This window comes from Callorhinus ursinus, unplaced genomic scaffold, assembly GCF_003265705.2.
Source record: "Callorhinus ursinus isolate GAN/ISIS: 27379988/994484 unplaced genomic scaffold, GSC_fseal_2.0 scaffold8, whole genome shotgun sequence".
NCBI lineage: Eukaryota > Metazoa > Chordata > Mammalia > Carnivora > Otariidae > Callorhinus > Callorhinus ursinus.
The window spans coordinates 15,892,697-16,021,076 of record NW_027397070.1 but is presented as its reverse complement, the minus strand read 5'-3'; the positions used below and the strand labels follow the sequence as shown (position 1 = coordinate 16,021,076).

At 37.3% G+C, this 128,380-nt stretch overlaps 2 protein-coding genes and 1 long non-coding RNA gene across 14 annotated transcripts in view; 1 reads left to right on the top strand and 2 right to left on the bottom strand.

The window, feature by feature from the left end:
• Nucleotides 1-24,068: 24,068 nt before the first annotated feature.
• On the bottom strand, nucleotides 24,069-56,236 carry LOC112822452 (uncharacterized). The gene is made up of 3 exons (XR_012378973.1): nucleotides 56,155-56,236; nucleotides 39,408-39,443; nucleotides 24,069-25,248 (listed from the first exon to the last, which is right to left on the bottom strand). It is a non-coding gene; the product is annotated as an uncharacterized lncRNA (long non-coding RNA).
• A 163-nt stretch (nucleotides 56,237-56,399) lies between these two features.
• Nucleotides 56,400-90,093, top strand: FBXO33 (F-box protein 33). 2 transcript variants are annotated; one of them, XM_025870135.2, is made up of 4 exons: nucleotides 56,404-57,231; nucleotides 85,136-85,246; nucleotides 85,788-86,473; nucleotides 88,046-90,093. In XM_025870135.2, the coding sequence occupies exons 1-4, from the start codon at nucleotides 56,639-56,641 to the stop codon at nucleotides 88,315-88,317; spliced, it is 1,662 nt and encodes a 553-aa protein (XP_025725920.1). In that variant the 5' UTR covers nucleotides 56,404-56,638; the 3' UTR covers nucleotides 88,318-90,093. The 2 variants fall into 2 exon arrangements, with proteins under 2 accessions (XP_073751225.1, XP_025725920.1); XM_073895124.1 differs by lacking the exon at nucleotides 85,136-85,246 and having other exon boundaries at nucleotides 56,400-57,231.
• A 10,990-nt stretch (nucleotides 90,094-101,083) lies between these two features.
• MIA2 (MIA SH3 domain ER export factor 2) overlaps nucleotides 101,084-128,380 on the bottom strand; it is a 92,678-nt gene continuing 65,381 nt past the window's right edge. For 7 of the 11 annotated variants that reach the window (XM_073895131.1, XM_073895125.1, XM_073895126.1 and 4 more), the window contains 8 exons: nucleotides 127,983-128,050; nucleotides 126,639-126,721; nucleotides 124,884-125,012; nucleotides 120,792-120,950; nucleotides 108,224-108,346; nucleotides 103,616-103,674; nucleotides 102,728-102,962; nucleotides 101,084-101,650 (listed from right to left, as the gene is read on the bottom strand). In XM_073895131.1, coding sequence (XP_073751232.1) covers nucleotides 101,484-101,650; nucleotides 102,728-102,962; nucleotides 103,616-103,674; nucleotides 108,224-108,346; nucleotides 120,792-120,950; nucleotides 124,884-125,012; nucleotides 126,639-126,721; nucleotides 127,983-128,050 — 1,023 coding nt within the window. In that variant the 3' untranslated portion in view covers nucleotides 101,084-101,483. The remainder of the gene's footprint in view (nucleotides 101,651-102,727; nucleotides 102,963-103,615; nucleotides 103,675-108,223; nucleotides 108,347-120,791; nucleotides 120,951-124,883; nucleotides 125,013-126,638; nucleotides 126,722-127,982; nucleotides 128,051-128,380) is intronic. The other 4 variants (XM_073895127.1, XM_025870140.2, XM_073895132.1 and 1 more) reach the window with 1 other exon arrangement.

Here is a 128,380-nt window from a genome sequence, read left to right as displayed (position 1 = left end):
CTATTCTATTCTATTCTATTCTATTCTATTCTATTCTATTCTATTCTCACCCTCACTCTCAACCTGGGGCCTGATCTTCTACTTCACTGAGAATATAGATAGCATTAGGCATAATTTCTTTCTCCCTTACCTCTAAATATATTTACATGTGCTATTTCTTATTTCTTATCTCCAGTCTGAAAGGAAGGAGATCCACCTTAATTCTACCCCCATTTTTCACTTCAGGATTTCATTTCATCAGTCTCTCTTCTGTCTTCAATCCTTCATTGAATATTGAGAATAAACTATGTGCCAGGCACTGTTCTAGAGACATGAGATGTGTAAGTGGACAAAACAAAGATCCTTGACCTTGACTAACTTACATTTTACCTTCTCTACTGGTTCATTTGTCTTAGATTTTCTGCAAATGATTAAACTCACCTCATCTACCCGCCTACCCACCTCCCAAATATTGTGTCTGTTGCTACCTCCCTCTTCTCTTCATCATTAAATTACAGAAAAGGGTATTTTCATGGAAGTAGGGAAACAATACCTTAAGAATGAAATATATAAAAAATAACCCGAGTAGAAAGAAATAAGCACTGTGATGGCCACCAAATAAAATGCCCATAGGCCACACAGCTTCGCATTGGTCCCTTCACTTCCTGCAGCAACCTGCTTCTCTTGATGTGAAAGTAGACCAACATTCAGAGAAAGCACTTCCAGAAATGATGTATGTTCAGGGGATGTGATTCAACCCACTCAAACCTTAGAAACCAGGTGACAGCAACCTTTACTACCAAGTGGTTGAAGGCCAGAACAAAGATTATAAGTCAGATGTTTAAAGGCCTCCAGCTCAAATCCAGTTCAAATTCTAAGGGAGAAATTGAGAAAGTGCCAAGTTAAAACAGAATATGAAGTCAAATCAAGGAGAATACACCCATAACTTCTCTTAGGCTAAAAGCAGGCCTCTATAGATGAATAAATAGGAAAACTTGAATACCACGACTGTGTGAAACAATTACAAAATGAATTAAATACATGTGATATGAGCAATACAAATGGAAAATACTTTGTTCAAAATATGCTTATAATGGAAGAAATACAATTTTAAATAAGGATTTTTTACCTGTCATTTTGGTAAAGATTAAAAAGAGTAATGATCACACACCATACAGCATTGGTTGATAGGCATTATACATTAAAAGAGAGACAGAAAGAACAAAAAATAACTTGAGCTGGCTTAAGCAAAAATGGTGAAATTTATTAAAATGATGCGGGGTGTCATACAGAAATAAATGGCTGCAATGGATCCAGGAAACACAAGAGGTTAGAACTAGGAACTGGAAAGCTATAAGAAACACAGGTACTAATAAGTATTCTCATAACCTCTCCATCGGATCTAAATATATGTGTGTGTGTGTGTGTGTGTGTGTGTATGTGTATCTGAACTCAAATTCTGTGCATACATGTCATGAGTAAAAGATTAAAATTGTGTATGTACAGTACAATATCACTTTTGCTCAATATTAAACAAAAGTGTTTTTTTTTCTTCCAAGATTTTTTTAAAATTCAAGTTAGTTAACATTTGGTGTAGTATTGGTTTCTGGAGTAGAATTTAGTGATTCATCACATACATACAACACCCAGTGCTCCTCACGAGTGCCCTCTTTAGTACCCATCACCCATCTAGTGCATTCTAGTGCATCCCCCACCCCCCTCCCTCCATCAACCCTCAGTTTGTTCTCTATAGCTAAGAGTTTCCTATGGCTTGGGGTGCTTGGGTGGCTCAGTTGGTTAAACGTCTGCCTTCAGTTTAGCTCATGATCTCACGGTCCTGGGGTCGAGCCCCCATTGGGCTCCCTGCTTGTCAGGGAGTCTGCTTCTCTCTCTTTCCCTGCCCCTCCCCCTGCTCATGCTCTGTCTCTCTCTCAAATGAATAAATAAAATCTTTAAACAAAAGTTTCCTATGGCTTGTTTCCCTCTCTCCTTTTTTTCTCCCCCCCTTCCCCTAAGTGCATATGTTCTGTTTCCTAAATTCTACATATGAATGAGATCATATGGTACTTGTCTTTCTCTGACTGACTTATTTCACTTAGCATAATACACTCTAGCTGCATCCACATCATAGCAAATGGCAAGGTTTCAATTTTTTGATGGCTGAATAATATTCCAGGGTGTGTGTGTGTGTGTGTGTGTGTGTGTGTGTGTGTGTGTATACATATCACCTCTTCTTTATCCATTCATCAGTTGATGGATAGACTCTTGGGCTCTTTCCATAGTTTGGTTATAGTTGATAATGCTGCTATAAACATCGGGGTGCAGGTACCCCTTCAAATCTGTATTTTTGTGTTCTTTGGGTGAATACCTAGCAGTGCAATTGCTGGGTCGTAAGATAATTCTATGTTTAACTTTTAGAGGAACCTCCAAACTGTTCTCCAGAGTGGCTGCACCCGTTTGCGTTCCTACCAACAGTGTAAGGGTTCCCCTGTCTCTGCATCCTCACCAACACCTGTTGTTTCCTGTGTTGTTAATTTTAGCCATTGTGACAGGTGTGAGGTGGTATGTCATTGTGGTTTTGATTTGTATTTCCCTGATGATGAGTGATGTTGAGCATCTTTTCATGTGTCTGTAGCCATTTGGATGTCTTCCTTGGAAAAATATCTATTCAGATCTTCTGCCCATTTTTTTTCTTTTTTTTTTTTTTTTTACTGGACTATTTGGGTTTTGGGTGTTGAGTTTGATAAGTTCTTTATAGATTTTGGATACTAACCCTTTTCCAAATAGGTGATTTGCAAATATCTTCTCCTATCCCATAGGCTGCCTTTTAGTTTTGTTGACTGTTTCCTTCACTGTGGAGAAGCTTTTTATCTTGATAAAGTCCCAATAGTTCATTTTTGCTTTTGTTTCCCTTGCCTCCGAAGACATGTCTGGTAAGAAGTTGCTGTGGCCGAGATCAAAGAGGTTGCTGCCTGTGTTCTCCTCTAGGATTTTGATGGTTTTCCTGTCTCACATTGAGGTCGTTCAGCCATTTTGAATTTATTTTTGTGTATGGTGTAAGAAAGTGGTCCAGGTTCTTCCTTCCGCATGTGGCTGTCCAGTTTTCCCAACACCATTTGCTGAAGAGACTGTCTTTTTCCACTGGATATTCTTTTCTGCTTTGTCAAAGATTAATTGACCATATAGTTGTGGGTCCATTTCTGGGCTCTCTATTCTGATCCATTGATCTGTGTGTCTGTATTTGTGCCAGTAACATACTGTCTTGATGACTACAGCTTTGTACTATAGCTTGAAGTCCAGAATTGTGATATCTCCAGCTTTGCCTCTTTTCTTTTTGGAGACTGCTTTGGCTATTTGGCGTCCATTTTGGTTCCATACAAATTTTAGGATTGTTGTAGCTCTGTGAAAAATGCCATTTTGGTATAGATGGTATTTTGATAGGGATTGCATTAAATGTGTAGATTGTGTTGGGTAGTAGAGACATTTTAACAATGTTTGTCCTGCCAATCCATGAGCATGGAATTTTTTTCCCATTTCTTTGTGTCCTCTTTAGTTGCTTTCTTTCATAAGTGTTCTAGAGTTTTCAGAGTACAGATCTTCTACCTCTTTAGTTAGGTTTATTCCTAGGTATCTTATGGACTTTGGTGCAACTGCAAATGGGATTGGTTCCTTGATTTCTTTTTCTGCTGCTTCGTTATTGGTGTCTAGAAATGCAACAGATTTCTGCACATTGATTTTATATCTTGCAACTTTGCTGAATTCGTGTATCAGTTCTAGCAATTTTGGGGTGGCGTCTTTCGGGGTTTCTCCATAGAGTATCATGTTGTTTGGAAACAGTGAAAGTTTGACTCCTTCCTTGCCGATCTGGATGCTTTTCTTTTTGTTGTCTGATTGCTGAGGCTAGGACTTCCAGTACTGTGTTAAATAGTCATAGCGGGAGTGGACATCCCTGTCTTGTTCCTGACCATAGAGGAAAAGCTCACAGTTTTTCCCCATTGAGGATGATATCAGCTGTGGGTCTTTCGCATGTGGCCTTTATGATGTTGAGGTATGTTCCATCTATCCCTATGTTGTTGAGGGATTTTATCAAGAATGGATGCTGGATTTTGTCAAATGCTTTTTCTTCATCTATTGACAGGATCATATGGTGCTTATCCTTTCTTTTAATAATGTGGTGTATTATGTTGATTGATTTGCAAATATTGAACCATCCCTGCGGCCCAGGAATAAATCCCACTTGATCGTGGTGAATGATTCTTTTAATGTACTGTTGGATTTGATTTGCTAGTGTTATTGAGAATTTTTGCATCCATGTTCATCAGGGATGGTGGCTTGTAATTCTCCTTTTTAGTGGGGTCTTTGGCTTCAGAATTGAGGTAATGGGGGCCTTGTAGAAGGAGTTTAGAAGTTTTCCTTCCATTTCTATTTTTGGAGCAGTCTGAGAAGAATAGGTATTAGTTCTTCTTTAAACGTCTGGTAGAATTCCTCTGGAAAGCCATCTGGCCCAGGACTTTTGTTTGTTGGGAGATTTTTGATTATTGATTCAATTTCTTTGCTGGTTATGGGTCTGTTCAAATTTTCTATTTCTTCCTGTTTCAGACTGGGTAGTTTGTATGTTTCTAGGAATTTGTCCATTTCTTCCACATTGCCTAGTCTGTGGGCATATAATTTTTCATAATATTCTCTTATAATTGTGTTTGTGTGGTGTTGGTTGTTATTTCTCCTCTCTCATTTGTGATTTTATCTATTTGGGTCCTTTCTCTTTTCTTTTTGGTAAGTTTGGCTAGGGGTTTATCAATTTCATTAATTCTTTCAAAGAACCCGTTTTGGGTTTCGTTGATCTGTTCTACTGGGTTTTGTTTGTTTGTTTTTATATCATTTATTTCTGATCTGATGTTTATTATTTCCCTACTTCTGATGGCTTTAGACCTTACTTGCTGTTCCTTTTCTAGCTTCTTTATGTGTAAAGTTAGGTTGTGTATCTGAGACTTTTCTTGCTTCTTGAGGTAGGCCTGGTACTGCGATATACTTACCTCTGATCGCCTTTGTTGCATCCCAAAGGTTTTGGACTATCATGTTTTCATTTTCATTTGCTTCCATGTATTTTATTTCTTCTTTAATTTCCTGGTTAACCCATCACTCTTTAGTAGGATGTTCTTTAATATCCATGTATGTGTGGTCTTTCCAAATTTTTTCTTGTGGTTGACTTCAAGTTTCATATCATTATGGTGTAAAAATATGCATGTTATGATCTCAATCTTTTTGTATTTGTTGAGGGCTGATTTGGGACCCAGTATGTGTTCTAATCTGGAGATGGTCCATGTGCGCTGAAAAAGAATATGTATTGCACTGCTTTAGGATGTAATATTCTGAATACATCTGTTAAGTCCATCCGGTACAGTGTGTCATTCAAAGCCATTGTTTCCCTGTCGATTTTCTGCTTAGATGATCTGTCCATTACTGTAAGTGGGGTGTTAAAATGCCCTACTATTATTGTAATATTATCAATGAGCTTCATGTTTTTTATTGATTGATTTATATATTTGGGTACTCCCAATTTGGGGCATATTTACAATTGTTAGATCTTCTTGATAGACCCCTTAATTACAATATAATGTCCTTCTTCATCTCATTACCATCGGTGCTTTTTTTTAAGATTTTAATTTATTTATTTGAGAGAGAGGAGCAGGGGGTGGGGCAGAGGGAGGGGGAGAAGCACACTCCTCGCTGAGCAGGGAGCCCGATGCAAGGTTTTGATCCTGGGACTCCAGGGTCATGACCTTGAGCCAAAGGCAGACACTTACCAACTGAGCCACACAGATGCCCCAGTCTTGTTACAGTCTTTGGTTTAAAATCTAGTTTGTCTAATATAAGTATGGCTACTCCAGCTCTCTTTTAGCATCCATTAGCATGATAGATGGTTCTCCATCCCCTCACTTTCAATTTGCAGATGTGTTTAGGTCTAAAATGAATCTCTTGGGGGCTGGTTGGCTCAGTCAGTTAAGTGTCTGCCTTTGGCTCAGGTCATGATCATGGAGTCCCAGGACTGAGCCCCGGGTTGGGCTCCCCATTCAACAGGGAGTCCGCTTCTCCCTCTTCCTCTCCCTCTGTCCCTCACTACTTGTGCTCTCTCTCACTCACTCTAATAAGTATAATCTTTAAAAATAATAATACAAAATAAAATGAGTCTCTTGTAGGCAGCATATAGATGTTTTTGTTTTTAATTGATTCTGATACCCTATGTCTTTTGATTGGAGCATTTAGTCCAATTATATTCACAATGATTACTGATAGATAGGAATTTAGTCCCATTGTGTTACCTGTAAAGTTGGTGTTTCTGGTGATGTTCTGTGTTCCTTTCTAGTCTGTTTCGGTTGGTCTTTTTTTCCCCAAGGAGTCCCCTTTAATATTTTTGCAGGGTTGGTTTAGTGGTCACAACCTCCTTTAGTTTTTGTTTGTCCTGGAAATGCTTTATCTCTCTTTCCATTATGAATGACAGCCTTGCTAGATTATTCTTGGCTGTGTATTTTTCCCATTCAGCACATCGAATATATCATGACATTGTCTTCTGGCCTGCCAAGTTTCTGTGGACAAATCTGCTACAAGCCTGATCTATCTTCCCTTGTAGGTTAAGGACTTTTGTTTTCCCTTGCTGCTTTCAGGATTCTTTCCCTGTGTGTTTTGTGAATTTGACTATGATATGTCTGGGTGATGGCTGGCTCTTATTGAATTTAAAGGGAGTTCTCTGTGCTTCTTGGATTCCAATGTCTATTTTCTTCCCCAGATTAGAGAAGTTTCTTCCCCAGATTAGAGAAGTTCCTTCCCCAGATTAGGGAAGCTATAATTTGCTCAAATAAACCTTCTGCTCCTTTTTCTTTCTCTTCTTCTTCTGGGACTCCTATGATAAAAATATTATTACACGTTAAGGAATTGCTGGGTTCCCTAAATCTACATTTGGGATTGAATACCTTTCTTTACCTCCTTTTTTCAGCTTCATTATTTTCCATAATTTTATCTTCCGTATCACTGATTTGTTTCTCTGCTTCATCCATCCTCATTGTCATGGAATCCCTTCTGTTTTGCATCTCAGTTATAGCATTTTTTATTTCGGCCTCACTAGTTTTTAGTTCTTTTATCTCTGCAGTAAGGGATTCTCTAATGTCTCCTATGCTTTTCTCAAGCCCAGCTAGTATCCTTATGATTATCGATTAAATTCTGGTTCAGACATCCTACTTGTGTCTGTATTGATTAAATCCCTGGCTGTGACTTCTTGTTCTTTCTTTTGGGGTGAATTCCTCCATCTTGTCATTTTGCCTGGGTCACTGTTTTTTGTGTGTGATTAAGAAAGCCTGTTGTATTCCTGACCCTAAGAATAATGGTTATATTAAAAAGAGATAAAAAGAGATTAAAAAAAAAAAAAGGAAGCTAGATCCTAGGTCTGTTTTGGTCTACTGTTAAAAGGAGCTAGATCCAAAAAACAAAACAAACAAAAAAGCTAGATTCTATTTCCCTTAGAGCTGAAGCTTTGCAGCACTCTATGATCAGTAGATGTGGTACATGCAAAGGGTTTATGCTGCTCTTCTGGGGGAGAGGCCTGCTGAGCTGATTCTCAGGCCGACTTGCTCTAGTGGATATGCATCTGCAGAGTGCAGTGGGGCAGGACTTGGGGTAAGTGACTCCAGTCTCCACTGGGGAGGTGCTGTGTTACTCTCTGAGGCTCCCTGGTCATTGCTGATGGACAGTGGGGAAAAGGCATCACCCTGCTCTCTCCTCCCTGGAGCAAGGGGTTTGAGCCCACCACTCTTCAGGAAGCCCTCACAGAAGAGCAATCACCCCTCTTGTGTCCCAGGCTTCCATCAGATCCCTGCTTTCACCCTATGTCCCACCTGTCTGCCTGCCAGGTGGCACAGTTCTCTTGTGTTTTATCTCAGTTGTGCAGTTGGGTTTCAAAACCAAATTTTATGGACCCATGCCACACAGACCTGCACTGATCCTCTGGGGGAGGGTCCTGCTGCACTTTTGCCATTTGCCAGTTTGTCCCAGAAAAGCAGTCACACAGCCGAGCAGTGGTTCAGAGTCTATGGCAAAGCACAGCAATAAGCTGGCACCAAGGCTTGCTGCCCTCAGCTGGTGTTTTTGTTCCTATGGTAGGGAATGGGCAGCATGTTGGTGCTGCCAGGTCTTCTGTCCCTGGAGAGGCCGTGCCACCACTCCCAAATGCACTCCAGGAAGGGGTACTCTTTCTCCCCATGCAACCCAGGAGATTCTCAGACCATGCTGCCTGCTCTCGGGTCTCTGCCCTCCTTCCCTGCAAAAGCACCATTTAGCCCACCAGATGACCCCATGGCTCAGACTTCTAAAACTTCAGAATTTGCACTCCCACTGCTTATAATAACTGGAGGTAGGCAGCCCCTCTCCTTTTCCCAGTCAATGGTTTGGGGGAAGTTTTTAATTCTCTGCCTGTTGCTTCACTTTCTCTCTCTCTCACTCCTCTCTCTACAACCAAGTCTCCCTCCCCTCCACAGCACCTGTAGTTTTTCCCCCCCAAATCAACTCTCCTCAGTCCCTATCTTCCATGACGTGGTTGTTTTTCTACTTGTGGATGTTCAGTTTTGTTTTCTCAGTCCTCGGACTGATTTCTTGGGTGTTCAAAATGATTTGATATTTATCTAGCTGGGTTCAAGGGACGAGCCAAGTGCAGGGTCCCCCTACCCCTCTGCCATCTTAACTCCTTTCCAATCACCCCTTTTGACAAATGTACTTCATTTACTAAGTGCTTACTGCGTATCAGGCAATACTAAGCATTGAGGATAGAGATATGTATAACACTAAACTGAAAAAATTCATAATCTAGTAATCAAAACAATAAGAGTGCTCAGTGCATGCAATAGAAAAATATATACAGTAATGAAATGGTCAAGAAGATATAAATAACTATGTTGGAAGGGTGAGAGTAGACAAAAGCTTCACAAGTGGAACTATCTCTGATAGTTTGTTAGTGTATAGAAAAGCAATTAACTTTTGTATTTTGATTTTGCATCATTCAACTTTATAGAATCCGTTTGTTCTAATGGTTTCAGACTGGATCTTTAGGTTTCCTATGTCATCCACAAAAAAAGACTACTTGTCCCTTTTCAATTTGGATTACTTTCTTTTTCTAGTCTAATCGTTCTAGCTACGAATTCCAGTACTATGTTGAATAAAAAGCAACAAGAGTGGGTACCCTTGTCTTGCTCCCAATCTTAGAGGAAAATTTTTCAGCTTTTTACTATTGAGTATATTAGCTTTCAAGCCTGTCATATATGATCTTTGTTATGTTGAGGTATCTCCCCGCTACACCTAGTGTGTTGAGTTTTTATGGTGAAAGGATGTTGAATTTTATAAAATGATTTTTCTGCATCTAGTGAGATGTCATAGTTTTATCCTTCATTTTTAAAGTTATGTATGACATTATTTGTGGATGTGGAACCATCACTGCATCCCTGGAGTAAGTCCCACTTGATCACAGTGTATAATGCTTTTACTGTATTGTTGAATTTAGTTTGCTAACATTTTATTGAGGATTTTTCATCTATACTGATCAGAGATAATAGCCTGTAATATTCTTTTATTGTAGTGTCATGATCCAGCTTTGATATCAGGTAATACTGACCTATTAAAATGAGTGTGGAAGTGTTCCCCCCACCCCTATTTTTTTGGAAGAGTTTGAGAAGGATGGGTATTAATTCTTTAAATGTTTGGTAGAATTCACCAGTAAACCATCTGGTCCTGAACTTTTCTTTGCTGAGAGGCTTTGGATTACTGCCTCAATTTCCTTTCAGTAATTGTTCTACTCAGATTTTCTATTTCTTTATGATTCAGTACTGATAGGTTGTATGTTTCTAGGAATTTATTTAAATGTTTCTTTCAATTTGTCGGGGTAAAACTATTGGTAGAATTCTCTTATGATCCTTTGTATTTCTGTGTATCAGTTGTTAGGTCTTCTCTTTCATTTCTGATTTTCAATCTTTTTTTCTTGATGAGTACAGCTAAAGGTTTGTCTATCTTTTCAAAAATAAGCTCTTAGTTACAGTGATCTTTTCTATCATGTTTTCAGTCTCTGTTTCATATATTTCCACTCTAATATTTGTTATTTCCATCCTTCTACTAACTTTGGGCTTAGTTTGTTCTAGTTCCTTGAGGTATAAAAGTAGGCTATTTGCGATCTTTTTTCTTAATGCAGACATTTACCACTACATCTCTCTTAGAACTACTTTTGTGGCATCCTGTAAGTTTTGGTATATTGTTTCCTTTTTCATTGTCTCAAGATACTTTTATTGCTCCTTTAATTTCTTTCACCCATTTGTTCTTCAGAATCATGCTGTAATATCCAAATACTTGTAAATTTTTCAATCTTCTCATTGTGATTGATTCCTACTTTCATACTACTGTGGCCAAAAAAGATGATATGATTTCAATCTTCTTAAATGTATTAAGACTTGTTTGTTGCCTAATGTGATCTATCATGGAGAGTGTTCCGAGTGCACTTGAAAATGTGGATTCTGTTGCTTTGGATAAAATGTCCTGTATATTTGTTAGGTCCATCTGGTCTAATATGTCATTTAAATCCAAGTTTCCTTATTGACTTTTTGTCTGGAAAATCTATTGTTGAAAGAGGGATGTTGAAGTCCCCTTCTATTATTGTATTGCTATTTCTCCCTTCAGATCTGTTAATATTTGCTTTACACATTTAGGTACTCCTATACTAGGTGCATATTTACAGATGTTATATCCTCTCAATGAATTGGCTCCTTTATCATTATAATATTGACTTTTCTCTCCCAGTTTGACAAAGTGGTCTCATGTAGATGAAGCTTGTCAATCAGTTCAGCCCAGCCTCCTGTCTCTCAAACTTTTATGACTGCCCAAGTCATCACCTCTGTTCTTAGTGGCTCCCAGTATGGGTATGCAAGACCCATCTGTGTCACAAGGGGGAGGATTATACTCAGCACTTAGATGCAGGCTGATTACAACCTTGACCTTCAGGCAGCAACTATAAAAGTATGTAGTTCAGCCCCTTTCAGGAAGAACCTGGATAATGGGCATTTTTGCCTGCCCCCTTTGTGCCAAGCACAGGTTTATAGCCAGAGAGGGGTATTTCTGCACCCATGTAAAAACTGCTCATTTGCTATAATCCTATGGGATTCATGCATGCAACCCTGTTGGCTATGTGGCTTGGGGGCCCATCCCTCAGGCTGTAGCCACAAAAGCTGGGGGTCCATACATGTGTACAAGCTTCTTCCAGAGAGATCTTGGCCACTAAGTTTTACTGTTGTAGCAAACTGGATGGAGAAGGCTGTGGAAATTTCCAATAGCTTCCCCAGTCTTTAGAGGATATCACAGCCAGCCACTAGATACATGCTAAATTAATAAGCCAGACCCTCAGGGCACCTGGGTGGCTCAGTCAGTTACGTATCTGCCTTCCACTCAGGTCATGATCCCAAGGTCCTGGGATCAGCCCTGCATCGGGCTCCCTGCTCAGTGGGGAGTCTGCTTCTCCCTCTCCCTCTGCCCACCCCCCCACTCACCCCTACTGGTGCACACCCTCTCTCAAATAAATAAAATCTTAAAAAAAAAATAAAAAAGCCAGACCCTCAAATAATAGCATGTATACAGTCAGACCCCTTTCAGGGAAAGACTAGAAGATGGGTGTTTTTTCCTGCTCCCTCTACTCTGAGCCTAGGGCGACAGTTGTGTCAAGTGGTCACACACCCATTAAGAACTGCTTCTTTGTATGCAATAGTCTTGTGGGTCTTGTAGAGGTAAGCCCTGTTGGCTTTCAGATCTAGATGTCTTGACTCTGCTGGTTTCTGCAAATTAGATATAAAAGCCACCTCTCCCAATTTGACAGAGTGGTCTCATGTAGATGAATTTCATTAATCAGTTTAGCCCAAGCTCCTGGTAAACTCTCAAACCTTTATGATTATCCAAGCCACCACCTTTGTTCTTAGCAGCTTTCAGTAGGCAAAGGTGTGCAAGATCCATCTGTGTCACAAAGAGGAGGACTGCAGTCTGTCCCTCAGTTGGGAGTCAGAAGTTGGGGTGCTAGATGTGCAGTCCAAAATCTTTGTTCCCCAAAGAGAAGCTAGGATTTGGGGGTTCCCTCTCAATTTTATGACATTCGACAGGGATATGATTTGTGGTGAGTGTGTCTCAGCCCTTCCAATCCAACGGGTATTTTCTCTTCCACCCAACGTGTGGAGTTGGCTCAGCTAGTTTTTGGATTTCTTTCAGAGGGTACTTCTTCTCAGTGTAGCTGTACATTTGGTGCATCCACGAAAGGAAGAAAGTTCAGGAGCCTCCTATATGGCCACCTTGGTCAAATCTCCAAATGCTGGCTATTTCTACTAGAACTGTGGAATGGCTCATTCAGTACATGTTCAAACACCTTCTTCTAGTACTGGGACTAAAAAGCTTAAAAACTATTGCCCAATCTCTTGCACTTGGGGTTCTAGATTTTATTTAAGTTCCTACAATCAGATGTTAACCTTGACTTTGGGATCCACTTGCATTGATGACTTGAAACAGCAGTGGCATAGTCTGGGACAGCAGCTTTAAGTGCAGCTTCCTAAATTGGCAGGCTATTTTTTTGTTCATAGCAGAAACACGAGCTGATAGTCGTGGTGGTGTCTTTCTGCTTTACCACATCCCAATTGTGGCAAATGCAACAATCCTTCTTCAGCCAATGTGGATCTGGGAACCATTCCTGGAAGCTCAACCTACAGTCTGTAAACCATTTAATACTCCATGATGAATCTCTTTCTGCTTAAACAGAGTGAATTTTTATTCTCCACAACTGAACACTGACCAAAATACTATTGTTATTTCTTCTGGAGAAAATTTCCATCTGGAAGAAAATGATTTGTGACCAAGATGGCAATTCAGAGACAGAAGTCAGTGAAGTGGGAACCACACTCATAAACAAAGAATGGCAAGCAATGGTTTGTAATGTGCTTTGGCAGGCATTTGGGGTATTGAAATTTGGTGTAGCTTTTAAAAATATATCTGAATTCCTTGACTATAACTTAGTTTAATAAAAAAACATGCTGGTTTTTTTTGCTATATATTCCTTCCTATAAGCATGTATCAGGATTGTTCCATATAAAAAATCTTCAAGGAACGGTAACTACTCATCTGCATGCACCGGTAGAACCTGGAAAGGTCAAGGACTGAGTCTGAACTCCCAAAAGGAAGCATAAGAGAACTCAGAATCTAGGTCTCTTTATTGCTGGGACTTCAAAGTTGTTCTGTCTGAATTTAGCTGCCCTTCTTTCTTCACCTCTGTGCCCTTGAAAGGCTCTCAGTATCACATCCTCTACCCTACTTCAGTAGTGACTGATGAACAGCTGAGGAAGACGTGTGACACTTTCTGTGGCCTTGACTTCATGATCATTTTCTAGGTGAACAAGCTATAGCTATAAAACAGACCCAGTAAATTTTTGTAGTAGATAGTCTGGAGACAACAAATACTTATCGAGTGCCAAAATATAAAGCATTCCAGGTAGCTGAGATGATAGATGATGATGATAGATATAGATAGATAGATATAGATAGATAGATAATATAAATATAAATAAATAAGTAAAATAAACAGACCTAGTTCTTGCTCTTAACTAACAGACACTGAGCATTTTGTTTCTGTTTCTGCTTACTTATAATGTCACTGTGATGGAAATGAAACAAAAGGCACAGATGCAGACCTTAATCTGAAATGTTTCTGTGTTACATACACATACAAAATAAAACTCAGCTAAAATCTCTTTTACTGTAATTTCCTCCCAATAATTTATGCAGACCTGAAAAAGTCTAGAGTTTAACCATTTTATACTCCCTATGTGTGAAAAAACTAACAACCAAATAAATCCTCTATGGAAATTTTCTGTATCTTGACAGGGGTTTGGGTAACCCTGGCTTTTGCATGAGTCAAAATTTATCTAATGGTACACTTAAGATTTGGGTATCACTGTGACATAAATTTTACACCCCCCACACACACAAATTGAAAATAAATATTAAACTCCAGTTAATTACATGCATGCTAAAATGTCTAGGAATGAAGTATACTTATACCTGAACTGAACTTTGAAATGCATCAATAAATAAAATGGATGGGTAGAAGGCAAATATAACACCATGTTAAGAATCACAGAATCTAAGTAAACAGATTCTTTCAACAACTCTTTCAATTTTCTTTATGTTGAGAATTTTCACGAAAGTTTGGTAGGGGGGAGGGAATGGTCCCCTACAGCAGACCAATCACAATTTGCAAATTGGTACCAATCCTGGGACGACACTGAGTTGCACAAATAACCCTATGAAAAAATAAAACAGCAGCAGAAAATAATACAAATATGATAGATCATGGAAAGAATGGATTTATTTTCTAGGCATATGGAAGATGGAGGGAAGAGGAAAGAACATAAGAAGTTCATTTAATAACACCCTGCTAAAGACAAACCTGCAACCACCAGCTGAAAACCCTGATGGAAGTTCTTACAAAAATATCTGCAGGGTGTTTTTTAAAGTATTTTTATTACACTTGAAAACAGAAAGATTGTTTTGCTTTCTACTTCAGGGTAATAAACTGCCACTACTACCTTCAAAGGAGGGGGATCACATTGAGTGAAGGGCCCTCTACTGTAGAGCACCTTGGGTAGGTCTGGAGGTAGGGGTAAGACAGGGAGAGAAAAGGTGGGAGAGGGAAAGGAAAAGGAACAGAGAAATATGAAGGAGATGAGAAATATGAAAAGATGAAGGAGAGAGGAAAAGAATTTGAAGTTCCAGGGCCAAGAAGAGAAAAAGAGGAACCCACTAGATAAAGGCTGAAACAAATGAATTCAGTAAAACCACATGGTGGTGGGTGGCCAAAGGACATTTTGAGACCTGAGAAGCTGCCTGATTCACTGGAGGTTGTTTGCATTGCTGCTATATAAACTCTGCTTGCTATTCTTTCTTCCAAATCTTCACTAAAGGCTCTTAAACTCATGAATGTTTAATGTGAATAGGCTTTTAGGCAGGGAGTTCAGTTTTGTTTCTGGGTCAATGGAGTGCAGAAATCTTGAGGAGGCTTCAGATTCCCACAGGCCTTGGAATGAGAGGTGTGTAAGTCAATTTTACAGAAATCTCTAGGGCTCAGGATGAATGGGAAGGAGGGCAGACATTGGTTTATTCAAGGAAAAGCTGGCCTGCAGAGAAAAAAATTCAAACTCACTTTTTCTCATCCATTTTTAACCCAGAATACCCTCATTACCAGGTTTGGAAATTCAGGAGTCATTTTCAACTTTTGGTGATCATCTTTTTTCATGGGGCAACACTGCCACCTACTGGTGATTGTAAAAGAAAAAAAATTTTTTTTAATTTTATTTTATTGTTATGTTAGTCACCATTAGTTTTTGATGTAGTGTTCCATGATTCATTGTTTGTGAATAACACCCAGTGCTCCATCCAATACATGCCCTCCTTAATACCCACCACCGGGCTAACCCATCCCCCCACGCCCCTCCCCTCTAAAACCCTGTTTGTTTCTGAGAGTCCATAGTCTCTCATGGTTTGTCTCCCCCTCCGATTCCCCCTCCCTTCATTTTTCCCTTCCTTTTTTTTTAAACATATAATGTATTATTTGTTTCAGAGGTACAGGTCTGTGATTCATCAGTCTTACACAATTCACAGCGCTCACCATAGCACATACCCTTCCCAATGTCTATCACCCAGCCACCCCATCCCTCCCACCCCCCACCACTCCAGCAACCCTCAGTTTGTTTCCATAATTAAGAATTATGAGGAATTCTTAATCTCAAAAAATATTTTATAATAGTTTTAAACTTGCAAACAGAGAACTGGGGAACTTTTGTCTTTCATTTACTGACAAACTCTTCCTTTGTGATGGAACCCAAACTTGAATAAGGTTCTTTGTCCTCAAAGACTTTATATTATTTAATGGAAAACTTAATAAAAACACCTTCTTACCTTTCAGGATTCAGGCATCACTTCATCAGGAAAATCTTTCTTGACAGCAGGTTCCCATCCTTCTGAGGCAGAAATGGACTACTCCCCTTCCCTTGGGCTCTACTCCAACCTGTACACATTTCTTTTTTAACACATACTATATACTACTGTACTTATTTTATCACAATTGTCTGTCTCCCAGATCAGACCATAAGCTCCTTAAAATTCAGGTACTGTATCCTTTCCACATTTATATTCCCAGCACCTAGAACAGAACCTGTACCTTATAGCTAATAAATATATGATAAATGAATAAATTAATGACAATCAAAAAGCAGAGGCAGCTAGCACTCTATAAAACTTTTATTAATTAAAAACAATTTTAAATAAATATTTTAACTCCAGATGTGCACATTATGTACTTCTTTGTGTATGTGGTATCTTTTACTTTGTCCAAAATAACTACATTTTACAAAATCCATATACATGAAATCAGTAGAATAAAGAACATAAAGTTACCTTATCAGATAATTTTCCCATCTAATCCATAAACTCTTAATTATCATAGGATAGTGGCTCAGATGGTTAAGCGTCTGCCTTCGGCTCAGGTCACGATCCCGGGCTCCTGGGATCGAGTCCTGCATCGGGCTCCCTGCTCCTTGGGAGCCTGCTTCTCCCTCTGCTTCTCTCTCTCTCTCTCCCTCTGTCTCTCATGAATAAATAAAATCTTAAAAAAAATATATTTTAAAATAAGATACTAGTGGGCTCTGTCATCAGCTCTTAAGAGAACCAAGTTAAGAAGAAACATTCAGAGTAAATAAATTTTATCTGATATTGAGTCAGCACTGCTAAGGTATAAAGGAATCTGAAACGTGTTCTAGCTGAATTATCCATATTAATTACATAACCCAGGATCACAGAGTTGGGTTTGAGATCTATTAAGATCCTATCAATTCTAGGGAACTGCAGATCACCGAAGTCTCTCCCTGGAAATTAATTTCCCTATGTGGAAAGATAATTGGCCCTTGACTAAGCCTCCTGAGTCTGAATAAGAACTAAAGAACTCTCTCCTTCAGAATTCTCTGGGAGGGCATTTCCAGGGAACATGGCCACTCACCTTCGGCCACTCACCTTCAGTCAAAATAGGGACAAACAAGGGCGCCTGGGTGGTTCAGTCGTTAAGCATCTGCCTTTGGCTCAGGTCATGATCCCAGGGTCCTGGGATCAAGCCCCGCATCAGGCTCCCTGCTCAGCAGGGAGCCTGCTTCTCCCTCTCCTACTCCCCCTGCTTGTGTTCCCTCTCTGGCTGTGTCTCTGTCAAATAAATAAACAAATAATCTTTCAAAAAAAAAAAAAGATAGGGTCAAAGAATATGCAAAAGAAGTGGCAGGGGGCCAAGCCTTATGACACAGCCCTGTTTCACAATGTTTCACAGGGCTCTGCACACATGCATTGTCAAGCAGATAACCTGGACACCTTACTACTCTACGCAAAATCTAATGCAAATTCCTTCATGTTCTTCCCATTTGCTTTAGATTTTCTATTTTCCATCCATTCTTCTTTCCTTCTTGTCTTCCTAAGGTTGATCTCATCTTTTCCCAGTTAAGTTCTGAGACCTTAATTCATAAACCATCTCTTTAGTCTTCCTCCATTTCCTCCACCAGGTCTCCCTACATATTGAAACACCAAATCTCTTCCGTCTTGAAGGAAGAGAGTCCTCCATGAGTCCTGTTTCTGAAAACCCCAGTGACATATCTTAATCTCTTCTTCCCTTCACTGTCAACCTTCATAAAAGACTTTACTTGCTGCCACAATTCTCTTCTCCCTCTTATGGTACAATTCCTTGAGATCTGATTTTTTGCAGATTCATGTGTTGGTACTTTACCCAAAATTACCAATAACCTCCACGTTGTCATATTCAGTTACTCCTACTCTTATTTCTGAAGCCTTTGACAACAGTGATTATTGCTCTTTACTGACACATACTTTCTCCCACTTTTCTGCACTCCATTCTCTTCCTACTTCTCCAGATCAGTTCTTCTCAGTTTCCTTCCCTGTAAGCTCCTCTGCCTTCTACCCTTAAAATAGAAGGTAAAAGATGTACTAAACAGTTTAATCCTTATCTTGTTTTCACATGACATATTCTTAGGGATTTCACCTATTATTTCTGTCCTTCATTGATTTGATAAAGATCTATTAAAGGTCAACCATGTGACAAGTACTTTCCTTAGAGCTTGTGATTTAGCAATGAATAAGAACTAACAAGATCCCCATTATCATCCACTGATATTCTAGTCTGCATGTTTGTTGGAAGGGAAGGGTGGGTAGTTACAGATACTGAACAAATTAAAAAGCAAATGAGTAAGAAAGTATCAAAATACATTTCTAAGCCTGTCAGAAAAAGCCTCTCAGTTTAGTTCCCAAGGTTGGCATAGATCAGCCAGCCCCAGAACATCTAGCTAGGGAGCTTGCCAGTCGAGGTTTCTGAGTATGGGAGAGGATCACAGCTCAAAATGAGTCCACTTAAGCTGAGCTGACTCTAACTTCTGGCCAGCTCTCTTAACACTAAAGGCCATGCCAGCCAAGAAACATCACTAGGCTCTGACAAAACTGCAGGAGAGGAGTCCCAAGTGCTGACAGGGAGAGCAGCAACCAACAAAGGATATCGCCACGGCAACACTGGGGGCCTTGAGACAATATGTGAATCTGAGAATCCTGACTTCTTCAAGCAATAAGATCACAGAAGTCACCCCTCCATCACAACCCCAGATGCTATCTTAAAGTGACAGGCTGACTGAGACCCCGAGCAGTTAAGACATTAAGCATTGTTGAAACGAAATTTTAAAATTCTTACATAAGCCTAAGTTTTAAACCTGATTAAAACAATTTCCTTGTATTTTTTTGCTGCTGTTGTTTAATTTGCTCCCTCATACTCCCATTCTCCCAGTAAGCAGCTGGTTGAGGTCTGTAAATAGTATATTAGAGCAGTGATAGCACATAAACTCCTCCCTGCAGTTCTGAGTTTTGAAATGGCTATGTAAACTTATGACATGGCTACATGTTTGTTTCTAATTCTGACCTCCTGCTTGAGTTCCAGACCAGGATCTCTAATAGTCTGGTGGTCCAAAACAAAATGTATCTCTCCCACCTACAGACCAACTTTTTCCTAAATCCCTCCCATCATTAAAACGGATTTCTGATCCTCCTAATCAGATTGAAAACTCTGAAGTCTCCAAACTGTCACAAACCTAACCTGAAACACTGCTCAGATATGCTTATTTATATATTCACTGGCACTCCGCTAACTGAGGACTTCTTTAACTCTCATCTAAAATATTACAAAGTCTCTTAACTGGTTTTCCTGGGGACAAGGTATGAAGACTGGCGTGTGGGAGTGGACACAAAGTATGAGGATCTTTATGTCACATATTAATACTACACTAGAGAACACCTACCAAAAAAGAGGCACAAAACAACCAAGTATACAGAATACTAACCAACCAAAATCATGTGGCTTCTGCCACTGTTACCTTAGTGCTGGCATAATGGACAAAGTAGCCATGGTGGCAGGCTCCAACAGTACAGGCTCCTTCTCACCAAGGCTGATCTAGCCAATTATTACAGCAGATTATCCAACCTGCCAGTAACAGAGACCAAAGCTAAGCCCCTAATATGGCACACTGCCTCAAAGAGATCAACCAGACACTTAGTACAAATTGATTACACTGAACCCTTTTCATTCTGGAAGGAAGTGATTCACCTGACAAGAATCAACACATATTAGTAGTATGGATTTGCCTTAGCATCACTTCCTGAGAGCTAACAACATTTCAGGTCCACTTTATATCCTATGTAACATTACCTCAGACCAAGGGATCCTCTTTATAGCAAAGGATATAAGCAAAGACCATGGGATCCACCGGTCCTATCACATACTGCAACATTCAGAAGCTGCCAGCCTAAGAGCAATGGAAGAGCATTCTAAAGGCATGACTGAAGCACTCCTTTGGAGATACCACGTGGATAGTATCCACCCTCCTCCAAGATGCAGTTAAACTCTAAATCAATAACCATTATATATGCTGCTGCATCTGTAATAAGTAAAATACATACAGCCATGAAACAAAGTGGGGGGGAAGTAGGAATGGCCTCACTTGCCATCATTCCCAGTGACCCATTTAGCAATTTATATGTCCCTTCCCAGCAATGCTAGGTTCTATGAACCTACAGGTCCTGTTCCTGTTCTTATCAAGGGACACAGCCCATTAAACTTTAAGTTACAACTGCCACCTGGTCACTTCAATCACCTTGGGCCAAGAGATCAGAGGGCAAGGAAAGAAGTCACCAATCTGGGAGGAGTAACTAACTTTAGTCATCAGGAAGAGATAGGACTTCTATATTTTTATCAGCCAGGGAAATATATTTTTATCACCTAGATGATAAACATGTTTGTCATAAGAAGAATATATATGAAAGGTGTCTCTTCATACTCCTTTGCCTAATTTTGACAACAAATGGATGAATACAACAGCCACAGTCTGGAGACTATGGTTAGCATGATGACTAGGCCTCAGAACCTCTCAGATATAAGGGACTCAATGACCTCAGGTAATCTGCCTAGACCAGCAGAGGTATAAGTCAAAGGTAAGGGGAAATCTAGAATTGGTATCAAAGGATATAATGAATTATTAGCTGTGGCCCCAAGACCAGAGGTATCAAGAAAAACTGGAGTTAAGGAGTTAAGTCCTACTTACCTACCACTCCTATTTCCAGAAACAGATCAACCATAATCCTAGAGGAGCTATTCCCAGATGGGATAAACTTATCATAGGAAGCAAACAGATGATAATGGAAATTGTCAGGATGCACTATCCAGGACTTTCTTAAGGACCAAGGCACTCTTCCCCAGGTACGAAAATACTGTATGCAGCAGCTCACAACTGGCATCTCCCCAGGAACTGTCCTCGATTGAAGGGAGCTTCCTCACCTGAGGGTATGCCCCCTTTCCAGAGGAAGCCCACATCAAATAAATGGACCATGAGAGGTACAAGAGTCAGCCCCCTTGCCTCAATTCAGAAGAACTCTGAAGAGCCATCTCAGGTCCAGAGTTCCACATTTAGAAGATGAACTGCATCACAGTTCAACTTCTCTCTCTCTTCCAATCCTGCCTTATTCACTCCCTTACGGGTGTGAATTTTTCCCAAAGTACTCCCCAGTAGTACTCCTCTGCATGCACTCTATTTGACATGTTTCCATTCATCTTTGAGCAACTCCTTGCTTCCTGGCATGTTAAAACAATGCAGGCTCACCTTCTACTTTTCCTGCCCTGGAATTAGTCATTTCTAAAGAAGTAGTACTCCTGAATTAGAAGAAAAAGACTGTAAGAGAAATTGGTGAATCTAGTTAAAAGCCTTTCAAATTTGTATTTGAAAAATCTTCAAATTGAAGGCTGGAGAAATCTGAATGCTTCTTTAGAACTTACAGTAAGCATTTTGCATTTGTCATTATTCAATGAGATTGAACCATGTATATACTGTCAACTTTACTGCTTACCACTATTTCCTTTCTTTTTTATCTTCTCATATCCTACAGTTACTATTCACTTTTGTTAGAGTATTTTCTCAAGAATTCTCTAATCTCTGAACCTTGCACATCTGTTAAATATCTTTCTCCCTGACACGTAATTGACAGTTTAGCCTACTATAGGATTCATGGGGTATAATTCTCTCACTATTCCATTCATATTATCCTATCAGCTTCTATTCTCCAAAGCTGCATACAGGAAACTCAATCTCAGTCTGAATTTTTCCTTTGCAAGTAACATGTTTTTTTTTTTTAATCTAGAATCCAATAAGATTTTATCATTATTCTTGGAGTTTGAAAATTTTATAGGCATATAACTAATAATCAGTTTTTCTCATTAGCGCTAATTAAAACTCAGGTTGGGGTGAGGAAATGGGGTACCCCTCAAGATGCAAACTTAGGTCTTTCTTCTGATACAAGGTCTATTTTCTCTCTCTCTTTTTTTTTTTTTTTTAGTTTTTTAGTTTTTGTGGAACTCCTAATATTGTATCTCTTGGATCTATCAAGTCTGTCTTCTCTCATTATTTCCTTTTATTTAGGTTTTTGGGGATTTTATTAACAGTTACACCTGTGCATCATTTAAAACTATAAGACTTGTTACAGAAAACATCAGGCCCCACACATTTCAAATCCCTCATGTTCTCTAAAATTTGTGTAAATCTTTTCTCAATACACGCAAACCCATTAGGTATTTTACTAATTTCATCTTCTTAAAGAAGTCTCTCCTTGAGTTTTCTGACCTGTTTCAGTCTAAATTGGTTTATTTTCAGGCCTGCTGCACAGCTGTCATTTGGTATCTATCTTCACCAACACTCAGTAAATTCTTTTGCCTCTATTTCTGTTAGATCCTATCTTAAATTTTGTTTTCTTCTCCCTTGGCTTACATCATTATTTTGATAATGCACAAGTTCCAGTAATTTCCACAGAAACAGTATATGAAAATTGAGTCTTTAAGTCAATGTCTTTGTCCTAATTCATTTTTTTTTTTTTTGGTATGTATTTGTTCTTAGTTTTTAGATATTTCTTCCTCTTGATTTTTCCAACCCACTAATTCAGGCACACCACCACCCACTATCAGGGTAAATCAGAAATCATCAGAGCTGCCACTGCCATCACAGGCCCAGAGTGCAAGAACTCAGGGGACAGAATGGCTTCAAAGGGTGAGGCTGCCTCTTTCTTACAGCAGTCTAAACTAAAACAATATGCAATCTTACTTCACTCAATGAGAGAATTTACATTTTAATTTGTTCATAGTTTTATAAAAATTTCCATAAAGCAAACTATAACAAATATTTAAAAGTAAGTATATTACAGGCCATAGTCATTGATCATAGTTCAATAATGCTAGAAATAATTTTTAAATGGTTTGAAATATCTTAAGACTTGAAAATTAACTGTTGATCAAAGAGAAAAAATCACAAACTCCCTAGAAACTAATGAAAAGGTAAGTACATAAAAATGTACGGAACACAGCAAAAGCCATACTTAGATAAAAATTTATGTCCCTAAACCCTTTCATTATGAAGACAAATGACTACAACTACAGGTATGTTATATTTATCTTAAGGTTTAAAAAAAAAAAAGCACAAAATTAACCAAGAGAAAATATAAAGAGTGAATGAATAAAAATAAGATATAATTGGTGATACAGAGAAAAAGTAGGAGAATTGATAATTCCGAAAGATGTTTTTTTAACTGCCTAAAGATATAAAGCAAAACAAATATTAGCAAGACTAGGAATAGAAGAAATGTATGATTTCCTAGAAAATACAAATAGCCCAAATTAAACCAAGTAGAAAAGTCAAACTGACTAATTACCAATGAAGAGACTGGAAAGGTGACCACTATTTTTTTAATTAATTAGTTTATTTATAAAGATTTTATTTATTTATTTGAGAGAGAGAAAGAGACAGGTGCAGCACACACCCAAGCTCTGGGAAGAGCAGAGGGAGAGGGACAAGCAGGCTCCAAGCTGAGCACAGAGCCTGATGTGGGGGCTCAATCCCATGATCCGAGATCATGACCTGAGCCAAAATCAAGAGTCCGACGGTAAACTAAGCCACCCGGTGACTATTATTATTATTATTTTTTAGAAACAGGGATCCCTTTTTACACCATTTTAAAAGCTATTTTTTTAATTAACATATACTGTATTATTTGTTTCAGGGGTACAGGTCTGTGATTCATGAGTCTTACACAACACCCAGAGCGTGACAACACATACTCTCCCCAATGTCCATCACCCAGCCACCCCATCCCTCCCATCCCCCTCCACTCCAGCAACCCTCAATCTGTTTCCTGAGATTAAGAGTCTCTTATGGTTTGTTTCCCCCTCTGGTTTCGTCTTGTTTCATTTTTCCCTCCCTTCCCCTATTATTTTATTTTATTTATTTAGCTTAAAGATTTTATTTATTTGAGAGAGAGAGAATGAGAGAGAGCACGAGAGGGAAGAGGGTCAGAGGGAGAAGCAGACTCCCCGCTGAGCAGGGAGCCCGATGTGGGACTCGATCCCGGGACTCCAGGATCATGACCTGAGCCGAAGGCAGTCGCTTAACCAACTGAGCCACCCAGGCACCCTCCCCTATTATTTTAAATAACACACCCAAAAAACCTTTAAATCTGAGTTCTAACAATTAAGGAACAAATAATTACAATGTTATTTAAATTATTCCATACCAAATAAAAGATGAAATGTTTCCCAATTCATTTCATGAAACCAGCAAAACCTTATTACCAAAACTTAATTAAAAAACAAACTCTGAAACTATATACCTTCCTAATTATTTCAGTTACTATGGCTATATGAAAAAAAATAACCCTAATACTTACTGACCAAAACACCACTTACTTTGCTCATGAATCTGCAATTTAAACAGGCCTCAGAGGAGATAGTTTGTCTCTGCTCTACTTAGGATCAACTGGGGTGGCTCAAAGGCTGGGGACTAAAATTAAATAAAGGCTCATTCACTAACACATCCAGTGGCTGATGCAGTCAGATGAAATCTTGGCTGGTTTCACATAGCTTCTGTATGTGGCCTCTGTATGTGGCCTAGGCTTCCTTACACTATGGTGGCTAGGTTCCAAAGGTAAGCATCTTTTTTTTTTTTATGTTTGTTAATCACCATATATTACATCATTAGTTTTTGATGTAGTGTTCCATGATTCATTGTTTGCGTATAACACCCAGTGCTCCATGCAGTACGTGCCCTCTTTAATAGCCATCACCAGGCTAACCCATCCCCCTACCCGCCTCACCTCTAGAACCCTCAGTTTGTTTCTCCGAGTCCATAGTCTCTCATGGTTCGTCTCCCGAGAGAGCCAGCCAGAAACAGTACCACCTTTTATGACCTAGCCTTGTCAGTCATACAGTATCAGCTCCTCCACATTCTATTAATCAGTTCGAAGGCCAGCCCAGGTTCAAGAGGAGAGGAAATAAACTCAGCTTCTAAGTGGCATGGTTCTAGAAGAACATGTACGACCACAAATATTGTTGAAACCAATTTTCAAAAATACTATATGCTACAGTCCACCTTCTGGTCACAGCAGTTCACATCCCTCCACATGCAAAAAAATATATACTTGTTCTCTCCCCCAATACCCACAACGATCAGGCTCAGGCTTGAGATCCAGGTATGGATGAACTTCTTGGGTACAGTTCCTTAAATATAGCTCCTTGAGTACAGTTCCTCTTGATCTGAAGAGCTATAAACAAAAAAGATAAGTTATCTTTTCTCCACAAACATGAATACACAGTGATGGAGCAGGCATAGGTCCATTAAAAGTTTAAAACCCAGCTGGGCATATGCTGCTAGTTCCTCAACTAAGGAATGAACCGTGTGGCTCATGTCTCCCCATTCTGGGCTGTAGGTTTCATGGTAATTAGCCATGTGCTTGGCACATTTCTTGACGTACAACTTTGAGATCCAAAGGCCTTTTTTTCATTTTGTATTGTCTCTGTGCCTTTCAGTCTAAATTGATATAATCCTTTTAAAAACTATGTGGATCATGAGAATGAGAAAACAAGCCATAGACTCAGAGAAAATATTTGCAAAGACTCATCTGATAAAGGATTATTACCTAAAATACACAAAGAATTCTTAAAACTCAACAGTAAGACAATGAACAACCAGATTAAAAACTGGGCAAAAGAGCTGCATAAAGACCTACCAAAGAAGATATACAGATGGCAAATAAGCACATAAAAAGATGCTAAACATCATATGTTATTAGGAAAATGTAACTACTATGCACCTACTAGAATAGCCAAAATCCAGAAAACTAACAACACTGAATGCTGGTGAGGATATGAAGTAACAGGAAATCTCATTCATTGCTGGTGGAAATGGAAGATGGTACAGAAACTTTGGAAGGCAATTTGGCAGTTTCTTGCAAAACTAAATAGACTCTTATAATACAATACAGCCATCACACTCCTTGGTATTAACCTAAAAGGCTTGAAAACTTATGTCCACACAAAAACCTGCACACAGTTTATAGAAGCTTTATTCATAACTGCCAAACCTTGGGAACAACCAAGAGGTCTTCAGGAGGTGAATGGATAAACCATGTAGACAATAGAATATTACTCAGTGTTTAAAAGAAATGTCCCGGCGCCTGGGTGGCTCAGTTGGTTAAGCGACTGCCTTTGGCTCAGGTCATGATCCTGGAGTCCTGGGATCGAGTCCCACATCGGGCTCCCTGCTCAGCAGGGAGTCTGCTTCTCCCTCTGACCCTCTTCCTCTCGTGCTCTCTATCTCTCATTTTCTCTCTCTCAAATAAAAAAATAAAATCTTTAAAAAGAAATAAATGTCCCACATCAGGCTCCCGGCTCAGCGGGGAGTCTGCTTCTCCCTCTGACCTCCCCTCTCATGCTGTTTCTCTCTCTCTCTCAAATAAATAAATAAAATCTTTAAAAAAAATAAAGATAAAATACTTTAAAAATAAATAAATAAATAAAAGAAATGAGCTATCAAACCATGAAAAGACAGGGAAGAACTTTAAATGCATATTATTACTAAGTGAAGGCAGCCAATCTGACAAGGCTATTAATATTGTATGACTACAACTGTATGACACTCTAAAATAGGCAAAACTATGCAAAGAGTAAAGATTAGTTTGTCAGGGGCTGGGGGGAGGACTGGATGAATAAGCAGAGCATAGAAGATTTTTAGGGCAGTAAGAATATTCTGTATAATACTATAATGGTGGATGTATGTCATTATACATTTGTCCAAGCCCACAGAACATACACCAAGAGTGAATCCTGTTGTAAACTATGGGCCAGGAGTGATAAAGATGTGTCAATGCAGGCTCATTGATTTTAACAAATGTACCATACCAGTGTATGAGAGGGACAGAGAATATGGGAACTCTGTGCTTTCTGCTCAGTTTTGTTCTGAACCTAAAACTGCTCTAAAAAGTCTTTTTTTTTTAAACCATATGGATTTCTTATGAATCAATTCATAATCCACTCCATTAGAAAAAAGCCACACCCATAAATTTCAAAATAACTCCTTGAGCTTCCTATAAGGTCCTGAGGGACAGTGCTCTTAAAATTCTTAGAGAAACTTTTAATAAAGAAGATCTATGAAGCACTGCAGGTCCTCGGGTCCTTAAAGAGAATACTGTCTTTGTGAAGCATGACATTAAATTTCCTGAAGCCTCAAAAGAGAGTTTTATAATCACTCCCTTGGCTTCATTGTTAAATGACAATACTCTAGATTTGATCTCTTTCTGACAATACTCTAGATTTGATCTCTTTTCATTAGACTTTTCTTTTTTCTTTTTAAGTTTTTTTTTTCTTAATTTGAGAATTGTCTGCCATCTGGAGAAACTAGAAAAGAGAGTTTTATTTTTGAACTCAGTAAGTTCTGGTTCCTTTATATTTAACAATTCTCTCCTCAGTTTTTCTTACTCCAATCAGACTACTTTAACAAAATGCCAGAGTGGCTTATAAACAACGAAAATTTATTTCTCACAGTTCTGAAGGCTAGAAGCCCAAGATCAGGGTGCCAAAATGGTTGGGTTCTGGTGAAGACCCTCTTTTACATTGCAAACTGCCAAACTGTCACTGTTTTCTCTCATGGTGGAAGGGGCCTGTCAGCTTTGTGGGGTCTCTTTTATAAAAGCACTTTTATGAGGGCTCCAGCCTCATGACCCTAAGCACCTCCCCAAAGGCCCCAACTGCTAATATCATCACATGGGCATTAACATTTAACCTAAGAATTTTGGAGGACATAACCATTCATACCATAATATTCTCTTCTATCATATTTTACTACAAGCAGCAAGAAAAAGCCAGAAAATACCCCCTGGAAATACCTTTATCATGCAATTCATTGTCATCATGCAAACCATTTCCTATTTTCCACATTACCATAGGTGACAATGTTGCTGAACTTTCTGCTATTACATATCAAGGATCTTTTCACTAACTTCAAATTATATTTTTTCACTTTCCTTTAAACCTTCACTTACTTCCTCAAGGGCTATCAGGTTTCCACCAACAATCTTTTCAAAACCCTCCCATCTTCCACCCACTGTCTAGTCCTAGTTTGGTTTCAGCTACTGCTATATTTTTAGGTTTCTGTTACATGGCACCCCACTTCCAAATACCAGAATTATTTCAATTTCTATAACTGCATAACAAATTACCCCAAAATTTAGGGGTTTAAAAGAATATTATTTATTTTGTTCAAGAATCTGCAGTTTGGGCAGGGCTTTCTGCTCCACTCAAAGGAGATATAAACAACAACAAAGAATTATAGATGCTTATAACAGATGTTAGTATATATATGAGGGGCACAAAGGATTAGTGGTTAATTCCTTCTGGGAAATCACAGAAAAAATAACACTGAGCCAAAGTTGGGTGCTGACATGAAGAGGAGAAGGAATATAAAACAAGGGATCACATACAAAAAAACTGTAAGTGTACTGATACAAATAAGTCGATTGAGGAAAGAGAGCAGAAAGGAAAGAACTAGTAAGAGGTGAGGCTAACAAGGAAGGCTGGGAACAGACAATGTTTTTATAGGAGTAAGCAAGAGGCCTGGGATCAAATCAGCTCTAACACTACCAGAAGCTACACCATGGAGAGCAGCTGCTACTGGGAACTATTGGGAACTGTGAAGAACGGCAGCTGTTAAAGAAAGGCCCCTAAGTTATAAGAAAGAATGCCAGGAAGTGCTGTCATGGAGAGAGGTTGTCAAAAGATACCACTTTAGTGGTACCTGATAGAAAAGCTACCAGGAAGAAAAGCAAGAAATGTCTTCAGCTCAACAGCCACAAGGTCAGGCTGGGGTTCCCTATGCATTCTGTATCTCTAATACAAACACCCAACTTTTCCTTAGAGAGAAAGAAGGCTCCTCCCGCTATCTACTTAATAGGCAGAGGTAGTAGTGACTATGAGAATTTCAATACAATTTCTCTCCAAAAAGTCAACAGAAACTCAATGAGGCCTGCAGTTATTTATACAGACTGGATTACTCTCTTAGGTTCATGATGAAAAGCATAAACCTGGAAAAGAAGGTGGTATTTCTCTCTCCCTCTCTTCCCTTTCTCTCTGTCTCTCCATGTACACACATGAATCTCTTTTTAACCTATTAGATTTCTTTTTTTTAATAGGAACTCTGTGCTATTTTATTTTTTTTCATAACCACACATTAATAGCTTACTTCAAAGCCACCAGAAGCCAATAGCATGAACCTTAAACTAAATCCTGGCCGTCTAGTACATGTTTTCTCTTAAAAGTGAAGTTTTTATTTGGCAGTGGCACTTTTTGGAATAGAAGTGAGACCAACATTTAAGAAAAGATTATTACTCTATAAAATAAACACTACCTTAGTGAGTCTTCCTTTCCAGACAGATACAAAATCTAACTGCACTCCCCGTGCCTAAAGGAGTCATGATAGCAACAGAAGATCCTGTCAGTTCTTATAGCTCAAGTGGACAAGAATTATAGTGGAAACTTCAAACAGAATCACTGGTGCAACAACTGTAGCCACTAAGATAAGGATTTCAAGTAGATATGTATAGAGAATGGAAGCAGGAAAAATTGTCTCACGTTAAACTGACAAACCAGAGCACTACTCCCCGTAACCTAAACCTCACTTATACTTAAAAACAAGCTTATACAAAACTTACATAGAATCTAATCAGATAAAAAAAAAATTTTCTTTTTTTTAAGATCTGGATTCAGGCAGCTGTAGCAGAAGTTGCTGGATCTCTATTTTACCGTTTCAATACAGATATGACTAAATTATTTATGTGTTTTTCTGATTTCTGCTCCTGTAACCAATAGCCTATATTGTTGTACTTCTGTTAAAAAAAAAATCACCCTCAACGAAGTAGAGATAGAGGATACATAGCTCAACATCATAAAGGCCATATACGAAAGACCCACAGCTCCACAGCTAACATCACCCTCAAAGGGGGCAAACCTGAGAGCTTTTCCTCTATGGTCAGGAACAAGACAGGGATGTTTTCACTCTCACCATTACTATTTAACATACACTAGAAGTCCTAGCCTCAGCAATCAGACAACAATAAAAGGCATCCGAATCAGCAAGGAAGAAGTCAAACTTTCACTATTCACAGATGACATGATACTCTACGTAGAAAATCCAGAAGATTCCACCAAAAAATTGATAGAACTGATACACAAATTTAGCAGAGTCACAGGATATAAAATTAATGTACAGATTTCTGTTGCATTTCTATACACCATTAATGAAGCAGCAGAAAAAGAAATCAAGGAATCAATCCCATTTACAATTTCACCAAAAACAGTAAGATACCTAGAAATAAACCTAACTAGAGAGGTAAAAGATTTGTACTCTGAAAACTATAGAACACTTATGAAAGAAACTGGACACAAAAAAATGGGAAATGATTCCACATACATGGATTGGAAGAACAAACTTTTTTTTTTTTTAAGATTTTATTTACTTATTTGACAGAGATAGACACAGCGAAAGAAGGAACACAAGCAAGGAGAGTGAGAAAGGGAGAAGCAGACTTCCTGGTGAGCAGGGAGGCTGATACAGGATTTGATCCCAGGACCCTGGGACCAAGACCTGAGTTGAAGGCAGACGCTTAACAACTGAGCCACCCAAGCGCCCCAGAACAAACATTGTTAAAATTTCTAAACTACCCAAAGCAATCAAACCTTTAATGCAATCCCTATCAAAATACCACCAGCATTTTTTGCAGAGCTACAACAAACAATCCTAAAATTTGTACGGAACCACAAAAGACCCTGAATAGCCAAAGCAATCTTGAAAAACAAAACTGGAGGCATCACAATTCCGGACTTCAAGCTCTATTACAAAGATGTAGTAATCAAGACAGTATGGTACTGGCACAAACAGAGACACACAAATCAACGGAACAGAATAGAGAACCAAGAAATGGACCCACAACTATATGGCCAACTAATCTTCCACAAAACAGGAAAGAATATCCAATGGAAAAAAGACAATCTCTTCAACAAATGGTGTTGAGAAAAGTGGACAGCAACATGCAGAAGAATGAATCTGGACCACTTTCTTACACAATACACAAAAATAAATTCCAAAATGGAAGAAAGACCGGATGCCTGGGTGGCTCAGATGGTTAAGCGTCTGCCTTTGGCTCAGGTCACAATCCCAGGATCCTAGAATCAAGTCCCACATCAGGCTCCTTACTCATGGGGAGCCTGCTTCTCTCTGCCTGCCCCTCCCCCTGCTTGTGCTCTCTACCTCTGACAAAAAATAAATAAAATCTTTTTTTTTAAAAAATGGATGAAAGACCTAAATGTGAGACAGGAAACCATTAAAATCCTAAAGGAGAACACAGGCAACAACTTCTTTGACTCAGTGGAAGTAACTTCTTACTAGAACTAAAAGGCAGCCTATGGGAATGGGAGAAAATATTTGCAAGTGCAAATATCTAATAAGGGTTAGTATCTAAAATCTATAATGAACTTATCAAACTCAACACTCAGAAAACAAATAATCCAGTTAGGAAATGGGCAGAAGATATCTCCAAAGAAGACATCCAGATGGCTAACAGACACATGAAGAAATGCTCTCAACATCACTCATCATCAGGGAAATACAAATCAAAACCACAATGAGATACCACCTCACACCTGTTAGAATGGCTAAAATTAACAACACAGGAAACAACAGGTGTTGGCGAGGATACAGAGAAAGGGGAACCCTCTTACACTGTTGGTGGGAATGCAAACTAGTGCAGCCACTCTGGAGAACAGTTTGGAGGTTCCTCTAAAAGTTAAACGTAGAATTATCTTATGACCCAGCAACTGCACTACTAGATATTTACCCAAAGGATACAAAACTATGGATTTGAATGGGCACATGCACCCTGTTTATAGCAGCATTAACAACAATAGCCAAATTATGGAAATAGTCCAAATGTCTATCGACTGATGAACCAATAAAGATGTGCTCTCTCTCTATACGTGTGTGTGTGTATACATATATAATGGAATATTACTTAGCCATCCAAAGGAATGAAATCTTGCCATTTGCAATGGTGTGGATGGAGGTAGAGAGTATTATACTAAGCAAAATAAGTCAGTCAGAAAAAGACAAATACCATATGATTTCATTCCTATGAGGAATTTAGGAACAAAACAGATGATCATAGGGGAAGGGAATAAAAAAAGAGAGGGAAGCAAACCATAAGAAACTCTTAATTACAGGGGCGCCTGGGTGGCTCAGTCGTTAAGTGCCTGCCTTCAGCTCAGGTCATGATCCCAGGGTCCTGGGTTCCCTGCTCCTCCCTCTCCCACTCCCCCTGCTTGTGTTCCCTCTCTCGCTGTGTCTCTGTCAAGTAAATAAATAAAATCCTCAAAAAAAAAAAAAAAAGACTTAATTACAGAGAACAAACTGAGGGCTACTGGAGGGGAGGTGGGTGGGGGGATGGGCTAAATGCATGAGGGCACTTGTGTTGAGCACTGGGTATTACATGTAAAATTCTACTCCTGAAACCAATATTACACTATATGTTAACTAACTAGAATTTAAATAAAAATTTAAAAAAATCAAAGAAAGAAAGAATCTCATGGACCGGCAACTGGTCGGGGCCCCTATGAGGGCAGTGCCTTCATGGCTGAATCTTTTAGGCTCCTGACCTGGCTGCAGCTGCAGTGAGAACACTGGATCCAACAATCACCAAGCAGCTGTAAATGAGTTGGCAGTTATATGGAACTGCACAGAGCCACCATATACCAGGAACTGCCTAGAACTGCTTCCATGGCAGAGACTGTAACCATAACAAGTTCTACACAAACAGAGCAGTATCCCTCTTTAGAATCTCCAGGCACTAATATATTCTCTTCTCGGCTCTAAGACCTCAGCCCTAAATCAGAAGGAACAGGGAAAGTCCCACTTACCAACTTAATACATTAGTCTCCTCTGAAATTTACATTAAATTATCTTTTAATTATTTATGTAGTAGTTCTATTTAACAGCCTTTTTAAAATGTAAATCTTTGGATAAAATCTTGTAGACTGCTGGGCAGCACAAATCCTTATATTCTTTTGATGTATGCAGTAGTTTCTTTACCCCAAAATTGTCCCTGAAAAAATCCTAATACACCTAAAAAGACTCACATTCCACTCCAAGATAAATAAGCAAAAATGTCCCCATTCTACCCAAAAGAAAATAAACGAAGATATTTTTCCTTTGTTCAGCTAAAAACCTTTTGAAGGTCTTCTAGCTACAATAGAGCTACAATGGTTACCATTTGGACTAGATGATTAGAATCTTGCATAATCTATTCTCAGGAGTGAACAAATATATTTTGGTTATTGACAAAAGGATAGACAAGCAGAAAAATAAAAGCAATTGTGTTTGGCTAGTGGTCTGGGGAGGAGGAGGTTGGGAGAAAAAAGAACACTGCAAACTACGGCATTAGACACCTACTACAAAGCTTACTCTCCATCACACAGCTTAAAGATTCTCCAAAAAAAATCTATTTTCTGCAAAATCTTCCTAAGACACCTCACAGAACTGCACTACTCATTTTGGAGGCAAGTGGTCTAACAATAAAGAAACAAGAAAAGGGAAACTGCACAACTCCTAGAAGAAAACATAGGGGAAAAGCTCCTTGATACTGGTCTTGGAAATGATTTTATATCACACCAAAAGTATAAGCAACAAAATAAAAATAAATAAGTGGGACAAGTCCAAACTAAAAATTTCTGCACAGCAAAAGAAACAACAAAATAAAAAGGCAACCTACAGAATGCAAGAAAATATCTGCAAACCACATATCGGTAATGGGTTACTATTAAAATATACACACAAGGGGGGCGCCTGGGTGGCTCAGTTGGTTAAGCGACTGCCTTCGGCTCAGGTCATGATCCTGGAGTCCCGGGATCGAGTCCCACGTCGGGCTCCCTGCTCAGCGGGGAGCCTGCTTCTCCCTCTGACCCTCTCCCCTCTCATGCTGTTTCTCTCTCTCACAAATAAATAAATAAAATCTTTAAAAAAAAAAAAATATACACACAAGGAACTCATACAACTCAACAGCAAAAAATAATCCAATTTAAAAAATGGGCAGAGGACCTTAAGAGAAATTTTTCCAAAGAACATATAACAAATGGCCAACAGGTATATGAAGAGATGCTCAACATCACTAATCATCATGGAAATGCAAATCAAAACCACGATGAGATAACACCTCACACCTGTTAGAATGGCTAGTAACAAAAAGACAAAAATTTTGCAAGGATGTGGAGAAGGGAAGACTTGCACACTCTTTGTGACAACGTAAACTGGTGTGGCCACCCTGGAAAACAGTATGGAGGTTCCTCAAAAAATTAAAAACAGAAATATCATACAATCTAGCAACTCCACTTCTGTTTATCTGAAGAAAACAAAAACATTCATTTGAAAAGATACATACACACCTATATTTACTGTGGCATTGTTTACAACAGTAAGATTATGGAAGCAACCTAAGTGTCCATCAAAAGATGAATGGATAAAGATGGGGAAAATATACATATACAATGGAATATTACTCAGCATAAAAAAAGAATGACATCTTGCCATTTGTGACAACATGGATGGACCTAGAGGGTATTACATTAAGTGAAATAAGTCAGACAGAAAAAGGCAAATACCATATGATTTCACTTACATATGGAATCTTAAAAAAAGGGGAGGAGGCAAACGAACAAAACAAAACAGAAACAGACTCATAAATACAGAGAACAAACTGGGGGTTGCCAGACTGGAGGGGCGTAGGGAATTGACAAACAGGTGAAGAATGAAGAAGATCAAGAGATACAAACTTCCACTTATAAAATAAGTCACAGAGATGAAAAGTACAGCATACAGAGTATAGTAATATTTTAATAACGTTGTAGGATGACAGATGCTGACTACACTTATTGTGAGCACTAACATATATAAATGTCAAATCACTACTGCTTCCTGAAACTAATATTGTATGTCAGTTATACATATTAAATTAAATATATATATATATATATGCGCACACAAACGCACACACACACACATACACACAACAGAATATTATTCAGCCATGAGAAGGAAATCCTGCCATTTACTACAACATGGATGGATCTTGAGGGCATTATACTAAATGACATAAGTCAGACAGAGAAAGACAAATATTATATAATCTCACTACATATGGTATCTGAAAAAAGGCAAGCTAATAGAGTAAAACAGTGGTTGGCAGGTGCCACAAGGGGCTGCAAGGTAGGGGAAATGAGAAGATATTGGTCAAAGGTACAAACTTCAGTTATAAGATGAATAAGTTTTGATGATCTAATGTATAGTATGGTGACTATAGTTAAAAATATCATATTATATATTTGAAAACTGCTACAAGAATAGATCTTAAGGGGCACCTGGGTGGCTCAGTTGGTTAAGCATCCAACTTCAGCTCAGGTCATGATCCCGGAGACCTGGGACTGACCCCATATCAGGCTCCCTGCTTGACTGGGCATCTGCTTCTCCTTCTCCCTCTGCTCCTCCCCTCCGCTCATGCGCACACACGCGCTGTCTCAAATAAATAAAATCTTTAAAAAAAAAAAAAAGAATATATCTTAAATGTTCTCACCACACAGACACAAAAATAGTGATTATGTGAGGTGATAAAGGTGTTAACTAACCCTACTGTGGTAGTCATTTCACAATAGATATCTGTATCAAATCATCACACTGTACACCTTAACCTTACACAATGTTATATGTCAATTGTCTCAATAAAGTGGGAAAAAAAGAAAATGATTAACAGAAAAACAGGTGTCTATAACACACAAATAATGAGCAATTAAAAATGTCCATTAATTTTAAAAATTTATCCACCTATGTAAAACCTATGTTTGCCTTCACTGACTAAACATTAATTTAGAAGAATATCTTTAATTTTTTTAAAGATTTTATTTATTTATTTGACACAGGAGAGAGAGGGAGAGGGAGAAGCAGACTCCCCGCTGAGCAGGGAGCCTGATGCGGGACTCGATCCCAGGACCATGGGATCATGACCTGAGCCTAAGGCAGACGCTTAACGACTGAGCCACCCAGGCATCCCCAGAAGAGTATCATCTTAATTGTAGGTCCTTAAATGAGTTCAAAACCATGCCATATTAGAAACTGTCTCACACATTTATACATTTCTCAGATCTCAACAATAATAGCATTTCCTTGTAGGCTACAGTAAGAATTATGATCTTCACCTTAAGGGTCACAAAAAGTTATTGACACTTTTTAAAGAGAAGAGGATGTGATCAGATTTGCATTATAAAAGGAAGATCCCAGTTGTAGTATGGAGAATTAACTTCTGATATGTGTAGGGGTGGAGGGGGTGCTACAAGGGGTAGATGAATGATGCTATTGTAAAAATTGGTTAAAATATTATTGCAATGGTACATGAGTAGAATCTTGGATAATAATCTATGTCTAGATTATTATTATGCTAGTGTGGTAGCAGCAGGAAAAAAAAAAAGGATGAATTGCAGACTAATTAGAAAGTAAAACTGACAGGACTTGGCTCTGCATAGCGTACAGGGAATGAGCGTGAGGGATCTCTCAAAGACAGAGAGTTGACCCTTAAACAAAATGGTTTGAACTGTGCAAGTCTACCTACATGTGGAATTTTTTTACAGCACAGTAATGTAAATGTATTTTCTCTTCCTTATGATTTTCTTAATAACATTTTCTTTTCTCTACCTTACTGTATTATAAGAATATAGTATATAATACATATAACATACAAAGTATATGTTAATCCATTGTTTATGTTACCAGTAAGGCTTCCAGTCAACAGCAGGCTATTAATAAAGTTTTGGGAGAATCAACAGTTATATGCAGATTTTCAGCTTTTCAGGGTCAGCACCTCTAACCCCCACATTGTTCAAGGGTCAACTGTATACAGTTTATATAGATACATATATACACACACACACACAAAGGAAACGATAAAACTTTATTTTCAAAAGTAAAAAAATTTTTAAATATATAGTATATCAGTTCCTTAGAAAAGATGGCTGAACATAATTCTCTACCTCTCTTTGAATTAATACCCTTTGCAATATGACCTCATTGCTCTTCCCATCAAAAGGTATAGTCTATTCCCTTATTCCCTGAATCTAAGCTGGCTTTTTCACTTGTTTTGCCAAGAGTCCAAAAGAGGTGACACTGTAAGTTCTAAGCCAGTTTTAAGTGTGTATTTCAGAAGTCCTTGCAATTCTGCTACCTTGCTTAGATCCCTGAAACTGTCATGTGAATAAGTTTAGATTAGCCTGCTGCAGGATGCGAGAGACACAAGGCCCAACTGCTCCCAATGCCTCAGCCAAGAGCTCATCACTCTCATAAACACAGCCATCTAGGTAAACAGCTGAACAGAAATGCATGAGGGAGCCAGGCTGAGACCAAAACCATCCAGTTGATCCCAGCCTAATCTCCTGATCCACAAGATGGTGAGCTAAGTAAATGGTTGCTGTTTTAAGCCACTAAGCTTCGCTAAACCATAGAAGTTTCCTATATAACAAAAGACAACCGATAAATCTATCTAAGCTTTTCAGAGATTTATACTGGCCAGCTAGCTAGATTTAGTGATTTACTGAATGATAACAACCAGAGTAAAGTCAAAGAGCAATGAAGGAACACTGAGAGCAGCCAGGCCTCTGCCCATATATCCTAAACTAAGCTTTCCAGTTGATATAACTAACCCACAGAAACAGAGCCCTCAGTCAGCCTTCCACTCAGAAAGGAAACCTATCAGAAGTATATCTATTTATTCAGTAACAGAGAAAACTCACATCAGCTTCCAGTAATCATCAATGTATTCTTTATTCTTAAAAACAAGTTTGAAGAATTTCCAAACATATGAAGAAAACTGGGAGCAGGAAAGAAAAAAAAAAAAAGAAAAAGAAACTAATTTCAGAGATCATTCCCAAAGATTATTAGTCCCAAAGAATATTTAGGGAGAAGACAATGTAAAAAAATAAATTCTAACTAGTATCTTTACAGAATTTTAAGATAATGTATCTATAAAACATGAACAGGATGCCACAGAAACAAAGAACACTAAAGGAACAGAGTTCTTTGAAAATAAATATGACTACTGAAAACATTTTTCAAAAGAAGGACTGAAAAATAAAGACAAGGACATTTCCTAGAACATATAGCAAAAAGAGAGAAAAATATAGAAGAACAAATGATACAAGAAATGGAGAATAAATTAAGAGATTCAACATCAGAGGAAGAGAAGTTCCAGAGAAAGAAAAGCAAGAAAATATAGAGGAAATAACCAATATGAGACAGGAACCCATCAAAACCCTAGAGGAGAACACAGGCAGCAACCTCTTTGACCTTGGCCACAGCAGCTTCTTACTAGACACATCTCCAGAGGCAAGGAAAACAAAAGCAAAAACGAACGACCGGGACTTCATCAAGATAAAAAGCTTTTGCACAGCAAAGGAAACAATCAACAAAACTAAAAGACAACCGACAGAATGGGAGAAAATATTGGCAAATTACATATCAGATAAAGGGATAGTATCCAAAATCTATAAAGAACTTATCAAACTCAACACACAAAAAACAAAAAATCCAGTCAAGAAATGGGCAGAAGACATGAACAGACATTTCTCCAAAGAAGATATACAAATGGCTAACAGACAAAAAAATAAGATCAATATCTAGACATATTCTTTAGATTTCTGAGCATAAGTTGTATAAGGAAAATATCTTAAAACCTCCCAGAAAGGCAAGAAATAAACAGGCATCAAGCTTCTCAGTAACAGCACGAAATTCTAGAAGGCAATATGGCATGTCTTTAAAGTTCTGAAGGAAAAATGTTTCGAATTTAAAATTCTATATCCACAGGTCCATCAAGTACAAGGATCAAACAAAAACATTTTCAGACACTTAAGAACTATAAGATTTGTTATCAGGCAATGTTCTGAAGATACTGAAAATGTTATTCAGTAAAATGAAGTGAGAAACAAAGAAAACAATGGATCTAAGAAACAGAAGATCTACCCCAGGATCATAGCAAAAAAATAAAAAATCCAGAATGGTAAGTCTGCAGCCAACCTAGAGAGCAACAGATCCCAAGTGGGTCAGAAAGACAAAAGGCTCTAAAAGGACTGTCACCAAGAAGAAAGTAGATTTTATAACCCAGTATGACAGAGAAGGCAGATAATTTTCAGAATGAAGGTTTCTTATTTTGTTAATCAGAAGAAAAACAGTTAAGTCCTAACTCTAAAAGGAAAAACAATACATAAGAAAGTCAAGGTTCAATTATAAAGAAAATTAAAATATTACATAATTTTGAGAAATTTATGTAGAAGAAAAAATAATCCATTTTACCTTGATCCCAGAAGCATTATCCTCAGGGTGATGACTCTGGACATAGACAAAGAGATACAATCACAATATATACTATTTGGTTCTGTATCATATAATCATAATAAGTTAAACAGTTAAGTGCTGTTTATTGGTTTTAACTTTTAGAATAAATTGAAAGCATGGAAGAGTTAACTACAATTACAGAAAATTATTAACACTAATAGAAATTATTCATATAGTACTTATTATGTACCAAGTCCTATTTTAAGTGTTTTACATATATTAAATTATTTAAGCATAATAATCTTGTGAAATAAGTACATTATCCCCATTTTACAGCTCAGGAAAGTGAGGCACAAAGAGACTGAATAACTTGCCAGTTCACACAGCTAGGATGTTCTACAGCCTGGATTTGAAACCAGGCAGCCTGGCCCCAATGTTCACATTCTTAACCACAATGTTATACTGCCTTCTTTAAATAGAATATAGCTATTATCAACTGATAATTTTAAAGTAAATAGATATCTGACAGAAGTTAAAAGGCAGAAAGGAGGTAAAAGAGTTGAAGTAAAGGGTATAAGTGATAATATCTTCACTTTATAAAATGAGAAATAAGAGATACTGTTAATAGTTAATGGAACATGAAATAGAGGTTTAGGTATACTGGCATTGCAAAGATAGAGGAAATAACATCAATAATATATAACTACATAAAATTTGAAGTAGCACAAGAGTAGCATAAATGAACTAAATCCTCATCTTTAATGGCAGGTCACCAACAATTATTGCCTTAGATGATGAATCAAGAAACAGTGACGTTAAGTATATTATTTTAAATTATAGAGGCATTCATTAGAGGACAAAAATAATTAAAATCTGCTTGTAGCATTTCAGACAGGCTAGTATAGTACAGCATTTAAAAGTATAAGCTTGGGACGCCTGGCTTCAGGTCAGGTCATGATCCCAGGGTCCTGGGATCGAGTCCCACATTGGGCTTCCCTGCTCGGCAGGAAGTCTGCTTCTCCCCCTGCCTGCTGCTCCCCCCTGTGCTCACCCACGCTCGCTCGCTCTCTCTGACAAATAAATTAAATCTTTAAAAATTTTTAAAAATAAAAATAAATAATAAAAGTATAAACTCTGGGTGTGCCTGGGTGGCTCAGGCAGTTAAGCGTCTGCCTTCGGCTCAGGTCATGATCCCAGGGTCCTGGGATCGACCCCCATGGGGCTCCCTGCTCTGCGGACAGTCTGCCTCTCCCTCTCGCTCTGCCCTTGCTCGTGCTCACTTGTGTGTGCACACTCTCTCTCTCTCAAATATATAGAAAAATAAATAAAATCTTTTAAAAAAAAAGTATAAGCTCTGGATCAAAACTTCCTGGGATCAAAACCCAACTCCTCTACTTAGTATTAATAGCATTACTGAAGAAGGTTACTCACTGTTCTCGATTTCCTTATCTGAAAATGCCTAATTCATTTGGATATTATGGTTAAGAGTAAATACTTGTAGAGCATTAGAATTCTCTACAAAGGACACTCCTTCCCCAGATATTCCCTCCCCACTCAAGTCTTTATTCGAATGCCACCTTTACAGAAGGGCCTTCATGGCCACTTTATCCAAAATGTCAATGTAGAATTCTCTACATAGCAGCATAGCTGCTACATAGGTAGCAGCTATGAATTAGAAGAACACAACACATGAACAAACAAAGATGCTCACACAAGTTTACATTTAGTTCCCAATTACTTAGCCAAGTATCCAAAATCTCATCAGTAGTGAGACGGACACTCAGAGCAGGAATAGATGTAGAATATCTCAGCACTGCTTCCACTGGCCTCTAGAGTCCTGCACTACCAGCAGGAGGGCAAGGTAGGGTCTAGCAATATTTGACAAGCCGAATTGTTATGGTTCTACTTCTCTTTTAAATTCAGGGCTTACATCATTTTGGGAAGAACCACCCCTAACAAGCCATATCCTTTAATGGGAAGAAATTACAAACATCTGGGTTCCTGCTGGTTCTTGAGCCAAACCCAGTGCCAATAAGGCCGCAACTTTAAGAGGAGAAAACAATCAATATTCAGATGTTCCCAAACATCCTTGCTTCCTCCAAGTTTCTAGTGTTTGGAAAAACTGTTTCTCCACAGATTGCCTCTGAGGAATAGAACTGGGGTTCTAATCTCTGTAGAAAACATTGAAAATCATGGCCCCTGTGATATATCTCATTAGCTCACTAGGAGAAAAGGACACATATAAAATTATGACGAACTTTACAACACAGACAAGATAAAGGGAATGGAATAAAAGATACAGAATTTTGCAAAATAAAACTGAGTAAAGAGAAGTCAATGCATTCTAAGTAAAAGGAATGAGCAAAAACAGGAAAGCAACAATGCAAAAGGAGAGCTTAGGCAACACAGGTACTTCAATTTGACTGAAAGAAAAGATTTATATGAAACTACACTGTGAAAGGCCATGGAGAACCTGCAGCCTTTGGGGGTAGGCAACAAGCAGAGTTATGAAGGAGTAAGGTATTTCAAAATGTTTAATATTTCTTTCTACACTTACCTCTCTAGATGACTCAAATGGTCTCATAATCTTAAATATTATCTCTACGCTGATGACTTCCAGACCTCCCTCCTGAACTTCAGTCTAGTATACCCACATGAACCTAGACAGTCTTGCTCAGCATGGATGTCAAGCAGGCATCACAAACTTAGCACATGCCAAGCTTAACTCCCGAAAATCCCCTGCCAAACCTGCTCCTCTCAGAGCCACCTACATTCCCAATTAATGGCAATTCCATCCTTTAGCTGCTCAGGCCAAAGACCTTCAAATGATCCTTGACTCTTCTTTTCCTTTCATACTTCACATCCAATCCATCAGAAAATTATGTTGGCTCTACTTCAAATATTCCCAAACCAGAATACCTCTCACTACTCCCACGCTATTACACAGGTCTGGACCACCGTTATCTCTGACCAGGATTGATGTCAAAGATCCTAACTGATCTCCCTATTTCCCCTTGCTCCTCAATATGGGTACCACAATGATTCTGTTAACATGTAAGTCAGATCATTGCACTTGTATGTTTCATTAAGAGTAAAACCACACTCCTAATTGTGACCTACAGTCTGTGTCTTCCCACTGAAATCTCTCTCCCCTTGATTCCTACTACTAATCTTCCACTCTGCTCCTCCCCAGTATTCAAACATGCCAGGCACACCTGTACCTTGAGGTCCTTTGCACCTGCTGTTCCCTTTGCCTGGAACACTCCTTCCCCAGATATTCCCTCCCCACTCAAGTCTTTATTCGAATGCCACCTTTACAGAAGGGCCTTCATGGCCACTTTATCCAAAATGTCAACCTTTCACCCTTGATACTCCCTTCATACTCCAACATTTTTTTTTCTCCTTTGCAGTTATCACCATTTAACACACTATGTATTTTGCTTACTTGTCATTCTTCTATCCTTACTAGACCAGGAGTCATACATATCTGTTTGTTTGTTGATTACTCTATCCTTAGCACCTAAAAGAGTCCTTGACACATAGTAAGCACTCAATAAATATTTGTTAAATGAATAAAAGAACATGACAATACTGCATAAAATACATTATAAGGAAAAGAAGTTATAGTTAGAATACCATATTCTCAAAAACATTTGTTGACTACCAACCATGATGCAAGTCTTTTGTGGGATACAAAGATGAAAAAGACAATGATGAGAAAGAGACACAATCAACTATAATCCAAAATAGCTTTTCACAACTTCCATGTGAAACTTACAGATTAAGTGGTACACTGACATGGATGGAAGTGGAGGGGATTATGCTAAGTGAAGTAAGTCAAGCAGAGAAAGACCAGTATCATATGATTTCACTCATATGTGGAACATAAGCAATAGCACAGAGGACCATAGAGGAAGGGAGGGAAATCTGAAGGGGGAGAAATCAGAGAGGGAGATGAACCATGAGAGACTATGGATCCGGGGAAACAAACTGAGGGTTTCACAGGGGAGGTGGGTGAGGGGATGCGGTAACAGGGTGATGGGTACTAAGGAGGGCACATGTTGTGATGAGCACTGGGTGTTATACACAACTAAAGAATCACTGAACACTACATCAAAAACTAATGATGTACTATACAGTGGCTAACTGAACATAATTTAATAAAGATACTATTAACAATGAAAAAAAGAAAGTGGTATAAAAACTCAAGAGAAAATTCTATTGCTAGGAAACTACTGCACTAACACAGGCATCAGGTGACCAGGCACTATACTAGATAGAGTGCAGTAACAATGGAAAAGAATCAGACGTGATAATGATCATAACAACGGACAGAAATAGTAGGATTTGGTGACTAGCTGAATAGGGAAAGACATGACCACTGAGTGTCAAGCTTAGATAATAAAAAGAACAGAGGTGCCATTTAGAAATAAAGAAGGAAGGAAGGAAGGAAGGAAGGAAGGAAGGAAGGAAGGAAGGAAGAAAGAAAGAGAAAGAAAAAAAGAAAGAAAGAAAGAAAGAAAGAAAGAAAGAAAGAAAGAAAGAAAGAGAAAGAAAGAAAGAAAGAAAAAGAAAGAAAAAAGAAAGAAAGAAAGAAAAGGAGGGAAGGGGGAGAAAAGGAGGGGGAGAGAAAGGAAAGGAAAGGAAAGAAAAAGAGAAAAAAGAAAAGAGGAGGTTTAAAGTGGATGGAAAAATGGTTAAGTCCAACAGTAGACACATTTTGTTTGAGGTAATAGCAGACCATACAAGAGATAATTTCAGGACACAATTCTAGATTCAGAGCTGTAACTCAGGGTTAAGAAATACAGACTTAAAAGTTATTTTCCCACAGAGAGATAACTGAACTGAAAAAGGTAAGATTTCTAAGCAAAAGACTAAAGGCAAAAGCCATGGGAAATAGGCAAACTTACAGACAGGGGGAGGAAGAGGTACAAATGAACATGACAGAAAAAAATTGAGAGGAAGAAATAAAACCAGGACATCTCACTATATATATATATATATATATATATATATATATATATGCCACAGCTATAAAAATTTATCCTGGCTTTTAAAAAATAACAAGTTACCATCTATTTTCATATTTAAGAATTTTGCAAATATGTTCATTAGGTACTCAAAATCTCAGATGAAATCAAAGCAAAATTTCAGTTCAATTTTGTCTTAGAATTGTCAGACTAGTACAATGAGACATTTTCCTGGTAACCTCTGAAACAAAAAAAAAAAAAAAAAGCTGTACTTTTGCACATGTAATGGAGCGTGGATGTAAGATAAAAATATGATACAAGACTGTCACCTAGGAAACCACTTAATATCATGGCAAATTGCTCAGCTTTATAATGTAATTCAACCTTGCTCTGTATCTGCCCCAGTTCTATATATAAGAAGTATTCGATATATATTCATTTATACGGACAGCAAACAGGACAAGTAACAAAACAGAGAAATAGGTAAATTTTAAATAATTAGGTGAGGGGAAAGAAGGGAAATGGGAAGCCACTGTTTAATGTGTATAGAGTTTCAGTTTGAAAAAATGAAAAAGTTCTAGAGATGGGTGGTGGTGACAGTTGTACAATGTGACTATACTTACTGCCGCTCAACTATACACTTAAAATGGTAAATTTTATATTATATATATTTTTTTTTTAAGATTTTATTTATTTGACAGAGAGAGACACAGCAAGAAAGGGAACACAAGCAGGGGGAGTGGGAGAGGGAGAAGCAGGCTTCCCGCCGAGCAGGAAGCCCGATGCGGGGCTCGATCCCAGGACCCTGGGATCATGACCTGAGCTGAAGGCAGACGCTCAACAACTGAGCCACCCAGGTGCCCCATGTTATATATATTTTTCTACAGTTAAAAAAAATAACTAGTTCAGCTCATATTTTGTGCTATAAGATAAATGTTAATTCTCCAGGAGAATACAGTTATATCAATATTTTTTTAATCCTGTGTCTCTGAATTCATAACTATAATTCAGCAAGGAAGAGAAAAAGCTTTGATCCAAGATCAAACTGACAAAGGAAAACAAAGAACAAGATGAAAACGGGTTTTTTTAGCATTTTTACTTTTTTTAATTTTTATTTTTTTTAAAGATTGTATTTATTTGACAGAGACAGAGACAGACACAGCAAGAGAGGGAACACAAGCAGGGGGAGGGGGAGAGGGAGAAGCAGGCTTCGCAGAGCAGGGAGCCCGATGTGGGGCTTGATCCCAGGACCCTGGGACCATGACCTGAGCCGAAGGCAGACACTTAGCTGACTGAGCCACCCAGGCGCCCCTAATTTTTATTTTTTAAGTAAACTCTACATACACTGTGGGCCTCGAACTCAAGACCCCAAGATCAAAAGTTGCATGCTCCACTGAATGTGCCAGCCAGGCACACCAAAAACAGGTTTTTTTAATTCAAAATAATTTTTATGAATTATTCTTCCTTATTTTGCTTACTTAGCTTCATATTAAAGCTAGAATAAATTTGGCAACAACATACCAATAAGCCAACCATCTAAGTTTTTAAAGGCTCAATTAAAAAAGAAATGTTTCAAAGAGGCAAAATTTAAAATGTACTCATTACTACTAGTGCCATGAGAAATCAGCAACAGACATACGGGAATGAATGATCTTTAGCATACAATAGCTCAAGCAGTCACCAAATAAACAGGAAATGCTCATGGTATCTAGTATCGGGTCAGCTCTCTGCGTGTGCACTTGATTTTTAACTCTGCCAGGGCGCTTCTCCCTCGTACCTCCTCTGTGGTACAAAACATATTAGCAGTAGTAGTCCAAAACCTTGTTTATCCCTCGTGGAAATGATGCAATGCTTTACAACCATCCAAATCCTATTCACCCTTCAAGAAGAAATCTCATCTTCTTCATGAAATCTTCTACCAATCCAAAATACACTGATCACTTCATTGCTAAATTCTCATATCCTTTGTAGTCTAAATTAGTACTTCCTGAACTTTCTGTAATAAGATGCCATTTTTAAAAATTTTCTAATCCAGTTTGGACTGATACTTTCATAAAATGAAATTACCAGGAATTTTTAAACATGCAAAATAGAAGTTTTTTAATTTTTTAATTTTTAATTTTTTTAATTTTTTTAAAAAAAATTTTTAATTTTTTGTTATAAATTCAATAGACATAAAATTACTGTCAAATTTCTTTTTTTATTTTTATTTTTTTTAAAGATTTTATTTATTTATTTGAGACAGAGAGAATGAGAGAGAGAGAGAGAGAGCACATGAGAGGGAGGAGGGTCAGAGGGAGAAGCAGACTCCCCGCTGAGCAGGGAGCCCGATGCGGGACTCGATCCCGGGACTCCGGGATCATGACCTGAGCCGAAGGCAGTCGCTTAACCAACTGAGCCACCCAGACGCCCCTCAAATTTCTTTTTTTAAAGATTTTATTTATTTAGCAAGATAAGAGTGTGCATACAGACAAGTGCAGGGACAGGCAGAGGGAGGGAGGGGGAGAGAGACAAAGAATCTAAAGCAGACTCCATGCTGAGTGCAGAACCAGATGCAGGGCTCAATCCTAGGATCCTAAGATCATGACCTGAGCAGAAATTAAGAGTCAGACACTTAACTGACTGAGTCACCCAAGCTCCCACTGTCAAATTTCTATAAATGTTTCTAAAGCTAATTCTCAATTTCCACACTTATATTTCAGCACAGTGCAGTTAGTGCACCAGTGGTCTACAGTTTGCACTTTGAGTAGCACTGATTTAAACAACTCAGGGCTTCAGTCAATGAATCTTTATTATATACTTAGCATAAACTCTTCACTATGCTAGATACTGGAGGGTAATCAAAGAGGTACATACCATAGGCTTTTTCTCTAAAACCGTAAGTTTTCCTCTATTTTGTGGGAAAGAACAAGTGTGAATCAATAATAAATAATACAGATAAATGTTTTGTTTCTGTTCAAAGGAAAAGATCACTGAAGTCTGGAGTAGTGAAGACAGTACACTTAAGAAAAAAAAGGGAATGGGGTACCTGGGTGGCTCAGTCATTAAGCGTCTGCCTTCGGCTCAGGTCATGATCCCAGGGTCCTGGGATTGAGCCCCGCATTGGGCTCCCTGCTCCGTAGGGAGCCTGCTTCTCCCTCTCCCACTCCCCCTGCTTGTGTTCCCTCTCTCCCTGTGTCTCTCTCTGAAAATAAATAAAATCTTAAAAAAAAAAAAGTGAAATCTTAAGCCAGCATCTATATTTAAATAGGACTCAGGTATGAAAAAGATGGTAACTCCAGAGAGTAGAGATTACATGTACAAAGGCACAGAAATGAGAATCAACATTGTATGTTGATAACTGAACAGCTCTCACTAGAAAGTCAGGTATTGACAGGCAGGGAACTGAAAGACAGGCAGGGTTTAACATAGGGAAAACCAAGCAATGCATCAAAGTTTCTCCAGAAGTACCACAATAGAATTAGTGTTCTAGAAAGATAAGCCATTAGTGGTATCAAAGTTGGAGCAGAGCAGGTAGAAATTCTGCACTTGCAGGGATCATACATCATACTTTTTTACATATCCTACAGAACCTAGAGAAGTGCTCAGCCCCTGGTGGGTAGTAAATGCATCTTCCTTAAGCAGCACATATTACAAAATATTTAAAATTCTATTAGAAGTACTAATTGAAGATATTCCATCTTTACTTCACCTGACTCCTGAAGATTAAAATAAAAAACAATGTATAGATACTTAAGCCTGTATAACAGTAAAGAGAACTCAACTTGGAAAAGAGTTGGTCATTGGCCAGAAAGAGATTTCAACAAGTTTCTGAGAGACAAAAAGTAGACAGGAGTATACTGACAACTTATACAGAACATAATATACTAGGAGGAAGTTGCAACTGAGGTGATAGCTGACCTGCTCACTGAAAGCCCAGAGAGACTCTAAGCTCAGAGACACCTTGTTTCCTAAGGAATATTAGGAAAAGGGTGAGAAGAGTGGCTAAGAACAGAGATTAATTGAAGATCTCAATACAGAAAAATTGTACCAATCAAATACACCACCTACCCTCCTCTTCCACCTCCACTCACAAAGCATACACGGAGCCTAATATTTACCCCCAGCCAAAAACAGTTAAGACTGTAATTATTCTTTGCAGCAAAGATGGCCATCTGTTGACCAAAATTCATACACCTCCTCTTACAGTATAAAGTTGTCCCTAAGAAGTAACTGCTTAGCCAAAAACAGCATCTCTCAGACCCTCCTGCATGTAGGCAGACACATGTGACTAAATTTAGCCGATGGAAGGTAAGGAGAAATAATGTCATTTCCTTACCAAGGCAATCAAGTGCCTTCTCCATTCTTTCCCCCTTCCACTAGGAGACAGAGAATCACAAGGCATTTTAAGGATGGCAGAACCACAAGACAAGAAGGAATTCTCAGCAGGCAGAGAAAAGCTACCTGCTGAAAGGAAGGCCCTCACTGGACCATTAAACAAGTGAAAAAGTATTTATTAAAACATGGAAATTTTCAGGTTTATTTGTTTCAGCAACTAGTAGCCTTATTAATTAGAGCCCTTCTCTTAAAAGGAAAAAAGAAAAAATATCACCATAAAAATTAACTTTACACTATGGTTTTAGTGACTCAGAGACAGGCATTCCTCTTTGTGGCATTTGGAAGACCAGCAGCCTGACAGCTTTCTGTACACCCACACTAAAGACTGCCAACTGGCATGTTCCACCATACATGCATATTAAGATGACAAACTAGGCAATTGGAATGGGAGTGACATGAATAATTACGACCAAGAGGTCAGATGTAGTAGACTGAATTGTTCTTGTAGCTTATCCTGTAAGGCTATAGGCAACCCAATCATGCTTTCAATATTCTGCCTTGAAATTTCCTTGCCCAATGATAACTTCATTAGTTACATCTGTTATCTTCTATGTTACTACAGACAACAATTTTATAAAATGTTTTGCTACTACATAATACAGTTTACCATTTTTTCCAGCCTTCTATAATAATTTTCTTTTTGACCACCACCCAGTCCCAAAACAAATGACATATTTTAAATTTCTGTTACAGCAACACCCTACTTCTAGGTACCCATTTTTATATTAATCAAGTTTTTTATGCAAAATAAGCAGGCACAAAATCTCAGCAGCATACATAAAATAAGCATATATTTCTCACTTAGAAATTAATTCTTCAGGTGAATTGAGGCAGCTCTGTTTCAGGCTGTCGGTCAAATTGACATCCTCTCCATGTCTCTCTATCTGGGGCTCAATGGTGGCCAAAAGATGACTGGGACATGTTTTATTATACAAAGGTTGGAAACCCCCAAATTAGAAACATTTAACACCTCTTAAGGCCTACATTCAAAACTGGTACACTGTCACTTCCTACATTCTCTTAACCAAAGCAAGTTGTAAGACCAAGCCTAAAATCATTAAAAGGGGTGTGGGGGAAATTATACTCTTCCCATGACAGTGGATGAGAGAGGAGTAACTGCTGAACAGTTATCTAATCTGCCATAATCTATACCCTCCTGTATACAAAAGACTGTGATGTTGTGCAGCAAAAGCTGATTAATCTAAGAACCAAGAGAAAAACTAAACTCGTAATTAACTATCCAGATATTAGTAGGAAGATTAGGAAAGACGGGGGAGTAATTAATTGAACTAAGTCTTCATCATTTATAAAAGGGAGTAGATAGATGATATTTAAAGTTAATCAATCAAGGAATGCAGGAAAAGCATGTAACTTAAAATTACCTAAAGAAAAAAAATTTAAAAAATTACCTAAAGAACAAAATACCCAAATAGTTTAAAATGTTTGTTTCTGGGAGTAGGCCACAGCAGCAGACAAGGAATGAGAAACTGTCGTTTTTCATCAAAAGTATTTTGTTGTTGTTGTTAGCATGTCCATGTATTACTTCAGTTAAGAAAAAAAATTATGAATTTTCTACTAGAAACTTCTTGCTTAAAGGCTAGATTTTAGAGATGTTAAAATCTTCCTGTATATAAAGTAAATACCATGGAAGAAACTGTATCCTTCAACTGAAAGGAAAACTTACTGTATTTTCTTTGTGGTATAAAAGAATGAGTTCTCTTCACCCCACTCCTCCCCTATTAATATTCAACATAAGCAAAGAAGTAGTTCATATTCCTAAAGAATCCAGTTAAGAGCTGACAAATTTTTATATTTAGAAATTTGATATCATTGTGGCTTTTAAAAATTCTTAATTTGAAAAAAAGTTACTTATAAAATTTAATACGTGATATGCCACTACCCACAATATAAGGAATTGGCACAAATACAATCCACTGAAGAATGTATTATACATACAACAAAAGGAAAGTAGAAAACAAGCAACCAAAGGAACCCAATTAAAATGAATACTTAGAGACAGTGCCCCTTGAGTAATAGTCCTATGTACCCCATTGTGGGATACTACAATGTAAGCTGTACAACTCCAACTAAAATAATTAAAATCAGCCAGTTACTAATTTTAACAAGAAGTTAAGGAACTCTATTGGTTGAATCAACTGCATCAAAAACAGCAATACTTAGTTTTTAATATATTTTTAGCAACACAAGGTACCTCTTTAAAACACCCACCCTGTAGCATAAAGGCAAGAAATCAATAATGCTATAAAATAAACACACTAAACTTTTTTTTTCCTTTAAATTCTAAAGGTAAGAATGAAAAAAAAAAAAAAAAAACCCCAGCTCTGGAAGTGGACTTAAAGCACAGGAATTAGCTAGTAGGCCTGCTCTTAGAACACAAAGTGACTCCAGGCCACATTTATGAGAGAGCTCTTAGGTAAAGAAGCTGTAACCTGGTATCCTACAGGTAATCTGGTTTTGTGTAGCCCGCAGAATATTTCTAATGTGAATGAGCTAGCAATCAGGACATTTCATCTTTTTTAAAAAAAAAATTAGTATTTTAGTGTCTTCTGAAAATCTAGAAACTCTGAACTTTCCCAGTGGGGGAAGCATCCTCTGGCAACTTACAGTCCTCCCCACTCACTATCACATTGCTCAGGACCCAATTCTTCTCTCACTGCCTGTCTCTTTTAGAAACAGATTTTCCAATTCACAAACTTGCACAACAAATTTGTGAGTGGCTTGGTTAGAATCAGTTCTGATATCAGCAACACGGTGCACCCAGGGGGGGAAAAAAACCGATCCTTTGTCCTGCAGCCAGCTCACCAGGGCCCACTTTCCCTACCCTAAAGATAAATTCCCTTCAGTCCTTCACTTCTTTTTCCTGTAATATGACCTCACTAGGAACCATTCCAATCCATCTGACAAGGGTGGAGAGAAAGGAATCTGGTTCCCAATTCTATTTTCCCAGGAGGCTCCTGTCCTCCAAGGAAAATTTAGGATGCATGCTAAGAGATAATTGGGGGGGGGGGGCTGGGTGGCTCGATGGCTCAGTCGTTAAGCGTCTGCCTTCGGCTCAGGTCATGATCCCAGGGTCCTGGGATCGAGCCCCCATCGGGCTCCCTGCTCCACGGGAAGCCTGCTTCTCCCTCTCCCACTCTCCCTGCTTGTGTTCCCTCTCTCGCTGTGTCTCTCTCAAATAAATAAATAAAATAAATAAAAAAGAGATAATTGGGAGGAAGTTATGTCATCTCTATTTGCCAACAGCATCTGAAACCCAAACCTTGTTCAGAAAAAAACATTTTTTCAAAAGATGTTTGCATTTAGGCAATTTTCACATTTATTGGTAGTCTTAAGCATCTTTTCATGATGTAGCTAAAATAAAATCTGTCATGGGTTTTTTCTGCTCTAATATTGCAAATGATTCAGCATAATAAAAGTTATATTTTTATAACTACTGTTTGACAACTTGCCAAACAATAATGGAGAAAAGGCTACAGTACAAATATATTTAATATCCTAATAACCTAACAAGAAAAAGCACCAAGCTTGGCATGTTAGAAAAGGAAGAATATAAGAATACTAAATGTTTAATTTCTCTCCAAAAAAACCCACATTAATACAAATTAAGATAACTTCATAAAACTTGAATCAATCATAATAAATATAAGAAAAATGGAACAAACACTTGTCCAACAACAGATCAGACCACATTAACCCACCAGGGCACACATCTATCTTGATGTTATAGTCTTATCCACCATTCGTTGCCTGGGTTTCAGATCCAAATAAGTATGGGTAGTTGCTATAGTGACAATATGCCACTTTTGGAACAAGGAGCTTAGTACTACTGAGTATTTATGAGCTTTATAACATCAGTACTTCCTCCCACACTTTGAATCCTAGTTCAGACATTATAACTTCACAAAATGCAATTTCATTCTGCTGTTCAGAAGTCAATTTTGTTGGTTTATCATAAAGTTTATACTTTAGTATATATGTCAAGAGAAATAGTCTAACTCGTTAAATTAACATGCTAAGAATACACATACTCAATAAATATTTGATTAATGTTAAAGATGTTGGCTTAATAAACAAGTTGTATCCCATCATTGGAATTTTTGGTTTTATTATGGTAACTAGGCCAAAAACCATATCATTAATTCATGTCTTAGCTTATTTTCATTAATAATAGTATTACAACCATTCTTCATATTACATGAAAGTAAAAAATTTAAAAAAAAACACTGAGAAGCTGATTTATTTTATAGCAGATTGATATATTTTTATTTCCTTTAGGAACAATTCCTAATAATTAAAAAGTAAGTATTAATGGTATCCAAGAAAAATGCAGTTTGTTTCTAGCAAAATGCTAAGAATAAGGAAAAATAATCTCAAATCAATCAGAGGATATCTCAAGATCTTCAAAAAGTCAGAGCCTGGAAATCCTCATTATATTGCTTCTGGGAAGAAAAATGATACAGCCACTTTGGAAAACAGTTTGACAATGTCTCAAAAAGTTATACACAAAACTACCATATAACCTACCATACACTTTCCTAGGTATCTACCCAAGAGAAATGAAAACACATGTCCACAAAAAGACTAGCACATGAATGTTCACAGAAACGTTATTCATAATAGCTGAAATCTGGGAACTAAATATCCATCAAGTGGTGAATGGGTAGATTAAAAAAAAAATCCATAAAATGGAATACTATTCAGCAATAAAAGGAACGGATTCATGACACATGCTACATCATGAGTGAACCTCAAAAACGTCATGCTAAGTGAAAGACACAAATCATATATTGTATGATTCTATCAATATGAAATGTTCAGAAAAAGCAAATTTATAGAGACAGAAAGTGCATTAGTGGCTGGCTGAGGAGTGGGAATTAGCTATAAATGGGCATAAGGTATCTTATTAAAGGGATGAAAATGTTCTTAAACTGATTTACAGTGATGGCTGCACCATTTGGTAAAATTACTAAAAATCACTGACTTGTATACTTGAAATGGGTGAATTTTATATGTAAAATATGTCTAAATAAGTTCTGTCTTCTTAAGTCAGAGAATATCAGAGCTGCAGGGAACCCTGTCAAAACTCTATTTGTACAGATGGAGAAAATGAGGACCAAAGAGGTTAAGCAAATTGTTTAAATGTCACCTAGCTAGATCATAGCAAAAGCAAAAAAGATCAAAATCTAGCCTCATTTTCCAACCCAGTCCAGTGTAACATCTACTAAAAATGCTCAAGGAATTTTTTTATTATAATAATAATCACACAGAATTCTTTGAGAGGCGCTCTAGAAGCATCAAATTTGAGACTCAAAAATAACTACGGGCACCTGGGTGGATCATCGGATTAAGCTTCTGACTCTTGATGTTGGCTCAGGTCCATCTGATCTCAGGGTTGAGATCAAGCCCCTCCACCAGCTCTGCACTTAGCACGGAGTCAGCTTGAGACTCTTTCCCTCTCCTTCAGCCCCTCCCCCTGCTCCCACTCTCTTTAAATAAATAGACAAAATATTTTTTTAAAATAATAACTAATTAAAATATACCAAAAATCAATGAGTATATGATATTAAAAAAATAAATAAAAGCTAGAAAAACTCATTTGTCACTCTTTGAGGCCCTAAAACTTACTTTCAAAATTGGTAATAAAGAAAAACATCTAAACATTTTTTTTCTAACTTTCCAACAGAAGCTGTATTTTGGAGTAACTACATGTTGCCAGTTTATGAAAGAAAGCTTCTACCCAGAATGCAAATTAATAAATATAGATGAAATGAAAGAATTAGAAACTATCATTTTGCAACCCCTATTTTTAGGAAGCCAAATAACACGTTACAGATTACTTTAAGGAGAAAAACAAAGCATAAATTTAGGGGGGAGATCAAGATGTCACCAACTTAATCAAGCCATTAGCATTAATGTCCAGGTTTATTAGAAATTCAAGGACTAGAGAGGTAAGCTAAACACCAAGAGAAAATAGTCAAAAAATTATAGAAGGGGAGATATTTTACTGGATAATGTCTCCTCTCTAGCTAATCAAAGGGGAAAAAATGTGTTGGGGGGGTGACTATTCTAGATTAACAGACTTGAAATACATAAACAAAAACAAGTGTGGTCTTTAACTGGATTCTGGTTTGGATAAAACAGCTGTAAAGGTCATTTGGGAGATAAATGGATAAACATGAAGACTTACAATATCAGATATTAGAATATTAGATAACATTGATGTTATTTAAAGTGTGATAATATTTTTGTTATATAGTTAAACATGCTTTTATGGAGATGCATACTGAAGGACTTAGAAATGGAATATCTAGAGGTCAGTGGTTCACTTCAAAATACGTCAATGAGTTTAAGAAATAAAAAATTAAAATCCAAGTCTCAACTTCCTAATTCACTGCTGTTGCCGTAAGTACTCGTTATTCATTAAGATATAATAGTAATTACATTGAAAGAACACTTGCAGACAGAGGTTCAGAGAAGTGATCTACCAGAATGATAGCTTTTTTTCTTACAGGTACTTAGCTGATGAGAACTCACAGATAACAACACTATATCGTTGGCAACATGGTACGTGCAAGGCACCAAAAGCCATCAAAGCAGAATGAATGGAGAGTTTTGCCCTCAAAGAGCTAAAAATATTTAGAACAGTTTCTTGGTGTTTACTAAGAGAACAAGGCTGTTCCAAGATCATAGTGAAGGCTCTGGAGCGGCAGCCTCACTAAAGCAATCCTCAATTATTACATAAAAATCACTTATTCCTTTCGGACTTCACCGCTTTTTACAACCAGTAAACTACTTCCCAAGTTGTGATCAAGGGACACTTTTAAAAATCCTTCCCTGAAATTACGGGCGCCAAACTAAAGAAAACCTTTACCATAACCATCAGCTTCTTTTCAACTAAGAGCCTTTAAATCTCAGAACCGGGAACTCAGAACTTCCCTCAAATCCCGGAGAAGAGGCTGATGATCGACCAGAGATCGAACTCATTTGCCTTTTCTTCCCTCTCTCCCTCAAAATCCAACGGGTGGCGCTGTCCTCACTCCTTCCCCACAGACCGGGTGTGCGCAGAGGTTATTTGCACTGTCGGACCAGTGATGAACTTCCACCTGCGGCCTCGGTCTGTGCTCGCCGCCGCCCCGCGCCGCGCTTCTCCTCTACCGACACAGCCCGTCCGAATTAGCCCGCGAGTCCGCCCGCTCCCTCTCCTTAGTGGCTCTCTCTCTTTCTCACGAACTCTTAACAGTACCCTGGGCGGGTGGGTCCGCCCAGAAACCCCGTGCATGCTGACATTTTGGCTCTGAGTCCTCGGCCCAGCAACTGAGAAACTGCGAGACCCCTCGCACTGACCCGAGTTCCCCCAATGCCACCGCCTGAACGTCCAAATTAACTAACTGACTTACACACTTGATGGGACTCAGCAGCCACTAGATGGGACGAACCGCCTAGCGCCGGCACTAACCGCGCTTCCCGCCCCGCCCCGCCGGCCTGCGTGCGTCAAAAGTCACGTGCCGCGTCTCCCTTCCCTACCGGCAACCAGGCGCTCCCCTCTTCCGGAAGTCGTGCTCCTCCTCGCAGGGCTCCTCCCACCACCGGTGACGTCAAACTCAGCGTCTACCACTGCTCTGCCTCCGCCTCCAAGCGCGGGGAGGTCTGCCGTTTCTTTACGATAAGTCCCACCGCTTCCTGGGCCCTAAACATTACAAGCGAGGATTTTGAAGTTACTGAGGGTGTAGGCCTTGGACTCGCGTGAGTACAGGTTAAGGGGCCAGAAGCTGGCTATCTAGAAGCCACACCCTCAGAGACCTTCCCCCCTCTCGGCAACTTCTGCTGCACTTGGTTCCGCCAAGACCCACGACGGTTCCGCCCCCTTCTTCCTTGTCATTGATGTTGTTGTTCTTGTCAGTGCCGCAGCCCCGACCGCCGGGAGCTCGAACCCGACCCGGGGCCGCCCGGGTGGCGTGGTGGCGGCGGCAGCAGCTGCGACGGCTGCGGGGGCTGCTCCGGGGACTGCGGGGGCGGCCGGGGGCTGGCAGCCGGCGGCGGGGCCGGATGGCTCTGTGCGGACAGGCGGCAGGCGCCGCGTCGCTGCCCAGCGAGCTGATCGTGCACATCTTTTCCTTCCTGCCGGCGCCGGACCGGCTGCGGGCCTCAGCTTCCTGCTCGCACTGGCGCGAGTGCCTCTTCTACCCTGCTCTCTGGCCCCAGCTCCGCATCTGCCTCCGCGTCTCCCCTGCGGAGCAGCCTCGGCTCGAATTCCTCATGCGCAAGTGCGGCTGGTTCGTGCGAGAGCTGCGTGTTGAATTCGCCGCCGAGAATTACCTGAGCGGTGGCGGCGGCCCGGGCGACGGAAGCGGCGCGGACACCGGGACTGGCGGGGAAGAAGTCGAGGCCCTGCAGCTCTCAACCCGTTGGCTGGAAGTGCTGCGCACCTACTTGGAGCTGGTGCTGTGCGTGCTGGTCAGCATCCGGAACAACAGGTAGGCTCATCATGGACCTTCCATCCATCCTCCTTTCCCCTCTCCCCTTCTCCCTGGGCCCCTTGTCGCTTCCCACCTCTCACCCCGAAATAGATTCAGTGCGGATACGCCCGGCCGGATTTAGCGTTGCTTTCTTCAGTGACTGCGGGTGTCAGTTCCAACTCGGCGATTTACTTGAGGCGGGAGGGCATAACGGGACTCATCATAATACTTTATAAACAGTGATGGACTTGATGTTTGTCAGACACCACTCCTGGCGCCTTTCAAGCACTGTCTCATTCATCCTCTCTGTGGCCCTGGGATGAAGCTGACAGGCGCCGTCATTCTTCATTTTACAAATGGGAGAGCTGAAGCTTGTGGGGGTGAGGCCTGTGAGTCTTGAGAGAAAACAAAACATAACCTGGTTTTTCTGACTCTGAACCTGTCCATTCAAAATAGTTCGTGGTGGGGGAAGAAGTAGGTATGCTGCTAGTGTCTCACAGTTACAAGACTCTCCCTAAAAGAAATCTCCGACAGCCATTTTCTTACCAGGAATAGTTTTCATTAACTGGGCCAGGCACAAAGAGTAGGAGGAGTGTTTGTTAAAGGGATGGGGGAAGAGCCTGATCATCAGGGTTGGAAGTCCCTCCCCTTGCACCTCTAGACTCAACTTGTCCCCAGCGATTCACCTAAAAGTAGCACAGTACAGCTTAGTGTTTGTGTGTGCTAGGGGAACTGCTCAATGTCTGCAAAGAATAAGCATGTAACTGTCCTGGTTTTGCATCAGGACTTTATTGTAACTCTGGGACTAACTTCCTATGTTCTGACCTATTATCTTTAAAAGCATTTTCCTTTATTTGTCGTCCTCTCCAAAATCCTATTAATTTAAGTTTTTGCATCTGGATGTTCTAAATAACCTTACAATTAAACTGTGAGTCGGAAAAAATTTCACAAGTTCTAAAAGGAGCAACTTACCTGGTAATAATAGTTTAGCAGCTTACAAGTACACCATCTTATTTGATCCTTTCAGTGACCCTGGGAGTTAGGCAAGGCAGCTCTTATCCCTATTTTATAGAAAAGAAACTGACACAAGTGATGTACACATTGTCATACAGCATTATTTTTCTACAAGAGCAGTGTCCTTCCTTTTGCAATAAATACATTGTGTTTAACATCATGCATTATATTGAACAGGGTTGAGAGAAGGTACTGATTTAATATAATTTCTGGATCTGAATCAAAAGAGTGGGAGATAAGCATGTAGCTCCAACTTGTACCTGGAGCCTGGCTCCATCATTCCAGTGGCCTGTGTATTTCCCCAGCTTTTCACACCAAGCCCTTCCATTTTCTTACTTTGGTTGTATGTAGCAAAAGAGGTGGTTTGAAGCTGTAAATTTGAGACTCTCAGAGTTGAATGTATGACTAGAGGACCAAATGACCCAGAGTTTTAAAGATTCAGAGTCACTGAGTGCTTAAACTACTGATGAGACCAAGAGTGGGAGTGAATTCAGTGAGTACTAATTAGATTTTTCTGTTCTGAGATCAGATGGCACTTCTGAGCAACCATCCAAAAACAAAAAAGCTTGCCTTTGGTCCAAGTACGAACAAGCCTTACAGAGTGCCTAGTTCCTTTTAAGTGTCTTAATAACTGGTTGGTTGGTTGGATAGATAACGTTATATAGGCAAAATAGTGGTGTATCACCTCTTTCCTTTGTTGTTTAATTCTTCTCTTTCTCCTCTCCTTACCCCTACCACTTTCTTTTCAGCTTTGTTGAGGTATAAATGACCAAAATGTACCTACGAGTTTTATTAGCATCCCAACCTACCTGTCTCTAATGCCACCTTATGCCTGCCCATTTGGGTCAGCTATCACTTCTATACAAATACGGCACACTGTCATCTCTGATTTTAAGGTTTTCTTGTCATTTACAGTAGGGGTGGTACTGTGTGTTGTGCTGCTTTGGTAGCACATTCATTGTGTGTGTCTGAAATTAAAATATAGTATTATTACATGTATTAATCTGTACTAGTGATACTTCAAAGGGTTTTTTAAAATAAAATATCTTTATATGTCTGGAAATAAGTTAATTTAACCTTTATTTTTGAAAATGTCTTGAGATAATCTAGTAATATTGAAAGTGCTAACATGAATGTTAAAAGCATAAATGGGACTAGTTTTCTCTCAACTTTAACAAATTTGAAATGTTTTAGATCAAGTTGTTTATTTGGTAATTTTGTTAAAGCCTATACTTATTTCCTTCTGTAAACACTTAAACTACAGGCTCAGGTTCAGTGAAGAAGAAAACAATTTCATGTAGTGATTTTTGGGTTTTCCAAAACCGTTAAATTTAATAACTAATGAGAAAAATGAACATTTGATACTGTTCGTTATACTTCCAAGCTAAATTTACAGTAGTTTTGGGTCTTGATTTCTCCCATTTTTATAAGTACTAAAGGGGGTATGAAACCTACCAGTTCACAAGCCTGATGCTTCCAGGCTTTGTGGTGAATTCCTTTATATAATCTGTACAACTCAGACTGTTATTTTCTTGTGTTCCAGATATTTTCATGTCCCCCAGAAAAAGAACTAAAACTATAACCTTGGATTGTGGGAACTTTTTAAGGGTACATTTTAGTTTTTGCTTGATTCCTGGGTTTCATATGTACGTGTACTCTCAGAGTGAATGTAGCCTCTTTACAGATATCTTAGATGTTAGGAACAACTAAAGATCAAAGAGGTGCAGAAATGCCTCTCAAAGGGCAAAACACAGTCCTCTAGGTTTCAGAGTTCCCTTCCCTACGGGAGTCTACAATATCTGCCAGTATTGTAAGAAACAGAAAGTAAGAAAAAAATGCAGTAGGTATTTCTCATTCAACTGTATTATAAGTTAAATAGGCTGAATTTCTTCTGCAGTTGTTCCGTAAGAAATTGTTCTTAAAAGTTCAAAACAACACATGTAGATATTCATTTTTAGGATTTAATCTGGTTGTTGAGTACTGCCTATTGAAATGCTGTATTTGACTGCTTAGGAAAAATGAGTTCCTGGACAATAAGATTTATAATAGCTAGTAGACTTTAGTTTTTTTAAAAAGATTTTATTTATTTGTCAGAGAATAAGGCAGGGGGAGCAGCAGGCAGAGGGAGAAACAGGCCCCCTGCTAAGCAAGGAGCCCGATGTGGGGCTCTTTCCCAGGACCCTGGGATCATGATCTGAGCCGAAAGCAGACACTTAACTGACTGAGCCACCCAGGCATCCCTAAAACTACTTATTTTTAAACAGCAGGCATGGGTATATTGTCATCATCCAGTTTATGCTTTTCTGGACTGTATAAGTATTTTACATTGAGCTTTGTTGGATGAAATTCTAAATTGGGGGCAGTACTTTTATTAAAGATAAATATTGCAGTAGGCCATAGAGATTTTGTACGGGGGAGATTTTCTTGTTAAAAATCGGGGCTACAACTCCCAACTACATATATGTACATTGACCATTTCATGGCTATGCTGGCTTACATAATCTCTCAGTAGTAGTTCTATGAATAATTCTTAGGTTTGGTTTTGTTGATTGGCATATGCAATGAAGAAAAGCCTTACCTTTGTATTATTTTCTCAACATCAGTTTACCAAGATCCAAAAACAGATAAGGCCATTTAAAAATGCATCTTAAAATAGTTTAAAAATTCTTTGGACATTTCATATTATTATCTACCATGGTAGGAAATGCCTTGAAGGTGTTGTGTTCAGCAACCCTCAGCCTTATTTTTCTTGAAATATTTTCCCCTCTCATAATGTAGTAAATACATATAATAATAGCATCTTTTTTATGAGAGCTTTTATTATTTGTGTAAAAAGCCCATTTGCAGAATAAATATTAAAATATATTAGGACTCTGGGGCGCCTGGGTGGCTCAGTCAGTTAAGCAGCTGCCTTCGGCTCAGGTCATGATCCCAGGGTCCTGGGATCGAGCGCCATGTGGGGCTCCCTGCTGAACGGGTAGTCTGCTTCTCCCCCCCCCCAACCCCCCTGCTCATGTGTGCTCACTGTCTCTCTGTCTGTCAAATAAGTAAATAAAATCTTTTTAAAAAAATAAAGTATATTGGGACTCTGACCAGTGTATACTGTCCAAGAGGTGATTGCCCATAGAGAGGAAAGGTGAGATGATGCATATCCAAAAGACTGCTTACCTTAAAACTGACAGTATAAAGTGGTTCCAGAGGTCATTGAGAAAGGAGGAGATTCTAACCTGTTAAAGAAACTAACAACCTGGGAGGGCTGCTGAGAAGAATTAGGGTTCTCTCTAGTCCATAGGTACATTCTTACAATGACTGAGAACTGATAGTTGGAGGATATGAAATAAAACTCAGCAAAAGATTATTAAAGTAAAATATTATTTTTTCTGTGTTAAATGAAGCTGTGAAGTAGCTTTTGAGTGAAGTGATTAAATTATTTCCATTTTAATGTGTTAGTTCTGAGGCAGCCTTGAAAGAGCTCATCCAAATTGATCAATTTATTTAGGGCCTAAAATGATAGTTATCAAAAAATCTGGGTTTTTTTTCCTCCAAATATTGAGAGCCTACTATGTGCCAAACAGTGAAGACAAACTTCCCTTTCTCATGGAGTCAGCATTCTAGAGGGGAAAGAAAGAAACAAGTAAATAAATGAAAGAAAGGTTATTTCAGTTGTGAAAATAAAAGAGGACTATGTAATAGTAACTAGGTGGCAACAATAGAGTAGCAAGGGAAAACATGTCTGAAAAGGACATTTGAGCTGCAATGTGAATGACACAAGTCACCCATCTGAAGATCTGAGCAAATAGCATTTTAAGCAGGGGGGGAAAAAAAACACTAAGCACCAAGGCCTCGGGCCAAATTTTTGCCCTGTTGGAGCAATAGGAAAGAAAGTATGGCAGGACCATGAGAATGAAAATGGGAGGGGTGTCATGATGCTTTCTGAGATGTAGAAGGAGGAACGAATGGGATTGGTTATGTGGGCTTGTGGAATGAAGTTTGAGCTACATTCTAAGAATAAAAGAAATCACTAAAAAATATTTAAGGGCAAGAGTAATGTGATCTAATATGCATTTTAAGACACTCTGGTTGCTGTGTAATGAATGAATTACAAGAGGGAAGAAGAGAGGACACAGGGAAACTTGGGAAACTTGCAATAATCTAGACAGAAATGATGGTAGCTTAGAGTATGGTGGAGACAGTGGAGATGAAGAAAAGTGGATAGATTTGGAATATATTTTGGAAGTAGAGACAAGAGGATGTGCTACTTGGATGTAGAGAAAAGGGAGAATCAAATATTTTCCCATCATTACTCTAAGAAGCACTCAGTTTTCTTGTCTATTTTATATTGTTAAAATAATATTTTAATAGCATGTTCAATAACAATTTTAAATGTCATATTTAAACTTTTTTTGTGTAATATCTGGGATTGGAGGATGATGGTAATTCTTAGAAGGTAACTGAGTAAGTGAATTGTAAACCAAATGCTAGGAGATTGCTTTTAGCTACCAGATCCTAATAAAACTAATAAAGGAATACTATGAGAGGCTGATGACTTATATCTGGTCCCTAAAATTGTGCTGTACAGTTTGGTAGCCACTAGTCACATGTAGCTTTTGAATTTTTAATTTCTTAAGTAAAATTAAAGATTAGTCCTACTAGCCACATTTCAAGTGCTCAATAGCTATATGTGGCTAGTGGCTACCATTATTAGACAGCATGAACAGAGTATTGCCATCATGGCAGAGAGTTGTATTGGATAATATTTTTTTTTAATTTTTTATTTTTTTTATTTTTTTAAGATTTTATTTATTTAAGAGAGAATGAGTGAGAGAGAACGCACATGAGAGAGGGGAGGGTCAGAGGGAGAAGCAGACTCCCTGCTGAGCAGGGAGCCCAATGCGAGACTCCATCCCGGGACTCCAGGATCATGACCCAAGACGAAGGCAGTCACTTAACCAACTGAGCCACCCAGGCGTCCCTGAACAATATTTCTTTAAAGTGTTTGTTTTTGTTTGTTTCATTTGGCTGTGGTCATTCATTAGCATTTGTGAGAGGAAGAAATATGTTATAAAAAGTGTTATGTGGATGTAAATATACTTGGTATTGAACATGGACTAAGAATGGAATTGACCTGGAAGAATTTCTTGCAATGATGTAGATTATTTTAGCTTTTATCTGTTTAGAAAATGAAAACATTACGTTTTATGAGCTCCTTTACCGCATTGGGAAAGGTTTTAACCTTTTTAAGAACATTCTTTTAAAGTAGCAAGTTTTCATGTATAATTTTTCCATAGGTAATTAGACTTGGCTGTACTAACTTTAATTCAGGGTGGCTGTGTTTTGCATTTTTCCACTGATACTATTTATTACATCAAAAAAATAATTTTGGGGGTGCCTGGGTGGCTCAGTTGTTAAGCGTCTGCCTTCAGCTCAGGTCATGATCCCAGGGTCCTGGTATCGAGCCCCGCATCAGGCTTCCTGCTCAGCGGGAAACCTGCTTCTCCCTCTCCCACTCCCCCTGCTTGTATTCCTTTTCTCACTTGGTCTCTCTGTGTCAAATAAATAAAAAATCTAAAATAATAATAATTTTGGATCCTCTGAAATAGAAGGAAACATGCTAAAGTTACTGCCACAGATAAAGTTCCCCAATTCTGAACCATGAAAGAGAGAACAAGGTCATTATGACCAAGATATCAAACTTTTAGGTCCCGGTTGTACTAAACAGTCCAAAAGAATCCCAGAAAAAAAGATGAAAGGTCTTTAGCCTTCTGTAGTTAGAACTTAAGGAATATTTCTTTGGCTTATAGGTGGTTAGTTTTTTTTTTTTTTTCCAAAGAATTGCCCAAACTAACCCAATGAGTACCACAGGCATACCTTGTTTTATTGTGCTTTGCTTTATTGCACTTGGCAGATAGGTGTTTTTTTTGTTTTGTTTTGTTTTGTTTTGTTTTTTTGCAATTGACATTTTGTGGCAACCCTGCATGGAGCAAGTCTGTTGACACCATTTTTCCAACAGTACTTGCTCACTTTGTGTCTCTGTCATATTTTGGTAATTCCCACAGTATTTTAAGCTTTTTCATTATTATTAGGTTTGTTATGGTGATCTGTGGTCAGTGATCTTTGATGTTACTACTGTAATTATTTTGGGGTGCCACAAACCATTTCCACATAAGATAGCACACTTAGTAAGTGTTGTGTTCTGACTGCTCCAATGACCAGCCATCCCTTGTTTCTTTCCTTCTTGGGCCTCTCTTAATCCCTGAGACACAATATTGAAATATGCCAATTAGTAACTTTGAAGTGGCCTCAAGTGACAGGAAGAGTCATGTGTCTCACTTTAAATCAGAAGCTAAAAATGATTAAGCTTAGTGAGGAAGGTATGTCAAAGGCCGAGATAGGCCAAAAGCTAGACCTCTTGTGCCAAATAGCCAAGCTGTGAAAAGAAACCTTCTTAAAGAAAATTAAGAGCGCTGGGGCACCTGGGTGGCTCAGTCAGGTAAGCGTCTGGCTTCGGCTCAGGTCATGATCCCGGGGTCCTGGGATCGAGCCCCACGTTGGGCTCCCTGCTCAGTGGGGAGTCTGCTTCTGCCTCTCCCTCAACTCCTGCTGTCTCTTTCTCTCTCTCTCTCAAATAAGTAAATAATAAAGTACTACCCCAGGGAACACACAAGTGGAACAGCCTAATTGCTGATATGGAGAAAGTTTTAGTGGTCTGGATAGATGATCAAACCAGCCACAACATTCCCTTAAGCCAAAGCCTAATCCAGAGCAAGGCCCTAACTCTCTTCAGCTCGGTGAAGGCTGAAAGAGGTGAGGAAGCTACAGAAAAAAAGTTTGAAGCTAGCAGAAGTTAAGGAAAGAAGTCGTCTCCATAAAATCAAGATACAAGGTGAAGCAGCAATTGCTGATGCAGAAGCTGTAGGAAGTTATCCAGAAGATCTAGCTAAGATAATTAATGAAGATGGCTACACTAAGCAACAGATTTTCAATATAGACAAAACAGCCTACTGTTGGAAGAAGATGCCATCTAGGACTTTTCATAGCTAGGGAGGAGAAGTCAGTGCTTTGCTTCAAAGCTTCAAAAGACAGGTGGACTCTCTTAAAAGCTAATGCAACTGGTGACTTTAAGTTGAAAACAGTGCTCATTGACTATTCCCAAAATCATAGGATCCTTAAGAATTATGCTAAATCTACTCTGCCTGTGCTCTATAAATGGGACAACGAAGCCTGGATGACAGCACATCTGTTTACGACATGGTTTACTGAATATTTTGAGCCCACTGTTTAGACCTACTTACTGCTCAGAAAAAAAAAAATCCTTTTAAAATATTATAGCTTATGGCAATGCATCATTCACCCAAGAGCTCTGATGGAACTGTACAATAAAATCAATGTTTTCCTTTTTTTTTTAAAGATTTTATTTATTTATTTGACAGAGAGAGACACAGTGAGAGAGGGAACACAAGCAGAGGGGAGTGGGAGAGGGAGAAGCAGGCCTCCCGCAGAGCAGGGAGCCCCATGTGGGCTCATGACCTGAGCCGAAGGCAGACACTTAATGACTGAGCCACCCAGATGCCCCTCAATGTTGTTTTCATGACTGCTGGCACAACATCCATTCTGTAGCCCTTGGCTCGAGGAGTAATTTTGACTTTCAAGTATTATTATTCAAGAAATACATATTGTAAGGCATTCACTGTCATGAATTATGATTCCTCTGATAATCTGGACAAAGTAAATTAAAAACCTTCTGTAAAAGAATCGCCATTCTAGATGTCATTAAGAACAATAATAATTCACTTGAAAAAGTCAAAAATACCAACATCAGAGGAGTTTGGAAGAACTTGATTCCAGTCCTCATGGATGATTTTGAGGGGTTCAAGATTTCAGTGGAGGTAGTAACTGCTGATGTGGTGGAAAAATAATAAGAGAATTAGAAGTAGAAGTAGAGCCTGAAGACATGACTGACTTGCTGCAATCTCATGATAAAACTTTAATGAATGAGGAGTTGCTTCTTATGGATGGGCAAAGAGAGTGGTTCTTGAAATGGAATCTACTCCTGGTGAAGATGCTGTGATGATTATTGAAATGACAAAAGATTTGGACTATGACATAAACTTAGTTGATAAAGCAGCAGGATGGTTTGAGAGGATTGACTCCATTGTGGGTAAAATGCTATCAAACAGCCTTGTGTGCTACAGAAAAATAATTTGTGAAAGGAAGAGTCAATTGATGTGGCAAACTTTATTGTCTTATTTTAAGAAATTGCCACATCCACCCCATCCTTAAGCAGCCACCATCCTGATCAGTCAGCAGTCATCAACATGGAGGTAAGACCCTCCACCAGTTAAAAAAAAAAAAAAAAAAAAAAAAAAAAAAAGGTGAAAGCTCAGATGATGGGTTTTTAGCAATAAAATATTTTTTCATTAAGTCATGTACACTTAGACATGATGCTATTGTACACTTGATAGTTTACAATATAGTGTAAAAATAACTTGTATATGTCCTGACTGGAAAACCAAAAAATTCATTTTGACTTGGCTTTATTATAATATTTGCTTTATTGTGGTGGTCTAGAACCAGACCCACAATGTCTCAGAGGTATGCCTGTATATGTATAAGTTTTTATAAAAGGCTGTCAAAAGTTGTGATGGTTAATTCATAGGGAAATTTTTATGCTAAAAAGTAAAAAGATAACTCTTTTCAGTGGAATTTTAATATACCTATTTACAGTATACATGCTGCAAAACATACAACTTAAATATGTATATGAAAATTATATGTATATTGAAACTGTTGTTGAAAAGATAAGTGCACACAACCTGTTTGAGAAAAGAAGGGAGGGAGCAGCCTTCTGTGTCTCTCTGGGAAGAGATTCCTAGAGTAAGTAGCAGTAAGTGGAGAAGCTCTACTGTGGGACTTTGACCAGGGGCATGCTTGAGTAAAATAGCAGGAAATGCCTTGGGATATAGAACACTGCCTACCACATAAAGAGGAAGATGAAGTAGAAATCAGTAGCCCTTTATTATGCTCTTGTAAGGACTTTGATTTTTACTCTGAGATGAGCCATGAAAAAGTTTTGAACCAAGGAGTGACAGGATCTAATATTTCAAAAGGAACTTTCTAACAGAACAAACTGATGGTTGCCAGAGGGAAGGGGAATGGAGGGATGAAAAGATGGGTAAAGGGGAGCAGGATATACAGGCTTCCAGTTATGGAATGAATAAGTCATGGGAATAAAAGGCACAGCATAGGGAATATATAGTCATGATATTGCAATAGCATTGTATGTTGACAGATGGTAGCTACAGTTGTGGTGAGCCTAGCATAATATATAGAGAAGTTGAATCTATTTTGTACACCAGAAACCAATGTAACATTGTGTGTCTACTCAAAGGATTAAAAAAAAAAAAAAAAGGAACATTCCAGATGTTCTGTTGGGAATAGTTTGTAGCAGGACAAGGGAAGAAGCAACAGGCTGGGTCAGGAGGCCTTTACAGTAATCCAGGCAAGGGATGATGGTGCTGTGGACCAGTGTGGGAGCAGTGAAAGTGATGGGTAGTCTGATTCTGTATTTTTATCCGGATGCCTTCTAGAAATAGAATGTAAGTATAAAAAATTAGACATAACTGTTTAATTAATATTACAGCGTCCTTTTAATTAGTCCCTAAATATGTCTAAAAATATTTTTCCATTGGCTATTTTTATTCGTTTTGTTTTCCTTTTGTGTTAATGATTTTTTTTTTTTAAAGAAAATACCTAGGGTTTGAACAGTTGCTTTCTGAAAACATGGCTTATCTTTGCTGTTTAACTCCTTGTACCACGAAGTACTTTCAAACAGTGCCCTGTTCATATAGGCCTTATGTAAATTTTGATCAGTCTGTTGAATTGCTCCAGAAACTTCCTGGTCTTCCTTACTGCAGTCACTTGGAATTTTCCTTTCCCTCTTTTCTCCTCCCTCACTTCCTGCTTCATATAAACCCATTACTTCTTTGAATTTGCTTAAGTCTGGCCCTCATATGAGTTATGGGCTCAAGATGATGGGACTAAGTGGAAAGGAAGAAGCAGGTAGTACTCTGCACAAGGATTCTTTGCCCCAAATCACTGGTCTCATCACCTGTAACCGTAAGCCCAGATAAATCTGTTTTCCTATCCAGACATTCATCATGTGTACTCTTCTATTACATCTCTTCAGTGGACAAGGAAAAGGGGAAGAAACAAGGGCAGAATTGAGCTACCTTTTATTCAGATGTTGCTAGTTTACTTCAAAAAAGAATCAGAATCTCACTCTTAGAAACCTCAAAAGGACAATTTTGATTCAAGGCTAAGAAGAAAGGTAGTCACCTGAGGCAAGAGACTGATCTTCCATAGCTTAGACCCACCTTCTGAAGCCTTCCCCCTCCTTAGAGTCACCACAACAGTCATGGGCCTGGGTAAAGTCCAGGCATATTGCCAGGACTGCAGAGAGCTGAGTAGATGTGTTCTTTTTTTTTTTTTTGCATTTTTTAAATTTTATTATGTTAATCACCAAACATTACATCATTAGTCTTTGATGTAGGAGTAGATGTGTTCTTAACAACCCACAAAACGCTAAACTAGTTTTCCCAGAGAAACAACAGTATTAAACAACCATAAGGGTAGGTACCATTATTATTGCTATTTTTTTATTATGTTATGTTAATCACCATACATTACATCATTAGTTTTTGATGTAGTGTTCCATGATTCATTGTTTGCATATAACACCCAGTGCTCCATTCAGTACGTGCCCTCTTTAATACCCATCACCAGGCTAACCCATCCCCCCCTTCCCTCTAGAACCCTCAGTTTGTTTCTCAGAGTCCATAGTCTCTCATGGTTTGTCTCCCCCTTTGATTTCCCACACTTCATTTTTCAGAGGTACAGGTCTGTGATTGCTATTTTACAGACACTGAAACAACCACAGAATAGTTAAGTGAACTTGCCAGTTATACAGAGAAATGACTGCCTGGTTTTCTAATTTTTTCAATGAAATTTTGTAACACACACAAAAAATAGACACAATGAACCAACCTATCACTCAGATTCAGTAATTTAAGGATTTTGCCACATTTGCATTCTTTTTATCTTTACTGAAGCACTTTAAAACAAATCCAAGATATCAATGTCCTTTTACACTACACACTTCAGTATAAAGCTCTGAAAATTATGGACTTTTTTTTATATAAACACAATGCCATTAATACACATTAACAAAGTTATTAATAATTCCTTATTCTCATCCAATTTTTTTTAAATGAGTCCTTTTAAAACTTTTATTTCTATGCCAAGAAACTAAACTCACGGACACTGGGAGTTTAACTGCCATAACTTTTCACATCATTGATACATAATACATATTTTAATAATTGAATGAACAAAGAGTAGGAGAGAAGTCTATAGGCTGAGTTTCTAAGTTGTAAGTACTTAATAATCTGACAGCTCTAGATCTAAAACTGATGGCTTTTTGAAATAGGATTAAAAAAATGCAATTAAGTTGAAGAAATTCATTCTCTTTCAGCAGTAGTATGGCCTATTGCATGGTTCAGGAGATTGATTATCAAACATTATGGTTTTGTGCTTTCACAACACATCTAAGATGTGTTACAGGGGTGCCTGGGTGGCTCAGTCCGTTAAGCATTTGCCTTCGGCTCAGGTTATAATTCCAGGGTCCTGGTATCAAGTCCTGAATCAGGCTTCCTGCTCCGTAGGGGAGTCTGCTTCTCCCTCTTCTCTGCCCCTCCTCCCACTGTTGCACACACTCATGCACACTGTCTTTCTCTCTCTCTCTAATAAATATAAAATCTTTTTTAAAAAAAGAGTTAAGATGTGTTGTAAGAAGGGCTAGTAATAGTAAGTAGGTTGTATACTATTAATATTACCTTAGGAACAGAGCTAAACTAATTTAAAGAATTGAAAGAAAACTTGTAACAAACTGTAATGTTTTCCCAGTATGTTTTTATTACATGCCTTTTGAGCAAGTGCATGTTATAGACATTGTGCCTGAAAGAACCCTGTTTGTTTCTTTAGTTCATTTGCTGATTCAACAACAAATAAAGGAATAAATAAACTAAATAAATAAAAAGTAGGTCAGATTTCATATTTAAGTAAAAGGATTATGTGGCAAAATTCCCTTATTACTGGTATTATCTCATGGCCTCAAAATGAGGCATCTGTTTATTGCCATGGTTCAGTATGTTCTATTCTAGTGTTGTTGTCAGATGTTCCTTTCAGTCCGTTTTTACCATCTGAAACAATAGTGAGCCACCTGGAGGCTATATGCAGTTTTCTTGGCTTCACTATATGATCTATAATCTGATTTCAACACAGTATATTCGAAAGCTGCCATTGAGTTGTCAGTGTTTGTTTTTTTTCCTAGAGGGAATCAACAGTAGTTTAGAGGTTTCAGAAGAACATATCGGCAGTCTGGAAGACAGGATAATAGAAAGCACACAAGCTAAACATCCAAAAAGAGAAAAAAAATTTAATTTTTAAAATTAAAAAGATTTTTTAAATAGAACAGATTAAGAGATCTCTTAAAATCCAGTGAACAAATGTTCACATTATAGGGGTCCCAGAAGAAGAGAGAGAAAGGTGTAAAAAACTTATTGAAGAAGGAATATCTGAAAATTCCCCTAACCTAGGGAGAGAAATAGACATCCAAGTCCAAGAAGCAGAGTTCCAAACAAGATGAACCCAAGGAGGTCCACACCACAGCACATAATAATTAAAATGTCAAAGGTTAAAGATAAAGAGAGAATCGTAAAACCAGCTAGAGAGAAACACAAAGTTGCCTAGAAAGGAAAAACTATAAGACTATCAGCTGATTTTTCAGTGGAAACTTTGCAAGCCAGAAGAGTGGCAAGTGCTAAAAGGAAAAACCTACAACTAAGAATGCTCTACCTGGCAAGGTTGGCATTCAGATTTGAAGGAGAGAGAGAGTTTCCCAGAAAAGAAAAGATAAAGGAATTTATCACCACCAATGTTGCAAGAAATGTTAAAGTGACTTCTTTAAGTGGAAAAGAAATGGCCATAATTAAACATAAGAAAAATGAATAAAAACATGTAAAATATGACATATACACAAAAGTGGAGAAAGGAACACCTGGGTAGCTCAGTCAGTTAAGCATCTGCCTTCGGCTCAGGTCATGATCCCAGGGGCCTGGGATTGAGTCCCACATCAGGCTCCCTGCTCAGTTGCTCAGTGGAGATCCTGCTCCCTCTGACTGCTGCTCTCCCTGCTTGTGTGTTCTTTCTCTCTCTGTCACTCTCTTTCGCCTGCTTCTCCCTCTGCTGCTTCCCCTGCTTGCATGCACATGCCTCTCTCTCTCTGACAAATAAATAAAATAAAATAAAATAAAAAAAGTGGAGAAGGGAGTAAAAAGAGAAAAGAAGGGGAAAAAGAAAAAATTCTTTTTTTTTTTTTTAAGAATGTGTTTGAACTTAAATGACCATCAAATTAATATGGACTGCTCTTTACTTCAGGTAACATATATGAACCCCATGGTAACCACAAACCCAAAACCTACAATAGATACACCAAAAGTAAAGAGAAATAAAGCCAAATAAAACCCTATAGATACTAATCAATCAGAAAGAAAGAGCAAGAGAAGAAAGGAACAAAGGAGAACTACAAAAACAACCAATAAGTAAAAGTTTCAAATGGCAATAAGTACATACCTATCAATAATTACTTTAAATGTAAATGGCCTAAATGCTCCAATCTAAAGACATAGAGTGGTGGGATGGATAAAAAAAAAATAAGACCCATTTATATGCTACCTACAAGAGACTCACCTCAGACCTAATGATGCCTACAGACTAAAAGTGAAGGGATGGAAAACATTCACCATGTAAATGAAAGTTTAAAAAAGCTGGAGTAGCAATACTTATGTCAGACAAAACAGACTTTAAAGCAAAGATTGTAACAAGAGACAAGGGCATTCCATAGTGAAGAAAGGAATCAATCCATCAAGAAGATATAACAATTGTAATATCTGTGCACCTGATACTGGAGCACCTAAATACATAAAGCAGATATTAATGTACATAGAGAAATTGATGGTAATACAATAACAGTAGAGAACATTAATACTCTATTTACATCAATGGATGGATCATTCAGACAGAAAATTAATAAGGGAATGTCTTTGTTTTTGTTTTGATTTGTTTTAAAGATTTTATGTATTTTAGAGAGAGACTGCACATGAGCGGGAGGGGCAGAGGAAAAGGAAGAGAGAATCGCAAGCAGACTCTGTGCTGAGCGCAGAGCCTTACATGGAGCTTGATCTCAACCCTAAGATCACAACCTGAGCTGAAACCAAGAATTGAACACTTAACCAATTGTACCACCCATGCACCCTCATAAGGAAGCAATGTCTTTGAATGGCATGTTGGACCAGCTGGACATAACAGATATATACAGAACATTCCATCCAAAAACAACAGAATACACATTTTTTTCAAGTGCAAACGGAATATTCTCCAGAATAGATCACATATTGGGCCATAAAACAAGTCTCAATAAATTTAAGAAAATTGAAATCATAGCAAACATCTTTTCCAACACATCAGTATAAACCTAGAAATGAACCACAAGAAAAAAACAGGGAAAACCACAAACAGTGGAGACTAAACAACATGACACTAAACAAACCAATGGGTCAATGAAACAATCGAAGAAATAAAAAAATACATGATGACAAATGAAAATGAAAACACAATGATCCAAAATCTCTGGGACACATCAAAAGCAGTTCTAAAAGAGAAGTATATAGAATACAGGCCTAAGAAATAAGAAACAAGAAAAAACTCAAATGATCAGTCTTACACCTAAAGGAACGAGAAAGAGAGGAACAAAACCCAAGGTGAGTAGAAGAAAGGAAGTAATAAAGATCATGGCAGATGTAAATGACATAGAGACTTAAAAACAAAAACCTCAATGAAACCAAGAGCTGGTTCTCTGAAAAGATAAACATGATTGATATACCCTTAACCAGACTCATTAAGAAATAAAGAAAAAGGACCCAAATAACTAAAATCAGAAATGAGAGAAAAAATAAAGAAATGAGAGGAAAAGTAACAACTCATACCACAGAAATACAAAAGATTATAAGTGAATACTATAAACAACTATATGCCTACAAACTGGACAGCCTAAAAGAAATGGATAAATTCCTGGAAACATATAATCTTCCAAAACTGAACCAGAAAGAAATAAAAAATCTGAACAGACTGATTACAAGTAATGAAATTTAATCAATATTCAAAAACAATCAAAGAATAAAAGTCCAGTACCACATGGATTCACAGGGAAATTCTACCAGACATTTTAAAAAGAGTTAATACCTATTCTCAGAATATTTAAAAAAAAAAAATAGAAGAGGAAGGAAAATTTCCAAATATATTCTATAAAGCCAGCATTACTCTAATACCAAACCTGTACAGACACCACAGAAAAAGAAAACTACAGGCCAGTATTCCTGATGAACCTAGGTGCAGATATTCTCCACAAAATATTAGCAAACTGCATACAACAATACATTGAAAAGATCATTCACCACAATCAGGTGAGATGTGTTCCCAGGATGCAAGGATGGTTCAGTATTCTCAAATCAATCACATCATACACCATATCACAAAATGAAGGATAAAAGTCATATGATCATTTCAATAGATGCAGAAAAAGCATTTGACAAGATTCATCATCCATTCATGATAAAAAAACACTTTCAACAAAACAGTGTTAGAGGGAACATACCTCAACATAATAAAAGCCATATATGAAAAGCCCACAGCTAACATCATCCTCAGTGGTGAAAAACTGAGAGCTTTCCCTCCAAGGTCAGGAACAAGATAAGGTTGTCCACTCTCACCACTTTTCTCCCAACATAGTACTAAAAATCCTAGCCATAGCAATCAGAGAAGAAAAAGAAATGAGGCATCCATATTGTAAAGAACAAGTTAAGCTGGCACTACTTGCAGACAACATGATGCTATACAAAGAAAATCCTAACGATTCCATCAAAAAACTACTAGAAATACTAAATGAGTTGAGTAAAGTGGCAGGATATAAAATTAATACCCAGAAATTGGTAGCATTTCTCTACATTAACAATGAAGTTGCAGAAAGAGAAATTTTAAAAAACACCATTTACAGTTGCACCAAAAAGAGTAAAATACATAGGAATAAACTTCACCAAAGAGGTGAAAGACCTATACTCTAAAAACTATAAAACACTGATGAAAGAAATTGAAAATGACTCGAAGAAATGGAAAGATACTCCAAGCTAATGGATTAGAAGAACTAATATTGTCAATATGTTTGTATTACCTAAAGCAATCTACAGAGTTAATGCAATCCCTATCAAAATATCAACAGTGTTTTTCACAGAACTAGAATAATACTAAAATTTGTATCAAACCACAAAAGCAATCCTGAGAAAGAATAACAAAGCTGGAGGTACATAATTCCAGACTGCAAGTTATAAATCAAAGCTGTAGTAAAAACAGTATGGTACTGGCACAAAAATAGACACACAGACCAATGGAACAGAATAGAAAACCCATAAATAAACCCACAGTTAAATGCTCAATTAACCTTCAGCAAAGCAGGAAAACATCCAATGGGAAAAAAGATAGTCTTTGCAACAAACAATGTTGGGAGAACTGGTCATCTACATGCAAAAGAATGAACCTGGACTACTTTCTTACATCATACACAAAAATAAATTCAAAATGAATTAGAGACCTGAATGTGAGACCGGAAACCATAAAAATCCTACAAGAGAACTCAAGTAGTAATTTCTCTGACATCAGCCATAACAACATTTTTCTAGATACGTCTTCTAAGGCAAAGGAATAAAGGCAAAAATAAACGATTGGGACTGCATCAAAATAAAAGCTTTTGCACAGCAAAGGAAGCTATCAAGAAAACAAAAAGACAGCCTACTGAATGGGAGAAGGTATTTCTAAATGATATATCTGATAAGGGGTTAATATCCAAAATATATAAAGAATGAAATACAACTCAACACCAAAAAAAAAAAAAATCAAATTAAAAAATGGGCAGAGGACCTGAATAGACATTTTTCCAAAGACATACAGATAGCCAACAGACACATGAAAAGTTGTTCACCATCACTAATTAGGGAAATGCAATTCAAAACTGCAGTGAGATATACCTCATACCTGTTAGACTAGCTAAAATCAAGAAGACAAGAACAAGTGTTGGTGAGGATGTGGAGAAAAAGGAATCCTCTAACACAATTGATGGGAATGTAAATTGGTACAGCCACTGTGGAAAACAGTTGGAGGTTCCCCAGAATACTAAAAATAGAAATACCATATGATCAAATAATTCCACTATTGGGTGTTTACCTGAGGAAGATAAATATATATGTAGATAGATATATGCTCCCCTATGTTTATTGCAGCATTATTTACAGTAGCCAAGGAATGGAAGCAATGGAGTGTCCATAAATAAACAAATGGATAAGGAAAATGTGATATATATAGATATAGATATATATGTGTGTGTATGTACAAAGTGGAGTATTACACAGCCATAAAAAAGGATGAGATCATGCCATTTGAGACAACATGGATGGACCTAGGGGTATTATGCTAAGTGAAATAAGTCAGACTGAGAAAGACAGATACCATATGATTCCATTCACAAATGGAATCTAAAAGAAGTGCACGAAGAAAACAGTACAAACAACAAACTGATGGTTGGCAGAGGGGAGGGGGCAAGGGGGTTGGGCAAAATGGGTGAAGGGGAGAGGGAGGTACAGGTCTCCATTTATGGAATGAGTAAGTCACAAGGATAAAAAGCAGAGCATAAGGAATATAGTCAGGGATGTTGTAATAGTGATGTAATGGGACAGGTGGTAGCTATACTTGCAGTGAGCATAGCATAATGTATAAATTTATCAAATCACTAAGTTGTACACCTGAAACTGATGTAACATTGTGTGTCACCTATACTCAAATAAATAAATTTCTTTTGTGAATTCTTAAGTAATATTTGTTTGTAAAATAGAATATTTGAAAAATACAAAAAAATAAAGTAAAAAGTTCACCAGAGATGATCACTGGCAAACATGATGTATCTTTGCAGAACTGGATTAATAATCTATGTGTGGTTTGGTTTTGTTTTTTTTTTTTAAAGATTTTATTTATTTATTTGAGAGAGAGAATGAGAGAGACAGAAAGCACATGGGGGGGGAGGGTCAGAGGGAGAAACAGACTCCCTGCTGAGCAGGGAGCCCGATGCGGGACTCGACCAGGGACTCCAGGATCATGACCTGAGCCGAAGGCAGTCGCTTAACCAACTGAGCCACCCAGGCGCCCAATCTATGTGTGGTTTTGTACCTTTTTCCTTTAATATTATATCTTGTTCATTTTTCACATCATCAAAATCCTGTCATGCACTACAAAGGTAAAATTCCAGAATACTGACAATACCAAATACTGGCAAAGATGTGGAGTGACAGGAACTCTTCTTGTTGCTAAAGGGAGTGCAAAATGGTACAGCTACTATGAAAAAAAAAAAAAGTTGGCCGTTTCTTACAAAACTAAACATACTCTTAACCATACAATCCAGCAGTTGTCCTACTTGGTATTTACTAAAAGGAGTTGAAAACGTATGTCCACACAAAAACCTGCTCACAGATGGTTATAGCGTCTTTATTCATAATTGCCAAACCTTGGAAACAACCAAGATGTCCTTCAGTCGGTGAATGTATAAATTAACTTTAGTACGTCCAGGCAGTGGAATTATTATTTAGCACTAAAATGAAGTGAGCTATTAAGCCATGAAAAGACATGGAGAAATCTTAAGTGCATATTACTAAGTGAAAGAAGGCAATCTGAAAAGGCCATATACTGTATGATTCCAACTACGTGATATTCTGGAAAAAGCAAAACTGAAGACAATAAAAAGATCAGTGGTTGCCAGGAGTGAGGAGAAGAGAAAGATGAATAGGCAGAGCACAAAGGATTTTTAGAAGAGTGAAAAACTGTGTACGATATTATAATGATGGATATATGTCATTATACGTTTGTCCAAACCTATAGAATGTACAACACTAAGAGTGAGCCCTAAGTTAGACTGTGGACTTTGGGTGATTATGATGTGTCAGAGTAGGTTCATCCTTGCTTAAAAATATGCCATTCTGGTGAGTGATATTGATAATGGGGGAGGCTATACATATGCAGGGATAAGGAGTATATGGGAAATCTGTACTTTCTGATCAGTTTTGCTGTCAATCTAAAATTGCTCTAAAAATAAATTTTAAAAGATAGGTGTGTGTGTGTGTGTGTGTGTGTGTGTGTATACACACACAGACACGTATGTTTAAAATTCTGCTCTAAAAGATGACTATATCAGTAAAGCATCTTCTGACAATTTGGTTTCAGAGAAGTAAACTCCATAACCCAAAGGATAATTAGCCCTAAAATCGTTTATATTGCAGACACTTTGTGTATTAGTTCATAACATAAAGAATGAGTTGGTTTTATTTGAAGAAAAAAATCAGATTTAGAAATGCCAGGATTTAATTATGACTGTACTCTTAATATAAAACAAAAAAATTTGTAAGTTTTACATGCTTTCCACCCATTTCCCAACTGGAGTCTGAAACAAATGACCCTCAACTTTAGTTGTACTTCTTTGCATTTATAAATATTTTCGTATGCAAAGGGCTTCCAGTCAGAAGCCAAGAAGACTCCTTATTAAAAAGAAAATAGCCAGTATTATTAAAATGTCCATGCTACTCAAAGCAACCTACAGATTAAATGCAACCCCTATCAAAATACCAACAGTATCTTTCACTGAATTAGAACAAATAATACTAAAACTTGTATGGAATCACAGAAGACCCCAAATAGCCAAAGCAATCTTGAGAAAGAATAACAAAGCTGGAAGTATCACAATCCCAGAATTCAAGATATAGTACAAAGCTGTGGTAATCCAAACAGTATGCTATTGGCACAAAAATAGACATAAGATCAATGGAACAGGACAGAGAGCCCAGAAATAAACCCATGGTTTTATGGTCAGTTAATCTTCTACAAAGCAGGATAAGAATATACAATGGGGAAAAGATAGTCTCTTCAGCAAGTGGTGCTGGGAAAGCTGGACAGCTGCATGCAAAAGAATGAAACTGGACCACTTTCTTAGACCATACACAAAAATAAATTCAAAATGGATTAAAGACCTAAGTGTAAGACCTGAAACCATAAAACTCCTAGGAGAAAACATAGGCAGTAATTTCTTTACAGCCACAGAAACATTTTTCAAGATACGTCTCATCAGGCAAGGAAAACAAAAAATAAACTATTGGGACTACACCAAAACACAGTGAGAGAAACCGTTAACAAAACAAGAAGGCAACCTACTGCATGGAAGAAGATATTTTCAAATGATACATCTGATAAGGGGTTAATATTCAAAATATAAAAAGAACTTCTTCAACTCAACACCAAAAAAACCCCCAAATAATCTAATTGAAAAAATGGGCAGAGGACCTGAATAGACATTTCTCCAAAGAAGACATACAACTGGCTAACAGATATACATGAAAAGATGCTGAATGTCACTAATCTTCAGGGAAATGCAAATCAGAACCACAATGAGATAATCACCTTACCCCTGTCAGAAAGGCTTAGACTCAAAAGGACAAGAAATAACAAGTGGTGAGCATGTGGAGAAAAATGAACCTTCATGTCCTATTGCATGGAAGTTCCTTAAAAAATTAAAAATAGAATTACCATATGATCCAGTAATTCCACTACTGGGTATTTATCCAAAGAAAATGAAAACACAAATTCAAAAAGATACACGCACCCCTGTGTTTATTGCAGCATTATTTACAATAACCAAGACATGTAAGCAATTCAAGTGCCCCATCAATTGGTGAATGGATAAAGAAGTGATACACACACACTCAGCCATAAAAAAGAATGAGATCTGCCATTTGCAACAACGTAGAGGGAACTAGAAGGTATAATGCAAAATGAAATTAGAGAAAGATACATACCATGATTTCACCAATATGTGTAATTTAAGAAAGAAAACAAATGAACAAAGTAAAAAAAAAAAAAAAAAAAAAAAAACCCAGACTCTTAAATACAGAAAACAAACTGGTGGTTGCCAGAGGGCAAGTGGGTAGGGGGATGGGTGAAATAGATAAAGGGGATTAAGAGTGCACTTACTGTGATGAGCGTACTAATACATGGAAATGTTGAATTATTATATGGTATACCTGGAACTCACATAACACTGTATGTTTATTATACTTCAACAAATAAAATGGTTTTCTCAAATAAAAATAGAAAATACTTAAGACTTCCATTACGTTAATTTTTTTTTTAAAGATTCTATTTATTTATTTGACAGAGAGAGACACAGCGAGAGAGGGAACACAGGCAGGGGGAGTGGGAGAGGGAGAAGCAGGCTTCCCGTGGAAAAGGGAGCCCTGTGCAAGGCTTGATCCCAGGATCTGGGATCACGACCCGAGCCAAAGGCAGGCGCTTAACGACTGAGCCACCCAGGCGCCCCTTAAGTTAATCTTATATACCAGGTTATCTGTGAAAGAACCCAACAATGTAAATTAAATTTGCCCATTCGCTTAGATTTTTACCTAAATGTGAATGAAGATATTTTTAAATTGTCTTTTAAAAATCCGAAATTAAGATTACCTTGTGAGCTAATGTGAACAATACCAAAACAGCATAAAAACCACTTAAAGTGGGGCACCTGGGTGGCTCAGTCGGTTAAGGGTCTGCCTTCAGCTCAGGTCATGATCCCAGTGCCCTGGGATCGAGTCCCCCATCAGGCTCCTTGCTCAGCCGGGAGCGCGCTTCTCCCTCTGCCTGCAGCTCCCCCTGCTTGTACCCTTGCTCACTTTCGCTCACTCTCTCTCGACCCATGCTCTAACAAATAAATAAAATCTTAAAAAAAAAAGTGGCATTTCTGATAGAAAAGTCCTTTTCTTAGAACCTGAAGACTTGCCAACAAAATTTACAAACACTCAGCACTCTAGGCCCAAAATAAATTAGGTGTTGGTCCTAACATAAACGTACTTAATTTTGCTTCTCCTTTTACCTACTTTTGTGTGCAAGATTTCAAATAACATGACTAAAGTATCATGTTTAGAAGAAATTAGGGTTGCTAATGTGATAGGTTTTTATCTTTTTAAGTAATTTAAAAACTTTTATTTCACAAATAAGAAAACTGCAGTCAGTGGATTTTTTGCATTTTGGACACTTGATTTCTCAGTGTTCTTTCCACACTACTTTTATTTCTCCTGAGCAACCCTTTAAAAATCTGGATAACATTATTCTTGCTGATTATAATGTGGTTTATGTTGATTGTCTCAGTAAGTGACACTAAGTACTTCATTCAGACCAGTGTGGATAGTATATGAAAAAGAATTATAAATACTTAAATATTTGTGCCAAGCAAATGTAATATTTAACACTTTTGAGCATCATTACTTAACAGTGTGAGCTTAGCAATGAGCATTACTTGGTAAATAGATTCCAGCTAGGGAAAGCTATTGGACTAGGGAGGGATAAGTGTGATATGGAACTTAAAATGAATGGACAGAATCTTTCATACACAATTTTTTAGTGGAATTGTGAAGTTCATTTTTAGGTAATATTATCTAGATTACTTGATTACATACAGAAGCACTGAGTTGTGGTCTGAATAAGGATTTTTAAATTGCTGAGTAGCTGAAGAAATTCAGTGCTGCTTGTCAATAAAATTTAAGTGCTTAGGAAAATGACATTGCAAGAATATCTTAGTCACAGTTGAAAAGGAAAGCTGAGATAGAAAAAACTTTTGTTTTATATTCAGTAAATCTAAATAACAGCTGTGAAACAAATTAATTGGGGCAATGTTTTATTAAACTCTACTTTTAATTTTAAATGCTAATAACTATGATGGAGATATAGTCACCATTATGCCAAGAATTGCCAAAATGTCAAAACTTTTTGTTAATAGTCTTGGCTATTAGCCATGATTGTGAAAGACCATTCTTCTGCTTTTGTTTTTTTAATTTATGAGGACTTTTATATTCCATCACTAGGAGATTTACCACATACAGTACAGCAAAATTAAAACCACAGTTCATTAAATGAACTCCCTGTGTTCTGTTGTGGCACCTTGATAAGTAGGAGTCTTTGATATTATACTTAAGGAAGTTTTTGGACTAAATGGATTGAAGTAGTAGAAAAAGAGGAGATTAGAGGACAGATCTCCTGGAGAATGTGGATGATCTCTCTCTCCACTGTAGCCGGGACAGCACAATGCAGGAAAAAAGGAACATCCAGACCTGATGCCAGTGATATAGATTGAAATGTTTGGGAAAACTAAAAAAAATAAACACCAGCATAGTCATCCTAAATTCTGTGGGCCTAATTATAGTAAATAAGTGGAGAAAAATTGCCCTTTAGAGGAAATATATAATCCATGGTTAATTTCATTTCCCCTGCCTATATGTTTTTCCATTCCTGTTTCTCTCAAGAGAATAAGAAAATGAGGATTCCTCTCTCCTATGGGAGGATTTGCTTTTGAATCAGCCATAGCCGGCAGGCTGCATTTTTCCAGGTCTGAGATACAGACAGTAGAGATTAAATATGATGTCTTCAAAATAAATGAGTTACAGTAAACGGAAAGTCAGAAATGGCATCACACGTGAAGAAAGGTGAGCTTATTTGCTCCACTCATTCAAAATGGTTGTCTTCTTGATCATTTGTACTTTTTTTCAAGTTGATGGATTTGGTTTGTATTTGAGTTAATGCGAGAAATGGGGGAAGACCATGTGTTTTTCTATGTGTACTTTATAATATCTGCAACATACGTTAGCAGTATAATCAAGATATGTTTGGGGTTATAGGATTTTTTTTAATTATGGAAAACATTTTCTGAAGTCAACTACTTTTTTATAGTTAAAAACTAGTCACTGGTCTTAAGAGTTAGAAAGAAAGCTGAAAAATAGTGTGGACCTTCTACTAAATATTTTAACCATAAGAGCAGTAGTATTAGCTATATATACCCTTAATTATATTTCTGCTGATGACAGTATGTTTTTAAATGAAGCTACCCAGAAAACTAGAATGTGTACATTATATTCTTTAGAGCAGCACTGTTCAATAAAAATATAATATAGACCACACATGTAATTTAAATTTTTCTAGTAGCCACATTAAAAATTAAAAAGAAATTATGAGATTAGTTTTAATATATTTAACTCAATATATCCAAGTATTACCTTTTCATTATGTGATCAATATAAAAAATTTAATGAGATTTTATATTTTTTTGTACTAAGTCTTTTAAATGTATTATTTTTATTTTTACATCATTAGTTTTTGATGTAGTGTTCCATGATTCTACTTAGAGCACATCTCAGTTCTGACTACCCACATTTCAAGTATTTAGTAGCTATATTTCCTATATTGAATGATGCAGATTTAGAATATAGGAAGAATATTACTACTATGATATTAATAATTCAGGTTGGTTCCCATCTATCATGGGTCCCTTAAAAAGTCTTTTTATTTGTGAAAAAAATTTTTTATCAGTATCTTTTTATAAATAATAAATTTAAATACTTTTATGGGGGCATCTTGGTAGTAAATTTAGTGAAATATTTCCTACTCACTTTTGAGTATTTATTGCCTTACTATTCTATGGAAATACATGAAGAAGGGTTTCAAAGCCCTTTGAGGTGCTAACCTTTTACTTAGTCTTTTTTTTCCCTTAAAGGCAGATTTAGTTCTCTATTTCATAAAAGAACTCCTAATAAGAAACAGTCAAAGTAATGGAGGACATAGTTATTTGGAATAGCTGTCAGTACTCATAAACTCATCTTTAATTTCTCTTTACATAGATCTATCCAGAAGAAAACTTTTTTTAATTGATTGAAAACATTACCCTTAAAGTAATGCTCCATATGATGTGATTATCTTTCCAAAATCTATCCCAGGCCCACCTCCCCTTATGTATCTATTTCCCATTGTTCTCATTTATATTATGGTCTTGATTATAATTTCTATCTAGGTAACTCTTGAACTTACCTTCCCAAAGTATTCATTTGTTTAACAAATACTCATTGAACACCTATCTTGTGCCAAAAAGTATTGCTAGGTACCTATAAGAAACAGGAGTTTACCCCCCTCATGAGAAAGTTAGGTAACAAATCACAGTAAAGCATATTAGTTTAATAAAAGCATTTTACAAAGTCCCATGGAATGGCTAAATCTACAGAGGCTGAGAGACTGGACTCAGAAAAGACTTTAGTAGAGTAGGTGGCATTCAGGTATAGAAGGCTGAATAGAGGTTTACCAGGCAGACCAGGAGAGTGAATAATATTACATTTAAAAAAAATAGTAAGTAGGGGCACCTGGGTGGCTCAGTCATTAAGCGTCTGCCTTCGGCTCAGGTCATGATCCCAGGGTCCTGGGATCGAGCCCCGCAACGGGCTCCCTGCTCCGCAGGAAGCCTGCTTTCCCTCTCCCACTCCCCCTGTTGTGTTCCCTCTCTTGCTGTGTCTCTCTCTGTTAAATAAATAAAATCTTAAAAAAAAAAAATAGTAAGTAGCCCCATATAGGTTTTTTTGAACCACATTTTGAAGGATCTCATTGTATCAAGCTAGCCATTTGCCTTTTTCTTATAGCCAGTTGGGGTGTGATCCCTTAGGGATTTTTAATCACGGCAATACAAAATTCAGGTTTGTGTACAGCTATGATCCAGGAGCATTCCTACTTGCCCAGAAACCTATTGGGAGATACCTATTTATGCCCCAGGGCAGACCCACCAACATTGGTCTAAATGGATCCTGAAACAGCCCTGTGAACCAACTGCGTCCTCACTCAGCCATGGTCTAGGGCAGTCGCACACATCTAGAAACCCAGCAGATGGCATACCTGTCAGTGCCCCTGGAGACAGGTCTGCAGAATCCCAGCTCTGGACCCTGAAACAACCCTGACACTCAGTTCTGGCCCCTCCCAGCTGTAATCCTGGGTACTCCTGCCCTCCCTGGGACCCACGCAGGGGCAGAACAGGCGCCTTCCCAGGCATCTGGCAGAAACCACTCCTGCCCACACACCTAGTAACAGGCCAGCTGTCTGCGGACCTACTAGCAGACCTTGTCCCAGCACCAGCCCTACTGACCAAGGACTCAGAGGCAATCCTATCCCCCAAGAGATCAGACAGGATCCACGCCTGCCCAAGTGTTTGGTAATGGGGTCCACAAACCATAGACCCCCAGCGCAGGCCCAGCAGCAGCCATGTGACCTGGCCTCAGCCTAACCTGACTGTGGTCCTAGAGGCAGTCTCATCAGTCTGGAGACCCAATAGGAGGAGATCTTTACCCGCAGAAACCTGTCTATGAAAATTGGAAGAGGTGTTTGTTCCTCCAAATTCAGACACCAATTCCAGGCTACATGGATCATGAAAATTATCAGGCAAACATGTAACCACCAAAGGAAACTAATAAAGCTCCAGTAACAAGCCCCAAGGAAATAGAGATGAATTGCCTGACAAATAATTCAAGGTAATCATCTCAAAGAAGCTCAGTTACATGCAAGAGAACATAGAAAACTAAATAAAATCGGGGAAACAAGGCATGAACATTTTTCCATGGTCATTAAAATACTGAGTTCCTGAACTAAGCTTTATACTCAGTCCTCATTCTACAAAGCTTTTGCTATTTCTCCTGTATTATATTGCTTTTCATTGTATGTAAAAAGCAATCTGAAAGTACTTGTGGATTTTAAGTGAGTTATAAGGTAGAAACTTTTGTAGATATCCCTTCTACATTTCTATTTTTAGTATTTATATTTTTATATATTAGATAGTTATTTTAAATTACTTTTCTTGTAGGAACCTCCAGAAGTTTAGCCTTTTTGGAGACATAAGTGTTCTACAACAGCAAGGAAGTTTGTCAAATACATACCTCAGCAAGGTGGATCCTGATGGCAAAAAAATTAAACAGTAAGTTATATAGTTAGTGGAAGGGGGCTTATATTAATAATAATTTTAGTTTTTTTCTGAGAAATTATAAGATACAATCAGAAGAGTAATATTTTTTCTAAAAAGAATGTATGTCCTATAAATTGGAAATGTTTTACCTATGAAATATGCTATTCTACATCATAAATCTTTAAGACAGAATTTGCTGGGTAATTATTACTATTTAAAACTTATTTTTCTGCTTGCCTTCACTTGTAACATAAATTGCATATCATCAATCTTTTCTACCATACTGGTACAAAATGCTGCTTTCCTTGAGTGAAGAATATATTTTTATATGTTTAATATATCCATGGGTTTGATACAGTTTATTCATTATATTTGAATGTGAATTTTAATGGTATTTATGATAATATTACTTGTGGGTTGGATAGAAATTAACTGAGAGAAAATGGATCTCAACATTGCATGCCATTTAACTGCTGCCCAGTTTCAAAAGTCGGTGTTAAAAGATTAGCACTAAATATTAACAGGATCGTTGTGGCATGTGTTTTCCATACAGAATTCAGCAGCTGTTTGAAGAAATACTGAGTAATAGTAGGCAACTGAAATGGCTGTCCTGTGGGTTTATGCTGGAAATAGTAACCCCAACATCACTGTCATCTCTCTCAAACTCTATTGCCAACACCATGGAGCACCTGAGCTTGCTGGACAACAATATTCCTGGTAACAGCACCCTTATCACCACAGTCGAACTGGAGCGATTCGTGAATCTGCGCTCACTTGCCCTGGATTTCTGTGACTTTACAGCTGAGATGGCAAGAGTCTTAACCGATAGCAACCACGTGCCTTTGCAGCGACTGTCTCTCCTGGTCCACAATGTCTCCGTGATGCACAAGTCTCTGGACAACATGCCAAATGATGAGCATTGGAAAGCCTTGTCACGGAAGAGCACCAGCCTTCGGGTCTACATAATGGCCTTTGATATCAAGAGTGAAGATATGTTAAAGATTCTGAAACCCAGTATACCACTAGAGAGGATTCATTTTGACAGTTACATCACTTGTGTTTCAGGAGCTATTGTTGATCTTATATCCAGGCAGTATGATAAGTTCCTCACTCATTTTATATTAATGAATGATGTGATTGACACATCTGGTTTTCCAGATCTTAGTGACAACCGAAATGAAGATCCATTGGTTTTATTAGCATGGAGGTGCACAAAGCTCTCTCTTCTGGCAATTCACGGTAGGTGATTTTTGTTCAGTTTGTTATTTATATTACATCTAAACTATTGTAAACCAGTAAAAAGATAGCAATAACATTTATAGTGTTGAGTAATCTAAAAAGCTGAAATGCAGGTTTTTATACTTTTTAATTATAAGATATACCACTTAACAAGTAGAAAGTCATATTGCTACTCTTTTTTTTTTAAGATTTTTTTTTTTATTTATTTGTCAGAGGGAGAGAGCATAAGCAAGGAGAGTGGCGGGCCGAGGGAGAAGCAGGCTCCCTGCTGAGCAGGAAGCCCAATGTGGGACTCGATCCCAGGATCATGGCATCATGACCTGAGCTGAAGGCAGATACTTAACCAACTGAGCCACCCAGGCGTCCCTCTACTCTAAGGGTTCTGCTCCGGCTTCCATGTTACTTTTTTCTTCACCATGTGATTGATGGTATTTCATGAGAAAGGCATTTGAAATTAATTGATCTATCGAAGAAAACATATCTACTTGCAGTAGATATATTTCTTCCTCTAATCACAAGATCTCTTAAAAACATAATGCAGAAGAAAGAGAAAGTATGATTTCTTTCTTGCTTGCTGCCTCATCTTCTAGATTCTAGATATTAACATATTGATTTGTATATTTTTTTAAATGATGATTCCATTGATTGGGTATATGCTTTTTCCTTACTGGCGCCTTTCATCTTAATGTTAACTATTCTCATTTAGAGAGAGTTGCTATTCTGACAAGTTAGAACATTTTACTTCCTTTTCTGGAACATGTAAGACATTTACAGAATACAAAATAGACTATACAAATGTCTTAAACTCTATTAGCTGTGTTTCCTTATTTTTTAAATTAATTTTTTGGCCTGCATTAGTGCACAGAAATGTGCGTCTTGGTTTTCAAGTTTTGCTTTATAATTTGGCCAGTCATCAGAGGTAGCAGCAAAGAAGTGTATTTCAACTTGTTATGAGATTACCCAACACTATATACTAAAGGTTAATTTCAGCCAATCTAAGCTTTTATTTTCTTTTAAGAAATAAGAAATAAGATATTAGATACAGCTGAAGCCCCTATACCCATTCCCCTTTATTCATTACCAGAGGTAATCCATGACTGTTTTTTACTTTACATATTTTCTACTGGCAATTAAGAGTTTAAAGTGTCATTTCTTAACTTTGGACTGTGAAGCATCGTAGGAGAGGATTTTTTACTCACTAAAAATAAGTTTCCTGTGTATCATTAATGGATACATATATGAAATAAAAATTTATTTATGATATAGCACTATTCAAAGCTATAAAGTTTTACTTTAAATGTCTTCAATCTTACTAAATGTACTGATATCAGAATAGGATTACAGCACCTACCAATTCACCAACCACAGTGATGTTGGAAACAGTATCAAACTTAAGTCTTTTTTTTTTTTTGAGCTAAACAATCATACTTCCTTTTCCAATCTCAGTATATTTTTAAAGGAAAAGGACCAAAGTGGTCAGTGAGATACAAGTTTGCAGAAAAGACTAACTTATCAAATAGATAAAATAAAATGCAAGGAAATGACAGTGCTCGTCTTTGGTTTATTTTGAAGGTTACACAGTGTGGGCGCACAACCTCATTGCCATTGCTCGTCTTCGTGGCTCTGATCTAAAAGTACTTGAAGTCACTGAAGAAAGCATTGATTTTGACCAAGGTGAACTGGCCGACCAGGATGTGGATCCAGTGCATAACCTTATTGAGCAGGTATCCCTGGGCCTGGGTCAACCCTGGCACGCTGTCATGGACATCGAATCACTCAGTGTCTTCACTGAACCAAATCGTCATTTTTACAGAGAGATGCAAAGCTTCAGCGAAGACATTTAGCTTTTTTTTAAATGTACAATTCCTGTGGTTACATATGCAAGTAGGGTCCTATTATGTTTTTTTTCAGTAGTGTGAATTAATCCCTTTGTGCTGTGTTTAATCAGTATTAGCTTTATAGAATTATATATGTATATTCTACTTCTTGATCAAAGAACGTAGTCGGGTATTGGTTTAGAAGTTCAAAGTGACAATGTGTAGGGCTTTCATGGTTAATGGACTTGTTATCAAACCTTAAGGATATACAACTGAAGGTTGTCTGAGGTTGCTGGCTAACTTTATTTTTTACTGAGTTACTCTGCCTTTTGATGTCTTTATTCTTTGTGTGTCAGAGTTCAGAGCTCAGGAGCCAAAATATTTTTATACATATATAGATATATATCCATAGCCTGGTGGATTTGTATGCAATGCACCGCTTTCATGCTTCTGATAGCATTTCATTAATTTTTATTTGAAATGGAAGAACGGAGGATAGTATGATCCCAAATGAGTTATCTCTAACAGAAAAGCCAAGACTTTAACTTCCATTACATATATAATAGTTGATATCACCAATTACCATTCTGAATTTTGTATAGTACTAGGTTAGAACACTGCTTAATCCTTTTTTTTAAAAAATTGCATTTACATAAACATGAATACTCAAATTGTTAGACTTTTTTTAAAACTACATCTGACATAATTTTATTCATCAATTACATTATACATTCCATTAGCTTTTTAGGCCAGATTTCAAATAGTGGAGGAAGAAACTGTATTCCAGGGTAAAAACCTCCTTAAAAGAAAATCAAAAAACACAGTTGTAAACACACATGCTTGCAAACACACATTAGTCGTGAAATCCCTAGCAACGAGTCACTGGATTTTTCTCTGTCAGCGCGCGTGTCAGCTGCCAAAGAATAGACTTAACTGAAGAAGTGCCCACATGCTGGCAGGGGCCGGCCCACTCTGGCCAGCCAGATACTGCTAGATTGTAATATTTAAGGTCGAATTTCGACCTGTGGTACACAGCTGTGCTGTGGCTCAGTCAGCAACCTCAGAACTCTGAAAAAACAAAACAAAAAAAAGAAAAAAAAACCATGCACCTGTTTCACTGTGAATAGTGAATGTAAAGGAAAGAAAGGAAAAACTGAAAGCTTGTTCTATCACAGGTATGAGCTGCTATGATACATGAAGAACATTCCATGAAGTATGTTTTAAAACCTTGTTATATCTGAGAGGCTTTAAAAGCCGACTTAACTGTTTCAGGGCAACCGCGGTACAGACGTGGTCTCTGTGAGACTTCCACCTGACCCCAGTTTTAAGTGGTACGAATGTTGTGCATTTAATGTTAAAGGACAGTCTGCAATAATAAAGTAAGTAGCCAACGTGGGTGCCCAGCAGTGCTGAGACCTGGCTGCTCTATTGTAAGCTTTGGAAACACAATTTATGCAACAGATGTCCAGATATGATTCTATTTATGGAAAAAGTTTATATGTATTTTACAAATGGTTTTACCATCTTATATTAAAATGACCTTTTGACAGGTGTGCACTGTTTTGTCTCCAGTGAGCACATACCATGAGGATTTTATATGTACATCAGTAGTGTGAATCCACTGGCACAGTGTGTGTAAATGCCAGATGTGGTGAGATTTTATCTTATTAATGTGATCAGATAAAATAAATCCTGACAGAAACTGTAAGGAAACCAGCTGAATGTTTGACCTGATGACTGATGTTGTATGGTTTATGTTAAATGTATATTCTTTTAATCAATGAATAAAGCATTAAAAAGCGACCATTGTAATATATTTTATTGTATACAAAGCATGAAAACTTTGAGTGTTAAACTAATCTTTATATCATGTATAATCATGTAAGCTACTGTTGTAGTCTGGTGCAGCAAAGCTGAAATTTGGGAATATTTCATAAAAAGTCCTAGGTTAGGGGCACCTGGGTGGTGCAGTTAAGCATCTGACTCTTAATTTCAGCTCAGGTCATGATCTCAGGGTCATGAGACTGAGCCCCGAGTCGGCCTCCATGCTCAGCGGGAAGTCTGCTTGAGATTCTCTCTCCCTCTCCCTCTGCCCCTCCTCCCCCTGCTCATGCACTTTCTCTCTCTCTCTCTCTCTCTCTCTCTCAAATAAATAAATCTTTAAAAAAAAAAAGTCTTAGGTTAAATAGTTTGAAGGGTTTTAATTTTTTTAACTAACTTTAGCAAAATACAAGCTTAAAAGCAAACAGACTGGTTAGCACAAAACCCAAGTGTATTATGCATTGAGAACATTATTGATATGGTAAAACATAATTTATAGACTGTAAGAACTTTTTACAGTTCCTATACCAGATGCAAAAATATTTCAGTATGCCCATATTAAACAGTTCATAAACCCCTATATTGCTTTAGTTTGGCTTTGTAATCTCTATTCTTGGTTGTTGAGACAAATAGCTATCAGTTATAAGATAGAAAATGGCTTTTTTCCTTCATCTGTCTTTCCTTAATCGTTCCAGACATTCACTCTTCCTCCAGACACTGCCTCCTCACCTTGGAATAATCTAGTGTTCACAAGCAACTGTCATTATACCTACTGCTTCCTTGTTTTCTAGGCATATCTCTTTTGAATGAATCAACATGTTTATTATTTAAAATACAAAAATAGTACCCAAAATATATGAAAAAAGAAAGTCTATTAATATATATGAATAGCATACAAGTGAAGGTTGGTATAGTAAAGCACAAAACTGGGAGGCTCAGCATCTATTATACTGTAAGCTCTGACGTTAATGCTACATAAGCAGACTCTCCCTTGAGCTTCAGTTTCCTCATCGGGAAAATGAGGGATTGGACTTGGTTATCTAAAACTCTGATTCTTCCCTAAAAGTTTTAACTGTTGACCTAACAGCTCAGAGACATACACAAGATCCTCTTTGAACAAATGTATTAAATAAAATATTTTCAAAACATAGCTTACTAAACTATATGAGATTTACATAGCTAAAACTGTTTCCCCATTTCCCCCACTACCCTAGGAATAAAGATAGGGAGTCGGTGGGGTGGGTCTTGGGAAGGACAGTGTGCTTATGGCTAAACAAGGATTCAGAAACTAACTTGCCAGGGGCTATGGCATGCATCAGACGGGATCTTTTTGAAGCCAGTAACAAAATGGCGCAAATAGAATAACACACAAGCAGGGGTGAATAATAATATCCAACCATCAAAGTACTCTATACCAATGCTTCCTAACTTTTATCATGCCCTGACATCTACAGAAAATATTGTACAGCATACTGGCATAAACTGGAAAAAAACTGTATAGAGTGGAAAATCATTGTTTTGTTTATTATATAATTGATGAGACAAAATGCAGATTAGGGGAAATACTAAATTTGTATAGAACTTTCAAATAAAATCTTGTCAAATGTTTTAACTGATAACCTCTTCAAATTTTTAATATTGCCACCAATGAGAAACACCCCATAAATAGGTGATAATTTTTAAACTTTTTTTCACAACCATTCAAAAATTTATGCTGCTGAAATTATACTTAAGTCTAATAGCGGGGCACCTGGGTGGCTCCATCAGTTAAGCATCTGCCTTCAGCTCAGGTCATGGTCTCAGGGTCCTGGGATCCAGCCTCGTGTCCGGCTCCCCACTCAGGAGAGTGTGCTTCTCCCTCTCCCGCTGTCCCTCCCCTCACGTGTGCTCTCTCAAATAACTAAAATCTTAAAAAAAAAAAAAGTAACAGCTCTGAGCAAAATGGTAAATGTAATGTGATTTCTTATGTGAATTAATTTCAAATTCAAGTGATTTTTTTCATTAAGGTATTTCAAAATAATGACGAAGCTCTAATTTGCAGTCTCCCACAAGTAACCCTGCTGCTAGTACTAAGCCACCACTGAGGGCACTCATCAGCCGCCAACAGACAGAAATACCTGATTTATATGAAGGCAGTTAGAAGCCTGCAGGGAGCCCTCCTCCTGGCCCTCAGGTCCAAGCCCCTCACAGCCAACCAGCTACATCTAGGGTTTCACACCCGGCTTCCTACCTGCTCCTCGGACACCTGGGACACACTTCTCTCACAGCTTCACAGACACTCCTTGCCCGTAATGGACAATGGAGCCTGTGCATCTCACAGGCGAGTAGTGAGTGCCCACGGCCGTTCTGTGTGCAGGGCACACTGTCAGACCGGGCTCCACTCTAGCTGTGCTCCAAGAAGAAAATGAAAGCATCAGGAGGCACCCAGCCGGGGCTCCTGGCCACCCCAGAACTCAGCCTGGAAGGGCATCACTCCGGTACAATCTACAAGCTAACCTGGGCTGCTGGTTGTAAAAAGAAAATGGAAGGTATATGGTGAATAAATTTTCACTTGAGCCATCCTTCCTTTCTGAAAAATTAAAAAAATGAGGGCAATATAATTCCAAGTGTTGACAAGGAAGAGGGAAACACTGACAGTTGGAACTTGTTAAAGAGCAAATTTGCAACATCTTGTAAAGTTGAAGTTGCACCTGCCCTATAACCCAGCAATGTCACTTCTAGATGTATTCTCTAACACCGTATCTTTGATCTTTTTTGTTCTCACAGCCCTAAAAATCCTAAAGAAGTTTTGAAAAACTCCTTCGCACATTTTTAACTTAAACATATAAAGCTGGTCATAATCATAGTATATATAAATGTTAGCTATAATTAAGATGAACTATAAACATCACTTTTAAAAATGTATGTAACGGGATCTAAATACCCTAAGTCATTCAGTACCTACTTCCACCCATCCATTTAAAAACTGCAATAAGCTCTTGATCATTTGAAAATTTTACATCATTCATATTCCTCCTTAAACTCACATATTGTGTCAGTTATCAATTTATTGCCTCAGCTCTCAATGCACTGTTCAATATATACTCTCCAATAACGGAACTCCTTTAAGTAGTGCACCTTTAAAGTCGCACACTGTTACCTTTTTTTAGTAAAGTCCATGGGGGGCATGTTAGCAAGTCTTTCACTGATTGCTTATTTTCTGTAACAAACATACACAATTTAAAATGTAATTTTTTTTTTTTTTTTACAGATTTTATTTATTTGTCAGAGAGAGAGAGCACAAGCAGGGGGAGTGGCAGGCAGAGAGGGAAGCAGGCTCTCCACTCACCAGGGAGCCAGATGGGGGACTCGATCCCAAGACCCTGGGATCATGGCCCAAGCCAAAGGCAGACGCTTAACCAACTGAACCACGCAGGTATCCCTGTTAATTTTTTATTTTAGAAAGCTGTGTTAAAATTTTTTCTCCTACATTTAGTTTTTATACATGATAAATAATTGATAAATAATTGATCAAAAATATGTCATTTGTCATGACCCTGAATCAATAGGAAAATACATTATCTTCAGAACATCTGTACAATCTAATAGAACATTTAATACATTTTAGAAAGGTTTTCACAAAAGATGGTTAAAAGAAAAGTTTGTGTTGAAAAGAATGGACTTTAGGGGCACCTGGTTGGCCCAGTCAGTTGAGTGTCCAACCCTTGGTTTCAGCTCAGGTCATGATCTCAGGGTATTGAGATTGCGCCCTGCATCAGGCTCCACTCTCAGCACAGAGTCTGCCTGAGATTCGATATTCTCCCTCTGCCCCACCTACCATGCACTCTCTCTCAAATAAATTAAAAAAAAGAATGGGCTTTAATAAAAAATACCCACTTTAGTGAAATTTTCTGTGAAAACACTGAATTAGCTAGGAGATATAATGACTGACATATATTGAATGATTGTGTGCCAACCATTATTTTAACCACTTCACTAGAAAGTACGCTATTTAATCCTCACAGCAACCGTGTAGTACCTATCACCCCCATTCCACATATGAGGAAATGGAGGCACAGAAAGGCTAAGAATCCTGTCCAACATCATAAAACTAGTCAGTGGTAGAGCAAAATTTAAACCCAGGTGACAAGACCCCAATATTATATGACTCCTACCACTCTTAAATACTACAACTATACTATTATTTGATGGATAATAAAGTTTTTCAACTTAGTTTTTCAAATACATAGACATTAAATTTTTAAGTCCATACTCTCCATATATCAGTATTCTTGCTATATTTCTTGAATTGTGTTAACTGCCCTTGGTATATTTCAGCAGGTGTGTGTGTATCACCAATTCTATTGAATCACAAAGCAACAGAAAATTCATGCAGGAGGTATAGGAATTTATGTCTAGCATGTACAAAGTGTGTGTGTGTGTGTGTGAAAAGACACTGAAAATGTAAATGTAAACATATAGTCTATGTGTGTAATTTTATTTCTCTCTTCTTTTTAAGAAGAAAAATTGTACAGTTAGTATATGGTTAGCCTTCCTACTAGCAAGAGACAGGCAGGATAAATATAAAATTAAAGTAGTCACTACCTTGTAATTATTTGTGGAAGCTAAGAACTTTACTTACCTGGGAATATGAATATATATATATTCATATTTATATATATACACACATTATCTTAGCTATCTATGTTAGTGGACCAAAAAATGTAGAAAATTTTTTAAAAGCTAATCAAGTTGTAGTTTTTTGTTAACACATTATTAGTTGACTGACTCGATCATGTTTTCTACTAAATTAGTAAAATCAACAGACTATTTTGACATCTTGCAGTCCAAGCGATCATCAAATTAACAGATCCAAATTTTTCAGACTAATTTCTTCAGATTAATGTTGTTAAAATGTCCATACTACCCAAAGTGATCTACGGACTCAGTGCAAATCCTAATCAAAATTCCAATGGCATTTTCCATAGAAATAGAAAAAAAATCCTAAAATTTCTATGGAACCACAAAAGACTCCAAACAGCCACAGGAATCTTGAGAAAGAACAAAGCTGGAAGCATCACACTTCCTAACTTCAAACTATATTACCAAGCTGTAATAATCAAATTTGTATGGTATTGGCATACAAATAAACACATATTCCAATGGAATAGGATAAAGAACCCAGAAATAAACACATCCATATATGGTCTATTAATTTTCCTCAAAGGCACCAAGAATATTACAGTGGGGAAAGGACAGTCTCTTCAATAAATGGTGCTGGGAAAACTGGATATTCACATGCAAATGAGTAAAACTGGGCCTCTATCTTATACCATACATACAAATCAACTCAAAATGGACTAATGAACATAAACCTGAAATTATAAAACTCCTAGAAGAAAACAGTGGGGGTAAGTTCCTTCACACTGGTCCTGCAGTATTTTAGATCTGACACCAAAACAAAGGCAACAAAAGTAAAACTACATCAAAGAAGCTTGTGCACAGCAAAGGAAACCATCAACAAAATGAAAGGGCAACTTATGGAATGAGAGAAAATATTTGCAAACCAGCAATCTATTAAGAGGTTAATATCCACAATATACAAGGAACTCCTACAACTCACTAGCAAAAAAACAAATAACCCAATTAAAAAATGGGCAGAGGATCTGAATAGACATTTCTTCAAAGAAGACATATAAGTAGCTAACAAACACATGAAAAGATGCTCAACATCACTAATCAGGGAAACGCAAATCAAAACCACAATGGGATACCACTTCACACCTGTTATCCATTATCAAAAAAGAGATTTGTTAAATGCTGGTGAAGATATAGGTAACAGGGAACTTTGTACACTGTTGGTGGGAATGTAAACTGGTATAGCCACTATGGAAAAATAACATGGAAGTTCCTCAAAATATTAAAAGCAGAACTACTATATGATCTAGCAACCCCACTTCATGGTATATACCCAAAGGAAATGAAATCAGTAGCTTGAAGAGATACTTGCACTCCAATGTTCATTGCAGCATTACTTACAATAGCCAAGACACTGTAACATGGAAACTAAGTGTCCATCAACAGATGAATAAATAAATTGTGGTATATATACAATGGAATATTTTTCAGCCCTAAAAAATAAGGCAAGCTTCCCATTTGCAACAACTTGGATGGACCTGGAGGGCATTATGCCAATTGAAATAAGTGGAAAACAGAAACAGTAGAATGGTCATTGCCAAGGGCTAGGGGATGGAAAAATGGGAAGAGGCTGCTTATAAGGTATAAACTTTCAGGAGGAATAAGGTCTGAGGATCTAATATACAACATGGTGAGCAGAGTTCATATTGTATTGAAGGGGCGCCTGAGTGGCTGTCAGTTGAGCTAGACGTCTAACTTGATTTCCAATCAGATCATGCTCTCAGAGTTGGGAGATCTGAGTCCACCTCAGGCTCTGCTCTCAGCAGGGAGTCTACTTGAGGATTCTCACTCCCTTCTCCTTCTGCCCCTCGCCTGCACGCACTCTCTCTAATAAAATCTTTTTTAAAAATACTGTATTTGACCTTTTACGAAGATGGCGCCGAAGGCTAAGAAGGAAGCCCCTGCCCCTCCCAAAGCCGAAGCCAAAGCAAAGGCTTTGAAGGCCAAGAAAGCGGTGCTGAAAGGCGTCCAGAGTCACAAAAAAAAAGAAAATCCGCATGTCACCTACGTTCCAACAACCCAAGACACTGCGTCTGCGGAGGCAGCCCAAATATCCTCGAAAGAGCGCCCCCAGGAGAAACAAGCTTGATCACTATGCCATCATCAAGTTCCCCCTGACCACTGAGTCAGCCATGAAAAAAATAGAAGACAACAACACACTTGTGTTCATTGTGGATGTCAAGGCCAATACCAGATCAAACAGGCTGTGAAGAAGCTCTACGACATTGACGTGGCCAAGGTCAACACCTTGATCAGGCCTGATGGAGAGAAGAAGGCATATGTTCGACTGGCTCCTGACTATGATGCTTTGGATGTTGCCAACAAAATTGGAATCATCTAAACTGAGTCCAGCTGGCTAAATCTAAATTAAATTTTTTTCACCAAAAAAAAAAAAAATAAAATAAAATACTGTATTTGATAACTGAAATTTGCTAAAAAAGTAGAACTTAAAAGAGTTCTCAAACACAAAAAAGTAAATAGGTAAGGTGAAGGATGTGTTAATCAAGTTGATGGTGGGAATACTTTTCATGATGTATACATTTATCAAATTGTCACACTGTACACTTTCAATATATTACAAGTATTTGTCATTTATAACTCAACAAAGCTGAACAGCAACTAAAAATCTACTCCATACAATCTTGTCCATTATTGACAAGAAGGCTATTATCAGTCTATTATTTGCTTCTAGGTAATATGTCTTTCTCACTGGTTGCTTTTAGAATTGTACACATATTCCCAAGGATATGTCTAGATGTAGGAATACTTTTATTACTCTGCTTTGGACTTACTCTGTCTTTGATCAATTCAGGGAAATTCTCAGCTATTTCTTTGAATGTGGACCCTCATCCTGTCTCTTCCTCTGCGACTCAAACAAGGCTCCTACTAGACGTTTCATTCTGTCCTCCAAGTCCCTCAACCTCTCTTTCATATTTCCACCTCTATCACTGCACTACATTCTGGTAATTTCATCACTTTAGGTAGGCCCAATCTGCTGTTAATCATCCCTTGAGTTTGTTTTTCTAATGACTTTTTTCATTTCTAGGCATTTTATTTGATTCTCTACAATTACCTCTTGGCCCTTTTGATATGCTCCTGTTCTGTCTTTGAGGCTTTTATTCATTCTTTTCTCTCTTGTGTTATTTTGAAATATACTTTAAAATCACAAATTATTCTTTTGCTCATGTATTTGGCTTGCTAATTTTCCTGTCTGTTGTGTCTGCTGGTTTTCCCTCAGTGGCACACTTATTTTTTATTGTGAGCTCAATTTATTGTGAGCTCAAAAGCATGGGCCTGCACAAGTCATGGCTAGTGGAAGTATCCCTACAGTGAAGCTTCTGTCAAGTCTTTTAAAGATTTTATATGCAGTTTGTAGTGCTCTTTTAAGAGTCCTAGCTTTGTGTAGGAGCCTCTATACCCATTTAGACATTGAAACATCAGTCCTTAGGATTTATATCTGATCCACGGCATCAGTGCAAGCCTTTCTCAAGTTTTAAAATCCCATCCCCCCTCCCCCCGGGATATTTCCTCTTTCTACGCTCTTAGATCTTTCTTAACTAAACACACCCTCAAATCATTTAATATTTACTAAACTGATAATGCCTACAGGCACATTTAGTGTATGACATCCACAATAGAACAAAGTTATCCAAAAACTGCTGCTTAGTCTAATTTGGATACTGAACATCTTTTATATAAATCCTCAATTTGTTCTAGCAACCACATCATTATTATGCTGCATACATACGAGGCTCCATTCACTTAAAATCCATGGTTCCTTGACATAGGAACTAATGCCAAAACAATTTCTGACATCTAAAAATGCTTCACATTTATCCTGCATGAATTTTGTTTTTTACATTTTACACACAAAGGTGAAGTCAGTACTATACAGCAATTTGGAAACCTTAAAAACAAACAAACAAACACCTAGCTTTCTAAGAGGGGTAAGACTGTTCCTGTGTGTGATAGACCCTATTATTTCTGCCTGCCCAGCAATCCATACAGAACCCTTATTCTAAAAGAAAATTTAGCGACTGCCTTCGGCTCGGGTCATGTCCTGGAGTCCCGGGATCGAGTCCTACGTCGGACTCCCTGCTCAGCGGGGAGTCTGCTTCTCCCTCTGACCTTCTTCCCTCTCGTGCTCTCTCTCTCTCTCTTTCTCTCTCTCAAATAAATAAATAAAATCTTTAAAAAAAAAAAAGAAAAAAGAAAATTTATTCCATTGGGGCGCCTGGGTGCTCAGTTGGTTAAGTGTCTGCCTTTGGCTCAGGTCATGATTCCAGGGTCCTGGGATTGAGCCCCATCGGGCTCTCCACTCAGCAGGGAGCCTGCTTCTCCTTCTCCCTCTGCCTACCTCTCTGCCTACTTGTGCTCTCTGTTGAATAAATAAATAAAATCTTTTAAAAAAATTTATTCCATGTAATTCAGATGGGGATTATCCTGCCCAACCACAGGCAAGAGCTCCTGATCCCATGCCCCAGCTACAAGGGACTGGTTTGGAAATGGGATTTACTCCAAGCCAGAAAAGTAAGAGCCGTCTCTAGGAATTTTGTTGGCAATTTCAAAATAAGGCCTCTTTCCCTTCCTGAGATTTTAAACACTAAATATGCCATCCATGTAAATCTAAGATGCTGCAACTATATGGACAGATAATGTATCTGGGAATGAAACTGAAAGAGAAAACTGGAGCTAAGAGATTAGAAGAGAAAGACCAAGTTTTGATGATATAATTTAAGCCACTGGATATAACTGTGAAATTCCTAGTTACACAAACGGAATTATTCCATTGATTTTCTCTAACTGGGTTCAGCTGCTTTTCTGTATTGCCAGCAAGGCACATAATACAATGTAGTAAGCTTAACTTACTACAGTTACCAAAGAGTTCCCATATTCCACCAAAAAACCCACCATCTCTTTTGTAGCGCTCATATCAAATTCTGTCACAGTAGCTGCTACTTGGGGGAAAAAAATGGTTATTTTGTAAAGGTTATAAGGCTAGATGCTTTTTTAAATAGATTCATGGTAAACCCTAAAACCATATCTGTAGAAGCAGAATAATCATCAACTACTTTCTTCTGTTTTAAGTCAAAAGAGGTCTCCTGCATCCTAGGGCAAACAAAAGTTTCACTTGACTGGAATGCTCTGCATCACTATTCTGTTTCTCTTCTTCCTTTCACTTTCCAAATTTCCAACTTTAAAAAAGCAATCTATTTCCCCTAAAATCTGGCTTCTAAACACTAAGTGTAATGATGATTTTACAGTCCTCAATCTACATAATACCTGATCCAAGCAATTCACTTCATGAATCCCCTCTGTTTCACCTCTCCTAAGGCAGAGGTAAGAATGGAGAGGAGTAGGAATACCTCACAGGAAGTGTTCCAGAGAACATCTGCGGAATGCTGGCAGGAAGTGTTCCAATTACAAGTGCATGATTGCTTTGTTCAAGAATATTTAATCTTCTGTCCTTTGGCACGGAAGAAAAGTTCCAAGTAAACAACTAAAAACAACCAATTTCTCAACAGAAGTATTGTAAGACTCGGACGCCTGGGTGGCTCAGTCGTTAAGCGTCTGCCTTCGGCTCAGGTCATGATCCCAGGGTCCTGGGATCGAGCCCCGCATCGGGCTCCCTGGTCGGCGGGAAGCCTGCTTCTCCCTCTCCCACTTCCCCCTGCTTGTGTTCCCTCTCTCGCTGTCTCTCTCTGTCAAATAAATAAAATCTTAAAAAAAAAAAAGTATTATAAGACTTATTAGCTATACTTAGCTTTCCTTTCATAATCCATATTAATGTGGGAGAAGACTAATAATAGAATACAAACCCGAGGAAACAGGTTAAGAAGGTTAAGGAAACATTCTAAAGATATTAAATTGAGTCTAAATACAATATTCCTAAATAAATTTCAACATTCCCCACTAAGAACAATAAATATCTTGCAAATTAAGAGAAAAGCAAGCCAGAAAGAAAACTGTACAAGATGCTAGTGAATGAACTAAGAAGATCCAAACTCTGAAAAATTACCATTTAGACAATATCCTGGTTTTCTTTAAAATATAAATCAATTAAAATATAATCAATGTTGACTTTCAAGAGTGTATTAATTTATTGCTTTTGGTCATTCATGTCTACTTGCAAGAAAGAGGGCACATTCTTAGTAAGATAATAGAATGGGAAAAATCCATATAAAGCATTAGTTTTGAGCCTCAAGGCTACTGAGAAAAGTAAAAAACTAACTAATGGAGTCATATTTATGGAAAACTAGCTGACTTTATTATTATTATCAATACCAAACAAGTCTTTAAAGTCAGTTAAAATTTATTTAATTAAGCATAAAGTAACTTTCACATTTGTCTACAACCATAGTAAATACAGTTCTGGGCAAAAAGACACAGCCTTTGGAGTTTAAAACATCCCCAACTGCAAGATTACATATAAAACTCCCATTATTGTTTACGTGATAGTGGATTTGTTAATCAAATTAAAATAATTATACTATCTAGAATAAAATAAAATGGAAATAATTTACTCATAAGTTTCATATTTAAATCATCTTTATTTACAAAATACTATCCTGAGAATTATAATTCCATTAAGCTTCAATTTGAGCAAAAGTGTAATTACTTAAGTAACAGCAGTTACTTAAACTGAAAATGAGACAGAAGTCAAAATTATTTTTGAAGAGAGATCAAAAATATTATCAAGTTTCTTGTTGTGGTTCTGGATGCTCAGTAGTAGGCTCATTTGAAGGTGGAATCAACCCTGATGGGAACTCACTTCTACCCTCAGGATGTGGGGGTGGGGGAAAAAATCCAGCTCTTGGGGGGAAGTAATGAGGAAAACCTCTCGGTGCATAGACATTTCTCACTGTTCAAAGAGATTGGTAAAAGACATTTTTTAACTTTAAGTACCTGTACTGCAATTCTAATAAATGATTAGCTTATAACTTACAATACCTATCTTTACATTCAAAAATTGACACCCAAATAATTATTTGATCTAACAAATGAATTTTTACAACATTGAGAAAAAACATACTCTCTTCAGCTGCACACAATTAAAGGGAACATCATTAATTTTAGGACACAATTTTCATCCTATGAAAACCTAACATCTGAACACTTTTTAAAAAGAATTATTTCAAAATACATAATAAAACTTTCTTAAAAGTTTTCATGTCATATAATTTTCACCAGACTTAAAATTCTGATCAGTAATTCCCAATTCGAATTTTATATTATCCTAAAACATTTAGTTATATTAAGGACTATCTTGAAATTCCCCAAAATTCATTTTATTTCACCTTAAATAGAGGAGAAATGAGGGAAGAAATACCACATCAGGCATATACTAGCCTTTCTCCTAGTGTTTGGTTAACTATGTATTTATTCTACAGAAACATACAGTTCTAAAGTTCTAAAGTTCTATCTATAGATATAAAAGCAGAAAACTCTTTTTTTCTTATGTGAGGCTATGAAAGAATTTCAATAAATTCAACAACTGGTCCAAACATGATAAAAATATTTTAGGTTCTAAATAAGTAGGTCTGTATAGGAACTACTTACGAAAAAAAACTTGTAAAAATACTTCAGCCAGTAATTTTAATGCTAAAATATAGGCAGTAATTATTTTTACTAACTGATGCAGTAACCAGTTTCTAATCAAATAAGACATAAATAATTTTGGTCTTAATGTAAGACTGCTGCAAAAAGCCAATGATTTTCCTGATTACCGAAATACAGAAATAATTCCGTATCATTAGGAAGAATCATGTGGAAGCCTCATTACAGTCTACTAATGGCTGGCTGCCTTCCCAATTTGGAAGAGTAATGGTATACTCACAAGTGAGAAAAACTTATTATATGAATAGGAAGTAGAATTATATCTTTGATTTACTCTACAGAACACATACTAAATTTAAAAAAACAAAAACAAAAAACATACTTGCAAATGGAGGATGTGGTGGGCCAGGGAAATCCCTTGGTGGAAAATAATCTCGGGGAGCTCCATACATGCTTCCTGGAGGAGGTGGAGGAAAAGGAGGACCTCTTCTCATGAATGGGCCCCTTGTATCCATTGGAAACAATGGAGCCCTGATTGGAATAAGAGGTGGAGGAATGAAGCCAGGGCCCGTTGCTTCACTTTCGGCGGGGAAAGATGAATCAGGCACATTTAAATTCTATAACAAATTGACATAAAGTGGTCACTAAAACAACAGCAAAATTTGCAATAATCTTCCTAAAAATCTTAGGTTTAGAAGAAAGCACCTAGGCAGAAAGCAGTCTATGATAGTCTTAATAGTCTCCTGAGAAAGATTCCGTTTTCTACATCAGACAGAGTTTTGCAATCACAAATATTAACTCAAAAGAAAACAGCTTTAACCAAAACAGAGTAATACTCTGGCTAAAGATAAAACACAAGAATAGTCCAAGAGTACCAAAACATACATATTTTTATCAAGCATGTACTGAAAACAATATGTTTATGTTTATATTTTCAACATAAAATAAAGTGACTAAAAGCAAAAACTGTAAACATAGTAACAAAAATATACTTTAAAACATTCAAATAAAAATTCAAGGGGGAAAATCCAAATTCTTGTTTAACTTTAGTAAACGAACTCAAGCCTCTAGTCTATAAGTTGTACTTTATCATAGTGTACAATCCAGAAAAGAAACAGCTATAAGGCATACAGGAAGTATATATCTTTGTCAAAATGGGAGAAGCAGCTTTATTTCAAGAACTAGATTGCTAGCTAAATTTCTCTTCTAGTAAACCAAGAGAATGGAAAGTTCCTGAAGGCATGGATAAAATTCCACTTTCAATACTTACACCAAGGTCGTCTTTTTTATCATTTCTACTGGATTCCATTTCTGAAGACATTGGACCATCTAAACATAAAAGTTAAACCATGAAAAATACATGACTGATCACTCTATTCCTAGAATGTCTCCCAATCACAAAGGATTGTTGTTATTTCCCCATTCCCCGTTAGCATATAAACCAGCCTGATACCAGCATCCTGCATTGTGGCCACAAGAAAGCTTTAGGTCACTGGAAATTCTGGCACACTCAAAGTTCTGCAAAGGCATGTGGCAATGATTTCCGTGGCTTGGTCCTAGGCAACCCTGCTAAAATGCATCATTAGGAGACTTCTGGAAGGCGGCACCCCTCACCCTTTTCCTTCTTCCCTTCCTTTCTTTTCGCCCTCCCTCCCTTCTTCCCTCCTCCTCCTTGCACCCTACTTTCCTAATTCCTCCATCAGGTAACATATACTAGCATTTGAATTTAGCTGTTGTTCAAAATAAATGTTCCTGGACTTTGTTACCACCAAGAACTGCTCAGTCCATGAGAAGGTAAATTCAAACAACCCTCTCTCTGACCACAACTACCTATCCTTGCCTAGCCTTCTCATTTAGTTATTCTCACTACACCTGTTCTTGTCACTGAAGCTTCCAGTCTCTCTCTTCATTTTCTTCAGTTTCCTCTTTTCTTCATGTCCTCCTCCTTAACTGACTTCAAAGTCCATCACTGCAACCAGTCATCGATGTCCTTACCCAACTGGCCATATTTCTACATGTGCTTGACAACATTCTAGCCCTATATTAATCCAACTCTCCACTTCCACTCTGCCTATTCCTGAACCACTCAGCACTTCTGCAGATAAAATAAATCACAGATGTATAGACAGGGTCCACTCCAAGCTGATGGATTTCCAGCCATACTTGCAGTGGCTCAATGACTAACCGTTCTGCATCTTCCAAACCACATTTCTCCTCAGGAATTTTAAAGCTCCATTCTCTTCAAACCTACTACACCAGTCACTTAGAAACCTCCCTTAACTTTTTTGGGCGCCTGGGTGGCTCAGTTGGTTAAGCGACTGCCTTCGGCTCAGGTCATGATCCTGGAGTCCCTGGATCGAGTCCCGCATCGGGCTCCCTGCTCGGCAGGGAGTCTGCTTCTCCCTCTGACCCTCCCCCATCTCATGTGCTTTCTCTCTCTCTCATTCTCTCTCTCAAATAAAATAATCTTAAAAAAAAAAAAAAGAAAAAGAAACCTCCCTTAACTTTTTGTAATCAAGCAAACAAATGTATCAACTATATTCCTCTGATCTTTCCTCCTATTATCATGGAAAAGGATCCTTCTAGACGATCTATGACCCTGGTTCTGTGCTCTGAATCCCTCCCCTGTAGCTTCCTAAGAAATCTTCCTCTTTCTGTTGCCTCCCTCCTCCCTTTCTGCTAGACCCATTCTATTAGCAAGTCTCTCCCAACTACTATTTAAAAATGAGACAGAAAAAGAAAATTTCCCTACAGCTACCCTTCTCTTCTGTAACCAATAATTGTTCTCTATATACTGTTCGGAATTCCTCTCATTTTGTCCTCGTTTTACTGCAATTGATTTGCAACATCTACCACTCTATCAAAATTATTTTCCCCAACATCAAAAAAGTATCAGGAATGCTGAGCTCCTATTCACCACTGAAATACAGCAACTACCGTAATGCCTGTCATATGGTAAACACTATGAGTCCTTATTTTACATTATTTCTCACCGTTGTTGACCACTCTTTCCCTCTTTAAATCCTCTCAGCCTTCAATTCTTGTGATGGTACCCTTCTCTATCTTTCCTTATGCTAGCTGCTCCTTCTCAGTCTCTTTGGTGGGCTCCACTACCTCTGACCATCCTTAAATGATGGTCTCCACGGAGTTCCACCTTGGCCCTATTCTCCTTTCATTCTCTCTTTGAGAAATGCCATCCACTCCTACAGCTTTAATTTGGTGTATACTAACTAATGACTTCCAGATGTGTAATTCAGATCTAGTTATTTTCCTTACTAGGACTTCGAAGTCTGAACTGCCTCTCTGAATATTCATGCAGGTGTATCACAGGTGATGCTAATTTTGCAAGTTCACAAAGTAACTTATAATCTTTCCTGTCAAATTTGCTGCTGCTCCTTGCTCTTTGTCTCAGAACGATGAATGGCCCAGATGCCACAGCCGGGAACCTAGGCATCAGCCAAGACTCCTTCCCCCACACTCCCACATGCTTTCAAATTCTAAATCCTCCCAATTCTCTTTTCTCTATGTTCGCTCACATCTCTGGATCATCCCCTCTGCTAAATCACCACCCTCACTCATGTAGATTCCTGATACAGACTCCTAAGAAGTTACCCTGCCTCCAATCTTGACTGCTCCCTACAATCTATTCACCATAATGCAACCACACTAATTCCTCTAAAATGCAGATCTGATTATATCATTTCTCTAATGTGTTCCCATTACCCTGTAAATAAGGTCCAAGTTTTGAACAGGTTTGCAAGGCCCTGAGAACTCTATGCACTGCTTAAACTCTTCACTACTTGTTTCAATATTCCCTGACTCACACTCATGTGGCAGCTATAATTTATTAGGACTTCTTACATCTTAATCTTTAAAGATGCTATTCTCTTCTCCTAGAACATTATTTCTCCCATCATTTTAGTCCAGCTAATTCTGGACCTGTAAATCTCAGCTTATACATGCTCTAGGAAAATTTTGACTACCCCACACTCAAAACCCCAATACCTCATCTTGGTAAGTGCCCCATATGGTTCCATAACATTTTGTACTCATTACTTTTGTCACTATGTAGTACAACTGCATATAGGTCTTTATTAGACCTCAAGTTATAAGGAATGCTGAGCTCCTATTCACCACTGAAATACAGCAACTACCATAATGCCTGTCATATGGTAAGCTTTCTATAGACATTTAGTGCATCAACTGATAGATCCACTACCCTCTCAATTTCAATAATGAATATTGATCAAGACCACAGCTCTGGAGTCAGACAAGCATGGGTTCAAGTCCTGCCTTTGATACTTCCTACCTGAGATACTGAGCACCTTTTTGAGCCTTGATTTCTTCATCTATAAAATGAGGATAATAGTGTCTATTTCATAAGTTCATTGTGAAGATTAAATAATTCACTTTCATTCAATAAATGTTTATAAGCACTACAGCTAGTCAATGTGTTTTAACCAGATCTCTGACCATTCTCCTCCATGTAACACATACTGACAAACCAATAAAAATGTATTACATTTATACAGAACTTTTCTGTTTACAAAATACTTCAGCACACATTAATTCATTTAACCCTCGTAAGACTTTGTCAAGTGATTAATATCTCAGCTTTACAGCCATTATTCATCAATGACTTGTGTTGTCTCTTTTGTTTTTACTTAATGCTGTTCATCATCATTGGCACAGACCCTCATCTCTCAACCAATTTTTCAAATTCCCTCAAAAGTAGCTCAAATGCCACTTCCTTCATGGAGTTTTCCCTGACCCTTCAACTAGATGACAGTTCGTTCTGTGAACACAGTATATTTTCTAATGGAACTTAACTATTCTGATCAGTATTAATTAAAAATATATATTTTTCTCCACATTTAATTATTAACTTCTTACAGGCAGAAACTATACCTTATGATAATTATATTCTCTGTCATGTCATGGAGGGCATCTTCTAAACAGCAGACACTTAAAAATTATCTAATTAATTGGAATTGTTCAATAACAACAAAAAAGGATATGTAAAAAATTTTAAATAGCATTAGTTTAAAAAGAGATATTCAATCACATATATACTTTCACTACATTAAGCTTGAATTAATGGGGGGAAACAATTTCAAAATCCAAAGGTTAGAACTTAATTATAACTAATTATAATTAATCCAGGCCATAGATCTCCTTCGATTATTCAAAAAAAATTGATTTTCTAAAATAATAAATATTTCAACCAGATAATGTCCACCCCCCTGCAAATATATACCCTGTCCTGAAGAAACAGTTCACCAATAAATTTATTTTAAGTTTCTACTTACTTTTAATCTTTTTAATGTTATACACTTCTGAATGATATACTGGATATATATATTTTCCAACTTCAGTGGGTTGCTGTGAGGTGGTTTGAGGAAAAGAGTGCCTGATAGATAGTAGGTTGCTCAATAAATGTTAGTTAAATCTATCTGAGTATGTAATGTTTAAATAAGGTACTTGGTTAAAGCAGCAACAAAGCATGCACCCAAATTATTTTTCTGGTGGATTTTCATTATGTCCATTCACACTAGCTTAACTTCCTGATTACTAAATAGGATATATGTAAGTGGGCTGGAAAAATTTAAAAAAATTAATCATGGAACAGAGTAAAATCTGCCATCACAGCTAAATATAGTAAACCCATTACAATAATGCCCACATCAACCATTAACACGTATGAACATGCCACAGATACTTACAATATAACAAGAAACATAAAACTAGAAAGTTTTCAGGAAAGATTTTGGCATTAAGAGCTACCAGAGATATCAGTTATTAGTCCTTTTTTCAGCTTCCAGTTCTTTAGTGTGCCACTATTATTAAAAAACATATACATACACAAAGTATTTCTTACCCACTTTATCCAAAGACGGCATATTAAAATTTCTGAGTTCTGCTGGCCCAGATAGTCTGCCAGAATTAGAATAAAATCGGTCTTGCCTTTGTGGAGGAAAAGCTGGATCAGGATATGCTTGGCCTAGAAAACAAGTGTGTAAAATATTTTCATTAGTATAAAAATAAATCACCTTTGGGGCGCCTGGGTGGCTCAGTCGTTAGGCGTCTGCCTCCGGCTCAGGTCATGATCCCAGGGTCCTGGAATCAAGCCCCACATCGGGCTCCCTGCTCAGCGGGAGACCTGCTTCTCCCTCTCCCACTCCCCCTGCTTGTGTTCCCTCTCTCACTGTGTCTCTCTCTGCCAGATAAATAAATAGAAGCTTTAAAAAATAAATAAATAAATAAATAAATCACGTTTATTTAAGTTTAATATATTGAACATAGACATTTCTCTTGCTTCCTAAAAAACTGACCCATATTCTTGGTAGACAATAGTAAATAATTTGAGGAAAACTATTTATTTACTAAAGACAATAACTTTTGTAGTAAACACAAGTATAACATGCTACTCTGGATTTGGAATTTTCCAATTCAATGAAGGAAGTAAATACATCAACCTATCAAAACCAATATTGAGAAGACAGCTCCTAGCAAAGAAAGAAAAAAAGGAGTATGCTGTAAGCATATCAGGAAATTTAGCAGACCAAACAAGGATAAAAGAAATAGTCACCAAAGCAGATACCATTCAGAGGTCATCAAGGATCAAATTTTCAGTAACGTCAATATTTTGGAATTTAGCACCCCTCCAAAACTTAAGGGGAAGAACTCTCACTCAACAGATGAACAGAAGGGTCACAATGCGCAGATTAACGACACCTGGACAGACACAAATCCGGGCACAGACTCTGACTCGGGTGCTTCCACAGCCACCCTTCGTTGTCCCCAGAGGTCACTTATGATGACAAAATTGTCATTCCTGGGTCCTTGTAGAACTCATCATTCTTGAAAAAATATAGGTGGTCTATCTCATCTTTGACAGGTGATGGCAGATTTTGACAGATTAGGTATGCATATGCCCAACTCCAAAAATAAGAGGAAAGTCAAAGGGGGTGAACTATGACTCTTTCTTACCCATACAGATATGGAAAAACAGCTGCAAACCACCTTCCATGACTGTCCTAAGCAGTGGTTCATAAGGTGAACTCCACACAGTGTTGGATAGGTCATTCCTCATCTGACTCTGCCACATGGGACCGTACTGACACACCTCTCCCACACAAAGCCAAGGAAACCACTCAGCATCAACCAGAGTTAATGGACAGAATTATATTTAATGAGCTCCCAAGGGCCAAGGGATGTGAATCGGGAGAGAAAAATCTGGATGGACAGTTTCAGGCTCATTTCCTCCCTCTTTCAGAATCTTAGCAAAAAGCTGTCTCAATGGGTCTGAATTATTAGCCCAATGAAAGAAAAGGCCAATACCAACCACTGAGATCTAAACTAAGTTTTCCCTTTCTACTTCAAACATGGGATTAATTAAATGGCAGAGCTGGGCAAGGGGATAAAATGGGGAAGCCTGAAAACTTCCAACTCTTCTTAATCAAGTCTCAAGATACCATACTATATCATTATTTTGCTTCTAAAATACATCCACACAGTATCAGCAACCTCAGAAATACAAAATTAAAAAAAAAATACAAAATTTTGCTACAAGCTTGCTATTTTATAAATCATATACCCATGGTGCTCTCCAATGGCCAAAATAATTTATTCTTCAAGTCTACCAGGGTCTACTGTATACATGACACTACTGATATAAAGTTGGTTTTGATATAGTCCACACTTTTATAGTCTATGGTGACAGAATTAAATACAATGTGACCAATGCCTTAATAAAGACTTACACAAATTATGAGTGGTGGCCTACTGAATTCTAATTGGAGGAATCAGAAATGGTGGTGTTATGGAGGACGTAAAGCTTGCCCTGAGAGAAAAGGAAGGATGAACAAGTAAACAAGGGTATTCTGGTCAAACTCAGATACACATATACACGCAATGTAATAATATAAAGTGATGTGGAAGGCATATGACCAATGAGACTGAAATATAGAAAATAAAGAAAAATAGTTCCTTGCTTGCTTTAATACCTTTGTTTTCTACCACCCTTATAAGAGAAGAAATGATTAAAAAGAAAGAATGGGAGAAGGAAAAAAATGAATAAAGGCTGCAAATAAGTATACACAACATTCTGAGGTAGTTTCATAAACTAAGAATTAGAATAAAATCCAAGATGCCTGGGTTAAACAAAAATGTTGTTTATCTATTTTCATTCCATAATAAAACTTGGACTGTAATAGCTCCCCGAGTACTTCTTTTAATATTGGATTCTATCACATAACAGAAACAAAGAGAATTATAAAGATGGATAAAGAAATAGAATTTTTTTAGGTTTAATACTGGCTAGTAATAAAGTACAATAAACATCTTCATTCACAACATGATGAAATAGTTTATTCTAATAATTAAGGAATTTAAATGAAATGAAAAAGCAAAACTTCTAGAAAGTAGATGAAAGCAGCATTGATATGGATAGGTTAGGAGTCTGGAATAAAGAGACCAATGGTATAGAGAGAATGTCTAAGAAACAGATGTATGTAAATATGGACATTTAATTTAAGATAAAGTGGTATTTCAAACTGATGAACCAATATATAGTATCAAAATAACTGTCTACTCAATGAAAAAAAAAAAACTCCTCACACTAAACACTAAAACAGAGATAAAATATAGATCTAAAACTTAAAACAAAATTTTAAGTTTTTAGAAGAAAACAGAGTATCATTTTGATCTAGGAACAGGTCTTAAACAAAACAAAAATTCTATAAAAAAAAACATAGATTAACTTACCTATAATAAAATTTGAAACTTTTATATAACAATAACATACATAATAACAAACCGAGAAAATATCTGCAAAAGACAAGATTAACATCCAAAATATACTAAGAATTCCTACTGGGGCTCCTGGGTGGCACATTCAGTTGAGCATCTGACTCTTGGTTTTGGCTCAGGTCGTGATCTCAGGGTTGTGAGATCAAGCCTCACACCGGGCTCCACATTCAGCGAGGAGTCTGCTTACCCCTCTCCCTCCCCCTCTGCCCCTCACGCCACATTCTCTCTCTCTCTCTCTCTTCCTCTAATAAATAAATAAATAAAATCTTAAGAAAAAAAGAATTCCTATTAAGCAAGAAATAAAATGGGTCAGGCAATTTACAGTAAATACAGATAATACAAATTACCAATAAATATGAAAAGATACTCAAGCTCACTAATCAAAGAACTATATATAAAAATAAGATTAAAATTTTAACTCTTATCACTGGAGATATTCAAAAAAGTTTTACATCAAGTACTGGAGAAATAACTACTCACAAATATTTCATGCACAGCCACTCTCTTGAGGACAACGTGGCAGTATCTATTAAAGTAAAAAATATGCTTATCCTATTACTCAGCAATTTCATTTCTTGGACTCATCTCTAAAGAACATGTATGCAAGGGGTGTTAACTACAGCACTGTTAGTAATAGTGAAACACTGGAAATACCCTAAATGCTCATCAAAGGACAATGGATAAATATACTGTGGTATATTTATATACAGAATTACTATATAGCAATTAAGGTAATAAACTTTATATTAAAATGGAAAGAACTCAAGAACATATGCTGATTAAAAAAACTTGATAAAAAAGAAAAATAATATATACAAATTTTTATTCATATATGGATCTAAGTTTACACACACTGAACTCATGAGTAGTCACCTTTGTGAAAGAAAGCTCCTAACAGCCCCAGGAAAGGAAATAGAATAAACTTCAACTAATATATATATAGTGTGCTATTTTTCCTTTCTTTTTTCATTTTAAGATTTTTATTTATTTGCCAGTGAGAGAGAGAGAGGGCGCTCACAAGCAGGGGGGAGCAGCAAGCAGAGGGAGAAGCAACTCCCTGCTGAGCAAGGAGTCCAATTCGAGACTAAATCCCAGGACCCTGAGATCATAACCTGAGCCAAAGACAGACACTTAACCAACTGAGCCACCCAGGCATCCCTTTTTTTTTTTTCTTTTTATGTTTTATTTACACATTCTCTCACACACATACACAAACACACACACACACACACACACACACACACGCAAGCACACCCAAAGCAAGTATTAACATGTAAATTCTGGGACGAAATAGATAAGATTTTACTACGTTATCTTTGTTTTTGTTTCTTCTTCTGTAAAATGGGAATAATATTCCTAAGAGTGTTAGAATGATTAATAAAAAGCACTTAACATAATAACTGGCACAATGTAAACACCCCAAAGTAACTGAAGAATAAATTAAACTTTTAGTTTATAAACCATAATAAAATATAATACTGACTGGTCTCATTCAAATTTATCTAGATCCTTGCTGAACCGTCTGTCTAGTTGTTCTACCAACTGTTCAAAGAGGTGCTGAAGTCTTCAACTACAGCTGCATTTATGTTTCTCCTTTTAGTTCTATCACTTTCTGCTTCACATACTTTGTAGCTCTGTGGCTTGCTGTACACACATTTAGGTTTGCTATGTCTTCTTGATCTCTTTTATCATTATTTTCTTTGCTTTAAGTTTACTTTATCCCATAGTAATATCAGCCACTCCTGCTTTCTTTTGATTAATGTTTGCACAGTGTATCTTCTTCCATCCGTTCACTTTCAACCTATCTACCTACACTATGATATTTGAATGACTTCTGTAAAAATAGTAGAGTCAGGTTGGTTTTGTAATCCATTCTGCCAATCTGTTTTTTAACTATTGATATTAGACAATTTACATTTAATGTAATTAATAATTACTGATGTAATTATTAATAATGGAATTAATAAAAATATTAGCGTTCAAGTCTGCCTTTTTTTTTGTTTTCTATTTGTTCCCTGTGTTTATTTTTCTTTTGTCTTTTCCCTGCTTTCCTATGGGTTACTTGGACAGTTTTCAGAATTCCATTTTGATTTATCTGATCTATAGTGTTTTTTTTTTAATTTAAATATTTTTATTGGGGAGCTTAGGTGGCTTAGTAGGTTAAGCATCTGCCTTCGGCTCAGGTCATGGTCCCAGGGTCCTGGGATCGAGCCCCACATCGGGCTCCCTGCTCCGCGGGAAGCCTGCTTCTCCCTCTCCCACTCCCCCTGCTTGTGTTCCCTCTCTCGCTGTGTCTCTCTCTGTCAAATAAATTAATAAAATCTTTTAAAAATAAATAAAAAATTTTATTTATTTATTTGAGAGAGACAGAAATAGCGAGAGAGAGCACAAGTGGGAAGGAGGGGGAGAAGCAGACTCCCCACCGAGCAGGGAGCCCGATGCAGGACTCGATCCCAGGACCCTGGGATCATGACCTGAGCCAAAGGCAGACACTTAACCTACTGAGCCACCTAAGCGCCCTGATCTATAGTGTTTTTGAATATATCTCTTTAAATAGATTTTTTGGTGGCTGTTCTAAGCATTACATAATTTATCACAACTTACTGGTGCCAATATTCACCAATTCAAGTAAATTGTAGTTGACCTGAAACAAGAAATCTCCCAGTAAGTTCTTAAAAACAGAAAAAGGTGTGTTCATCAATTGAGTTTAGAAAAGACCGCTGTAAATAGTCTTTGGTTTTACTAACATTACATATTATGTTATTTGGTCTACCAACTAGATTGAAAATTATCTAGCAAATCTGAAACATTACTACCTGGCTACATTTTATATTACTTGGCTAAACAAATTACATAAATCACTTAGTTTGTCTCTCTCACTGTATAAAAGGACTGAGGTCCAAAGATGAAATAACTTTCAAAAATCACACAAAAAGATAAAAAAGTGAAGACTGGAAACCAGATTTTTTTTTTTTTTTTAAGTAATCTCTACAACCAACATGGGTCTTGAGCTCACAACCCCAAGATCAAGAGTCACACACACTACCACCTGAACCAGCCAGGTGCTCCTTTTTTTTTTTAAGAAAAAATACAGATTTTTTCATTGCCAGTCTAAATGCTTTTTTACCTAAACCATTCCTGACCTACAATATGTAATCTAAGTTTTAAGTACATAAAAGAATGTTAGATGAACAGATGCATGGCACTGCACACTACTCAAATCAATTTTGTGTACAAACTGCACTGAAGCAGAATCAGTCTTATCCTAATGTGGTAGCCAAATCTGTATATTTTTTTTATATTTTTTTTTATTTTTATTTATTTGAGAGAGAGAGAGAATGAGAGATAGAGAGCACGAGAGGGAAGAGGGTCAGAGGGAGAAGCAGACTCCCTGCTGAGCAGGGAGCCCGATGCGGGACTCGATCCTGGGACTCCAGGATCATGACCTGAGCCGAAGGCAGTCGCTTAACCAACTGAGCCACCCAGGCGCCCCGCCAAATCTGTATATTAACCTTTAATAATCACTAATACTTCACACAGAATTTTGAAAGAAAAGATAATTAAAACATGTATTGGTCTATAAGAAGACAAACTGCAGCTAAAAATAATGACAATAAAACATTAATTATAGTAATTGAAGAAAGTTTTTTTTTAACAAACCCTCAAAGCAATAACAATGTCTGGAATAAAATACAAAGGAAAAAGACAAGGTATAGGATATTTTTTCTGACTATGTAAAGCAAGAAAGTTTTTCCCCCCTTCAAAGTATTTAACAGTGAAAAAACAAATGATTCCTTAGAATTACAGAATCATTTAAGATTACTTTTGCTTACTCATCTTAAGTCAATAAAAAATTTATGCCAAATATATGAAATTTACAAAATATCCTTAACAGGACTAAGTTACAGAAAATCCCAGATAACTACAGAATCTATATTCCTCAGAAATGTAGTTATTTTAGTCGTCATCTTTTAACATGAGTGTTTTTTAATTAAAATATTTTAAAATTTAAGAAAAATCTTAAAGACACAGTTATTACTAGAAAGCAGGACACTTCATGAATCCTGATAATTCAACATAATAGAAAATGGGGGGTGTATCAATTTGGAGTATTGTAATCTGTTTTATGGAAATCCGTATTTTAGAGCTGAGAAACAGTGATGGGTGAAATGAAATGCTCAGGATTATATAAAAAGTTAATAGCAATAAGATAAAAACCTAGGTCTCCTCGTTCCTTATACCAATTAGCTAATTTTAACACAACATAAAAGAACCAACCTGGAAACCTGTTCAGTGACTACTGAGAAAGGATAGCAATATACCAAGGGCAAATGTAGAATATTTTTGTAATTTTACTCTGGTGGGAACAGGGCTAATAACTAAGTGTATTTCTCAGCATTACTCCAATTCAAGCCAGAGTCTCCGGGGTCATTTAGCCCCACTCATCCAATAAAGTTTAGTAGTCCCTGAAATTCCTTGCTGTGCCTGTACAATTATCCTATTTCACTGAGATCAGAATTCACACAGGCAACCCCTGTGCTATCCTAAATAGATCAGGTACATTATTTGGAGACACTTTCTATAAAATGGATACATATCTCCCCTATGAAGACATTAATTTAGAAGCTCACAATTTTGAATTTTGAGTTAGACTTAGAAAATAACACAGATACCAGGTTCCATTTCCAGTATGGCAGAGTGAGCTCCTAATAGACTGATTCTCCCACATATAATAACTCCTAACAATTTACAAAAAAAAAAAAGTACCTGAAGCATAGCTACTATAGAATAAAGTACAGAGATTCCTCAAAAAATTAAAAGTAGAACTGTCATATGATCTAGCAATTCCACTTCTGGGTATTTATCCAGAGGAAACAAAAACATGATCTCACAGAGGTATCTGCACCTCCATGTTCACTACAGTGTTATTTACAATAGTCAAGATATGGAAACAATCTAAGAGCCATCAATAGATGAATGAATAAAGAAAATGTGCTATAGAGACACCTGGGTGGCTCAGTCATTAAGCGTCTGCCTTAAGCTCAGGTCATGATCCCAGGGTTCTGGGATCGAGTCCCGCATCGGGCTCCTTGCTCGGCGGGGAGCTTGCTTCTCCCTCTACTGTTCTGCCTGCCACTCCCCCTGCTTGTGCTCTCTCTCTCTCTCTCTCTCAATCTCTCTGTACAAATACTGTACAATCTCACTTATATATGGAATCTACAAAAACAAAAAACAAACTCTAGAAAAAAAAGAGATCAGATTTGTAGTGACCAGAGGTAGGGAGAGGGAGAATTAAATGAAGATGGTCAAAAGATACAAATTTCCAGTTATAAGATAAATAAGTACTAAGGATATAATGTATGACATGATGACTGTAGCTAACATTGCTGTATGACACAAAGGAAAGTTAAGAGAAATCTTAAGAATTCTCATGACAAGGAAAATATATATATATATATATATTTTTTTTTTTTGGTACTTAGATGATGGATGTTAACTAAACTTACTGTGATAATCATTTCACAGTATATATATATGGCAAATCATTATGCTGTAGCCCTTAAACTTATACAGTGATGTTTATAGATTATAGCCCAATAAAACTGGAAAAACATTAAAAATTTAAAAATAATAAAATAAAATAACTACCTGAAGGCTCTGAAGCATGAACAAAAATAGATTTGGTAAAAGGGTGAGAACTTGGAAGAAGGTACCACTATGGGGTGAGTTTTCCATTTATTATAGTTTAGCCTGAAGGCAGACCATAGTCAAGCTACAGCACAGAGGAGTCAAAGCTCATAGAAATCGTGGCTTGAAAAACCAAAGGACAGAGCCCAGGAGAGCCAAAGAAGTGAGCCTAAGATTCTGAGATTTTTGCCCAAGTCAATGGCTGACCCCTGAACCACAAATGTGTGAAGTAAGCTTAAAGCATTTTCAGCTAAGGCTAAAAACTGAATGATATTTGGACTGCTGTCTAGTGAGAAAAAAAATCTAACTTTGAGTTCCTCAGAGAAATACAGTAAAATCCAGAATCCCCATAATGTCTAGGATACAATCCAAATTACTCTGTATAACAAGGTGACCCAATTTGAAGGGAAAAGACAATCAACAGAGGCCATCCTCAAAATGACCCTAATGTTAGAATGATCATACAAGGTCTTAGAGCACCTGCGTGGCTCAGTCAGTTAAGCATCCGACTCTTGATTTCGGCTCAGATCATGACCTCAAGGTTGTGAGGCCAAGCCCTGTCAGACCCTGCACTCAGCCGGGACCGTGCTTGGGATTCTCTCTCTCTCTCATTCTCCCTCTGATCCCCCCAACTCCATGCTCGTGGACTTTCTAATAAATAAATAAATCTTAAAAAAAAAAAAAAAAAAAGAGGGGCACCTGGGTGGCACAGTTGGTTAAGCGACTGCCTTCGGCTCAGGTCATGATCCTGGAGTCCCGGGATCGAGTCCCACATCGGGCTCCCTGCTCGGCAGGGAGTCTGCTTCTCCCTCTGACCCTCTCCCCTCTCATGTGCACTCTCTCTCTCATTCTCTCTCAAATAAATAAATCTTTAAAAAAAATAAAATTTAAAATTTAAAATTTAAAAATTAAAAAAAAAAGAATGATCAATCAAGGTCCTTAAAGCAACTATTAAAAAACTATACTCAGGGGCGCCTGGGTGGCTCACTCAGTTAAACGTCTGACTCTTGGTTTCCATTCAGGTTATGATCTTGGGGTCCTGGGATCGAGCCCTGAGTCAGGCTCCCCGCTCGGTGTGGAGATGGCTTGGGATTCTCTCTCTCTCCTTCTCCTCTGCCCCTCCCCCACTCACACATGGTCTCTCTCACTCTAAAAATAAATATTTAAAAAAAAAAACATACTCAATGAGATTTAGAAAATGCTTATAATGAATAAAAAGAAATCTCAGGAGAGAGCAAAAGTATAAAAAAATGAAAATTCTAGAACTGAAAAATATAGTATCCAAAATAAAACTTTTACTGAATGGGCTTAATATTAATAGCAGAATGGAGATGACAGAAGGAAGAGTCAGTAAATTTAAAGAAAGATGAATAGAAATTATTCAACCAAAAGAATAAAAAAAAATTGGAAACAAAATGAAAAGATTCAGCAATCTATGAAATAATATCGAAAGGTCTAAAATTATAGGTTTCAGGCAATTTTTAAAGAACATGTAAAATATTTCCTAATTTTATGAATGAACAATAACAAAGTCATTACTGTCTGAGTTCTAGTCTCTCCTATTTGCCTAGCTGTTCTGTTTTGTTTTTTTAAAGATTTTATTTATTTATTTGACAGAGAGAGACATAGCAAGAGAGGGATCACAAGCAGGGGGAGTGGGAGAGGGAGAAGCAGGCTTCCTGCGGAGCAGGGAGCCCGATGCGGGGCTCAATCCCAGGACCCTGGGACCATGACCTGAGCCAAAGGCAGACACTTAACGACTGAGCCACCCAGGTGCCCTAGATTAATGGTTTTTAAATGTAGCTGCTCCTCAGAACCTCCAAGGGAGTTTTTTTAGAAATACAGGCTTTATTCCAATATTCACATTCAGAAGGCCTGATCTGTGGTGGGACCCAGATGTATCTGCATTTTCCTTTAAGTTTCCTAAGTTATTTCTGAAGATGAGCCAACTTTGAGCCACTACACTAGATTTTCCTGAAGAGCTATGCAGTGCATGTGACAGGGACTCTTGGTACTAATAGCTTGTAAATTCTCAAAGGAAAGTTCTGTATGTAGAGATATGATATCCACCAAAATCTTGTAACCAAGTCCTTTGAGAAAGGAGCTGTGGTTTATCATTTTTATCACAGCAAAACTTTTTAATGAATATTAAAGGTATTGAAAAGAAGATGTTCTATGCTACCCCCTAACAGATTCTTAAGTATGTACATCACAGCAAATAGATCTCCAAATATAAAAAAATTCTCAGCTTTGTCAGAATTATTTGGGTAGTCATTCATTCAACAAATATTTGCTGAGGGGCGCCTGGATGGCTCAGTTGGTTAAGCGACTGCCTTCGGCTCAGGTCATGATCCTAGAGTCCAGGGATCGAGTCCCACATCGGGGTACCTGCTCAGCAGGGAGTCTGCTTCTCCCTCTGACCCTCCCCCCTCTCATGCTATCTCATTCTCTCTCTCAAATAAATAAATAAAAAATCTTTAAAACAAAACAACAAATATTTGCTGAGCAAATACTACATGCCTAGCATTGTGTTAGGTGCTGAGGCTATAGCAGTGAACAAAGTGACACAACTCTCTGTCTTCATGAAGCTGATATTTAGTGATGGCAAATAAAGCAAAACCACAGTATAGGCAGCCACCATATCTTAGAACATGCACACACAACTATAGCAAGGGCTGATTCTTGGAATTAAAGTTCTTTTACTATAATATTCTTACCCTCTCCAACTCCTCAGGAAGGAATCAGAAATAGTATTTTTTTTTAAATGTAACTAATGTAAACAAAGCAGGCGTAGCTCACTTCACATAACAGTGTCCCTGAAACACTATGCCTAAATAAAGTTTAGCAAACCAAATAATTTTATTTATTTTTTTAAAGGGAAAGCCTTCTTTTTTTTTTAAGATTTTATTTATGCATTTCAGACACAGAGATACAGAGAGAGAGAGAGAGAGAGCATGGGCAGAGAGAAGCAGAGGGAGAGCGAGAAGTGGGCTCCACGCTGAGCCAGGAGCCTGATGTGGGGCTCGATCCCAGGACCCTGGGATCATGACCTGAGCCAAAGGCAGACGCTTAACCGTCTGAGCCACCCAGGCGCCCCGCAAACCAAATAATTTTAAATACATTCCTTGGGAAAGTAAGAGCTATTAGGAAAATAGCAGTTATCGCCTTCCTTTGGGATATTCTGCTATGACTCTTCTAGTAAATATATTTATTTTAGCAGTTAATCTAAGACATTTTGTTCAATGAGAAAAGACAATTTCAAGAAGGTGAACAGTATAATTGCAGAGAAGTGAAGGAATTTTTATATTTATGTTTATGAACATATGCCCAAAAAACAAAACAAAACAAAAAGTACAACATGCACCTTTTAAAAGATATAAAACTAAATTCTTAGAAAGGTATGCTAAGATGATGATGGAGATTTTTTTCACTTTCCTAATTACACATTTCTCCATTGTTTGGATTTTTTTTTTTTAAGATTTATTTATTTATTTGACAGAGAGAGTGGGTAGGAGGGGCAGACGGAAAGGGGGGAGAGAATCTTAAACAGACTTTGTGCTGAGCGCAGAGCCTGATGCAGGTCTCAATCCCACAACCCTGAGATCACGACCTAAGCCCAAACCAAAAATCTGATGCTTAACTGACTGCACCACCCAGGTGCCCCACAATTGTTTGGATTTTCTAAAATAAACATGTATTACTTCTATGAGCAACAAAAATAATAAAAGATATTCCATGGGAGGGTTTGAGGGGAACAAAGCAGATTTCTGTAACTTGAACAATTACCCCTAATTTTAATGTTTGGAGATTTATGTTACTGTTGTTTTCTAATATATATCATGGTTTTTCTTCAGACAGGACATACATGTGTTCCTCTTTTCTTCCATTCCTCTATGTTGCACACACTGGTTGCCTTTCAAATATAAATAATTATATTCTTTCCATACCTGATGGAGGGATCATCATCCTACGATCCTGTTCCCATGGAGGTGAAAGGGACCCAGTGTCAGAAAGTGCTCTGTGAGCATCAGCTAACCTATCACAGCTTGATTCTCCTCTTTCATTGGTATTCTGATGGTCCAGAGGATTCCCTGGGCCTCTTGAGCCTAATTAAAGAAAAAAATACAATTCTGTTTTACCTAAAAAAGTATTATAAGACCTATCATCAAATGAAATCCAGGCAGCTTTTAAAAAGTGAGAACAATCAGATTCCAACAGTTTCCCTAAGACACATTAGACTACAATTCTATCCTACCAAAGCCTAGGACAAAGTCTAGGACAATGAAGAAATAATAGTTTGGCCATGTGTATAAACAAACAACTGCCTATTAAACTCATTTATAAATGTTATCATCATCATTTATACATAAAATCAGTGGCTAAACTGTGAATTATAAACACTAAGTCTGAAAAACAGGAGTATAAAGTAAATTGCAAAGTAAAGATTTCTATACCAGATGGAATAAAATAATTCTAAAATGAGGTTTTTGTTGCTTACACTAATATGACAATAGTCAAAGAGTGCATGATTCTTTTAAAACAGCCATCTTAGGCGGTATACACCTATTTCAATAATTCTATAACTACTCACAGTATTTTTTAGAACTCTTTTAGAAATATACTCAGATTAACTTAAGAGCCACTCAAGAAATTACATCTCAATGTTGAAACAGGACTCTGACTTCTGTCCAAAAATAATTTTAACCAGTCTGATTACAAACTTTATACCCACCAGATAAATGTGGCTTTAAAGGGCTTTTAGCAATTTCTGAATATCAAATTCACCTTCAAAAAGAGCTCACAACTCTGAAGGCAAGTCTAAAACAAGAGTTTCAAAAACAACAGCACTGTTGGGATAAACACTTTGAACAAGGTAACACTCATATGGATAAGGAAATCAGCATGCTTACATTTATAAAAGAAGATCATCATTATAAAGTTCCCTTCTATGATCACAAAAAGGACAGTACCTCAATTAATAACATTCAATTAAAATGGAAAAAGTAAATATAAAATTTTTTTAAAAATTAAATAACAAAATATGTTAATACTTCATTTATCTGTCACTGAGGGGAGAATAAGGTCTTCTCAAAATTATATTGCCCAGAAAACAAAAGCTTTTTCCTTTCAAGGAATAACTTTTATTAAAAAAAAAAACTTAATAGAAATCTTTCTAAAATGTCTCCCACATTTCAGTATACCTCTAACAGACTAAAACCAATATGATGTTTTCTTGGTAACCTGTTCAAATCAGTACAAGAATCCTTTTATATATATATAAATATACAGTAATCTTTAAAAAATTTTTCTATCTACTCCCTTTGTAGAGTCAGGAGGTAAACTGACTTTTATATTCAGAAGGTCAACTATCTCTTTTCCTTATAGTTGTATAGTCTATTAATTTCTCCCAATCTTTCCTTCTAGCTTGTTCATCCTTCTAATAAGTTCATTAGAAGAAAAAGGCTGGGAAAGCAAAAAATTAAATTGGTAAAAAATGTGCCAAGAGTCAATTAGGCTGAGTTCATCTAGAGTGAAGCACAGATCTTTAAAGGAGATGAAGGCCTTCTCTTGATTGCTTCCTTTCAGAGAACCAAAGCACAGGCCAACTGACTACCAGGTGAAAAATTACAAACTTGAAAATGCTAAATGTTAAAATTTTCATTCAGACCAAAAGTTACATGAAATTTACTCTAAAAAGAAATTATTTTCCTTATACTCCATCTTACTTGAACACATATATCTCACCCAAACTTTCAAATTTAAAAAGATAATAAAAGGAAAGAAAAGGGCACTCATCATGCTTCTTTGGTGAGTCACAGGAACTTTTACTTCAAAGCAACTCTTTTAAGACCTACTGATAACTTACCTAAAACTTCTGTAGCTTTTCTAACAAACAGCAAAACGCCCTTGCAAATAATCTAAACATATCATTTCTTGAAAGTAATTAAAAAGGAGAGGAAAGTAATTTAAATAGGAGAGGAGAAATCAAAGGTAATTTTTACTCTTATTCCCAAATATTCAATTGACTACAAGCAATCCTTGACTTATGTTATTCAACTTCCAGTGATTCACATTTGCAGTTTAGCCAATTATACCCTTATTTCTAGGGCACTATTTTTCAGACTGCTGGCTGCAACCCATCGTGGTGCATGAAATTAATTTACTCTTAATCAGCAATTTTTTTAATGAAATGGAATAGAAATGAAGAGAAAATAGCAGAAAGCATCAAAAACAGTAAGGGTAGTATAGTACTATTTCATTAAATGGTTTCCATTACATTTATGTTGGTGTATAACAGGACATGATATAAAATGTATTTCTTACTGTTCAGATAAAGGTGAAAAATCAGGGGAAAAGGAATTTCAGGGCACTCATAGCACACATGTGAATTTCAAAATTAGTCCCCTTCCTAAAGTGCTCAAGGCAAAGCTCTCCCAGGGCTCCAAGTGTCAGTCTGCAACTCACTCTTTCCCTAGCAGTTTTCAGTTCAAAGCCAACACAAGCAAAGATATCTGAAATGTCTCCAGGCTGTGGGCCCAATCAGCAGTGGGACTGGGAGGTAGGAGAGATCAGCGCTAAGTATATCAAACTGAGAATAAGGAAAGAATATGTAAATAGGAAATGGGCAAAGGGAGAATATCCCATAACCATAAAGTAGAAAATTCATTTTCTCATTCTTTGAAGGTAATACCAAAGAAAGAGCTACAAAAATATTTAAAATAATGGCACTGCAACAGGGAAGTACAGCCTCTGTGAGAGACTATTTTGATAAGTAGTATCCATTTCAATATATGAGCTTTGATAAGTTGGGTTTAGTTTGGTGTTTGGATTTAGTCTCATTACTTTCTCTTCCTACCTTAGATTTACTTTTGATAAATTGGGTTTAGTTTGGTGTTTTGATTTAGTCTCATTACTTTCTCTTCCTACCTTAGATTCAATATGCTAAAATCACTAATAAAAGGGGGAGGAACGGGATCACAACATTGAAGGATACTATCAGCTCTTGGACTTAGGGCTAAAAACCTAAGACTTTTGATTTGGGAATAAACAGTGCTCTCTGTATCTCTGCATTTTGCCACAATTCAAGGGAAAATTTTAAAGCAACTTGACAAAGTGAACAAAGTACGGTAAAAGATCAAAAGAGGAAAACTCCAGGTACACAGGTAACACCATGGTTAGTGCTGATGAAGTAAATGCAAAAAGACCAAGAGCTACTGCACAGGCTTGAAATAGCTGCTGAAATTCTCAAAAACCCATTCAGGGTAACAAAGCAGACAATCTTGAGTCAATTTCTCAAAGTATTAACAAATCATTTAGGTCTCCTTTAAGGCTCTCATCAAAACTGCCTACAAGATAGTACTTCTGAATTACTCTACTCTAAAAAAAAGGTTCTTTCTTTCACTTTGATTTTCTACAATAAAAAAATCATGATGATGAAGTAAAAAAATTTTGTAAATTCTCCATTTTAATAATGTTTCATTAAAATACAATTTTTTAAATTTTTTTAAAGATTTTATTTATTTGAGAGAGAGAAAGGGAGAGAGAGAGAGAGCACATGAGAGGGGGGAGGGTCAGAGGGAGAAGCAGACTCCCTGCTGAGCAGGGAGCCCGATGTGCGACTCTATCCCGGGACTCCAGGATCATGACCTGAGCCGAAGGCAGTCGCCTAACCAACTGAGCCACCCAGGCGCCCTAAGATACAATTTTATGCTAGGTTAGATTGTATTTTATGCATTCTTTATATAGTGCTGTATTATATAGTATAATATATAGTTTTTAAGAAGTCAAAATGGTTTAAAGAGATATACATCAAGTGCTTGATCAAAATGTAACCTATTATAATCCTGTTTCTAAGAGAAAAGTACATTAAAATTAGATACCACAGAGCTCCTTTTCCAAACAAAAGCAACCCATAATAAGTGCAAGGAATGCCTGTATTTTCCAAAGGTTTATTTTAAAGATCATTTTAAAGATAAGTTGAGATGAAAATATAAAATAAGGAAGAAATCTAGAGTAATAAAGATGTTTAAACAATATACCTCTTCCTCCTCCCCCTGGAAGCAAAGGTGAGAGTCTGAGTGGACCCTCCAACAAAGTTGGAGGGGAGAGAAAAGCTCTCGTTTCAGATGAAGGTCGACCCAATGGTGAGGGACCATATGGGGAATGCTCTGGAATAATTAAAACAGCATGTTTAAATTCATAGTTTCAATTAGCTACACTATAGATTAGAATTCCATTTCAACAATTTCCATCAGGTCACCCTATTGCCAATTTAAGTTTAATCCACATCCTGAATACTAACTATGCCTTGGATTTTGCTAATATGGGATAGAATTAAATATGGAACCCTGTGTTTTTAAAGTCTGTCTACCAAATGGATACTGTAGTCAATAAAAACATTATCCTCTTGGTAACTAACACACTTAAATAACCATACAATATTAATAAGCAAAGGATAATGGTGATATTTTAGAGGTATAAAAGGATTTGGGGGCTATGAAGTTTGTTTGCTTTTGCTTTTAATGGCAGTATGCTTCCAGATAGTTCAGCTGGTGAGGGTTGTAATATAAAAGGGCTCAGTTTAAATAAGAGCCAGATAGTCTGTGATGGGCCATGAATTATTTGAGGAAAGCTCAGATTTTGAAAAGTAGAAATGCAAAATCCTCTAAAGCATCAGAAATTACTTTTGATTCATTGCCACTGAAAATTCAGATTACATTTATTCAGCAAATAAATCACTTTATAAACCATATAACCAAGAGCCCTATCATTTTACAAACCTCACCACTCCCAAGTAATGATTATACTTCCAAAGATCAAAAATCAACAACATCAAAAAACAAGCTTAAGTACCACCAAAATAACTTTTTAAACATGTTAAATTTTATTATGTAGCTTATATAATAGTCAAATGCAGTTACAACAAAAGATCAAAGCATTATTTAGTCTTTCTGAAACTTCTGCATTAGGTTCAGAAGAGAATTCCTTCTGTATAATTCCCACCACTCCAAACTTTATTACTATTTGAAATTAATAATAATCTATTTTGTTAAATGTAAAAATACTTTCATTTTAATGAAATTAGACTCTCAAAAGTGATTTTTATACCTTCAAAAGTTATTAAAATGGGATTCCACCTATATAAAGATAGCTTTTGTTTCACTGCCTTAGATGCTTAATTCCAATTCAACCAAAAATTATTTTGAAAAATTTAAACTATTTGGAACAGTATGAGATCATTAAAAATGTTAACTCATTAATGAGTGGACAAGAATATTAAATACATCTTCCAAAGAACTGGTCCTCTCTTGGAGGTAATTAAAGCAATGAAAGCTCAGATTATTGTTTTCCCACCTTAAATTGATACTTTTAAATAATTAAAAACAACTGTTATAATTCTTGTTTTTATAATTCAAGCAAATTCCGAAGAATAGTGGATATGTAAACAGTCACAACATTATTCCATTTAAGCACTCCTTATTCATTCTCCCCCAAAATTATTGAGTACCTTACTACGTGCCAAGTACTTTGCTTTTCAAGGAGTTCAATGTACTAAATAGACATCATCTTACAAAGGCCCACTGAGAAATGGAGGCAGCAATTATTTATATTTTTGCTAGGGAAACAAAACTCAGAAACTTGGGAGATTGTGATAGAACTCAGATTAGAATCCTGGCTCCAAAATCTAAAATATTTATAAATAATGGTATTAATTTACACTAATATAAAAGGTATGTGCAATATATACATATATATATATGTATTTTAAAGGAGGGTTTAAAAAAAAAGACTACCTCTGCCAAATGCTGTATTTGGAACATCAAGTGCATAAGGATCTTTTTCTAAAAGTTCAAATTTAAACTCTGTTTCAGTTAATCTGCAAATAAAGAACAAACATCTCTAAGTTACTCATCCAAGAAAAGCACCCACATTTCAAGAAAAATGCCACTACCAAGTATAAGGTACTCTTCACTACCTCAATATCTACATAGAAGAAACAGATCTTTAAAATTATTCTTACGAGTAATATATGTAATTGTCAAATAACTATATTGTACTCCTGAAACTAATAGAACACTGTGTGTTAACTAGACTGGAATTAAAATTAAAAAAAGAAACCAAAATAAACAAACATTCTGACCAAAACACCTTTCTATTGTTCTGTTTTCAAAACTAAATTACAGTGAATACTATTATCACAGAACCCAAATTTTAGAAATAGCAGGGCCTTCCAAGGTCAACCAGTTCAAATCTATCACTTTACAACCAAGGAAACAGGGCTAAAAGTTTACATGATTTATTCAAAATGAAAGTGCAGGATTAAACACAGGGCTCCTAGCTCCGAGTCATGTCTGCTTTCCATTATAATGTTACCCACGATTCCAATCATAACATAAGAATCCAGTGAACTCATACTATTTTACTCCTAAACCTTTTATCTGAAAAATGTGACATTTTAAAAGAAATCTTATTTCTAGTTTTTGATCATCGGATCTGAAATAAAACATAATAAAACATTTAATCATGGAGTTTTAATTTCAGAGTAGAAAAGATCAGCAAAAAGACTAAACTAATATTGGATAATGTTAATAATACATTCTGGCAAGAAATTTTAACACCTGGGAAGACTATTATAATCCTCCTAGAAAAGTATTTACTCTTCCTTTTGATTATACATTGTAAACTTTTATTCTCCCTTTCATTTTATTATTGTAAGGCACTGTCGTCAAATACAAGAAAACCAGAGAATGAGAGAAACAATAAACATTTATTCTACCCATTCATCTACTAAAAGATGCCACTACTCTGAGAATTACTACATGAAAGATTTGTCCTTTCTCTTTCCATCCCTTGTAATCGCCTTCTTCCTACTCTGGTTTGAAAAAATTTTTTTTTAAGTTATGCTTTTTACAGAAGAACATATGAACAGTTTACTTCTGTTAAAATAACTTCTCTAAGACAAGTGTTTCAAACAAAAAAAATCTAGTAACTCATAGTAAAACTAATAAATATTTCACCACCAGGTATGCTGGATCCATGCAAGTTTTATTTATCCCTATAAAAGTACTACATAATAAATAACAATTAAAAATAAAGTACTAACTAAAGCTTTAAAGTGTTCCCACAAAGATACTTACTTTTGTCTATTGTGAGCATTTTCTTTCCTCAAATCATTAAGATTTCTTTCAGCAGTCCGAGCTGCCAACTTAAAGAAAATAATACATTTTTTATCTTTTTTTGAAAATACATATTAAAAATAACACATACAAACGTAAAATGAGAGATAAGTATTCATAAATATCACAATCACTTAAGTATCCATTTCAGAAACTCATCGTAAAAATTTTTTAATTTAGGGTATTGTTTAAAAGGGTATGAGTTTCCTATAACCAGAAGACATGAGTCTCAAGGCTGGAGTCTGATCACGTACTTGCCAATGAATGCTGTTATCTAGATGTGAAGTTAAGGATTAGCACTATTTCCTGCTGTCAATATCCAAACAACATGACAAAAGCAATGTAAGAGGACCCGAGCT

Bases quoted from the DNA above. Each gene is read 5' to 3' on its own strand.
- FBXO33 (XM_025870135.2), top strand. From the start codon at position 56,639: ATGTTGTTGTTCTTGTCAGTGCCGCAGCCCCGACCGCCGGGAGCTCGA. The intron at 57,232-85,135 runs GTAGGCTCATCA...CTTTTCTTGTAG, and splicing joins GTCAGCATCCGGAACAACAG to GAACCTCCAGAAGTTTAGCC. The intron at 86,474-88,045 runs GTAGGTGATTTT...TTTATTTTGAAG, and splicing joins CTCTCTTCTGGCAATTCACG to GTTACACAGTGTGGGCGCAC.